Here is a 144179-nt window from a genome sequence, read left to right as displayed (position 1 = left end):
CATGGACACGACAACTGGCGACGAGGGAAAGTGACGAACGACGCGTGGATCACAGAGCGGAGAATAGATGGCTGGAGACACACCAGGAGCCCACCCTGGAAGTGCAGGAGACAAAAAGAAAGAATGCCCATTGAGCAGCGACGTGGGAGCACATCCCGGTGAAGACGAGCGCGGATGCGGTAAGCGCTGAGAAAAAGGGGGAGCGTGTTGAAGAGGCTGGCGCGAGCCGTCGCGAGAGCATCCAGAGCCTCGGCGGCCATATTTGAATGGGGCGAGTTGAGAGAATAGCACTGAGAACAGCAGTGGGCCGGCCCCAGCGAAAGGGGTGCAGAGATGCTGACTCTCCACTAGTGGTTGGCTGTGCTTTGGGGGAGACCAACGTGAACACGGCCAAGTGATCTCGTATGTCTGTGTCAGCCAGGGCCCAGGCTTGAGGGCATCTAGAAGACCGCAGTGGCTGGATTATCGCTGAGAGCATAATTGACTGTGCTATCCAAAAAAAAAAAAAAAACTAACAAAACAGAAGAGGAATTACATTTGAAGTGGCGGCCATCTTATGAACAGGCAATGCGATTGTGACCGCGAAACTGCGCGAAAACGGCGGCGGCCATTTTGGATGAGGAAAGAAGGACAAAAACAATGGAGCGGCCATTTTAAGGCCAAATAACGTCGGAAAGGAAGGAAATGAAAAGAAAATAAAGACAAACTAAGGAGACAAAATAAGGACGGAAAGAACAAAGATCTGGAGCTCACTAGCTGGAGAGGAGAGCCAGAGAAGTGACAGGGCAGCTGCAGGTTACCGCAGTTTGAACTCAGCCAGCAAAGGACAGTTGTGGCAAGGGGTGTAGCTGCTACAAGAAGACTTTTTATGATAAACATTTATGAATGGGACATTCAAGAAAAGAGCAGAGGGAAACAGCTGAGCAGACATTTCAAAGCCAGGCAAAGGGTAATAAGAAGAATAGCATAAGACAAGGTGAATTAAGGAGAACGCGAATAATAAAAAAGGAATAGAGAAGAAAAGACAGAAAGAAAACGAAAATAACAATGGAAAAGGTCTGAAAAGTGAAAGAAAATACAATAAAAGTTTGAGTGAAGAATAAAGGATAAATAAAGAGCAAAAGGGCACACAAGTGGAAAAAGAGCAATAAGGCAAAGGAAGAAGATGGTGCAATAAGAAAAGAGAAAACCAAAGAATAATGAGTGAAAAAAAAGAGGAGAAAGGACATAAAGAAAAAGAACAAAGAGAAAAAGAGACAAGGAAGAAATATATATATACAAGAAAGAAGCAAAAGCGAGTGGAAGAAGCCAGAGAAGGCTAAATAAAAGACGATAAAGGAAAGAGGAAGAGAAATAACAAAGAAAAGAAGAAAAAAGAAAGAGAAGTAAAATAACGAGGAAAGAAGGGACAAAGATAACCAAAGAAAAAGAAAGAAAAAAGGAGAACACGAAAATATAAGAAAACAAAAGGAAAGACATAAATATAAGAATAAGTCGCAGGAAGGATGCAAATATAAGAAAACAAGGAAATAAAGAAGAAGAAGACTAGGAAAGCCCAGAAGAGGCCGAATAAGAAAAGAAATAAAGGACGACATAAATATAAGAATAAGTTGCAGGAAGGATGCAAATATAAGAAAACAAGGAAATAAAGAAGAAGAAGACTAGGAAAGCCCAGAAGAGGCCGAATAAGAAAAGAAGAAAGGACAAATAAGAAAGAAGTAAAAATAAAGGAAAAGCCAGAGATAAGGCCAAATAGAGGAAAAGACAGAAAAGAGAAATAACAAAGAAAAGAGGGACAAAGATCACCAAAGAAACATAAAAGAGAAAAGGAGAACATAGAAGAAAAGAAAACAAAAGGAAAGACACAAAGACAAAGGAAATAAAATGGGTAAAAAGGAGCAACGTGACAGGACTTTGGCGCAGGAGAAACAGCAACAAAAGGAAAGGACAAAGACATACAATGAGCAGAGCGGACAGGCGCCACCAAGGAAGATCAAGGCAAGAGACACCGCACGGCCAGGACCAAAGGTGGTGAAACAGAAAGAAACAAGATCGATATTCAGACAACCGGTTCTCCAAAGATTCACTGGCGGTGACGAAAGTGAAAGGATCGATGACAACGGATGTCTCCGACCGACAACGAATAACAAGGAGAAGATAGCGTTTCAAGAAGCTAAAGGCGGATGAAGAAGAAATGGCAGCGGCAACTGCAGCCACATGGAAGGAGGAAGATAGAGGACAAGGAAGCGATGGAGACACTAGATCACGAAGGACATTCAGTAAATAACAGAGACTCATTGAAGAGAAGTAGAGTGACAAGTACTCTCTCTCTCTCTCTCTCTCTCTCTCTCTCTCTCTCTCTCTCTCTCTCTCTCTCTCTCTCTCTCTCGTTCTTTCACCTTCATCAATATAACTGTGAATGAGGACTATGATAAATGTGTCACGAATATTTGTTTGCAACAAAGGGGGAGATGTTGTGACGGAGAGGTTGGGATCGGACAGTGTGGGCGACTGACAGTAGGGCATTAGGACCCTGTGGGTCCTCAGGCAGAGTGACCAGGTCACCGGACACCAGATCCGGTGACGAGACAGGAAGGAGATGGACAATGACCAGGACAGGGACGTGGACGGACGTGGGGACGAGCAGCTGCATGATGTAAGAATAAAGAAGCGTTAAACTAGCCTGCGTCCTGTGTGTGGTGTACACCCCTGCGCACAGCATGGACACGACAGCTTGAATCGAGATTTATAATAGACCTCCAATGCAAATTTCCAGGGGGACTGAACAGCGGAAGGAGCTTGCTGTTCACCTAGGATCCTGAAATAATTGAAGGTATTGTGTGGGCCGGAATGGGAGTGTTACAGTGTTAAGGAGTATGTAAGTATTAACATCTTATGTTGAGGACATTGTCCCATTCAGGGCAGGATTTTGAGATAAAACAACATCATAGTGATTGAGTCACCACAGCCCGATTGGTACTGCTACGAGGTCCATATCGTATGGACTGCTCTCTGTGGGCTAGTATTATGTTCAGATAGCTCATGCAGGGCGTAATACTTTGGAGTTACCGTAAGAGCCTCAATGAAGGGAATTATCCCTGGGAGGATGATAGTATGTCGAAACAGGAGCACAGTGACAAACTGTATATACAGGAATCGGTGTGTGTTAAAACTGTAAATATTGTACATAAGATTGTTTCCTATGAATTAAGAATAGAGTATCAATGCGATCATACAGTGTATGTGGTAATATATGTAGATTGTTAACACATTTACCAATGAATTCCATAATATCAAACACGTTCCAAGATGAAACCCACAGTAGCACAATCAAAGCTTGTCTGTTTTCTAAAAGTCATGATGTATCACATGTTTAAATATTGCCATGACAACGGCGGTCGCCGACATTGACAAAGGCAGGATTGCAGAAACACGTTTGTTTCTTATAATTTTTCTCCAAAACATTTGTAAAAAGATCGAACTGACATGAGTGCTGGTCCATTCTACGTGTTGTGGGGAGCTGGAATATATATATATATATATATATATATATATATATATATATATATATATATATATATATATATATATATATATATATATATATATATATATATATATATATATATATATATATTACCTACTGGCGGTCGCCAGTAGGTATATATAGTTAGGATTTTTTTGAATAGGGATTTCTGAAAATTCTATGTTGAATAACTTTGGCGTTGATGGACGGATTTGGCTGAAATTTTCAGGAAAATGGCACATTTTGTTTCTGAGCGTCCCCTGAAATTTGGGGGGGGGGGGGTTTCATCAAGCGGGGGCCGAGAAAAAAGCTGGGTCCCAAAACGTGTTTTTAACATTGAGTTTTCCATAGGGCGGTTGGACTCACTTTTAGCTCGAACGGCTGAATGGATTTCCACAAAACTTGGAAAATTGTAGGGACTGGTAGCCCGATGTGCCTTTGCTATGTCTCAAGATATATGCTCCAGTGGTTTTTACGAAAATTAACTTTGAAAAATATATATTGGGCTACATTGGGCTATATATATGTTAGAGCCCAAATGTAGCCCAATGTAGCCCAATGTAGCCCAATGTAGCCCAAAGATGGCCACCAGAGACAAAAAAAAACAAATGTAGCCCAAATATCAGCCAGATGTAGCCCAACTGTAGCCCAGTGACAGAATGTCCCAGAGTGTTCTAAAGAACAACTAGAGCGCTAACAGTCTTACTTATGACAAAAGTATGGCACACCTGAAGTCATCTTGATTGGAATAAAGTGTTAACACTTAAAACATTTAATTTGCAAAGGAACAAAATGAGGGGTTTCATTTTGCCATAGAATGTTATATATTACCTACTGGCGGTTGCCAGTAGGTATATATAGTTAGGATTTTTTTGAATAGGGATTTCTCAAAATTCTATGTTGAATAACTTTGGCGTGGATGGACGGAATTGGCTGAAATTTTCAGGAAAATGGCACATTTTGTTTCTGAGCGTCCCCTGAAAGTTTGGGGGGGTTTCTTTAAGCAGGGGCTGAGAAAAAAGGGGGGTCCCAAAACGTGTTTTTAACATTGAGTTTTCCATAGGGCGGTTGGACTCACTTTTAGCTCGAACGGCTGAATGGATTTCCACAAAACTTGGCAAAATTGTAGGGACTGGTAGCCCGATGTGCCTTTGCTATGTCTCAAGATATATGCTCCAGTGGTTTTTACGAAAATTAACTTTGAAAAATATATATTGGGCTACATTGGGCTATATATATGTTAGAGCCCAAATGTAGCCCAATGTAGCCCATTGTAGCCCAAAGATGGCCACCAGAGACAAAAAACCAAATGTAGCCCAAATATCAGCCAGATGTAGCCCAACTACAGCCCAGTGACAGAATGTCCCAGAGTGTTCTAAAGAACAACTAGAGCGCTAACAGTCTTACTTATGACAAAAGTATGGCACACCTGAAGTCATCTTGATTGGAATAAAGTGTTAACACTTAAAACATTTAATTTGCAAAGGAACAAAATGAGGGGTTTCATTTTGCCATAGAATGTTATATATTACCTACTGGCGGTTGCCAGTAGGTATATATAGTTAGGATTTTTTTGAATAGGGATTTCTCAAAATTCTATGTTGAATAACTTTGGCGTGGATGGACGGAATTGGCTGAAATTTTCAGGAAAATGGCACATTTTGTTTCTGAGCGTCCCCTGAAAGTTTGGGGGGGTTTCTTTAAGCAGGGGCTGAGAAAAAAGGGGGGTCCCAAAACGTGTTTTTAACATTGAGTTTTCCATAGGGCGGTTGGACTCACTTTTAGCTCGAACGGCTGAATGGATTTCCACAAAACTTGGCAAAATTGTAGGGACTGGTAGCCCGATGTGCCTTTGCTATGTCTCAAGATATATGCTCCAGTGGTTTTTACGAAAATTAACTTTGAAAAATATATATTGGGCTACATTGGGCTATATATATGTTAGAGCCCAAATGTAGCCCAATGTAGCCCATTGTAGCCCAAAGATGGCCACCAGAGACAAAAAACCAAATGTAGCCCAAATATCAGCCAGATGTAGCCCAACTACAGCCCAGTGACAGAATGTCCCAGAGTGTTCTAAAGAACAACTAGAGCGCTAACAGTCTTACTTATGACAAAAGTATGGCACACCTGAAGTCATCTTGATTGGAATAAAGTGTTAACACTTAAAACATTTAATTTACAAAGGAACAAAATGAGGGGTTTCATTTTGCCATAGAAATGTTATATATGTATATATATATATATATATATATATATATATATATATATATATATATATATATATATATATATATATATATATATATATATATATATATATATATATATATATATATGTATATATATATTCAAAAGCAAATGTCCCTAGATGAGAGGAGCAACCCAAAGCTGGTGCCGGCAGCAAGGTTCGGGACACCCTCGCAAAACACTTTTCAGCAAAGACGTTTCAATAAAGAAACACGCCGCACACTACTCCGTTTCTTTAGTATTTCGGTTTATTTTCTGTAGGTTCCCCACCTACGCGTTTCGGACATAAATCTGTCCCTGGTCACGGTACAAACATTAGTCCCTCATTACTTTTCAAGCTTTATACCTGTGGTCACCACTTGGCAGTTATGGTGCATTGTGGGCCCAGTAGTTATATGGAATAATGTAGTTCCAAACTGTGCACTGCGAAGTACCGGATCCAAGCATTCTGGCGACACAATCACAACTCGGTTGTTGGTGAAAACGTGGCGTTAACTAAGGCGCACAAATTGGTCCCAAAGACCGTGTAAGATGTGGCAAAGTAGACTCACATCATTGGCGCCAACATGGGTGAATATGTATAGGACTGAGTGTCCACGTTAGAACATTATGGCTAAGTGCCTTTTCGAGTTTAATCATGTCGGTTCCTGCTTGGATCAACAGTATTCACAATCCACAGATAATTAAAATACAAATTATACTTTTTGAATGTCACATACATTGAATTCATGTTGTCAAATCATCATTATGTCTGTCATTTAACTGCTGGTGTAAGATTTACACATTATACTCAAAGGAAGGTTACAGATATTGCATTGTTATTATGGTTCACGACTTATAAGTGTACATAAAGTTCCTCATCGGCATTGAGTCCCCAAGGGTTCCTGGTTTTGAATCTTATTATTAATTTCGATTCAAGCCTTCTCAATGCAATTGTTCGATCGCCTCCTCTTTCATTTTCACCAACTACTGCTATTCCTGAATATTTCATGTCCTTCCAAGTTCTTCCCGGGTGTGAATTCAGGTGTTTAGCTGTTGCGTATGTTGGATCATTATTTTGAATTGCTCTTGTATGTTCAAGAATTCTTTTCTTGAGTGGACAGATTGTCGAGCCGATATATTTTTTGCCGCAAAAGCATTGTATTTGATATACAACAAATTGTGAGTCACACGTTATTTTGTCTTTGATAACAAATGTTCTTCCTCTGGGATCAATTATTGATTTTAAGGTTTTGCCAATCTTGCATGCTTTGCATGTCATGCATTTGCTGAAACCCAATTGTCCTTTTTCCAACCAATTTCGGCTTTTTGTCTTTGTAAAGTGACTGTTTACCAGTGGGTCGCGGATTGATGGAGCTTTGCGATATGTCACTAGAGGTTTATCCCCAATTAGACTGCCTATCTCATTGTCCTTTTTAAGAACGTTCCAGTATTTAGACAGGACTTGGCGAATTTTATAACTTTCCTTGGAGTATGTTATTATTAGTCGTGGTTGTTCTTCCTCCACACTGTTTGCCATCGATTTTGGTCTTGTTATTAGTGTTTCCTCTCTTGTTTTGGCTCTCGCTTTCTGTTCTCCCTTGATTATATCAGCATATTTGTATCCACGTTTGGAGAAGCGATCTTTAGTCTCTTTGAATTTGTTCTCCATTTCATTCTCATCAGAGCTGTTTCTTTTCATTCTTAAGAATTCCCCGTACGGGATGCTTTTTTTGAGGGAGGTAGGATGGAAACTTGTTCCGTGCAATACACTGTTTGTTGATGTTGTCTTTCTAAATACAGTTGTTTCGAGCTTGTTGTTCTTAACATAGACTTTAGTGTCTAAAAAGTCTATTTCTTCCTTTTGAATGTTTGACATGAATTGTAACCCCACTGAATTGTCATTAAGGATTACAATATATTCTTGCAGTTTCTTTTTCGAGCCTTTCCACAAGAGGAACAAGTCATCTATAAATCTGAGCCATATAACCACATCCGTGGTATATGGTTCATTTTCTTCTCTCCAAGCTATGTTTTTCTCCCACCACCCCATGGTGAGGTTCGCATAGCTTGGAGAGAATGAAACACCCATGGCACATCCGCACGTTTGTCTGAAATTTTTTTTTTTTTTTATTTTTTTTTTAAATTAAAAGTGAAAACGTTGTTTTCTAGGCAAAAAGTCATCATATCTATTACCATGTTGGTATGTCGTAATTCTGATATGGGTCTTTGGTTTAAGAAGTATTTGGTTGCAACCAATCCTACGTCCCGCTGGATTGATGTGTATAGCGAGACCACATCAATGGTCGCTAACCAGTACTCCGGTTGCCATTGAACTCCCATTATGATTCTGAGGAGTCCCCAGTGTCCTTGATGTAGGAGCTCAGTGTAGGAACGATAGGGCTAGAAAAAAGTCGACATATGTATGTATGTGACATTCAAAAAGTATAATTTGTATTTTAATTATCTGTGGATTGTGAATACTGTTGATCCAAGCAGGAACCGACATGATTAAACTCGAAAAGGCACTTAGCCATAATGTTCTAACGTGGACACTCAGTCCTATACATATTCACCCATGTTGGCGCCAATGATGTGAGTCTACTTTGCCACATCTTACACGGTCTTTGGGACCAATTTGTGCGCCTTAGTTAACGCCACGTTTTCACCAACAACCGAGTTGTGATTGTGTCGCCAGAATGCTTGGATCCGGTACTTCGCAGTGCACAGTTTGGAACTCCATTATTCCATATAACTACTGGGCCCACAATGCACCATAACTGCCAAGTGGTGACCACAGGTATAAAGCTTGAAAAGTAATGAGGGACTAATGTTTGTACCGTGACCAGGGACAGATTTATGTCCGAAACGCGTAGGTGGGGAGCCTACAGAAAATAAACCGAAATACTAAAGAAACGGAGTAGTGTGCGGCGTGTTTCTTTATTGAAACGTCTTTGCTGAAAAGTGTTTTGTGAGGGTGTCCCGAACCTTGCCGCCGGCACCAGCTTTGGATTGCTCCTCTCATCTTGGGACATTTGCTTTTGAATCAGAATCCATGAGAGGGAGCCCAGCCTCATTGTTTCGCCTTGGGAGATGAACGATTGAAACATCACAAAGACCCGTAAGGATTACAAATTCCAATCGACGCATAAAGCGGAAGAACGGAAGGATTGAAAATTTTCCGAAGGGTGTCTTTTTTCGAAAGCGGAACCAATTTAAGACACGCAAGCAAAAGGAACTCGTGTTTTCACCGGTAGAGCGCCGACTGGAAGTGTCGGAGGGCACCGCCAGCGACGGGAGACTCCCGGGTAAGTGAAAACCCTGCACTGAATGTTTTTGCGTGTTTTGAGGCTGCAGCGAGTGAGCAACATTGCACGTCTTTAAACTATTGAAGCGTCTTTCTGTGCCTGTTTCCGAGTTGGAAACAGAAAATCACTTACTCCGTATCAAAAATATTTTCTGAAGTGGGAAAGGAACAGCTGTGTTCCGCTAAGTATAAATCTAGCACCAAATCCCCCCATAACAGACATTTGTCACGAAAGTAAAGAAACGTCACAATTGAATAGAGTAATATAACAACAGAATCCCGTAACAACACCCAGCCTCACAATGGAGCAGAGAACAGCCAAACGTATAGAAAAAGCTGAAAACATCTTTTCCACAAGTGCAACTGGGCCGAATCCATCAGCCAGTAAAAATGCAACTGGCACTAACGTTAAACCGACCACGAAACAACTATTCCAGCAATTAGAGAAATTACAAAGGAAAGAGATATCAAAAAGCTGGGAAATCCTGACATTGGATAAATACACAGAATTGGGTCTAGTTCCAAGAGGACTACGTATATTTACCCTACCCAACCATCCAGACACCAGCCGAGAAATGTTAGAAGAGTGGGGTTTAAACAACATGGATTGTTCGCGCAAAATGATCTTGATCATACTGAAACACGCCAGAATAGATGTGGATAATCTACACATCAAAATAAAAGAGTTAGAGGACCAAATACAGGCACTGGGGGAAGATGAGGAAACTATGAATAACTTACGAAAAATCATGGATAAAAACCTGGATAGGCATGACAACGAAATCCAGGAGAGAAAACAGCAAAAATTCAAACGGGATGAGGCTGACTTTGCAAATGGCACCATATTCACATTCGCCAAACGCTTCGACGCACTGAAACAACCAAAAGCTGGAGCAGGAAATGTACAATATGACACCACGGTCAGTGAAACTGAATCGGAAGCAAGCGAGGGGGAATTAAACAGAGTGCCATCAGAAAGACTCACTTTCGCAGAGGAGCTAGAGATGCTCCACAAAGACCAACAAACCCCAAAGCCAAGGGGAAGGGGGCGCGGAAATGCATCAGTGAGAGGAGGTGGAAGGGGACAAATGACAAATCCAATCCAAGGAGGAAAACCCGGAGAGGAAAAAAACCAAAGATATCCTCTCCACAACAGGACAGTAAGAAAGTAGAGGAAATATCCAAAACAGACCCCAATTTGATAATCAACCTTTCAGATTATGCTTTGACCAAACCAGAGGAGATGTTATTGAACAAAGGACTATTGTTCTGTCCTGACAAACATCAGGACCAAGTAGAAACTCGGATCGATGTGTACAAGTATGTGCGGAAATTAAAACTGAAAAAATTCTTTTCCAAAAACAAGCGCGTTGAACAATTGAATACAGTGATTCAGCCGACCATAAATAATGGATCAGAAATTTTTACAGTAGCGGATGCAAATAGCCTACAAACGGCCTATGAATTATCGCACCAAATTGACCATACTGTACTAACAAACACTCAAACACTCTCTCAAATGGGTCATGAAGTAGGAGCACGTCCTAAGACAACCTTAAGAAGCAAATCCAAATTCTGCCCTGTTCTACATCCAGGCAACCGTATAGATGTCTTCCATGACTTGGTGGTAGCAGAACTAGAAACAATGAACAACACCATCAACAACAAAAATGAAAATGTATCAATAAAAGAACGTACAGCCCTAAAAAATCTCCAGTCCAATGCTTTAATAGAAATAAAACCAGCGGACAAGGGCGGGAATATTGTAATTCAGAACAAAGTAGACTATTTGGAAGAAGCTTACCGTCAACTTAACAATGCAACCAACTATGAAGTCTTGAAAAACAACCCAACGACAAGTATGATGAACAAACTACACAAATGTATAGAAACTTGGCAAGAAAATGGCCTGCTAAGTATGGAAGAAAAGAAATTCCTGACAACCACACATCCAATAATGCCAACAATATATTTTCTTCCAAAAATTCATAAGACTCTTGTCAAACCACCAGCCCGCCCAATAATATCTAGCTGTGGCTCATTGTGTGAAAACTTATCTTCCTATGTCGACTTTTTTCTAGCCCCTATCGTTCCTACACTGAGCTCCTACATCAAGGACACTGGGGACTTCCTCAGAATCATAATGGGAGTTCAATGGCAACCGGAGTACTGGTTAGCGACCATTGATGTGGTCTCGCTATACACATCAATCCAGCGGGACGTAGGATTGGTTGCAACCAAATACTTCTTAAACCAAAGACCCATATCAGAATTACGACATACCAACATGGTAATATATATGATGACTTTTTGCCTAGAAAACAACGTTTTCACTTTTGATAAAAAAAAATTCAGACAAACGTGCGGATGTGCCATGGGTGTTTCATTCTCTCCAAGCTATGCGAACTTCACCATGGGGTGGTGGGAGAAAAACATAGCTTGGAGAGAAGAAAATGAACCATATACCACGGATGTGGTTATATGGCTCAGATTTATAGATGACTTGTTCCTCCTGTGGGAAGGCTCGAAAAAGAAACTGCAAGAATATATTGTAATCCTTAATGACAATTCAGTGGGGTTACAATTCACGTCAAACATTCAAAAGGAAGAAATAGACTTTTTAGACACTAAAGTCTATGTTAAGAACAACAAGCTCGAAACAACTGTATTTAGAAAGACAACATCAACAAACAGTGTATTGCACGGAACATGTTTCCATCCTACCTCCCTCAAAAAAAGCATCCCGTACGGGGAATTCTTAAGAATGAAAAGAAACTGCTCTGATGAGAATGAAATGGAGAACAAATTCAAAGAGACTAAAGATCGCTTCTCCAAACGTGGATACAAATATGCTGATATAATCAAGGGAGAACAGAAAGCGAGAGCCAAAACAAGAGAGGAAACACTAATAACAAGACCAAAATCGATGGCAAACAGTGTGGAGGAAGAACAACCAAGAATAATAATAACATACTCCAAGGAAAGTTATAAAATTCGCCAAGTCCTGTCTAAATACTGGAACGTTCTTAAAAAGGACAATGAGATAGGCAGTCTAATTGGGGATAAACCTCTAGTGACATATCGCAAAGCTCCATCAATCCGCGACCCACTGGTAAACAGTCACTTTACAAAGACAAAAAGCCGAAATTGGTTGGAAAAAGGACAATTGGGTTTCAGCAAATGCATGACATGCAAAGCATGCAAGATTGGCAAAACCTTAAAATCAATAATTGATCCCAGAGGAAGAACATTTGTTATCAAAGATAAAATAACGTGTGACTCACAATTTGTTGTATATCAAATACAATGCTTTTGCGGGAAAAAATATATCGGCTCGACAATCTGTCCACTCAAGAAAAGAATTCTTGAACATACAAGAGCAATTCAAAATAATGATCCAACATACGCAACAGCTAAACACCTGAATTCACACCCGGGAAGAACTTGGAAGGACATGAAATATTCAGGAATAGCAGTAGTTGGTGAAAATGAAAGAGGAGGCGATCGAACAATTGCATTGAGAAGGCTTGAATCGAAATTAATAATAAGATTCAAAACCAGGAACCCTTGGGGACTCAATGCCAATGAGGAACTTTATGTACACTTATAAGTCGTGAACCATAATAACAATGCAATATCTGTAACCTTCCTTTGAGTATAATGTGTAAATCTTACACCAGCAGTTAAATGACAGACATAATGATGATTTGACAACATGAATTCAATGTATGTGACATTCAAAAAGTATAATTTGTATTTTAATTATCTGTGGATTGTGAATACTGTTGATCCAAGCAGGAACCGACATGATTAAACTCGAAAAGGCACTTAGCCATAATGTTCTAACGTGGACACTCAGTCCTATACATATTCACCCATGTTGGCGCCAATGATGTGAGTCTAATTTGCCACATCTTACACGGTCTTTGGGACCAATTTGTGCGCCTTAGTTAACGCCACGTTTTCACCAACAACCGAGTTGTGATTGTGTCGCCAGAATGCTTGGATCCGGTACTTCGCAGTGCACAGTTTGGAACTACATTATTCCATATAACTACTGGGCCCACAATGCACCATAACTGCCAAGTGGTGACCACAGGTATAAAGCTTGAAAAGTAATGAGGGACTAATGTTTGTACCGTGACCAGGGACAGATTTATGTCCGAAACGCGTAGGTGGGGAACCTACAGAAAATAAACCGAAATACTAAAGAAACGGAGTAGTGTGCGGCGTGTTTCTTTATTGAAACGTCTTTGCTGAAATATATAAATATATATATATATATTCACTGAAAAAACCATAGGTTTCACACCAGTTATAGTTAGGAATTAGCATTTAAAAAACCTATTAAATTCACTGACAAAACCATAGATTTCACACCATTTATAGTTAGCTGGAAATTTTACTGACATAAAACCATTGAAATTCCCACGTTATAGTTAGTTGGACTCACTATAACTTGCGCGCCTGTAATGCACTGCTGATGACGTCACATATTACATCACTCATGACATGGTCAGTGACATCACTCATGACATCACTGATGACACCATCCAGTGAATGTGTGTCTTTCTGAAAAATAAATTTGTTTTATATATGTATTTGTAAAGGTCGATGAAGAATAAATGTTTAAATAAGTGTGTAAATGGATGTTTTTTTAAAAAAAATTGGTTGGGTAACTGGCTTATTACGTGTATCTTAGTGAATACATATATTAGCGAGTATTGTTTAAATATTTAAATGTTTGTATCAGTGTTTCTCTTTGTGTATAAGTGGCTGCAGGGGTTGGTGACTGACTCACTGTTTGTATGTGTTTTGAAGACAGCATATGTGCAGGACTGTATGGGTGGATGAGTGTGTATATGTGTGTGTTAGTGAGTGAATGACTGTCTCACTAGTGTCTTCATTAGTAACGACATATGTTTTAATCTAGTATATGTGAGTATTGATGTATATAAGTGAGTATAGTATATATAGTGAGAGATTGTAGGAGTTCCTGTTTAAATAAGTATGTGTTTCTATAAGTGATTGTTTAAGAGAGTAAGTATGGGTAAGTTTCCTTAGAAGTAAGGTGGTGGTGTGTGTATAAATGTATATGCAAATAAATGGATGTTCAATAGTTTATTTGCATGTGTGAGTATGTGTGTGAGTAACTTTTGGATGACTGCTGATGTGTAACAGGATGTATAGGTGTATCACTACATATGATGAGTGAGTATATATATGAGTGACTATATAGAACTGTTGGTGAATGAGTGGATGTGTATATAGATGGTGGAATTACTGAATTGGTTGTTGTTACTGGTTTGGGTATCTCCATTTTTTTCAAAATGTTTGTTTCTATTTTTGAATATGTGTTTCAAGCGTTACATTACACTGAAATTAGGTCTGTCACTCTGTCACAAGGATGGTGTCATCAGTGATGTCATGAGTGATGTCACTGACCATGTCATGAGTGATGTAATATGTGACGTCATCAGCAGTGCATTACAGGCGCGCAAGTTATAGTGAGTCCAACTAACTATAACGTGGGAATTTCAATGGTTTTATGTCAGTAAAATTTCCAGCTAACTATAAATGGTGTGAAATCTATGGTTTTGTCAGTGAATTTAATAGGTTTTTTAAATGCTAATTCCTAACTATAACTGGTGTGAAACCTATGGTTTTTTCAGTGAATTTCAAAGGTTTTTTAAATGCTAATTCCTAACTATAACTGGTGTGAAACCTATGGTTTTTTCAGTGAATTTCAAAGGTTTTTTTAATGCTAATTCCTAACTATATAACACCTGAAAGCCCACCAGGAATCTCCAGTATGCGCCAGGGGACTGCATTGCAGAGAGGTGTAATGAAGCCACAACCCTTTTTACACCTCTCTGCAACGCAGCCCCCGTGCATGTTTGAAGAGGGGGAACTAATTCCCCTTGCATACTGGGGTCCCCTGGGGGCCAATTAGCCCACCTGGAACCTCCAGTATGCGCCAGGGGCTGCATTGCAGAGGTGTAATGAGACTATGCCCCTTGTTACACCTCTCTGCAACGCAGCCCACTGCCGCGTTTGCAGAGGGGGAACTAATTCCCCTTGCATACTGGGGGTCCCTGGGATCAACTGGTCCACCAGGAGCCTCCAGTATGCGCGAGGGAGCTGCATTGCAGAGAAGTGTAATGAGGCCACACCCTTGTTACACCTCTCTGCAATGCACGCCACTGGCGCGTTTGTAGAGGGGGGACTAATTCCCCTTGCATACTGGGGGTCCCTGGATCATATCTGCCCAAACACCGATATTCCGAACGATTGTAAATTACTTTTCTTGAGAAACATTTGGATTTGGATTATCATGTCCTATACTTTGGAATTTTTGAAAGACTGACTTTGAGGATGCTATAAATTACTCAAGTCTGCCCGAATTGTGTGGGTAAAATTGATACCTAGTCACTTTGAATAAGAATATACTTATGTCTCGTCTAACATTTGGAAGAAATATCTAGTTATATGACAACTGGATACCGACATAACTTGAAGGAAATAAGAACGCCCTGAAGAAGTTCTGTTGTACAGAACGAAACCTTTCGGCTGGCTGTGGTACATAAACTTAAGGAAAATAAAAGCATTTGAATATACACCAAGATTCAGCGCTTCAATAAGGACTCTAAGTGATATGATTTGATTGGACTCATTGTGAAAGTGGTGCTGTGCCAAACTTTGGAATATTCTCCACTACTCTCTACTACTTACTCTCTCCTACTCCACTACTCTCAAATACTCACTGTCTACTACTCATTCTCTACTACTCTACTACTCTCTACTACTCTCTCTCTACTACTCACTCCCTACTACTCGCTACTCACTACTCCCTACTACTCACTATCTACTACTCTCTACTACTCACTCTCTACTACTCTCTCTCTACTACTCACTCTTTACTACTCACTACTACTCTCTACTACTCACTCTCTACTTCTCACTCTCTACTACTGTCTACTACTCACTCTCTACTACTCTCTCTCTACTAGTCTCTACTACTCACTCTACTACTCACTCTCTACTACTCACTACTATTCTCTCTGCTACTCATTCTCTACTACTCTCTACTACTCACTCTCTACTACTCACTCTCTACTACTCACTCTTTACTACTCTCTACTACTCACTTTCTACTGCTCTCTACTACTCACTCTACTACTTACTCTCTACTACTGTCTACTACTCACTCTCTACTACTCACTCTCTACTACTCTCTACTACTCACTCTACTATTCACTCTACTACTCTCTACTACTCACTCTCTGCTACTCTCTCTACTGCTCTCTACTACTCTCTACTACTCACTCTCTACTCTCTATTACTCGCTCTCTACTCTCTACCTCTCTACCTCTCTCTTCTTCTCTCTCTACTAATCTCTACCTCTCTACCGCTACCTCTCTACCTCTCTACCTCTACACCTCTACCTCTCTACCTCTCTCTACACGCACACATATACACATATATGCATATATATATATGCATATGCATTTATATATATATGTATGTGTATGTATAAAAAAAACAACAAAACATTTTTTTTTAAACAGCTACTTTTAAAACTGTCATTCTTTTTCCCCATGGTACTCTCCCCGGTACGCTTACCGGTGCGCGTACCGGTGCGCGTACCGGGCGCTCACCCCGCGAAAATCAAATTTTTTTTTATTTTTTTTTTGCTCCGCGGGGCCCTTTTATGGCCCCCACATCAAACCTAGGGGGTCAAGGGGAGTCTACTCTGCCCCCTTATGGTCATTTCCCTCTTTGTTTTGGCCACCTCTCGTGTCTCGATCCTACCGAGACACAAGATGGCGGCCGCTCCGGACTGTTTAGAATGTTTACAGACACCCCAGAGCCAATCAGCTTTCTGCGAGCAAGTCGCGGTAAGCGCCCGGTGCGCGTACCGGTGCGCGTACCGGAGCGCGGCTATAGATATATATATTTTTTTGAACCTTAATTACTCAAAATCCACTGGAGCACATATCTTGAGACATAGCAAAGGCACATCGGGCTACCAGTCCCTACAATTTTGCCAAGTTTGGTGGAAATCCATTCAGCCGTTCGGGCTAAAAGTGAAATCGACCGCCCTATGGAAATTAACATGGGGAAAACGCGTTTTGGGACCCCCCTTTTATCTCGGCCCCCGCTTGACGAATCCCCCCCAAACTTTCAGGGAAGGACCGGAACGCCGCGAGGCCATTTTGAGGAAATTGTCAGGCAGATTCGTCAACCGGCGCCAAAGTTATTCCAAATAGAATTTTCAGATTTAACATTGAAAAAAATCCTAACTATAACTACCTACTGGCGACCGCCAGTAGGTATATATATATATATATATATATATATATATATATATATATATATATATATATATATATATATATATATATATATATATATTCACTGAAAAAACCATAGGTTATAGACCATATATAGTTAGGAATTCGCATTTACAAAACCTTATTTTACTCACACAAAACCATTGAAATTCCATATATAGTTAGTTGCACTAACTATATATCGCGCACCCGCAATCCACTGCTGATGATGTCACATATTACATCATTCATGACATGGTCAGTGACATCACTGATGACATCACTGATGACATCTCAAATGACATCACTGATGACATCTCAAATGACATCACTGATGACATCACTGATGACATCTCATTTGACATTACTGATCACATCACTGATGATATCATTCATGTGATAATACTATGAACCTCTTCAGACTCTAATATAACCTTAGATACAATCAGTGTAAATAGACACTCACAGACTGTCACTCATCCATGGAGTTACTCACACACCTAGTCAGTCATGCAAAGAATCAATCACACCTCCATTTCCTCAACTATACAGTTATACAAACTTTACTTATTCAAACATATACTAACACATATTTACTCTCTTATACAATCCCTGATACAAGTTCACAATGATCCAGTAGTGTGGCTCACTGGTTAGAGGCGGCAGACCCGAGAGCAGAGGACGGCCTGGGACCAGGGTTCGATTCCCGGCGCGGCAGGTTTCTGGACCAGGGTCAGCGGACTCGATAATTCTCTCGCCTCGGTGCCCACTCTGATCAGCGATCACACTCGGCAACTCTGGGCATTAGCTTGCCTCATCTTCACTAACGGCCCCACCAGACCGCCGGGGATGCCTAGTCTCACCCTGGAGATACCCATTAAGGGACCATCTCTCAGGGAAGCCAGGAAGGGTTTCGCAGCGGTCGAAGTGCCTTGGGACCATACGGGTAAGTAGTGCGCTATATAAATGCCAATACACATCCAAACAGCCACTCACACATTCACTGGCTCTTATGCACAGTTATTTATATATGTCCACTCTCACATGTACTGTGTTTTACATATGTACTTACTTTGACATGTAGCACTGAGATATCCATTCACTCACCAATACACTCATGCACACAGTCAACCGCCCATACAGCTGTTTCCACATGCACTTTTGAAACCATACATCTAGTGAATCAACTGCTCACACATCTATGCACAGAGTCATACACCTCCCAGCCAACCACACACACTCAGTCTCCCATACAAATACTTGGGCAACCAATCAATAACCCATATAGTTACTCATATAGCTACTTATCAACACATGCAACAGTTTACAGAACAACAGACATAATGATGCACAAATTAAGACAGTTTAGTCACTAACCCATTCACTCAGTGAGACACATTTAATCACTCACTCATACAGTCAGTCATGCACCTACTAAATCCTTCATCCAGACACTTATACATCCACTCATTCTTCAATATGTAAGACATATTTTAACTTTACAGAAACATACAGTCACTGGATGTTGTCATCAGTGATGTCATCAGTGATGTCATTTGAGATGTCATCAGTGATGTCACTGACCATGTCATGAATGATGTAATATGTGACATCATCAGCAGTGGATTGCGGGTGCGCGATATATAGTTAGTGCAACTAACTATATATGGAATTTCAATGGTTTTGTGTGAGTAAAATAAGGTTTTGTAAATGCGAATTCCTAACTATATATGGTCTATAACCTATGGTTTTTTCAGTGAATTTTCAAGGTTTTGTAAATGCTAATTCCTAACTATATATGGTCTATAACCTATGGTTTTTTCAGTGAATTTTCAAGGTTTTGTAAATGCTAATTCCTAACTATATATGGTCTATAGCCTATGTTTTTTTCAGTGAATATATATATATATATATACATACATATATAAACATATATCATCTGTATATCTATATAAATACAAACATAAATGCATGCATACATATACTTATATGCATAGAGATGCATGTTATTTACATGAAAGTTGAAAAAACACTAATAAAAGCAAAGCTAAAAAGCCACCTCATTACAAACAGAATGGCTTTAACTTAAACGAGGGCGAGATCTATTGCATTTTCAATGCTTGTTTACTTTGGTTCCATCAAGAAGGCATTCAGATGTGTCACACATTTGCCATAAATTCTGAATGTTAGCACTCTAGTTGCACATTAGATCACTGTAGTAAAGCTACTGCTCACCAGGGACGTCTGCTGCTGGTGTTCAAAGTGCATGTTTCAGTCTGCATGTCACAATTTTTTTTTAATGAAATAGAAGAGGATTTGAGAAGTCACTCAAAATGATCCCTAATTTTTCTTTCTGAAGCACTAATCATACTTTCTATGGCAAAATTAACCCCCTCATGTTGTTCCTTTTTAAATTGAGTGTTTTCAGACTTACCACTTCATTCCAATCAAGATGGCTTCTGGTGTGCCATACTTTTGTCATAAGTAAGACTGTTAGCGCTCTAGTTGTTCTTTAGAACACTCTGGGACATTCTGTCATTGGGCTATACTTGGGGTACATCTGGGTGATATTTGGGCTACATTTAGGCTCTTTTGTCTCTGGTGGCCATCTTGGGAGACTGTATGTCAGAATTTTTTAATGAAATTGAAGAGGGTTTGAGAAGTCACTCAAAATGTGCCCTAATTTTTCTTTCTGCAGCACTAATCATAATTCATATGGCAAAATATACCCCCTCATTTTGTTCCTTTTTAAATTAAATGTTTTAAGAGTTACCACTTTATTCCAATCAAGATGGCTTCAGGTGTGCCATACCTTTGTAATAAGTAGGACTGTTAGCGCTCTAGTTGTTCTTTAGAACACTCTGGGACATTCTGTCATTGGGCTATACTTGGGCTACATCTGGGTGATATTTGGGCTACATTTGGGCTCTTTTGTCTCTGGTGGCCATTTTGGGAGACTGCATGTCAGAATTTTTTAATGAAATAGAAGAGGATTTGAAAAGTCACTCAAAATGTGCCCTAATTTTTCTTTCTTCAGCACTAATAATACCTTCTATTGCATAATATACCCCCTCATTTTGTTCCTTTTTAAATTAAATGTTTTAAGAGTTACCACTTTATTCCCATCACGATGGCTCCAGGTGTGCTATACCTTTGTAATAAGTAGGACTGTTAGCGCTCTAGTTGTTCTTTAGAACACTCTGGGACATTCTGTCATTGGGCTATACTTGGGCTACATCTGGGTGATATTTGGGCTACATTTGGGCTCTTTTGTCTCTGGTGGCCATTTTGGGAGACTGCATGTCAGAATGTTTTAATGAAATAGAAAAGGATTTGAGAAGTCACTCAAAATGTGCCCTAATTTTTCATTCTGCAGCACTAATCATACTTTCTATGGCAAAATATACCCCCTCATGTTGTTTCTTTTTAAATTAAATGTTTTAAGAATTACCACTTTATTCCAATCAAGATGGCTTCAGGTGTGCCATACCTTTGTAATAAGTAGGACTGTTAGCGCTCTAGTTGTTCTTTAGAACACTCTAGGAGGCTGCAGTAGTACACAAAGGAATCAACTGACAGTCTCTGTCCTTGTTGGATGTACATGTTTTACTGAGAATGTCAGACTTCATTTTCACATGACTGAGAAAGATAATGTGAATTTACAGAAAATATGCTTTCAGTTTAGCTTATAGATCCCCTTCCAAACCACTGTGGGAAAATCATGAGATATTAGTTTTCTTTCAAACAATATTCATGATATCACAGCAGAAGGTTTTTTCACATGGTAAAATCACCTTAGAACCCACCACAATTCCTAAAACGAGTATGGTACCATCAACAAATGATTTATAATGTAACTAAAGTCCTAAAACCCTCTATTAACTACAATGCTTTTTAATGAGGTGCTATCATGTATATTGGTCCCAAGATGGCTGCCAACACTTCTTGGATGAAGTGCTGACAGCCAATCAGATCAGATGTGTGGTTAGGCTCCGCCCAGATATATATCTTTTTTTGAACCTAAATTACTCAAAATCCACTGGAGCACATATATTGAGACCTAGCAAAGACACATCGGGCTAACAGTCCCTACAATTTTGCCAAGTTTCGTGCAAATCCATTCAGCCGTTTGAGCTAAAAGTGAGGCCAACCGCCCTATGGAAATTAACATGGGAAAAACGCGTTTTGGGACCCCCCTTTTTTCTCGGCCCCCCCTTGATGAAACCCCCCCAAATTGTCAGGGGCTGCTCAGAAACAAAATGTTCCATTTTTCTGAAAATTTCAGCCAATTCCGTCCACAAACGCCAAAGTTATTAGACATAGAATTTTCAAAAATCCCATAGAGAAAACATCCTAACTATATATACCTACTGGCGATAGCCAGTAGGTAATATATATATATATATATATATATATATATATATATATATATATATATATATATATATATATATATATATATATATATATATATATATATATATAACCTACTGGCTATCGCCAGTAGGTATATATAGTTAGAATTTTTTCTCTATGGGACTTTTGAAAATTCTATGTCTAATAACTTTGGCGTTTGTGGACGGAATCGGCTGAAATTTTCAGGAAAATGGCACATTTTGATTCTGAGCAGCCCCTGAAAATTTGGGGGGGTTTCGTCAAGGGGGGCCGAGAAAAAAGGGGGGTCCCAAAACGCGTTTTTTGCATTGAGTTTTCCATAGGGCGGTTGGACTCACTTTTAGCTCGAACGGCTGAATGGATTTGCACGAAACTTGGCAAAATTGTAGGGACTGTTAGCCCGATGTGCCTTTGCTAGGTCTCAATATATGTGCTCCAGTAGTTTTTGAGAAATTAACGTTCAAACCAAGATATATATCTGTAACAGCGCTCTGGGCAGCGATCCGGTCCGCTTACTTTTCGCTTATCGGAACTTTGCGCGCAGAAAGCTGATTGGCTCTCCGGTGTCTGTCAACATTCTAAACAGTCCGGAGCGGACGCCATCTTGTCTCTCGGTAGGATCGAGAGAGAAGAAGAGGTGGAAAACGAAAGGGGAATTTAATGAAAGGGGGCAAGGTATCCCCCTCTTGACCCCCTAGGAATGTTGTTGGGGTTATTAAAGGGTCCCGTGGGGAAAATAAAAAAAAAAATGATTTTTCACGGTAGAAGCGCTTCACGGGCCGCGAACTGGGCCGCAAACTGGTAGCGAAACGGGAATTCGCCATTTTGTGCTTCGTTAATTAAATTACTAGGTATAAGGGGGTGCGGGAGACGTATCCTAATCCCCTTACTAGTTATAAGTGGGTGCGGGAGACGTATCCTAATCCCCTATGTTTCCTGAGGGTGGCTGAGGAGGCTGATATATGTTGATACATCTCTTCCAGCGGCTGTGCGTGAGTTTTTTTTTTTTTTTGCTGCGTGACAGTCCGGAGCGGCCGCCATCTTGTCTCTCGGTAGGATCGAGAGAGAAGAAAAGGTGAAAAACTAAGGGGGAATTTAATGAAAGGGGGCAATGTATCCCCCTCTTCACCCCCTAGGAATGTTGTTGGGGTTATTAAAGGGTCCCGTGGGGAACATAAAAAAAAAAAAGATTTTTCACGGTAGAAGCGCTTCACGGGCCGCGAACTGGGCCGCAAACTGGTAGCGAAACGGGAATTCGCCATTTTGTGCTTCGTTAATTAAATTACTAGGTATAAGGGGGTGCGGGAGACGTATCCTAATCCCCTATGTTTCCTGAGGGTGGCTGAGGAGGCTGATATATGTTGATACATCTCTTCCAGCGGCTGCGCCATCTTGCCTTTTTTTCGAATGGCACAATTTTGTCGTGCACGGCAGCCATTTTAGATGCCAGGCTGGTCCCAGGATGTCACCTAACCCTGCGGATGTAGTTTATGGCCCCAGCTGTAGAGAATTCAGACATGCCAATCCTCCTGATTTAGGCGTGTGACTACTGATTTCAGTGCTAGTCTCCCGCCTCCCGATTTCTGCAAGCAAAAACCCGGGGGCATATTACGAACAACTAGCGATAATTTTTGTCTCTAACTTGTTTAGAGACAAAAATTATCGCCGCACATCGGCGATTTTTATCGCAGATAAACCTTGCTATTATCGCAGAAAAGTCAGCGATATTCATGTATTATTGACCTAATGCTCTTAGCCATGTTATCCACCTCCCATTGGATAACATGGCTAAGAACTGCTCAGGGCAGGTGTTAGATTTTGGAGATATTCGCGCTTAGCGCGAATATCTCCAAAAGTTGGTAATAGAAGGTAGCGATGTTAGGGACTGTTTCCAGTCGCTAACATCTTGGCACGCCACTTTGCATGTCATTAGTGATAAATATCACTGACATGCAAAGCGGGGCCCAAGATGGTCGCTATCTCCTTTTAGCTGTCACTAACTGGTGTTAGCGACAGCTTGGTAATAGGGAGATAATTTTATCTCCGCTTTCATGGCTTTTAAAGCCAAAAAAGCGGAGATAAACCCCCTTGATAATATGCCCCACGATTCCTTGGGGGTTTCAGCCGACAGGGCTTGCTATTGTGTTACATGGTAATTTTTCCTTTAAACGTCAGAGGGTCGATGCAGGGGTTCTAGAAGAGGTGATAAACCATTTAAGCCTCATGAACAAGCGCATGGTCTTTTAAAGATTTGTGAAGTACTCGGGGCGGCGGTGTGTGTGTGCCCTCTTTCAGGAGCGGGCGGGGGGGCACTGCCAGCAACTTGCCAGGTCAGGTAGTGTTCAACACGTGCATCACCCTTTCTCTGCCTGCTATTGCGCTCCATGCTTCGGAAAGGTAAGAAAAAGAACGTGCATTTGAGTTTGAAATGTCCGATCCTGCAGCAGCACACTTCCAAAGCCCACACATGACAATAACCCGATTCAAGGCCCCATTCACCCGTTTTTCAAAAAATAGATAACACTCCAACAAATTAAGGTTATAAAACTTTATTAACTTTTAACGATAATGAACAGAACAAAAACTAAAAACATTTAAACATTTCTTAACACAAAAAGCAACAATGGTTAGAAGCTGTCTTTTGTGCGAATAGTCCCAAGGCAGCACAACGTGCAGAGTTCTGGACGGCACCCAGGTGATGTCGCCTGGGTGCCGCACTGGTTTAGGGATCCTACAATGCTGCTCCGAAAATTGGCGTGGGGCGTCCCGGGTGGGGCGGGGGGAGGCCTCGTCAGTAGCGGTCTGTTGTGCGAATAGTCCCAAGGCAGCACAACGTGCAGAGTTCTGGACGGCACCCAGGTGATGTCGCCTGGGTGCCGCACTGGTTTAGGGATCCTACAATGCAGCACAGAAAAACAGCGTGGGGCGTCCCGGGTGGTGCGGGGGGAGGCCTCGTCAGTAGCGGTCTGTGTCCAGTGTCACATGGCTGACACAACATGTACGACAGGCACCCAGGTGATGTCCAGTAAACTGCCGCACTGGTTTTGGTATCCTACAATGCTGCTCCGAAAATTGGCGTGCGGCGGCCCGGGGGGGGGGGGGGAGGCGGCGTGAACGGGCCTCCCCAGGTGGCGGCCATCTAGCTGAGTTGCGCTCGCTCTTGCGGCCACAGCGTCTCGCTCACCATGTTGTGGAGTTGCTCCCACTCTTGCAGTGCAGCGATAGGCGGCTGCCACATTGCTGTCAAAATGGCGGACGGCTCCTCGGTTTTGGGCCTGGTCCACTGAAATGGCCCTGGGACACCTTGGAACTCGGACGCTTGCCTGCTAGGGCTTGGGCTCCATTCTCGAAAAGCGTCCCCTCAGCCGTGAAGATTGTATAAAAGTCTTGGGGGCCCCCGACTCCCGCAGTCTTCCGGTGGGGAGCGGCTGCCATGATTGCTCGCGGAATGACCACGACGGAGCCACGAGATGGTGGTGCTCTCATGCTGACGCCAGCTTCAGTCTGAATGATCCAGAAACAAGGTGGGGCTTTCATCGTTTGGGAAAAAAAATGTTCTAAACCAATGAAAAGTGTTATTTTTAGGTCATATGACCAAGCCTTCCATCTTTAGGAAACCAAAAGTAAAATGAACCAATGAAAAGTTTTATAAACAAGTCACATGACCTGTTCTGCGGCATAGGGCTACAAAAAGCGTAGAAAATCCGTTGGCACGTGAGGCGGCGTCAGTAGCGGACCGATGTGCGAATAGGCCGAAGGCAGCACAACGCGTCGAGATCCGGATGGCACCGAGGTGGTGTCCAGCAAATTGCCGCACTGGTGTGGCCATCCTACAATGCTGCGCCGAAAGACGGCGTGTCCAGCTGAGTTGCGGTCACTGTCAGTAGCGGACCGATGTGCGAATAGGCCGAAGGCAGCACAACGCGTCGAGATCCGGATGGCACCGAGGTGGTGTCCAGCAAATTGCCGCACTGGTGTGGCCATCCTACAATGCTGCGCCGAAAGACGGCGTGTCCAGCTGAGTTGCGGTCACTGTTGCGGTACAGTGACTCGAACGCGCCGAGATCCGGATGGCACCGAGGTGGTGTCCAGCAAATTGCCGCACTGGTGTGGCCATCCTACAATGCTGCGCCGAAAGACGGCGTGTCCAGCTGAGTTGCGGTCACTGTTGCGGTACAGTGACTCGAACGCGCCGAGATCCGGATGGCACCGAGGTGGTGTCCAGCAAATTGCCGCACTGGTGTGGCCATCCTACAATGCTGCGCCGAAAGACGGCGTGTCCAGCTGAATTGCGGTCACTGTTGCGGTACAGTGACTCGAACGCGCCGAGATCCGGATGGCACCGAGGTGGTGTCTAGCAAATTGCCGCACTGGTGTGGCCATCCTACAATGCTGCGCCGAAAGACGGCGTGTCCAGCTGAGTTGCGGTCACTGTTGCGGTACAGTGAGTCGAACGCGCCGAGATCTGGATGGCCAAGTTTCAAGTTTCATCTGGCAGTTTTTCTCCATCCCTCCTGGATCAAAGAAGGTGAATGCTATGCTGTCCTATGGCAACATGAGCATCAACCTGATGAATACGGCATTCGAAAATCATAAATGCCCTAATGCACCCAAGAAGTAATTTTTTTTTTGCTCCAGTTGAGCCGTTTTCAATGCCTGTTTTTTGTTGTTTCCTCTCCATCAAGAACAAAACAAAAATACAAGGCGCTAAGATCCGAATGGCAAGTCCTGGATGTTGAGTGCCTCAGTTGAGAGTTCTGAGCAGTGCTTGTAAGACTATCTGAAGTTTATTATAAGAATCAGAGTAAGTTGAAGAGTGTCTGAAGCTTATTTGCACCTGCTGCAGCTTCACTAGGTCCGGCGGAACTTTTTGCCTTTTCTTTTCTGCTTCTTTTCCTACAATGCGTTTCATCTGAAGACACGACCAGGTCCCTGAATGTGTGCAGGGGGACGCTATTGATTGAATGAAAATGGCGGCTTGACACAAAGCTGACTCAAGCGTTACTGTTGGTGCTATACAGACAAAAATTGGTTTTCAGTTTGTACATTCTTCAGGTTTTTTTTTTCCATTCAAGTCTGATTGAGAGTTTGTAGAAAAATGGCTTCAGATTTACCACATACTACTCTTCAACATTCTTCCTAAATGTAACAATGTGAAACTCGAGAACGGCTGTTTCTGTTTCCTTTCAAAATGCTGCCACCAATATTTTCTGAATGGAAGACACCATCTTGTAGCATAAAGGGCCGAAAGGGGTTCTGGTCTGGCCGATGGTTGGTGGAGACATTTTGACTATATCTTGGACCTGCCCGGCCTCGCCCAAAATGGCGCCGGTATAAATGGGACTCGTAACTCCTTGCCCGCAAATGTATATCTAGAAAATGTTATTGTAAGTGGCCCTGTCGTATTTTAATTACAAAATGTACGTCCACCGATTCCGCAACTGTTAGACACCTTTGTTCTTGTCAAATAATGGCCCGCTCGTTACGTTCTTCTACAGTGTAAATGTCTCCTCATCATATACGATTTCAGTTTGCTCCGTGGCCGGCCCACGTGGTTATAGGCCCGTATTTGTATACTGACATTTTCACAATAAAGGTTTTTAAAACAAAACTCGGTAGTAGTATTTACATTTGTAAAGTTTTTACTTTTAGTGACTGTTTTCGAATCAGTAAAAGGCAAGTGAAATAAAGCAGTCCAATTACATGACGGAAAAAAGGTATAATATGTAGGAACGCAGTAAAGATAAATGGTCAAGGGCAGTTGTGTTTTCCACTCCTGCAACATAAAGTGATCGATAAGAATCTGATAATCAGGCGTATCGGCGACTAAGACAGCAGGCCGAATCTCTTTTACTCAACGGCTCCGTCATGGAAGGAAGAAACGCCCTTTTTCTCGAAAAAGGAATATATTTTACTTGCAAGACAGTTGTAAATTTTCCGGGAAAGTACATTAGCCTGGAATATTATAACATATGTTTGAAAAAAAAATATTGGTCGAAAATAATAAAAAGCGTAATTTTTAGGTCATATGACCAAGCTTTTCATCATTAAATTAACAAAAGTAAAATGAACCAATGAAAAGTTTTATTAACAAGTCACATGACCTGTTATGCTTACGTTACGCGCTGCGCGCCGCGCCTCGGATCACTTCCGGGTGCGCTAACGCGGCGTGTCATAAAACGAATTACGCGACAACGTAGGTCAAGAATATAGTCAAAATGTCTCCACCAACCAGCGTTCACAACACAACCCCTTTCAGCAGTCCAAAAAGTTCTGTTAAATGACAACAGAGGGGACAGGCAACAAGAACCATCAGTCAAAGAGGGGAGGGCAAGTTCTTCTCTTCCGGGTCATGTTGGGGCGCTACCGGAACTGATCGAATTGGTAGTCTATAGTGTTTCTGGATGTTTCAGACTAAAGCTGGCGTCAGCATGAGACCACTACCATCTCGTAGCTCCGTCGTGGCCATTCCACGAGCAATCATGGCAGCCGCTCCCCACCAGAAGCCTGCGGGAGTCGGAGGCCCCCAAGACTTTTGTAGAATCTTCACGGCTGAGGGGACGCTTTTCGAGAATGGGACCCAAGCCCTAGCAGACAAGCGTCCGAGTTCCAAGGAGTCCCAGGGCCATTTTAGTGGACCAGGCCCAAAACCGAAGAGCCGGCCGCCATTTTGAGAGTCCTGTGGCAGCCGCCTATCGCTGCACCGCAAGAGCGGGCGCATCTAAACTACATGGTGAGCGAGACGCTGTAGTCGCAAGAGCGGGCGGTAAACAGCTGAATGGCGGAAGAGGCACAGTGTAGCAAAAGCGGGCAGAATGGCAACTAAAACGATAAAGGGGCGCCCCACTACAGCTTGTCTTCAGGTCAAACGGATTGTGGGACAAGGTCCAGAATTGAAGAGTCATCAAAAGGCAAAAAGTTCAGCCGGACCCCGGGAGCCGGCCGCCTATGTCGGGGGCGATCTCAGGCTACACCAGTGCTATAAGACTTGGGGAGGGTGTCGGAGCCAAGCGTCTTCTCCGAGTCCATGGCCATCACACCGCCCCTCAGGGGCCTCCGTCAAGCTGTTTAGGAAGGTAACATATCACATTGTTTTCTAATGCAGTCAGGTCCACAAACGACACTCACTTACTTTGAGAATAGTGAAGCTGCAGTAGGTGGAAATAAGCTTCAGACAGTGTTACAAGCAGTGCTCAGAACTCTTAACTATGGCACCCAACATCCAGAACTTATGCTATTTGAGAATGGTAGTGACATCGAAGCATCTCAGGGACCAAAACCATTAACGTACTTTCACGTATGAAAATCTTACTTGGGGAGGGGGCAGGAGCGAAGCGCCCCCTCCCAGTCAGCGCCACCACACCGTATGTTGAAAATCTGAAGCCATCGTTCTACAAAGTCAACCAAACTTGGATTGAAAAATCTAGAAAAATGTACAAACTGAAAACCAGTTTTGGTCTGCATAGCATCAGTAGCAACGCTTGAGTCAGCTTTGTGTCAAGCCGCCATTTTGATTCAACAAAGCACAGGCATTGAAAAAGGCTGAAATTCAGAACTCTAAACTATGGCACCCAACATCCAGGAGCTTGCCATCTGGATCTTGGAGCCTTGTGCTGTTTTCGATCTATTCACACATCGGTCCACTACTGACATCATCTTATAAAACAACGTTATGTAAATAGTTTTTTAATAAAATGTTTTACCCTGTTTCTTTGCTGGTGTGTTGTCTATATTTTTAATATTTGCATAGGGTTTGTCGTTATTTTGTGCGGTATGGGTGATGGAGCCGAGCTGTCTTGCAGTCCTCATGGTGTGGAGCTCAGTTCATCTCACTATTTTCGTATTTCTCATGAAGGGTTGTTCCTAATATTTCTATTTTAGCGAGGTCAAAAAGAGATCTAATTAGTGGCCTACTGATTTTGCTCGATTACTTTTATTATTTTACACGATTTTTCACTATCTGCAAAGACTAAACAGAGTATTGCGACTTTGTGCTTGTTTGTAAATAGAGAATGATCCAAAGAGAACCAATTCTAAAACAGTAAATGCTTGGACAACAATCAATCAAATGGAGAGACAAGGAGGCACGACGGATTACAACGGGGGTAAAGGCCTGCGTTAACTACCCTTCAGTATCTGCAAAGAGAGAGTACTACTAAGACAAAAGAGGGGAGGGGGGGGTGCAGCGTTCAAAGCACATCAGCGTGCATAAATACGAAAATGTTTTTATCTATCACGTACTTGACATTTTAAAGCTTTTCATATTTGCTATTAAAAAACCAATGAAATTCACAGAAAAAACCATAGGTTATAGTGGATATATAGTTAGAAATTTGCATTTAGAAAACCTTGAAAATTCAATGAAAAAACCATTGGTTTTAGGCCATATATAGTTAGGAATTAGCATTTCCAAAACCTTATTTTACTCGCATAAAACCATTGAAATTCCATATATAGTTAGAAGCGCTAACTATATATCGCGCACCCGCAATCCACTGCTGATGATGTCACATATTACATCATTCATGACATGGTCAGTGACATCACTGATGACATCACTTGACGTGGCATTCTTCGTGAAATAAAGAGCTGAATACTTACCTCCAGTGTGTGGGCTTCCCTACAGCAGGCAAAACTTTTGATTTTGGATGTTTAGCGGCTTGCCTGAGCCGCAGGTGAAGCCCCGCTGCACCCCTGTGCAGCCCTGCCGCCGCGTTAATGACGAGGTGGTGTAAGGACACGGATGCCAACGAAGAAATTAACGAAAGCGAGAAACAGCCCCCACTTGTAACATGACCCACTGGGGTAATACCAAGTTTGAAAAATACCTGCAGACGGCATGGGACCCACTGTGGTAAGAGTGAAGCACCACAGGTTCCAGAATGCCGGGTGAGCCACGCCCACTGAGGCGGGGAACGAACACTTGATGGTTGCTTTAAAACTGCTGTGCCGGATCTGCAGGCAAAGATTGTGACCCATGAGGAAGTAATATGTGACATCATCAGCAGTGGATTGCGGGTGCGCGATATATAGTTAGCGCTTCTAACTATATATGGAATTTCAATGGTTTTATGCGAGTAAAATAAGGTTTTGTAAATGCTAATTCCTAACTATATATGGCCTAAAACCAGTGGTTTTTTCATTGAATTTTCAAGGTTTTCTAAATGCAAATTTCTAACTATATATCCACTATAACCTATGGTTTTTTCTGTGAATATATATATATATATATATATATATATATATATATATCCAAAATCAAAAGTTTTGCCTGCTGTAGGGAAGCCCACACACTGGAGGTAAGTATTCAGCTCTTTATTTCACGAAGAATGCCACGTAGAAGCCAGAACACACTGCAACATTACTTGATTATTGTTCACCCCGACGCGTTTCGTGCTGGAAAAGCACTTCCTCATGGGTCACAATCTTTGCCTGCAGATCCGGCACAGCAGTTTTAAAGCAACCATCAAGTGTTCGTTCCCCGCCTCAGTGGGCGTGGCTCACCCGGCATTCTGGAACCTGTGGTGCTTCACTCTTACCACAGTGGGTCCCATGCCGTCTGCAGGTATTTTTCAAACTTGGTATTACCCCAGTGGGTCATGTTACAAGTGGGGGCTGTTTCTCGCTTTCGTTAATTTCTTCGTTGGCATCCGTGTCCTTACACCACCTCGTCATTAACGCGGCGGCAGGGCTGCACAGGGGTGCAGCGGGGCTTCACCTGCGGCTCAGGCAAGCCGCTAAACATCCAAAATCAAAAGTTTTGCCTGCTGTAGGGAAGCCCACACACTGGAGGTAAGTATTCAGCTCTTTATTTCACGAAGAATGCCACGTAGAAGCCAGAACACACTGCAACATTACTTGATTATTGTTCACCCCGACGCGTTTCGTGCTGGAAAAGCACTTCCTCATGGGTCACAATCTTTGCCTGCAGATCCGGCACAGCAGTTTTAAAGCAACCATCAAGTGTTCGTTCCCCGCCTCAGTGGGCGTGGCTCACCCGGCATTCTGGAACCTGTGGTGCTTCACTCTTACCACAGTGGGTCCCATGCCGTCTGCAGGTATTTTTCAAACTTGGTATTACCCCAGTGGGTCATGTTACAAGTGGGGGCTGTTTCTCGCTTTCGTTAATTTCTTCGTTGGCATCCGTGTCCTTACACCACCTCGTCATTAACGCGGCGGCAGGGCTGCACAGGGGTGCAGCGGGGCTTCACCTGCGGCTCAGGCAAGCCGCTAAACATCCAAAATCAAAAGTTTTGCCTGCTGTAGGGAAGCCCACACACTGGAGGTAAGTATTCAGCTCTTTATTTCACGAAGAATGCCACGTAGAAGCCAGAACACACTGCAACATTACTTGATTATTGTTCACCCCGACGCGTTTCGTGCTGGAAAAGCACTTCCTCATGGGTCACAATCTTTGCCTGCAGATCCGGCACAGCAGTTTTAAAGCAACCATCAAGTGTTCGTTCCCCGCCTCAGTGGGCGTGGCTCACCCGGCATTCTGGAACCTGTGGTGCTTCACTCTTACCACAGTGGGTCCCATGCCGTCTGCAGGTATTTTTCAAACTTGGTATTACCCCAGTGGGTCATGTTACAAGTGGGGGCTGTTTCTCGCTTTCGTTAATTTCTTCGTTGGCATCCGTGTCCTTACACCACCTCGTCATTAACGCGGCGGAAGGGCTGCACAGGGGTGCAGCGGGGCTTCACCTGCGGCTCAGGCAAGCCGCTAAACATCCAAAATCAAAAGTTTTGCCTGCTGTAGGGAAGCCCACACACTGGAGGTAAGTATTCAGCTCTTTATTTCACGAAGAATGCCACGTAGAAGCCAGAACACACTGCAACATTACTTGATTATTGTTCACCCCGACGCGTTTCGTGCTGGAAAAGCACTTCCTCATGGGTCACAATCTTTGCCTGCAGATCCGGCACAGCAGTTTTAAAGCAACCATCAAGTGTTCGTTCCCCGCCTCAGTGGGCGTGGCTCACCCGGCATTCTGGAACCTGTGGTGCTTCACTCTTACCACAGTGGGTCCCATGCCGTCTGCAGGTATTTTTCAAACTTGGTATTACCCCAGTGGGTCATGTTACAAGTGGGGGCTGTTTCTCGCTTTCGTTAATTTCTTCGTTGGCATCCGTGTCCTTACACCACCTCGTCATTAACGCGGCGGCAGGGCTGCACAGGGGTGCAGCGGGGCTTCACCTGCGGCTCAGGCAAGCCGCTAAACATCCAAAATCAAAAGTTTTGCCTGCTGTAGGGAAGCCCACACACTGGAGGTAAGTATTCAGCTCTTTATTTCACGAAGAATGCCACGTAGAAGCCAGAACACACTGCAACATTACTTGATTATTGTTCACCCCGACGCGTTTCGTGCTGGAAAAGCACTTCCTCATGGGTCACAATCTTTGCCTGCAGATCCGGCACAGCAGTTTTAAAGCAACCATCAAGTGTTCGTTCCCCGCCTCAGTGGGCGTGGCTCACCCGGCATTCTGGAACCTGTGGTGCTTCACTCTTACCACAGTGGGTCCCATGCCGTCTGCAGGTATTTTTCAAACTTGGTATTACCCCAGTGGGTCATGTTACAAGTGGGGGCTGTTTCTCGCTTTCGTTAATTTCTTCGTTGGCATCCGTGTCCTTACACCACCTCGTCATTAACGCGGCGGCAGGGCTGCACAGGGGTGCAGCGGGGCTTCACCTGCGGCTCAGGCAAGCCGCTAAACATCCAAAATCAAAAGTTTTGCCTGCTGTAGGGAAGCCCACACACTGGAGGTAAGTATTCAGCTCTTTATTTCACGAAGAATGCCACGTAGAAGCCAGAACACACTGCAACATTACTTGATTATTGTTCACCCCGACGCGTTTCGTGCTGGAAAAGCACTTCCTCATGGGTCACAATCTTTGCCTGCAGATCCGGCACAGCAGTTTTAAAGCAACCATCAAGTGTTCGTTCCCCGCCTCAGTGGGCGTGGCTCACCCGGCATTCTGGAACCTGTGGTGCTTCACTCTTACCACAGTGGGTCCCATGCCGTCTGCAGGTATTTTTCAAACTTGGTATTACCCCAGTGGGTCATGTTACAAGTGGGGGCTGTTTCTCGCTTTCGTTAATTTCTTCGTTGGCATCCGTGTCCTTACACCACCTCGTCATTAACGCGGCGGCAGGGCTGCACAGGGGTGCAGCGGGGCTTCACCTGCGGCTCAGGCAAGCCGCTAAACATCCAAAATCAAAAGTTTTGCCTGCTGTAGGGAAGCCCACACACTGGAGGTAAGTATTCAGCTCTTTATTTCACGAAGAATGCCACGTAGAAGCCAGAACACACTGCAACATTACTTGATTATTGTTCACCCCGACGCGTTTCGTGCTGGAAAAGCACTTCCTCATGGGTCACAATCTTTGCCTGCAGATCCGGCACAGCAGTTTTAAAGCAACCATCAAGTGTTCGTTCCCCGCCTCAGTGGGCGTGGCTCACCCGGCATTCTGGAACCTGTGGTGCTTCACTCTTACCACAGTGGGTCCCATGCCGTCTGCAGGTATTTTTCAAACTTGGTATTACCCCAGTGGGTCATGTTACAAGTGGGGGCTGTTTCTCGCTTTCGTTAATTTCTTCGTTGGCATCCGTGTCCTTACACCACCTCGTCATTAACGCGGCGGCAGGGCTGCACAGGGGTGCAGCGGGGCTTCACCTGCGGCTCAGGCAAGCCGCTAAACATCCAAAATCAAAAGTTTTGCCTGCTGTAGGGAAGCCCACACACTGGAGGTAAGTATTCAGCTCTTTATTTCACGAAGAATGCCACGTAGAAGCCAGAACACACTGCAACATTACTTGATTATTGTTCACCCCGACGCGTTTCGTGCTGGAAAAGCACTTCCTCATGGGTCACAATCTTTGCCTGCAGATCCGGCACAGCAGTTTTAAAGCAACCATCAAGTGTTCGTTCCCCGCCTCAGTGGGCGTGGCTCACCCGGCATTCTGGAACCTGTGGTGCTTCACTCTTACCACAGTGGGTCCCATGCCGTCTGCAGGTATTTTTCAAACTTGGTATTACCCCAGTGGGTCATGTTACAAGTGGGGGCTGTTTCTCGCTTTCGTTAATTTCTTCGTTGGCATCCGTGTCCTTACACCACCTCGTCATTAACGCGGCGGCAGGGCTGCACAGGGGTGCAGCGGGGCCTCACCTGCGGCTCAGGCAAGCCGCTAAACCTGCCTGAGCCGCAGGTGAAGCCCCGCTGCACCCCTGTGCAGCCCTGCCGCCGCGTTAATGACGAGGTGGTGTAAGGACACGGATGCCAACGAAGAAATTAACGAAAGCGAGAAACAGCCCCCACTTGTAACATGACCCACTGGGGTAATACCAAGTTTGAAAAATACCTGCAGACGGCATGGGACCCACTGTGGTAAGAGTGAAGCACCACAGGTTCCAGAATGCCGGGTGAGCCACGCCCACTGAGGCGGGGAACGAACACTTGATGGTTGCTTTAAAACTGCTGTGCCGGATCTGCAGGCAAAGATTGTGACCCATGAGGAAGTGCTTTTCCAGCACGAAACGCGTCGGGGTGAACAATAATCAAGTAATGTTGCAGTGTGTTCTGGCTTCTACGTGGCATTCTTCGTGAAATAAAGAGCTGAATACTTACCTCCAGTGTGTGGGCTTCCCTACAGCAGGCAAAACTTTTGATTTTGGATGTTTAGCGGCTTGCCTGAGCCGCAGGTGAAGCCCCGCTGCACCCCTGTGCAGCCCTGCCGCCGCGTTAATGACGAGGTGGTGTAAGGACACGGATGCCAACGAAGAAATTAACGAAAGCGAGAAACAGCCCCCACTTGTAACATGACCCACTGGGGTAATACCAAGTTTGAAAAATACCTGCAGACGGCATGGGACCCACTGTGGTAAGAGTGAAGCACCACAGGTTCCAGAATGCCGGGTGAGCCACGCCCACTGAGGCGGGGAACGAACACTTGATGGTTGCTTTAAAACTGCTGTGCCGGATCTGCAGGCAAAGATTGTGACCCATGAGGAAGTGCTTTTCCAGCACGAAACGCGTCGGGGTGAACAATAATCAAGTAATGTTGCAGTGTGTTCTGGCTTCTACGTGGCATTCTTCGTGAAATAAAGAGCTGAATACTTACCTCCAGTGTGTGGGCTTCCCTACAGCAGGCAAAACTTTTGATTTTGGATGTTTAGCGGCTTGCCTGAGCCGCAGGTGAAGCCCCGCTGCACCCCTGTGCAGCCCTGCCGCCGCGTTAATGACGAGGTGGTGTAAGGACACGGATGCCAACGAAGAAATTAACGAAAGCGAGAAACAGCCCCCACTTGTAACATGACCCACTGGGGTAATACCAAGTTTGAAAAATACCTGCAGACGGCATGGGACCCACTGTGGTAAGAGTGAAGCACCACAGGTTCCAGAATGCCGGGTGAGCCACGCCCACTGAGGCGGGGAACGAACACTTGATGGTTGCTTTAAAACTGCTGTGCCGGATCTGCAGGCAAAGATTGTGACCCATGAGGAAGTGCTTTTCCAGCACGAAACGCGTCGGGGTGAACAATAATCAAGTAATGTTGCAGTGTGTTCTGGCTTCTACGTGGCATTCTTCGTGAAATAAAGAGCTGAATACTTACCTCCAGTGTGTGGGCTTCCCTACAGCAGGCAAAACTTTTGATTTTGGATGTTTAGCGGCTTGCCTGAGCCGCAGGTGAAGCCCCGCTGCACCCCTGTGCAGCCCTGCCGCCGCGTTAATGACGAGGTGGTGTAAGGACACGGATGCCAACGAAGAAATTAACGAAAGCGAGAAACAGCCCCCACTTGTAACATGACCCACTGGGGTAATACCAAGTTTGAAAAATACCTGCAGACGGCATGGGACCCACTGTGGTAAGAGTGAAGCACCACAGGTTCCAGAATGCCGGGTGAGCCACGCCCACTGAGGCGGGGAACGAACACTTGATGGTTGCTTTAAAACTGCTGTGCCGGATCTGCAGGCAAAGATTGTGACCCATGAGGAAGTGCTTTTCCAGCACGAAACGCGTCGGGGTGAACAATAATCAAGTAATGTTGCAGTGTGTTCTGGCTTCTACGTGGCATTCTTCGTGAAATAAAGAGCTGAATACTTACCTCCAGTGTGTGGGCTTCCCTACAGCAGGCAAAACTTTTGATTTTGGATGTTTAGCGGCTTGCCTGAGCCGCAGGTGAAGCCCCGCTGCACCCCTGTGCAGCCCTGCCGCCGCGTTAATGACGAGGTGGTGTAAGGACACGGATGCCAACGAAGAAATTAACGAAAGCGAGAAACAGCCCCCACTTGTAACATGACCCACTGGGGTAATACCAAGTTTGAAAAATACCTGCAGACGGCATGGGACCCACTGTGGTAAGAGTGAAGCACCACAGGTTCCAGAATGCCGGGTGAGCCACGCCCACTGAGGCGGGGAACGAACACTTGATGGTTGCTTTAAAACTGCTGTGCCGGATCTGCAGGCAAAGATTGTGACCCATGAGGAAGTGCTTTTCCAGCACGAAACGCGTCGGGGTGAACAATAATCAAGTAATGTTGCAGTGTGTTCTGGCTTCTACGTGGCATTCTTCGTGAAATAAAGAGCTGAATACTTACCTCCAGTGTGTGGGCTTCCCTACAGCAGGCAAAACTTTTGATTTTGGATGTTTAGCGGCTTGCCTGAGCCGCAGGTGAAGCCCCGCTGCACCCCTGTGCAGCCCTGCCGCCGCGTTAATGACGAGGTGGTGTAAGGACACGGATGCCAACGAAGAAATTAACGAAAGCGAGAAACAGCCCCCACTTGTAACATGACCCACTGGGGTAATACCAAGTTTGAAAAATACCTGCAGACGGCATGGGACCCACTGTGGTAAGAGTGAAGCACCACAGGTTCCAGAATGCCGGGTGAGCCACGCCCACTGAGGCGGGGAACGAACACTTGATGGTTGCTTTAAAACTGCTGTGCCGGATCTGCAGGCAAAGATTGTGACCCATGAGGAAGTGCTTTTCCAGCACGAAACGCGTCGGGGTGAACAATAATCAAGTAATGTTGCAGTGTGTTCTGGCTTCTACGTGGCATTCTTCGTGAAATAAAGAGCTGAATACTTACCTCCAGTGTGTGGGCTTCCCTACAGCAGGCAAAACTTTTGATTTTGGATATATATATATATATATATATATATATATATATATATATATATATATATATATATATATTACCTACTGGCTATCGCCAGTAGGTATATATAGTTAGGATTTTTTCTCTATGGGACTTTTGAAAATTCTATGTCTAATAACTTTGGCGTTTGTGGATGGAATCGGCTGAAATTTTCAGGAAAATGGCACATTTTGTTTCTGAGCAGCCCCTGAAAATTTGGGAGGGTTCGTCAAGGGGGGCCGAGAAAAAAGGGGGGTCCCAAAACGCGTTTTTCCCATGTTAATTTCCATAGGGCGTTTGGCCTCACTTTTAGCTCGAACGGCTGAATAGATTTGCACGAAACTTGGCAAAATTGTAGGGACTGTTAGCCCAATGTGCCTTTGCTGGGTCTCAATGTATGTGCTCCAGTGGATTTTGAGAAATTAACGTTTTAAACAATTTATATATCTGTGACACCGTCCCAGATAGCGCTCCAGATCGCGTACTTTTTGCGTCACGGTGCTTTGCGAAGCGATGCTGATTGGCTCTCCGGTGAAGTGCTACTTTCACGGACTACCGGTAGGACGTGCTTTTGAGTGTGCTTGTTGTTTCTATTGCCCGAGAACACCATGTCCGCGGACACGTTAAGGGGGCGCATGGAGGCGTCTAAGGGAATGTTCACGGACCCCCCGGCTGGGGAGTCCGCCGTGCGTCCCAGTTCCATTGCTGCACCGGAGCATTGTCCCGGGCTAAAAGAACTGTTTAAAAAACTGGAGAAATGTAGCAAAAGTGAGCAGTCGAAGTGGTGGGAGCACACATCACTGTCGGGTTACCTAGAAGTGGGACGGGTGCCAAGGGGCCTGCGAATCTTATTAGCCCCATCATATGAGAAACCGGACCCCCAAATGTTAACCGACTGGGCGCAGTGCAACTTAGAAAATTCGAAACGCTTGATGGGGATCCTGATACAATACGCTGAAAGCGACAGGGTCAAACTGTTGGAAGAAATCGACACCATCAACGCTGAAATTGGTAAATTTCCCCCATCTGCCGAGATAACTAAGTATAGAGAAGAAATGGCAGTAAGGCTCAAACGCGAGGAGGAAATTATAAAGAAGAGGAAGGCATATAAGTTCCAGCGTGACCGGCTGGACTACGAAAATGGCCAAATCTTCACGTTTGCCAAACGATATGATAAAATCAAGCAGCGCCATGGTAAAGAACTTTCCAAAACTGCCGCCACCACTAACGCTAACAAAAACGCAATTTCAACAACACGACAAGATGAAGTATCTTCTGTCTCTGGTGAAAGTTCACAATATGAGAGTGAGTCTGAAACGGAAATCAGACGTCAACAAATGTCGGGGTTTTGCAAATTTACCCCAGGGGAAGAAATGGAGATGGTAACCCAAGACCGAAAACTTACCCTCCGCTCTGGGACACAATCGGCCGGCGCCAGCGCAAAAATAGGAAACGCGCAGAAAGGCGGGCCTGCAACAAACGCCGCAAATGCAACTGGCAAACCGCGAAAACAGCGCGCGAAAAAGCAGTGGAACAAACCACCGGTAGCCCAACAACAGTAGCTACCCTTGAACCACCACATGTAAACTCGCAGGCGGTTATCAACCTTTCAGATGTAAACCTTTCACCTGAGGAAATTTCTATACTCTCGCTGGGATTATCGTATAGTCCAAAAGCCAACTTTGACTATGCAACCACAAAAATTGATGTTTTTAAGTTTGTCCGAAAGCTGAAGTTACGAAAACACTTCGCATCCCGGACTAGCTCCAGCGGGAATCTTGCAAATATCAGTGAGGTGACTGTACCTACCACCAATCTAACTGGTAATGAGGCCGATACTACCGTGTTGGGTGCAGCATTAACGCAAGAACTTTTGGAACTGCATCAAGTTGAATTTGGTACCAATACCGAGAGTCAAGAGGCACTGGGGGGCGAACCATTGCCAATACCTTGTGCAACCAATTTCAAATTAAAATCGAAATTTTGCCCTCTGATGCTTAAGGATAGTATAGATATCTTCCACGATCGTGTTTTTCACAACTCAAGGAACTACAAATCAGAACTGCAAACCAAACCAAACGATATGACCACAGAGACAAGGAATACCATATGTTAATCAAAAAATTGAAAGCCAACAAGAACCTGGTGATTAGACAATCAGACAAAGGGGGCAACGTGGTCCTTTGGCCACGTAAAATGTACCTAGAGGAAGCCCATAAACAACTCAACGACAAGGAGTGTTATCGTCGTATCTCCATGCAAGAGGCATCTAATTCGAGGAACGTCATTTACCTCAAATTATCCGCTTGGAGAAGCAAGGGCCTCATCACAATGGATGAATATAAGTTCCTGAAAAAAGACCATCCGGTGACTCCGGTGATATATTTCATCCCTAAGGTGCACAAAAGCATACATAAACCCCCTGGCAGGCCCATAATATCTGCTTGCAACAGTTTACTGGAAAATATGAGCAGGTATATTGACTTTTTCCTCCAGGAACACGTGAAGGGCCTACCGTCTTTTCTTCTTGATACCAGTGACTTGTTGAGTAAGATTCAAGACTTTATTTGGAGCCCCAATTATATCCTTGTATCAATGGATGTAACCTCGCTGTATACCAGCATATTTCATATTGATGGTTTGAGGGCTGTGCAGCATTTCTTGGAAAAACGTAATCAGGGTTTCCATGATCACTCCAAAATGTTGCTAGATATGATCAATATATGTCTTGAGAACAACATCTTTCTTTTTGCCAATCAGTTGTTTATCCAGACCAGGGGAGTGGCAATGGGGGCCTGCTTCTCTCCCAGTTACGCCTGTCTTCACATGGGGTACTGGGAGGAGCAGGTCCTGATGAAGCAATATGCCACCGTCATGAACACCAAAGTTAAGCTTTGGTTAAGGTACATAGATGACCTGGTTTTCATATGGGATGGATCTGAGTCAGAGGTAACCTTGTTTATAGAGGAATTGAATAACAACAACCTGAACATACAATTCACCAATACTGTGAGTAAAGAATCCATTGTCTTCCTAGATGTGGAACTATATGTTTGTGACAAAAAATTGCATACTAGACTATTCCGTAAATCAACGGCAGGAAACACACTGCTACATGCTGGAAGTCATCACCCAGCACACCTGATACGCAGCATCCCTTATGGGGAGATGCTGCGTATCAGACGAATTTGTAGCAGTGAGGATGAATGCCGACTGGCACAATTAGCATGCAGGGCCAGATTTGTTGAGCGGGGCTACAAAACAGAGACGATAGATAAAGCCACTATTAGAGCTAATAGGATGGATAGAATTGCACTCCTGGGCTCAGGAAAGGCGCAAACTGATTCTGTAACTAACAACACTAACAGTGAGACCAGACTGATTATGGCGTACAATAAACAACATAAATGTATCCATAAAATAATTAAGGACAACTGGCCTTTAGTCTCCTGTGATCCTGTAATAGGACCACTTATCAGCAGAAAGCCTAGCATTACCTATCGCAAAGCACACTCCATGAAAGATAGTCTAGTATCTAGCAGTCCTGAAGTAGTTTCTGGCACATGGCTAAGTGACAGTAAAGGCTTTAAAAGATGCTCAAGCTGCAAAGCTTGCAAGCACGGCATCAGTAAGACTGAGGTATCCACTCCTCTCTCACCCTTTCCAATAAAAATCCAACAACAACTAAATTGCAAGTCAGAATTTGTTGTATATGTCTTAGAGTGCCCATGTGGCTTAAGATATGTTGGCAGTACTAGGCCACAAGTACATAAGCGCATACTCCAACATCTGCGAGCGATTACTCACGCAGATCAGGCTTACCCAGTAGCCAGGCACTTCGAGAGTATCCATGGAAAGGATGCGTCTTTACTGAAATATTTTGCGATAGATTGTGTTCCTCCCCAAAGGAGAGGCGGTGATAGGGAGTCACTTTTAAGAAAACTGGAGACTCGCTATATAATCCTTTTAGATTCTAAGGTACCGTCTGGTCTTAACACAGGGGAGGATTGCCACACCTATCTATGATTCTGTTCTTTAATATGCAAGACCTGTTAAATGTGCCATCTATGAAAATGTTAGTTGAGTTGTTTAAGAAAAGTAACTGCATCTCTAGTTATTGCATTCGTACTAGAAACTGTGGATTTTTCATTCTGCACTGATACACCTTATTCCCTTTTTCCCTCCATGACCTACTGATATAATTTTTTAATGTTGATTTTTAATTGATTATCATGCACTTGGTAGCACTTTTCATGCCATCACCTATGTTGCACATTAAGCCAATTTTGCACAATACCGAGTATATATCTCAGGCCATGGGATTTGCCCACTGGGGCATTATTGCACTTTAGGTTTGATCCGTGATAATATATACAAGGATCAAATGTGTAGATATATGAATTATTATATTAATATTTTAGTTATATTTTATATGTATATAACTATTTATGAGCTTTTAACCTTTATACCAAATTTTAAAAGTTTATATTACCTGTGCCTGAGTGTGTAATTGTATTTATACATGTATTTTTTGTACTCTAACAATATGCAGAGTTTTACAGTGTATCCAATAATTATGCTGTTTTTTATTGTGTAACATACATAATATATAGGCATTCATGCCGCGATTATTTGTTGTGGAAAGTTTAGAAACATTGATAGTATTTTTTCTGTTTCTAACCCACGTGATGGCACATTGCACTTTAAAAGGGTGATCAGCCCTCGTGACGTTGTCATGTGATCAAGGCTATCTCTAGCCGAAACGCGTCATGGCGGACTGGTGCGGGCTAAAATACTAAAATAAATATTTGCACCAAACTACGGGTCTTGCTGGTTCCTGTGTCTTCAGATCGGCTGAATGCTGTGAGTTGTCTAAGGAGCGCCACGTACCTCATATATATATATATATATATATATATTACCTACTGGCTATCGCCAGTAGGTATATATAGTTAGGATTTTTTCTCTATGGGACTTTTGAAAATTCTATGTCTAATAACTTTGGCGTTTGTGGATGGAATCGGCTGAAATTTTCAGGAAAATGGCACATTTTGTTTCTGAGCAGCCCCTGAAAATTTGGGAGGGTTCGTCAAGGGGGGCCGAGAAAAAAGGGGGGTCCCAAAACGCGTTTTTCCCATGTTAATTTCCATAGGGCGTTTGGCCTCACTTTTAGCTCGAACGGCTGAATAGATTTGCACGAAACTTGGCAAAATTGTAGGGACTGTTAGCCCAATGTGCCTTTGCTGGGTCTCAATGTATGTGCTCCAGTGGATTTTGAGAAATTAACGTTTTAAACAATTTATATATCTGTGACAGCGTCCCAGATAGCGCTCCAGATCGCGTACTTTTTGCGTCACGGTGCTTTGCGAAGCGATGCTGATTGGCTCTCCGGTGTCTGTCAACATTCTAAACAGTCTGGAGCGGCCGCCATCTTGTCTCTCGGTGGGATCGAGAGACAAGAAGAGGTGAAAAACGAAGGGGGAATTTAATGAAAGGGGGCAAGGTAGACCTCTCTTGACCCCCTAGGAATGATGTTGGGGTTATTAAAGGGTCCCGTGGGGAAAATTAAAAAAAAATTGATTTTTCACGGTAGAAGCGCTTCTCGGTTCGCAAATTAACGGCTGAATGGATTTGCACGAAACTTGGCAAAATTATAGGGACTGTTAGCCCGATGTGCCTTTGCTGGGTCTCAATATATGTGCTCCAGTGGATTTTGAGAAATTAACGTTTAAAAAACAGGTATATCTGTGACAGCGTCCCAGATCGCTTACTTTTCGCGTAACGGAGCTTTGCGTAGCGAAGCTGATTGGCTCTCCGGTGTCTGTCAACATTCTAAACAGTCCGGTGCGGCCGCCATCTTGTCTGTCGGTAGGATCGAGAGACAAGAAGAGGTGAAAAACGAAGGGGGAATTTAATGAAAGGGGGCTAGGTAGACCTCTCTTGACCCCCTAGGAATGATGTTGGGGTTATTAAAGGGTCCCGTGGGGCAAATAATAAAAATTTGATTTTTCGAGGTAGAAGCGCTTCTCGGTTCGCAAACTGGTAGCGAAACGTGAATTCGCCATTTTGTGTTTCGATTTCATTAAATTACTAGGTATAAGGGGGTACGGGAAACGTATCCTGACCCCTTTTGTTTTCTGAGGGTGGCTGAGGAGGCTCATATATGTTGATACATGTCTTCCAGCGGCTGTGCGTGAGCGTTTTTTTTTTGTTGCGTGACGTCTGTTAACGTTCGATTTGATGGAAATCAGGAAGTGTTGACCGCCATTTTGTCACTGCGAGTAAATATTTTGTTTTAAATAATTGTTATAAATTAATCCTTATTGATAAACATTGTCTACGCCATCTTGTCTTTTTTGCAATGCCACACTTTTGTTGAGCACGGCAGCCATTTTAGATGCCTTGACCAGACCCACTCTCTGCACGCCGCCGATCCTCAGCATGGCTCCTCACCCTCGCAAGCATCTCCTCCACGCACTGGTCACCCCCGCTCTCTCTCTCATGCATGGGCCAGAAAACTCCTCCCATGTGCGCTGCTCTTCCCTGAGAATCACACCCTGTGCCCGCCCGACACCACCCGTTCACCCTATTCACTACCGCACCCTCTGACACTCTTCTTCCTCTGTGTCCGATTGTTCAGGCCGGTCCCAGGCTATCACCTAGCCCTGCAGATGTAGTATATGGCCCCAGCTGTAGAGAATCACCCCTCTTCAAAGGAGTTACAGTAGATCTGTCACACCACACGCGTTCCTACTATCTGATAACCATCCTGTATTGTGCTTGGGGAGGGGATTCTCACTGTGAGGGTGTGTGGAACCGAGCCCGAAGCGGAAGATTCCAGGGATGCCTCTTTGTACATCAAAGTTTTTACAATTATGTGTCACATTATAAATATATAGTACTCCAACAAAGTAGGATTATAACACTTTAATAACTTTTAAATATATAGAACGCAACAAAAACCGTAAATACATTTAAACATTTTTTTGAAAAAAGAAGCAACAATGGTCAGTAGCTGTGTTTTGTGCGAATAGTCCCAAGGCAGCACAACGTGCTGAGTTCTGGAGGGCACCCAGGTGATGTTACCTGGGTGCCGCACTGGTTTTTGGTATCCTACAAAGCAGCTCCGAAAAACGGCGTGGGGCATCCCGGGGGGTGCGCGGGGAGGCCTCGTCAGTAGCGGTCTGTTGTACGAATAGTCCCAAGGCAGCAGAACGCGCTGAGATGTGGATGGCACCCAGGTGATGTCCAGTAAGTTGTCGCACTGGTTTTGGCATCCTACAATGCTGCTCCGAAAAACGGCGTGGGGCGCCCCGGGGGGGGGGGGGGGCGGCGTGAACGGGTCTCCCCAGGTGGAGGCTCGTCGGCTGTACTGGGGCGCCCCTTTACCGTTTCAGTTGCCATTCCGCCCGCTTTTGCTACACTGTGCCTCATCCGCCATTCAGCTGTTTATCGCCCGCTCTTGCGGCTACAGCGTCTCGCTCACCATGTAGTTGAGTTGCGCCCACTCTTGCGGTGCAGCGATAGGCGGCTGCCACAGGACTCTTAAAATGGCGGACGGCTCTTCGGATTTGGGCCTGGTCCACTAACATGGCCCTGGGACACCTTGGAACTCGGACGTCCCCTGAGCCTTGAAGATTTTACAAAAGTCTTGGGGGCTCCCGACTCCTGCAGGCTTCCGGTGGGGAGCGGCTGCCATGATTGCTCGCGGAATGACCACGACGGAGCCACGAGATGGTGGTGCTCTCAGGCTGACGCCAGCTTTAGTCTGAAACATCTAGAAACAAGGTGGGGTTTCATTGTTTGGGGAAAAAAAATGTTTTAATCCAATGAAAAGTGATATTTTTAGGTCATATGATCAAGCCTTCCATCATTAGGAAACCAAAAGTAAAATGAACCAATGAAAAGTTTTATAAAGAAGTCACATGACCTGTTATGCTTACGTTAAGCGCTGCTATAAAAAGCGTAGAAAATCTGTTGGCACGTGAGGCGGCGTCAGTAGCGGACCGATGTGCGAATAGGCCGAAGGCAGAACAACTCGCCGAGATCCGGATGGCACCGAGGTGGTGTCCAGCAAGTTGCACTGGTGTGGCCATCCTACAATGCTGCGCCGAAAGTCGGCGTGGGGTGCCTGGGGGGGGGTGGCGCAAACTGGCCTCTCTCGCCTCCCCAGGTGGAGGCACCTGATGTGCAGTGCGGCGCCCCTTATCTTTTCACTCGCCGTCCAGCAGAGTTGCGCCCGCACTTGCTGCTACAGTAGGCCGAAGGCAGCACAACGCGCCAAGATCCGGATGGCACCGAGGTGGTGTCCAGCAAATTGCCGCACTGGTGTGGCCATCCTACAATGCTGCGCCGAAATTCGGCGTGGGGCGCCCCGTTGGCCTGTGAGGTCGCGTCAGTCAGTGGGGGCTGTTTGAGAAAGCAATGTGATGCTGTGCGTCGCCCCCAAGATGGAGGCTCCTCGGCTGCAGTGGGGCGCCCCTTGGTGTTTCACTCGCTATCCAGCTGAGTTGCGTCCGCACTTGCGGCTACAGTAGGCCGAAGGAAGCACAACGCGCCGAGATCTGGATGGCACCGAGGTGGTGTCTAGCAAGTTGCCGCACTGGTGTGGCCATCCTACAATGCTGCGCCGAAAGTTCCATGGTCCGGCGGAACTTTTTTCCTTTTCCTTTCTGCATCTTGTCCCACAATCCGTTTAACCTTTAGACACGACCAGGTCCCTGAATGTGTGCAGGGGGACGCTATTGATTGAATAAAAAATGGCGGCTTCACACAAAGCTGACTCAAGCGTTGCTGGTGATGCTATACAGACAAAAAATGGTTTTCAGTTTGTACATTCTTCAGGATTTTTCCATCCAAGTCTGCTTGAGAGTTTGTAGAACAATGGCTTTAGATCTTGCCCTCCCCTCTTTTGACTGTTGGTCTTGTTGCCTATGTCTTCTGTTGTCATTTAACTGAAGCTTTTTTGACTGCCGAAAGGGGTTCTGGTCCAACCGCTGGTTGGTGGAGATATTTTGACTATATCCTGGACCTGCCCGGCCTCGCCCAAAATGGCGCCGGTATAAATGGGACTCGTACCTCCTTGTTGTGTACTGGTTGCACAACCTTGATATCACGAGATACGTATGCAGTTTTGAAGCACATGGCGGGCGGGAATGAGAATTGATTGAATATTTCGACATCTCTATTGATATTAAGTTCTGATGTGTTATTGATTACTGTACTATTGAAAATTCGAATTAACGTCACCCATGGTACTTGCCCGCAAATGTATATCTAGATAATTTTATTGTAAGTGTCCCTGTCGTATTTTAATTACAAAATGTACGTCCACCGATTCCACAACTGTTAGACACCTTAGTTCTTGCAACCTAATGGCCCGCTCGTTGCGTTCCTCTACAGTGTAAATGTCTCCTCATCATATACGATTCCAGTTTGCTCCGTGGCCGGCCCACGTGGTTATAGGCCCGCATTTGTATACTGACATTTTCACAATAAAGGTTTTTAAAACAAAACATGGTAGTAGTATTTACATTGGTAAAGTTTTTAATTTTAGTCACTGTTTTCGAATCAGTAAAAGGCAAGTGAAATAAAGCAGTCCAATTACATGACGGATAAAAGGTATAATACGCAGGAACTCAGTAAAGATAAATGGTCAAGGGCTGTTGTGTTTTTTACTCCTGCAACATAAAGTGATCGATAAGAATCTGATATTCGGGCGTATCGGCGACTAAGACAGCAGGCCGAGCATCTTTTGCTCAACGGCTCCGTCATGGGACGAAGAAACGCCCTTTTGCTAGAAAAAGGAATATATTTTACTTGCAGGACAGTTGTAAATTTTCCGGGAAAATACATTAGCCTGGAACATTATAACATATATGTTTAAGAAAAAATAATGTTCGAAAGCAATAAAAAGCGTAATTTTTAGGTCATATGCCCAAGCCTTTCATCATTAGAATAACAAAAGTAAAATGAACCAATGAAAAGTTTTATTAACAAGTCACATGACCTGTTATGCTTACCTTACGCGCTGCGCGCCGCGCCCCGGATCCCTTCCGGGAAGCTGCGCTTCGCGCACTGGAGTACTTCCGGGTGCGCTAACGCGGCGTGTCATATAACGCATTACGCGACAACGTAGGTCCAGAATATAGTCAAAATGTCTCCACCAACCAGCGGTCGGAACACAACCCCTTTCAGCAGTCTAAAAAGTTCTGTTAAATGACAACAGAAGGGACAGGCAACAAGAACCATCAGTCAAAGAGGGGAGGGCAAGTTCTTCCCTACCGGGTCACGTTGGGGCGCTACCGGAACTGATCGAATTGGTAGTCTACAGTGTTTCTGGATGTTTCAGACTGAAGCTGGCGTTAGCATGAGAGCACCACCATCTCGTATCTCAGTTGTGGCCATTCCACGAGCAATCATGGCAGCCGCTCCCCACCAGAAGCCTGCGGGAGTCGGGGGCCCCCAAGACTTTTGTAGAATCTTCAAGGCTCAGTGGACGCTTTCGAGAATGGGGCCCAAGCCCTAGCAGACAAGCGTCCGAGTTCCAAGGTGTCCCATGGCCATTTTAGTGGACCACGCCCAAATCTGAAGAGGCGGCCGCCATTTTGAGAGTCCTGTGGCAGCCGCCTATAGCTGCATCGCAAGAGCGGGAGCAACTCAACTACATGGTGAGCGAGACGCTGTAGTCGCAAGAGCGGGCAGTAAACAGCTGAATGGCGGAAGAGGCAGAGTGTAGCAAAAGCGGGCGGAATGGCAACTGAAACGGTAAAGGGGCGCCCCACTACAGCGTGTCTTCAGGTCAAACGGATTGTGGGATAAGGTCCAGAATGGAAGAGTCATCAAAAGGCAAAAAGTTCCGCCGGACCCCGGGAGCCGGCCGCCTATGTTGGGGGCGATCTTAGGCCACGCCAAGGCAACACGACTTGGGGAGGGGGCAGAAGTCAAGCGCACTCTCCCAGTCCGCGCCACCACACCGTATGTTGAAAATCTGAAGCCATCGTTCTACAAACTCTCAACCAGCCTTGGATGAAAAATCTTGAAGAATGTACAAACTGAAAACCAGTTTTTGTTTGCATAGCATCAGCAGCAACGCTTGCTATCAGAATGCATGAGTTTCATGCTCGATCGATTGAGCTAGCCGGATCAGGCAACAAAAAGTATAAAATAGTTATGTAAATAGTTATTTAATAAAATGTTTTACCCTGTTACTTTGCTGGTGTGTTGTATATATTTATAATATTTGCATAGAGTTTATCGTTATTTTTGGCGGGGTGGGTGGCGAAGCCGAGCTGTCTTGCAGCCATCATGGTGTGGAGCTCAGTTCATCTCACTAGTTTCGTATTTCTCATGAAGGGTTGTTCCTAATGTTTCTATTTTAGCGAGGTCAAAAAGAGATCCCATTAGTGGCCTACTGACTTTGCTCGATTATTTTTTTTTTTACCACGATTTTTCACTATCTGCAAAGACTAAACAGAGTATTGCGGCTTTGTGCTTGTTAGTAAATAGAGAATGAACCAAAGAGAATAAATTCTAAAATAGTAAATGCTTGGATAACAATCAATCAAATGGAGAGACAAGCAGGCATGACGGATTACAACGGGGGCAAAGGCCTGCGTTAACTACCCTACACTATCTGCAAAGAGAGAGTACTTCTAAGAGAAAAGAGGGGGGGGCAGCGTTTAAAGCAGATCAGCGTGCATAAACACGAAAATGTTTTTACCTATCACGTACTTGACATTTGACAGCTTTTGATATTTGTTATTAAAAAACCATTGAAATTCAATGAAAAAGCCATAGGTTTTAGCCCATATATAGTTAGGGATTAGCATTTTCAAAACCTTATTTTACTCGCATAAAACCATTGAAATTCGCATATATAGTTAGATGCGCTAACTATATATCGCGCACCCGCAATCCACTGCTGATGATGTCACATATTACATCATTCATGACATGCTCAGTGACATCACTGATGACATCACTGATGACATCTCAAATGACATCACTGATGACATCACTGAAGACATCTCAAATGACATCACTGATGACATCACTGATGACAACATCCAGTGACTGTATGTTTCTGTAAAGTTAAAATATGTCTTACATATTGAAGAATGAGTGGATGTATAAGTGTCTGGATGAAGGATTTAGTAGGTGCATGACTGACTGTATGAGTGAGTGATTAAATGTGTCTCACTGAGTGCATGGGTTAGTGACTAAACTGTCTTAATTTGTGCATCATTATGTCTGTTGTTCTGTAAACTGCTGCATGTGTTGATCAGTAGCTATATGAGTAACTATATGGGTTATTGATTGGTTGCCCAAGTATTTGTATGGGAGACTGAGTGTGTGTGGGTGGCTGGGAGGTGTATGACTCTGTGCATAGATGTGTGAGCAGTTGATTCACTAGATGTATAGGTTCAAAAGTGCATGTGGAAACAGCTGTATGGGCGGTTAACTGTGTGCATGAGTGTATTGGTGAGTGAATGGATATCTCAGTGCTACATGTCAAAGTAAGTACATATGTAAAACACAGTACATGTGAGAGTTGACATATATAAATAACTGTGCATAAGAGCCAGTGAATGTGTGAGTGGCTGTATGGATCATTGTGAACTTGTATCAGGGATTGTATAAGAGAGTAAATATGTGTTAGTATATGTTTGAATAAGTAAGGTGTGTATAACTGTATAGTAGAGGAAATGGAGGTGTGATTGATTCTTTGCATGACTGACTAGGTGTGTGAGTAACTCCATGGATGAGTGACAGTCTGAGAGTGTCTGTTTACACTGAGTGTATCTAAGGTTATATTAGAGTCTGAAGAGGTTCATCGTATTATCACATGAATGATGTCATTAGTGATGTGCTCAGTAATGTCAAATGAGATGTCAAATGAGATGTCATCAGACATGTCATTTGAGATGTCATCAGTGATGTCATCAGTGTGTCATTTGAGATGTCATCAGTGATGTCACTGACCATGTCGTGAATGATGTAATATGTGACATGATCAGCAGTGGATTGCGGGTGCGCGATATATAGTTAGTGCAACTAACTATATATGCGAATTTCAATGGTTTTGTGTGAGTAAAATAGATGTGTGAGATGTCCGAGGAGCGTCCCGTAAGCGCCAATATAGCTACTCACCAACCCATGCAGCCACTTATACACAAAGTGAAACACTGATACATATATTTAAATATTTAAACATTACTCACTAATATATGTATTCACTAAGATACACTTAATAAGCCAGTTATTCAATATTTTTTTTTTTTTAAAACCATCCATTTAGACACTTATTTAAACATTTATTCTCCCATCGACCTTTACATATACATATATAAAACATATTTATTTTTCAGAAAGACACACATTCACTGGATGGTGTCATCAGTGATGTCATGAGTGATGTCACTGACCATGTCATGAGTGATGTAATATGTGATGTCCTCAGCAGTGCATTGCACGCGCAAGTTATAGTGAGTCCGACTAACTATAACGTGGGAATTTCAATGGTTTTATATCAGTAAAATTTCCAGCTAACTATAACTGGTGTGAAACCTATGGTTTTTTCAGTGAATTTAATAGGTTTTTTAAATGCTAATTCCTAACTATAACCGGTGTGAAACCTATGGTTTTTTCAGTGAATTTCATAGGTTTTTTAAATGCTAATTCCTAACTATAACTGGTGTGAAACCTATGGTTTTTTCAGTGAATTTCATAGGTTTTTTTAATGTTAATTCCTAACTATAAGTCTCACTTTATAAAGTGAAATTTGGGCTACATTTACATTTTTTGGTCTCTGGTGGCCATCTTTGGGCTACATTGGGCTACATTGGACTACATTTGGGTTACATTTTGGCATTTTGGCATATATATATAGCCCAATGTAGCACAATATATATTTTATCAAAGTTAATTTTCGTAAAAACCACTTAAGAATAGGGCTACCAGTCCCTACAATTTTTCCCATTTTTTTTTTTATTTTTTGCTTTGGAGCGCTCCCGGTGCGCTTCCCGGGGAGCGCCCCGAAAAGCGTACTTTTATAAAGCGCCCCCGGGCGCGCTCCGAGGAGCGTCCCGTAAGCGCCAATATCGCGAACGAAAACATGATCATGACGTATCGCGTAGCCGCGTCCGCGTGATACGCACGGCGTAAGCGCACCCGGAAGTACTCGAGCGAATACGATCGCGCAACGTAAACATCCGACGCGCTTACGCTACGCGACCCGAAGCGCCCCGGGGCGCGCCCCGGGGCGCGTAGCGTAAGCGCGTCGGGTCATGTGACCTGAAAATAACACTTTTCATTGGTTCATAACAGTTTTAGTTTCATAATGATGAAGCCCCTGGTCATGTGACCTGAAAATAACACTTCTCATTGGTTCAGGACAGTTTTTTTTCCAAATAATGAAAGACCCCACCTTTTTTCCTTATTCTGACTTTGTCCTTTGACTGAGGAAGACCTGTTTGTACATCTCTGTACCTTTTTGATATTAATAATGGCTTCAGTAGCAGCAGCAGCTGGTGCATCTGCCCCACCACCACCACCACAACCACCAAGAGGACCACCTCAAGATTATATTGGTGGTCAAGAACAGGAGGAGGAGGAAGAGGAAGAGGAGGAGGGGAGGAGAAGATGGCTGCCTGAAGAAAATACTCCATACAAACCCAAGCCACACATTATATGGGAGTTTTTTTCAATCCCAGAGGGCAAGAAAAAAGTTAATGCACCCAAGGTAACTTGCCTAATCTGCAATGATGAACTTTCACGGGGCAACCCAAACAAAAAATATTCATTTGGTAACTATACCATGATTTGTCATATGACCAGAAAGCACCCAAACAACTACTCTCGTGCTGAGTTCAGGGAACTGGCCAGTAACCTCCCCAAGTCGTCAAGGACCACCTCCCAAACAAACCAACCGACTTCATCGGGACCAGAAACATCCGAGATGATGCCTTGCATTCAGCCAAGATTTGCTGATTTTAAAATCACTTGTTCTGCATGTGGCAAGCTTATCGCCTATGGTGAAAAAAGCGTTAAGCTCATCGTCCTTGCAGGTGATAATCACAAGTGCCCCAAAAAGAAGTAATTTTTTGGGTTTTTTATTTTTTTGCTCCAGTTGAGCCAGTTTCAATTCCCTTTTTTTGTTTCTCCCCCTAAAAAAATACAAAAAAAATATAAAACTGTTTTGAAAAGCCAAAAAAAGTTCAAAAAGTTCAAAAAACACAAAAAAAATATAAAACAACAAAAAGAAGAAAAAAAAAGTTCTTTTTAGAACTACCTCCAATTTCTAAATAAAAACTTCATTTTTTAAAAACTCTGTCATCTCTTTTCCTCATATTACGCTCCCCGGGCCGCTCCCCGGTGCGCGCACCGGGCGCTTCCCCCGCACAAAACTAAAAAAAAAAATATTTTAAATGCCCCGCGGGGCCCTTTTATAGCCCCCACATCAAACCTAGGGGGTCAAGGGGGGGTCTACCCTGCCCCCTTATGGTCATTTCCCTCTTTGTTTTGCCCACCTCTCGTGTCTCGATCCTACCGAGACACAAGATGGCGGCCGCTCCGGACTGTTTAGAATGTTTACAGACAACTGAGAGCCAATCAGCTTTCTGCGCGCAAGTCGCGTGTCGCGTCTGGAGCGCACTCCGGTGCGCGCACCGGAGAGCGCCTATAGATATATATATTTTTTTGAACCTAAATTACTCAAAATCCACTGGAGCACATATCTTGAGACATAGCAAAGTCACATCGGGCTACCAGTCCCTACAATTTTGCCAAGTTTGGTGGAAATCCATTTAGCCGTTCGGGCTAAAAGTGAAATCGACCGCCCTATGGAAATTAACATGGGGAAAACGCGTTTTGGGACCCCCCTTTTATCTCGGCCCCCGCTTGACGTATCCCCCCCAAACTTTCAAGGGAGAACCGGAGCTCGACGAGGCCATTTTCAGGAAATTTTCAGGCAGATTCGTCAACCGGTGCCAAAGTTATTCCAAATAGAATTTTGAGATTTAACATTGAAAAAAATCCTAACTATAACTACCTACTGGCGACCGCCAGTAGGTAATATATATATATATATATATATATATATATATATATATTTTTTAGGTATTCATGGGGGCGCACCAGAATGAGAGTCCAAAAAGAATGAGTAGAGAAATGTTCTTTACAGCGACGCCAAACAGCAGCTGGTGTCGGGGTTGGCAGCACAATATCAAACTGACTTGATCTTAGACTCATTGGCACTGGAGGTTATGTGCGGCATTTTTTAAGGTCCGCTGCTGCTTTTTCGTACAAATATATATATATATATATATATATATATATATATATATATACAGTGCAAACTTCATAACCTCCAACTTCTCGGTGAAATGAAGACAAGGACCCCAGGTTGTAGTAAGGTAGATTTAATTAACCTCTCAGGCGACGCGTTTCGAGCAACTAGTGCTCTTGATCACACACCATACACCTGGTCAGCTGACCATTAAATACTTGTTTTTGATAGTGATGCTCCACCTATCTAGTGAGTCACGTGTTACATAAACACAAACAAAATACTAGTTTATACAACACATGAATGCGAAATAAGAACAATAGGGGCACGAAAAAAACAATATTGCTGCATGAATGCATAATCTCCTTAAATCATATACAGTATGAGATAAAATACCCTGGATATGAAATTTCATAATTGTTACCCATATATAAATCAGATCAAATGAAACAATGTATATACAAATAAATATAGACCTATTTACACTAATTACATATAATATATACAAAAAATGCCAAAGATTTAATATTATGGCCTCAATTTGCTCAAAACTATACCAGGTATAAGATTAAAACATATATAAACAGTTTCAATCCTTGTATATGATAAATGCAATCTCGTTGCTGTCAATCATAAAGTGCTTACTGTGCCCTAGATGCCCACGTGCTACTAATTACCATAACCAATTGGTGCTTAAAAATGCCTAATACAAAGAGTATAAAAAGAGAAGAAAAAACTTTAGAAAAAATTATTATTGAACAAAATTTCAACTGGATGTATACAAATAACTGATAAATTGTATCAGCTCCAAATTTCATAATAGTTGAATTTTCAGATCAACTTGTTCACCCATGAAGCAACAGGGGCCAATCAGATTTCAAAATTCTTATTGAGATTCAGTTCTGGAAGTCCTTAAATAATAAAAAACATAAATTTGTGTTTAATCAATCCATAACGAAATACTGAAACACACATACATGAATATACAGTTGAAATAACTACAAAAAGTGATGTAAATCTTCTGTGGTGTTAAGTCCATTCGGGTATTTACTATCCAGCTCCACTATATATTCAGTCTCTTTTCTCCTCAGTAGTTTTTCTCTATCTCCCCCTCATTTGAGAGGGGCCACTGCATCAATGACAAAGTATGTCAAGTTGCTCAGATCATTGTTGTGAGTTGATCTGAAGTGGCGAGTTCCGGGGTATGCACTGTCATTATTGACTATTGCACGCAGGTGTTGTAAATTCCTGACGTGCACCTGTAGCCTGGTACTACCTATGTACCGTAGGCCACAGGTGCACGTCAGAACATACACTACAAAGTCACTGTGGCAATTGTAATTCCCTCGAATAGCTTTACTGAATGGACTGAAAGGCGTATTGTAGTGTGTGGTATTGATGCTAAATTTGCACGCCCTACACGAAGAGCATTTGTAAAAACCATCTTTCTGTTTGAGCCAGGTGCTGCCACCACCTAGCTCTGGACTACATTTCACCAAACTGTTGTGCATGCTTCTAGACTTTTTATAGGTTATTGTTGGTGTAGCTGGCAATGTATCACTAAAGAACCCATCGGTCATGAGAATTGGCCAATGTTTCTTTACAATAGACCTAATTTGTCTTTCTTGTTTGCTAAAGTATAAAATCAAGCGAGGAGTATTGCTATTACTCTCTGATTCTTGTGCTTCAGATTTCAACAGAGACTCCCTAGATCTTTCTCGACTGCGTCTCAGAGCACTTTCCAAAATTTTATCATCATATCCTCTAGCTTTGAGTCTGGTAATGGTATTTTTAGCCTCATTTTCAAAAACCTCTGGAGTGCTGCTGATTCTTTTTATACGCAGTAATTCTCCGTAAGGAACATTGGCAATTACATGTTTCGGATGTTTACTACTGGCATGCAATATGCTATTCCCGGCTGTTGGTTTCCGGAAAAGCGATGTTGTCACCCTATTGGTATCAATGGTGATATGTACGTCTAAAAAATCTGCCTGCCCTTTACTTATGTTGGAGGTGAAGAAAAGATTTTCCTGATTCTGATTCAAAGCATCAACAAAATTTGAGGCGCTTTGTTCATCACCTTCCCATATACAGAACACGTTGTCTATAAATCTCATCCAGTATTTAACATGATTAAATCCAGGTATTTCGATGAGACCATGCCCCTCCCACCAGCCCACATGTAAACACGCGTAGCTGGGGGAGAAGCATGATCCCATCGCCACACCCCTGATTTGTTTCCAAACTTCTTTAGCAAACATGAAAAAATTGATCACTGATGACATCTCAAATGACATCACTGATGACATCTCATTTGACATTACTGATCACATCACTGATGAGATCATTCATGTGATAATACAATGCACCTCCTCACACTCTAACATAACCTTTGATACATCCAGTGTTAAATACAGACTACCCTTCTTGAAACCATTGACACACCAATACATACGCACTCACTGATTCCTAGGTCTACACTCACATTCACTCGTTCACCCATAGAATCACTCGTACATACAGTCACTCATCAATACAACACTATCATATGCACTCATACACCTATACAGACACTCACACACTGCCACTCATCCATGGAGTTACTCACACACCTAGTCAGTCATGCGAAGAATCAATCACACTTCCATTTCCTCAACTGTACAGTTATACACACAACACCTTACTTATTCAAACATATACTAACACATACTTACTCTCTTATACAATCACTGATACAAGTACACAATGATCCATACAGCCACTCGCACATTCACTGGCTCTCATGTATAGTCATTTATATATAACAACTCTCACATGCACTGTGTTTTACATATGTACTTACTTGGACATGTAGCACTGAGATATCCATTCACTCACCAACACACCCATGCACACAGCCAACCGCCCATATAGCTGTTTCCACATGCACTCTTGAACTCATACACCTAGTGAATCAACTGCTCACACATCTATGCACAGAGTCACACACCTCCCAGCCACCCACACACACACTCAGTCTCCCATTCAAATACTTGGGCAACCAATCAATAACCCATGTAGCCACTCATATAGCTACTAATCAACACATGCAGCAGCTTACACAACAACAGCCATACTGATGCACACATTCAGACAGTTTAGTCGCTAACCCATGCATTTAGTAAGACACATTTAATCACTCACTCATACAGTCAGTCACGCACCTACTAAATCCTTCATCAAGACACTTATACATCCACTCATTCTTCAATATGTAAAACATATTTAAACTTTACAGAAACACACAGTCACTGGATGATGTCATCAGTGATGTCATCAGTGACGTCAAATGAGATGTCATCAGTGATGTCATCAGTGATGTCATTTGAGATGTCATCAGTGATGTCATCAGTGATGTCACTGACCATGTCATGAATGATGTAATATGTGACATCATCAGCAGTGGATTACGGGTGCGCGAAATATAGTTAGTACAACTAACTATATAGGAGCAATTTCAATGTTTTTTTAAATGCTAATTCATAACTATATAAGGCCTGAAAACTATGGTTTTTTAAGTGAATATATATATATATATATATATATATATATATATATATATATATATATATATATATATATATATATATATATATATATATATATATGAACCACATTCCCCCTCTTAAAAAGAAGGACACGATGCAGTGTCTTGACAATTTCAGCCAGAGTTTAATCAGTGGCTATGTTGGACGCATTTCGCCTGAGCCAGCAGGCTTGTTCACCAACATTTGTTTTGCAAAAAATACCACCATTTTATGCTGTGCATGTGATTAGGTCATGTGAGAACTACAAAACAAACGCAATCGACAACAGACTTGTAGTTCTTTCTGTAAAAATGCGTGAATTTGCCAAACGATGTCGGACTCTAAAAACAAAATATTAATGCACAATGTAGCAACATTATAAAAACCACACTTTGAACATATCATGACGAATGTGATTCGGCACAATTCTAGACGAATATTAATATGCGCCTCATAAGACTTTGCTCTTGTTCTTGTTATTAAACCCCAGTGGACGTTTTTCCGCTCCAAAACACTCTATTTGCGTCCTAATTTATATATATTTAGAGAGAGATAGACATATATATATATATATATATATATATATATATATATATATATATATATATATATATATATATATATATATACATTCACCGACAAAACCATAGGTTTCACACCAGTTATAGTTAGCTGGAAATTTTACTGACATAAAACCATTGAAATTCCCACGTTATAGTTAGTTGGACTCACTATAACTTGCGCGCCTGCAATGCACTGCTGATGACGCCACATATTACATCACTCATGACATGGTCAGTGACATCACTCATGACATCACTAATGACACCATCCTTGTGACAGAGTGACAGACCTAATTTCAGTGTAATGTAACGCTTGAAACACATATTCAAAAATAGAAACAAACATTTTCAAAAAAATGGAGATACCCAAACCAGTAACAACAATCAATTCAGTAATTCCACCATCTATATACACATCCACTCATTCACCAACAGTTCTATATAGTCACTCATATATATATACTCACTCATCATATGTAGTGATACACCTATACATCCTTTTACACATCAGCAGTCATCCAAAAGTTACTCACACACATACTCACACATGCAAATAAACTATTGAACATCCATTTATTTGCATATACATTTTTACACACACTACCACCTTACTTCTAAGGAAACTTACACATACTTACTCTCTTAAACAATCACTTATAGAAAAACATACTTATTTAAACAGGAACTCCTACAATCGCTCACTATATATACTATACTCACTTATATACATCAATACTCACATATACTAGATTAAAACATATGTCGTTACTAATGAAGACGCTAGTGAGACAGTCGTTCACTCACTAACACACACATATACACACTCATCCACCCATACAGTCCTGCACATATGCTGTCTTCAAAACACATACAAACAGTGAGTCAGTCACCAACCCCTGCAGCCACTTATACACAAAGAGAAACACTGATATAATCATTTAAATATTTAAACAATACTCGCTAATATATGTATTCACTAAGATACACTTAATAAGCCAGTTAACCAACCAATTTTTTTTAAACAAAACATCCATTTACACACTTATTTAAACATTTATTCTTCCATCGACCTTTACAAATACATATATAAAACACATTTATTTTTCAGAAAGACCACACATTCACTGGATGGTGTCATCAGTGATGTCATGAGTGATGTCACTGACCATGTCATGAGTGATGTAATATGTGACGTCATCAGCAGTGCATTGCAGGCGTGCAAGTTATAATGAGTCCAACTAACTATAACGTGGGAATTTCAATGGTTTTATGTCAGTAAAATTTCCAGCTAACTATAACTGGTGTGAAACCTATGGTTTTGTCAGTGAATTTAATAGGTTTTTTAAATGCTAATTCCTAACTATAACTGGTGTGAAACCTATGGTTTTTTCAGTGAATTTCAAAGGTTTTTTAAATGCTAATTCCTAACTATAACTGGTGTGAAACCTATGGTTCTTTCAGTGAATTTCAAAGTTTTTTTTAATGCTAATTCCTAACTATAAAAGACCTGAAAGCCCACCAGGAATCTCCAGTATGCGCCAGGGGACTGCATTGCAGAGCGGTGTAATGAAGCCACAACCCTTTTTACAACTCTCTGCAACGCAGCCCCCGTGCATGTTTGAAGAGGGGGAACTAATTCCCCTTGCATACTGGGGGCCCCTGGGGGCCAATTAGCCCACCTGGAACCTCCAGTATGCGCCAGGGGCAAGCATTGCAGAGGTGTAATGAGACTATGCCCCTTGTTACACCTCTCTGCAACGCAGCCCACTGCCGCATTTGCAGAGGGGGAACTAATTCCCCTTGCATACTGGGGGTCCCTGGGGTCAACTAGTCCACCAGGAGCCTCCAGTATGTGCGAGGGAGCTGCATTGCAGAGAAGTGTAATGAGGCCACACCCTTGTTACACCTCTCTGCAATGCAGGCCACTGGCACGTTTGAAGAGGGGGGACTAATTCCCCTTGCATACTGGGGTTCCCTCGATCCCATCTGCCCAAACACCGATATTCCGAACGATTGTAAATGACTTTTCTTGAGAAACATTTGGATTTGGATTATCATGTCCTATACTTTGGAATTTTTGAAAGACTGACTTTGAGCATGCTATAAATTACTCAAGTCTGCCCGAATTGTGTGGGTAAAATTGATACCTAGTCACTTTGAATAAGAATATACTTATGTCTCGTCTAACATTTGGAAGAAATATCTAGTTATATGACAACTGGATACCGACATAACTTGAAGGAAATAAGAACGCCCTGAAGAAGTTCTGTTGTACAGAACGAAACGTTTCGGCTGGCTGTGGTACATAAACTTAAGGAAAATAAAAGCATTTGAATATACACCAAGATTCAGCGCTTCAATAAGGACTCTAAGTGATATGATTTGATTGGACTCATTGTGAAAGTGGTGCTGTGCCAAACTTTGGAATATTCTCCACTACTCTCTACTACTTACTCTCTCCTACTCCACTACTCTCAAATACTCACTGTCTACTACTCATTCTCTACTACTCTACTACTCTCTACTACTCTCTCTCTACTACTCACTCCCTACTACTCGCTACTCACTACTACCTACTACTCACTATCTACTACTCTCTACTACTCACTCTCTACTACTCTCTCTCTACTACTCACTCTTTACTACTCACTACTACTCTCTACTACTCACTCTCTACTTCTCACTCTCTACTACTCTCTACTACTCACTCTCTACTACTCTCCCTCTACTACACACTCTCTACTACTCTCTACTACTCACTCTCTACTACTCTCTCTCTACTAGTCTCTACTACTCACTCTACTACTCACTACTACTCTCTCTGCTACTCATTCTCTACTTCTCTCTACTACTCACTCTCTACTACTCACTCTCTACTACTCACTCTTTACTACTCTCTACTACTCACTTTCTACTGCTCTCTACTACTCACTCTACTACTTACTCTCTACTACTCTCTACTACTCACTCTCTATTACTCACTCTACTATTCACTCTACTACTCTCTACTACTCACTCTCTGCTACTCTCTCAACTGCTCTCTACTACTCTCCACTACACACTCTCTACTCTCTATTACTCACTCTCTACTCTCTACCTCTCTACCTCTCTCTTCTTCTCTCTCTACTAATCTCTACCTCTCTCCCGCTACCTCTCTACCTCTCTACCTCTACACCTCTACCTCTCTCTACACGCACACATATACACATATACGCATATATTTATGCATATGCATTTATGATATATATGTATGTGTATGTATAAAAAAAACAACAAAACATTTTTTTTTTAAACAGCTACTTTTAAAACTGTCATTCTTTTTCCCCATGGTACACTCCCCGGTACGTGCACCGGTGCGCGTACCGAGCGCCCCCCCCCCCGCAAAAATCAAAACAAAAATTATTTTTTTTGCCCTGCGGGCCCTTTTATGGCCCCCACATCAAACCTAGGGGGTCAAGGGGGTCTACTCTGCCCCCTTATGGTCATTTCCCTCTTTGTTTTGGCCACCTCTCATGTCTCGATCCTACCGAGACACAAGATGGCGGCCGCTCCGGACTGTTTAGAATGTTTACAGACACCCCAGAGCCAATCAGCTTTCTGCGCGCAAGTCGCGTGGCGCGCCCGGTGCGCGTACCGGTGCGCGTACCGGAGCGCGGCTATAGATATATATATTTTTTTGAACCTTAATTACTCAAAATCCACTGGAGCACATATCTTGAGACATAGCAAAGGCACATCGGGCTACCAGTCCCTACAATTTTGCCAAGTTTGGTGGAAATCCATTTAGCCGTTCGGGCTAAAAGTGAAATCGACCGCCCTATGGAAATTAACATGGGGAAAACGCGTTTTGGGACCCCCCTTTTATCTCGGCCCCCAACTTGACGAATCCCCCCCAAACTTTCAGGGAAGGACCGGAACGCCGCGAGGCCATTTTGAGGAAATTTTGAGGCAGATTCCTCAACCGGCGCCAAAGTTATTCCAAATAGAATTTTGAGATTTAACATTGAAAAAAATCCTAACTATAACTACCTACTGGCGACCGCCAGTAGGCTATATATATATAAGAAAAATCTAGCTTCAGACTGAAAAACATGAAGGTTCAAGGGAGAGCTAAGAAAACAATTAAATATTCTGCTGACAGTACTTTAGACATAATGTGAATGGAAACACAGGGGCATATTACCAGTGGGGCGATAGGCAATTATCGCCGGTTTAGCGGCCGTTTTCGGCCTCTTAGCGGCGATAATTCTATTGCTATATTAGCATGCTGTTAGGCGATAGCGAACGGTTTGGGGCCCGCTTTGCATGTCAGCGATATTTATCGCTAATGACATGCAAAATGGGCATACCCAACCTGTTAGCGACTGAAAGCAGTTGCTAACGCCGCTATCGCCTATTAGCAAGGCGGGCGTAGCGATGGAAATATTCCCGATATGACCGAAAACTAACGCCTGCTCAGACCAGTTCTTAGCCATATTATCCAATGGGAGGTGGATAACATGGCTGAGAGCATTTTGTCGCTAATGCGTGAATATCGCTGTATTGTCAGCGATATTCACGCTATCGCCGGAAAAATGATCGCTTTGGAGATAAACATTGCTAATAGCACGTTATCTCAGCGATAATTTCCGGTGATGCTTAGCGATAAAAAAAATCATTGCTAAGCCTAGTTAGGGATAAATATCGCTACTCGGTAATATGCCCCAATGTTCTTCCTGCTATATGCTTTTTTTCCTCAGTGTCTTTTGGAATGGTACATGTAAAATACTGTTCTATATAAGAAAATACAGCGTTTTCTGTGCGTGTTCTAAATTTAGATGTATCTTTTACCCACACCAGCATATGAATTTGAGGAGCACCTCTAGCTTGGTACTCTTTTTGTGTAAACTAATCAGTAATTTCACCAAGAAGTGGATTATTTTATTGCAGATGAAGGCCAGCATACTTTCAAATCTGTACTTAAAGCACCTGCAAACATTTCCCAGATGCAAAGAGCAAAGTTCTTCTGGTGTCTTGAATTTGATGTCTTTAATGGTACAGTTTGTTTGAGTGAAAAGGTTATGTAAGTTATCCTATATATATTCTCCACAGCTCGGATTTAGAAACCAAGTTTTGTGTTTTTTTTACAATGTTTATGATTGTTTGTGCCCCACTGTTCATTGATGATTCTTTCAACAGTGCCTCACTTTTGTTGTATGAGTGTAGAAACTGAGAACAGTAAAAAATGGAAAATGAACCCACAGAAGAAATTTCTCGATTAAAATTTTGGAGGCAGGTGCTATTATAATGACTGCCGTTGGGGTTGGTTTTCCCAAGCGTACTGTACAGGTGGTCTGTCCTGCACCGACTTTTTTTAACATGATTTATTTGTGGCCCCTTTCTGGAATTCTTTTTAGTTGTCCCATGTAATTAATGTTGTTTTTTGGGGGGAGTTTTATATAGCACTAACTAGACCCGGAGGGATCAAACCGTTTACATGAGCACCGGTTACGTTATCCACAGATGCATTCATTTTTGTTAGGCACGGGGAGATTAAGTGATCTGCCCAGAATCACAGAATGTTGAGCATCCCTGCTCCGACTCAAACCCGGTTCCCCAGCTCTGAGGTCGACCGCCCTAGCCTTTATGCTACATTCTCTCCTCAAACGCCTAGGGCGATCAATCTCGGACCTGGGGAACCAGCTTCAAGTCTCGACAGGGACGCTGAACATTCTGTGATTCTGGGCAAATCAATTAATATCCCTGTCTCTCCGGCTTTATAGTGCCCTGGATAACTGCTTGCTGCAAGTATTACAGTACAGATATTTAAATGTAACCTTTTTTTCCCTTTGACATCATTGAAAGATGCTTCAAAATTTCACCTTGTTTTGTGCTTCCAGATTTACTGTAATATTTGCAAATTGTTTATTAAGTTATGTTTTTTTGTTAATTATTTTTTTAAATTGCTTTGTAATGTGTTAATAAAATGGATTTGTAAAGTTATAAAAAATTATATTAGTAATTTTAGTTATAGTTCACAACCACACACACACACAGGTACTCATAAATGAATTTGCACACGTATGGAGTCATTTACACAGATACTGACACACCTACATATACACTCAGACAGCCCTCAAAATCCCATACAGTCAGTCACATACATTTACACATGGAAACTGCTACTTAGGTAGACTCCTACACCTATACAGCCATTCACACACCGACTCTCACACTCATATATTAACCCCCACACCAAGGCACACAACGATACAGTGACTCATACACCCAGTTATACACTGATACACCCACTCTCACCTCAGACACATACACCAATACAGCGACTTTAGTACACTGTCATACAGTGATAAAACTACACAGAGACTGACAGATTTATGCACAGACCAATGCAGCCACTGGTACACCCAGGCACTTACCAATATAGCCACTGATTGACCAAGGCTCACACCGATACAACCTCTGACACACCTAGGGACTCACTGATAGAGCCACTGACTTACCTAGAAACACACTGATACAACTACTGATGAACCCAGCCACATTCCAGTACAGAAACTGACGCAGCCAGAAACATACTCATACAGGCAATGACACTCCTAGTCACATATGTAAACAGCCACTTAGACATTCAGGCAAACACTGATACAGCAGCTCAAATACCCATACACATACTGATACAGCCAGTTAGACATACAACCAAACACTAACACAGCCAGGCAAACACTAATGCATCCAATAAGACACCCAGGCAAACACAGATGCACACACAGAGGCACCCAGAGACTTAACAATGCAGACACCGGCACACCCAGGCATACAGCAATGCAGACACAGACACACCCAGCTGAACAGTGATGCATCCAATAACGCACCCAAGCACACAATGATGCATATACCAAAACTCCCCAGCACACAATAATGCATACACTGACACACCCAGAGACTTACAAGGCAGACACTGACACACCTGGGCATACGGAAATGCAGACAATTACACACCCAGCCAAAAACTAATGCATCCAATAACACCCTGAGGCACACACTGATGCACACACTGACACACCGAGGCAACAGCAATGCAGACACCGACACACCCATCCAAACACTAATGCATCCAATGAGACACCCAGACATACAGAGATGTATACACTGACACACCCAGGCACACATGAAAGAAGACTTTAATATACCCAGGTTTACATCAATACAGACAATGACACATCTAACCTAACTATAATGCATCCAATAACACACCCAGACACACACTGACACATACAGTGACACACCCAGGGTGATACTAATGCATAAACTGCTAAGCGCACACTTAAGCAGTCACTGATACACCCAGCCAAATTGTAATGCATCTAATAACACACTCAGGCATACACTCATGCACACACTGGCACACCCACTCTCACACCAATACAGTCACTGACACATTAAAAACAGAGCGTTTGATCTTTGTTTGACTAGATGGTGGTTCTAACAAGAAAGTTTTTTCTAGAAGGGTTTCTTAACAGATATAAATATATATAAATATATATATATATATTTTTTTTTTGGGGGGGGGAAACAAAACTTTAACAAGGTAGTAAAAAGGGCAAGGATGGGAAAATGCAAATAGGCAACCCTCTTCACTCTTTAACAAACATTATGTAGTTACTGGAAGCAAAACTAACAGCAATGCTTCTTCACTTTATCCAAGAATGCACCCGCAGAAGATATTTTATCAGGTGGCATTTCATGCAGTGAATAACCATATCACTCAATTCCTCAATGTCAGCTAGTACTGTAATGGCTGCAGCTGGTGATGGCTCTCCCAAGGCTGCTGTAGAGGTAGACAGTCCTGCTGTACCTGCTTTCTCTTACACCATATGGCTCTAGACCCTTTCATGAATTGTTTTTAGGTGCTTTCACATGCATCTTTTCCCATGCAAATACGTCTTTGCAGTGCCTCTGGATAACTGCTTGCCGCAAATATTGTACTGCATACATTTGCCTGTTACATTCTTTTCCTACGAAGGCATAGTAAAGTGCTTGCACACATCACTTTCTTTTTTGTAAGGTGGTGTGTCTTGCTCCTCATCCCCAACAGGTTGTGGATGCTCATCTTGGATGGATAATGTAGCTTCAGCCATTGTGTAAAAGCGAAGCACCACTAGTTCTCAATCCTCCCTCTAGAGACTTCAATATAGAAGAAACTGCTTTTGGGTGTGGTTTTCCATGTGCAAGGCTGGGGTCTTAGATATATCCAAACAGAAAGGAAGGTTTGGGTGTTTATCCGAGTGAATTTGTGAATCAGGTCCATACATTTGCGAATATGCAAAACTGGTAAAATGGGTACGTTTTTTGAAAACCAGATATAAGGTGGTTTATAAATACTTGTAAATATGTTCACACTGATGTCAATAATGAGAGTGGAGGGGTGTACATATTTGGAGTACTTTATAAAATATGATCAGGATTAAAAACCATAGACTAGTAGCCGGTTTATGTTTAAGGACCCGTAAAAGTACCACGGTAGCCCAAAAAATTATTTAAAAAAATCAAATGTATTTAATTATATTTTAAACAGACAATATGCTTTACACTAAGTAAATAGGTACATTTTATGTTTTCAAACTTATAAAGAGTATAATTATAAAAAATAATGTCTAGAATACAACAAAAAATTAAAAATCAAAATAAATTGTATTAGACTTAGTATTAAATATAAACCCCTCAAATTAACTAAAAAAAGCTAAACATTAGAGGGACATAATACTTAAGAAATGGAATTTGAAAAAACTTTAAAATTCACTGAAAAAAACAAAGGTTAAACGGGACGTTATAGTTAGGCTCAAATTTCACTCGTACAAAACCAATTAAATTCAGCAGTTATAGTTACCTAAGCAAACTATAACTTACACCCCCACAATGCACTGCTTACTACCTCACATATTACATCAACCATGAAATGATGAGTAACATCACGGATGATATCATCCACAGAATCACTCACAGGAAACTGGATTTCCATGAAATGTTTTGTAGTTGGACAATTAAGAATAGCTTCTACTTTTCAATTGTACATCCTGATTCCTTATGGAGTGATGAAAAATATCCAAAATTATATCGAGAAATGAAAAGAGCATTTCTCCAACTTAGCAAGTAGGTCATTCTCGAGATGGCATTGGAGGACTGTCTGTACCTGATTAATGTGTTTTTATTCATTCTGAGAGTATATTATGATGTTGTTCATATAGACATCTAAACAAATGTATAACACCTTCTCCGAACATTGAAAAGTTGCAGGCTCATTGCAGATGCTGGAAAGTCATAACACAATGATATGCCTCATGGAGAACCAATTTCATATAAATGGTTGCATTTCACACCTCATCCAAAACAGCCAGTATCAATGGTAACAGATAATGATTCTGTATTGTGATTCTGTTCAGAGCACAATGTTAAATGCATATCCAGAATTCCCCATGGACTAAGAAGAAAGAGGATGACCCCAAAGAGGTTGAATCTGTGATAAATCAGCTAGCCAATTGTTCATCGTGGTAGTTTTAGGTGTTGGTTCTAATGTTCCTCAAGAGCATAAACTCTATTTCAGTGCAGAGTTGCTCTAGTTGGAAGAATGATGCAACAATCAAAACTGGGGTGAGGTGGAAGAATCGCAACTTTTTCCTTTAAAAAAAGTCTCTATTACCTGCAAAACAACTGGGTAGTTGGTTCTCTCGAGAATTACAGATTGTGCTACAACTCAACAGTGGTATAAACTCAAGGGTTCCCTCATAGTAGATTGAATGCAGAATGAGGAACACAATTGAGGTTTCTCTTTTTGCTATATATATTAGGTTTATGTTTTTGGAGCCAAGGGACTCCAAGAATTGCTCTAAAAAGATCAGCATTGATAAGACAGAGCTAATTAGTTCTCTGAGGCTGTTGTCACATAACGACCTGGTGATATGTTTGGTAAGATGTGAGTTCAGAAGAGAGTTCAGAACTGTCCACTGCCCTGCATTTCCTTTCGCACATGAGAAATCCCCAGGGCATTTTCCAAGGGGATATCCAGGAAGTGTCTGGTCACCCCTGAATCAATCATAATGTTTAAAACCTTTTTTTTGCTGCTGCAAAAGGATAAGAGTCAGAGATAAAGTTAAATGTTTGGGGACTAGAGTTATGGGGGCAGATTTATGTTAACTGGCGCATCCCGAGGGATGCGCCAGTTAACATGCGCCACAGTGCGCCACAGCTACGCCACTCATGGTGCGCCGCATTTATGATGCGGCGCACCATGGGGCAAAAACGGCACAGATGCGTCACGCATCTGTGCCGTAAAAGTGACGCATTGCTGGAGTTGTGTCGCAAGCGCGACGCAGCTCCAGCAAGGCTCGGGGGTGCCCTATCTGACCAATGCTGCGTCAAGCCTTACGCCTGCTTCAAGCAGGCACAGGGTTTTGACGCAGCATTGGCCTAAAAGTGACTGAGTGAAATCTTATAGATTTCACTCAGCCACTTTTGCGAGGCGCACCTGCCCCGGAACGCCCACCCTGCGCCGGAACGCCCACAAGCGGCGCAGGGCTTTACAACGTGACGCATCTGCCTAGATGCGTCACGTTGTAAATTGGTCGTAGGGATGCGCCACGTTTATGCCACAGTTGCGTGACGCAAACGTGGCGCATACACAACATAAATCTGCCCCATGGTGTTTATAACCCTATGAGAGAACAAGCACTGTGTAATGCCCGGTGCAACGGTCTCGTCCTTACAGAGACTGTTCATTTTCTGAGCTCTTGGTGATGATGTCTCGAGTCAAAGCCACTGATTTGGACAATTTGGGCTTGGCTGTACAATCTTGAACAAAGTGCCATGATTTCCCACAATAAAGTAATACATTTATTCTACGTCTTTTATTCTTCTTCTCCTTGCATAAAGGCTACCAAGCACTTTCTACTTGCATTAGTTCAACTTCATCCATATTTTGTGCCTCACTTGGTTTCTTGTCCTTCTTGAGCACTATTTTTCATGAGTTGGATTTGCCTTTTTTTCAGTTTTGCCCTCTAAGTCTGTGATCCTATCTCTCTACCAAATAAAAAAGACTTTCACAACCTTCTGGAAAGTCAGATATTTCAGTAAGGACATCATTTTCTATAATTAAATATACACTATAAAATATAGAACAACTTTTCTCTTCTAGACAATTGGTTTTGGTGACCAGACTGTTGAAGGTCAGTTAAGGTGTTTATAAAGGATAATTTATTCTACTAAAGAGATAGATCAACGTGCTGCATAGATAACCAATTAAGATAACACAAACAAATATTTAAACAAATCTTCAGAGAAGTCTACAATTCATCAACATAGAAAATTATGTGACCCATGGAGTCAGCACTGGGGCTGTTACCGATAGGTTAATAGGTTGACTCGCTTGAGCATCTGGAGTCTCAACATGATTTTGTCATGTTCCAATTCCTAAATCTTAAAGGCATGCTAGTAATAGCAGGGCTCTGGTTCGTATAAAAGATTCTTTGGGAAACAAGAGGGTCCAAGGGTCTCCCCTTGGACAGTATTGTTCTAGTTCCTCTATTAGGATTAGCATTTTCTAGTCAAAGTGTTTGTAGTAGGCCCTGAACTTCAGCTACGTTTGAGACATGCCTAACAGAGATGGCTGCCAGGGCACGGGTATGAATATGTGCCGCACCTAAATTCATTTAACAACAAGGGGTGGTGATGGACAGAGTTTCTGAATTAAGCAGAATACTCTCACCCAGTCAAGAGATCAGGGCCAGATCCAACACCGTTTTTTAGCTCACTGCACCATCCCAGCTCAGAACCCGGCTATATGCAAATTAGTCTGTTCCTGTCCCAGTGCATGATGGGAACAGGGCAAACCAAACTACCAAGCCAATTCTTACACTGGGAAGGAAATAAGCTTCCGGGGACCGGTTCCTGGCATTTCAGCCGTCTTCGGCCCGGCTTGCTTGAATCCTGATGGTGCAATGAGCAAGGGACCGACATCTGAGTATACCCTTCCACGCTTAGGGTGGACAAAATATTTAACAACAAGGGGTGGTGATGGACAGAGTTTCTGAATTAAGCAGAATACTCTCACCCAGTCAAGAGATCAGGGCCAGATCCAACACCGTTTTTTAGCTCACTGCACCATCCCAGCTCAGAACCCGGCTATATGCAAATTAGTCTGTTCCTGTCCCAGTGCATGATGGGAACAGGGCAAACCAAACTACCAAGCCAATTCTTACACTGGGAAGGAAATAAGCTTCCGGGGACCGGTTTCTGGCATTTTAGCCGTCGTCGGCCCGGCTTGCTTGAATCCTGATGGTGCAATGAGCAAGGGACTCACATCTGAGTATACCCTTCCACGCTTAGGGTGGACAAAATATTTAACAACAAGGGGTGGTGATGGACAGAGTTTCTGAATGAAGCAGAATACTCTCACCCAGTCAAGAGATCAGGGCCAGATCCAACACAGTTTTTTAGCTCACTGTACCATCCCAGCTCAGAACCCGGCTATATGCAAATTAGTCTGTTCCTGTCCCAGTGCATGAAGGGAACAGGGCAAACCAAACTACCAAGCCAATTCTTACACTGGGAAGGAAATAAGCTTCCGGGGACCGGTTTCTGGCATTTCAGCCGTCGTCGGCCGGCTTGCTTGAATCCTGATGGTGCAATGAGCAAGGGACTCACATCTGAGTATACCCTTCCACGCTTAGGGTGGACAAAATATTTAACAACAAGGGGTGGTGATGGACAGAGTTTCTGAATTAAGCAGAATACTCTCACCCAGTCAAGAGATCAGGGCCAGATCCAACACAGTTTTTTAGCTCACTGCACCATCCCAGCTCAGAACCCGGCTATATGCAAATTAGTCTGTTCCTGTCCCAGTGCATGATGGGAACAGGGCAAACCAAACTACCAAGCCAATTCTTACACTGGGAAGGAAATAAGCTTCCGGGGACCGGTTTCTGGCATTTCAGCCATCGTCGGCCCGGCTTGCTTGAATCCTGATGGTGCAATGATCAAGGGACTCACATCTGAGTATACCCTTCCACGCTAAATTCATGTCACCGAAGCAACTCAGTTTATGTGGGCTTGGCTTTCAGTCAAGAACACTAACCTGCTTTATTCTGGATTCATCTAGGAATTGCAGGAGCACTGTGAATCCGATCCAACCCTCCTCCAGGTACACTCACTGACTGATTGAACAATAAATATGCACACCGGGTTGGAGGTGTATATTATTGAGAAAGTACCAATAGTTTGTTGTATCAATAGATCTTGTCTTCTGCCTATAATTTCCTAAATGTGTCTTCTCTCTCTGGTTTGTCAGTTCTTATCAAAATGTCTTTGACTTTCTTTTCTATAACCTTGGAAAGAACTATTCTGCTCTAATTTTACTTTCAGTCAGGCTTATTACTAAGTGTCCTGCATGAGCTATATCCACAATGCGGTCTCTTAAGCTTCCAGGAAGTATGATTTTGTACACTCTTTACATTCCTATATGGCATAGATTATCTGGTAGTTCTTTGTATTTCTGTGGCCATCCTTGTAAAACTTTTTCCTTCAACAGACAACAGTGTTTTGTTAACTTTCACACTCTTTTCCAAATCCTCTCTTAAAATGGTAGAAATATGAATGGACAGTGTGGTTTCCTTGGTGTGTAAGACATTTTGTGTAAATTCCGTGGTAGGCATTCTGGATAAACAATCAGCTGTATGATGTTTGACTCCTGGCACACATTCCATTTTAAATTCCATGAAAACACAATACCCATTTAGATATTCTATGAGTAGTTGTTTCTATTCTGCTGGTGGATAACACTGTAACCAATTATTTGTGGCCAGTCCTTAGTAGGAAAGGAAGACCACACAATATAGAAATATATAAATATTTCTTGCAGAATCAATGAGGTTAAATTTGAGCTTTATTCCTTCATTAGATATTGTTTGGCATAAGTAATCAATGGAAGTTACTCCATTGTAATTATTTTCTTTTTTAATGGTTAACCCAGCCACTTTAAGTTTGATCAGCACTTTCCTCAATAGGTTATTGTGCTTGTGAGAAGGTGGCCTGATATGCAGTGCTCACTATTCTAGTGAACACTATGTATCAGTCCAGCAACCCTTATTGATGATTGGTTGTAAGTCAACCTTATAGACCAGCTATCCTAGTAGCGTGGATACGAGCAGTCTAAGGCTAAAGACTCGAGAGGGCGTGTTAAGCCAGCTGTTATGCCACACATATACCCCTTGAACACCAAGTGAAAGGACACCACACAAGTGTTATGAAAATAAACAAGATATTTATTAAGAATCACAACAGCCCTGTACTCTTTATGAGGACAGGGTACTAAGCACAAAACAAAACCTTTACGAAAATACTTAAGTTAGCACAGTATATACAAATGCCCGAGGGGCACGGAAAACCATATACTCTGAAAGTGGAATGCGAAATTACTAGCAGGTAAGTACAGTACTAATAGGCTTTGGAATCGCTAGGTCTTGACTATAGAACCTTCAGATTACTTACAGGAGGCCTAGGGGACTCGGGTGCAGAGTGTGCACTCTCACGCGTGATGCGGGACAAAGTCTATGGTAGCTAGTAATGACAAAGTTAGTGTTCTCGGGCGAACCCGACCTGGTAGGAGGAAAACGAAAGTGGATTCTGACCCTTGGATAGTGAGGCTATGCTGGGGCACCGAAATGCCGAAGTTACCTAGCCCAGGGGCTGCAGCTGCATAGGTCTCAAAAGACGTCGGGAATCCTCGTAGACGGACCAGGAGCCTGGAAGAAAGAAGTTGCTGGCAGACGACCAGTGAAGAAAGTTCGATGGATCCAAGCCTGGATCGAAGGAAGATGACACCTGAAAGCAGAGGGGACCAAGTTCGAGACTACTAGGAAGCAAGGGCCAGCCTGGAGCAACCAGACCAGCAGCAGTGATGTCGTCGGGCGTCGTGAAGAAGGCCACAAGCCAGCCGGCTAGTAGCCACACAGCGTGGTGAGCACGCAAAAGCAGAAGGGCCCCACGCAGATCGTGGAGATGCTGGAGGGCTGATCTTCGGTGCTGGAGCTGCTCAGGGTTGGGGCTTCTTGGACCCCAAAGCACTCACCAGTGGAGCACACAGTGGGCTTGTTGAAAAGAAGTCGTGCAGTCTTGGCGATCGTCGGTCCCTAGAGGTCTCGTCGCACTCACAGTTCTCAGCTTTGCTGTAGAGGTGAGTAGAGGTCAGAGGTGCCAGGGAAGCCGGGTCTCGTCGAGCTGGGTCGTCGGATTCGTGAAGAAGGACTTGCAGCAGACCGCAGTGTTCTTAAGATGGTGCCCGCTTGATGCAGGGTGACTACTCCTTAGCCACAAGGGAGAATCTTGAAGAAGAAATCTTGATGTCCTTTCGCAGAAAGTCGTGTCTTGATTCCAAAGATGATCTAATTTGAACAGGGGGCCCGCTCCTATCTTTATACTAAGAAAGGGGGCTGACCCGGTGACTAGGTCCTGCCTATGGGTGGGACTAGGAGGGGGTGGTTACACCCCTCTCCCATGCCGGGCTTTCCCCAGGCCAGGGGCTGGTGTGCCCCTGGAACTGGTTCTGACCGGCCTATGCGTAGTGAGCACCGGGGTGCCACTCAGCAGTCACCTTCCTGTAAAGCCCTGCCTACCCAGGATACACAAAACCCTGTCTGGGACGGTGCTAGCATCGCCCACGACAGGAAGCCCTTTGTCCAGGCTCCCCTCGCTGGAAGGACTCCCAGCTGCAGGGGGTCAGACTCGTGTCTGTGGTGGCAGCATCCATTTTGTGGAGCTGAGGCTTCGTTTAACTTTAACCGGGGTTCACAGTTACATACATGTCGTGTCCCTCTAGAAGGGTGGAATGCTAACCCCGTCGCCAGAATTGGCGAGGGGTTAGTATTCCAATTCGTATGACACCTTACTCGACATGTTTTGATAAAGCAATACCAAAGATAGCATTTAACCGCGAGGATTATAATGCACTTAAGAGTATATGGTATGCGATATCATGGAACAGCTATTAGGGCTTGGTTCCGCAAGCTGCAGACAGGCTCAGCTCATGCCAGAGCACCATCTCACACGATTCCAACCACTCTGCCTTCAGGATTGTTAAGGCCTGCCATAGGAGTGACTGATAGGAATCTGTGTGTCCATTTTAGGGTTAGATATAGGTATACTATATCTACAGCAAAGGGTGATTACACGACTTTGCCCCAGCTGTCATTCAGCCAGTTGTGTCAAATTTAGGAGGCCAGCCAGGGGTGGCATAATACATGCTGCAGCCCCTGGCAGCCCTGGGTACACCTATGCCCTGAGTTACAGGGTCTGATAAGGTGGCCCAGTATCAATTGGTAAATGCACCTAGGGTACATGTTGTAATTTAGAGAGAGAACAGCCAGGCTGTGGGTCTGATTGGCAGGCCCACAGCCAGAGAAAGTCGTAAACCAGTGAAACAAAAGCAGAAAATCTGGGTGATCATAGGATTGCAGACCCTACTCTCCTACATGACCCCCCCCCCCAAACTTTGGGACAATAAGCTAACCTTGACCAGGTGAGTGTTCTTGTTCTAAGTGGAAATATCTGGAGAGCCCATCGGCATTGCCATGATCAGTACCAGGTCTATGTTCCACTGTAAAGTCCATCCCCTGTAGGGAAATGGACCACCTAAGCAGTTTGGGGTTTTCACCCTTCATCTGATTTAGCCACAAGAGGGGGTTATGGTCAGTCTGAATCTTGAAGTGAGTGCCAAACAAGTATGGCCTCAGCTTCTTCAGGGCCCAAACCACAGCAAAGGCCTCCCTCTCAATAGCTGACCAATTCTTCTCTCTGGGGGTCAGCCTCCTGCTTATAAAAGCAATGGGCTGGTCTTGACCATCAAAATTCAGTTGAGATAGAACAGCTCCCACACCCAACTCAGAAGCAGCTGTTTGGACAATGAATGGTTTGGAGTAGTCTGGACTCTTAACCCCTTTACTGCTAAGGCATTATTTGAATTCTCCTTTAATTTCCATTGAAATCAACGGAAAGTCCATGACGAGTTACCCTTGTCATTAGCAGCCAAGAGGTTAAGGATAGGTGCTGTGCACATGGCCTGCTTTAGGTCATCGAATGCTTTTTGACAGCCTGCTGTCCACTGAACCTTTTTTGGCATTTTCTTACTTGTCAGTTAATTTAATGGAGTCACAATTGATCCATAGTTCCTGACAAACTTTCTGTAGTAACCAGTCAGGCCCAAGAAAGCTTGAACCTGAGTCTGGGTGGTTGGAGGAGCCCAGTCCCTGATTGACTGTATTTTGCTCTCAAGTGTCTGAACCTGGCCTCCACCTACAAGGTGGCCCAGGTATACAACCTGTGTCTGCCCTATCTGGCACTTGGTGGCCTTGATAGTGAGGCCTGCTGCTTGCAGAGCCTCTAACACTTTCCTCAGGTGGACCAGGTGATCCTCCCAGGTGGAGCTAAAGACAGCAATATCATCTAGATATGCTGCACAGAAGTCATCCAGCCCAGTGAGGACTTGATTCACCAACCTTTGGAAGGTGGCAGGTGCATTTTTCAGACCAAAGGGCATTACCACAAATTGATAATGCCCACCAGGGGTTGAAAATGCTGTCTTGGGCTTGGCATCCTCAGCTAACCTGATCTGCCAATACCCAGCTGTCAGGTCAAATGTACTTAAGTAGTTGGCAGAAGCCAATCTATCTATAAGTTCATCTGCCCTTGGTATTGTGTGGGCATCAGTCTTAGTGACTGCATTGAGACCCCTGTAGTCTACGCAGAACCTCATCTCTCTCTTACCATCCTGGGTGCGAGGCTTTGGCACTAGAACTACTGGACTAGCCCAAGGGCTATCTGAGGGTTCAATGACTCCCAACTCCAACATTTTCTGCACTTCAGTTTTTATGCAGTCTCTAACATGATCAGGCTGCCTGTAGATTTTACTCTTGACTGGCAGGCTGTCACCAGTGTCAACCTCATGGGTGCACCAATTGGTCTGACTGGGTGTCAGAGAGAACATATGTCTGAAAGACTGAAGAACCTGTTTACAGTCTTTCTGCTGATGCTCAGAGAGGCTGCCACAAAAGACAACACCATCTACTGACCCATCATCAGGATTCTGAGTGAGCAGGTCTGGGAGAGGGTCACTCTATTCCTCCTGTCCCTCATCTATGGCCATGAGCAAGCTCATGTCCTTCCTGTCGACATATGCTTTGAGCCTGTTGACATGGAGTACCCTGTGGGGGCTCCTGGGAGTTCCAAGGTCCACCAGGTAGGTGACCTCTCCCTTTTGCTCAAGAATTGTGTGGGGCCCAGACCATTTGTCTTTGAGTGCTGCTGGGGCCACTGGCTCCAACACCCACACCTTCTGTCCAGGCTGGTACACAGTCAGGACAGCCTTTTGGTCATGCCAAGCTTTTTGAAGTTCTTGACTGGCCTTAAGGTTTTCAGATGCCTTCTCCATATACTCAGCCATCATGGAGCGGAGACCAAGTACATAGTCCACTATGTTGGTTGCAGGCTTTTTGAGAGGTCTCTCCCATCCTTCCTTCACCAAACACAGGGGGCCTCTCACAGGATGCCCATACAAAAGTTCAAAAGGGCTGTAGCCAACCCCCTTTTGTGGGACCTCTCTGTAAGCAAACAGAAGGCAGGGAATCAGGACATCCCATCTACGCCTGAGCTTTTCAGGTAGTCCATGAATCATCCCTTTTAGGGTCCTGTTGAACCTTTCAACAAGCCCATTGCATTGTGGATGATAGGGTGTAGTGAACTTGTAGTTGACACCACATTCCTTCCACATAGCAGTTAAGTAGCTTGACATGAAGTTTGCACCTCTGTCAGAGACAACGTCCTTAGGGAAGCCCACTCTGGAGAACACTCCAACTAGGGCCCTTGCCACTACAGGTGCTGTAGTGGTCCTAAGTGGAATAGCTTCAGGATACCTGGAGGCATGATCCACTACCACCAGTATAAACTTGTGCCCTGATGCTGTCTGGGGTTCCATTGGACCAACAATGTCAATCCCCACCCTTTCAAAGGGCAACCCCACCACAGGCATTGGTATAAGGGGGGCCTTTGTTGTGCCACCTGACTTACCACTGGCTTGGCAAGTGACACAGGAGCGACAAAACTCCTTGGTATCCTCATTCATGTGAGGCCAGTGAAAGTGTGAGACAAGCCTGTCCCAAGTCTTTGTCTGGCCTAAGTGACCTGCTAAGGGAATCTCATGGGCCAAGGTAAGGAGGAAACCTCTCTGAGACAAGGGTACAACCAGCCTCCTGGTCATGCCAGGCTTGGGGTCTCTTGCTTCAGTGTACAGGAGTCCATCTTCCCAGTATACCTTGTGGGTACCTGTGGCGTTCCCAGCAGCCTCAGCAGCAGCCTGCTGTCTGAGGGGTTCAAGAGACGGGCAGTCTAACTGGTCCTTCCCCAGGTCTTCCCTTGAGGGTCCCCCTGAACCCAAGAATTCAACTTGATCAAGTTCAAACTCTCTAGGCTCAGTTTCCCTCAATTCCTGTAGGTCAGCCTCCTCTGAGACTTGATCCACAACCTGGGGCAAGGGGGAAGGCACAGCCTTAACCCTACTGCTCTTCTTCTTGGAAGGTGTCTGGTCCATTGTTCCAGGATACAGCACCTGTTCAGTGGGGCATTTCCTGACCTGTGACCTGGTCACAGCAAACAGATGTGCTTGCAAGCCTAACATTTCCATGTGAGTCCTCTGCTCCACTTCTGACCATTGTGATGACTCCAAATCATTGCCCAACAAACAATCCACTGGGAGGTCTGAACTAACTACAACCTTCTTTTGGCCAGTTACCCCTCCCCAGGAGAAAGCTACAATTGCCATACTGTGATTGGTAGTGACATTGCTTGCATTGGTCACCAGGAATTCTGTACCTGGCATGATCTGTCCAGGGTCCACAAAGTTAGGTGTCACCATGGTGACACTGGCACAAGTGTCCCTATAGGCCTGAGCCATTTTTCCATTAAGGAAAGTTGTCTGTCTGTATTTGCCCAAAGTATTGGGACTTATATCAGGGGACATATCCACATCCCCTGTACAAACAAGGACAGCCTGAGTGAGTGTACCAACTAAGTTGTCACACCCCTCAGAACCCAGGGTTAACCCTACTAAACCCTTGGGAGGTGCACTACCACTGCTGACTGTACTAGGGGGCACAGGTGCCTTAGGGGCTGCAGTGGCAGGAGTCTGCCCTCCTCCTTTCTTGGTGCACTCACTAAACCAGTGAGTTTTACTTTTGCAGTATTGGCACCACCTTTTAGATTGGCCTTCTTTCTTCTTCTGGGGAGCCTGACCCCCACCCTCTTTGGGTTGTTGGGGACCTGTCGAAGACTTCTGGTCATTTTGTTCCCCCTTAGAATCTTTACCCTTCTGGTCTGCTTTCTTCTGGCCACCTTGATTCTGGCCCTGGTTCTGTTTAACTCTTGTTCTGACCCATCTGTCTGCCTTCTTTCCCAATTCTTGGGGAGAGGTCAGATCTGAGTCAACAAGATGCTGATGCAACAACTGGTTCTGACAATTGTTTAAAATTTGTTCTCTCATGATCAAATTATACAATCCTGTGTAATCAGTAACCTTACTGCCCAGCAACCAGCCCTCCAAAGCCTTAGTGGCACAATCTACAAAATCAGACCAATCTTGAGACTGAGTTTTCTGGGTATCCCTGAACAGCAACCTGTACTGTTCAGTGGTTAGGCCAAACCCATCAATCAGTGTATTTTTCAAGATTTGGTAATTGTTAGCATCCTCCACTCTAGTAGTGAGGAGCTTGTCTCTACCTTTACCTTCAAAGGAGAGCCACAAGATAGCTGCCCACTGACTCTGGGGAACACCCTGCACAGTGCAGGCCCTCTCCAAAGCAGTAATCCATTTGTGGATGTCATCCCCTTGTTTAAAGGGGGGCACTATCTTACCCAGGTGCTTTGTATCAAAACTCCTTTCCCTATTGCTAGGTACAATGCTGCCACCAGTGGGGACTACCCCACTTAACTGTTGCTCTCTAGCAAAGGCAAGCCTCTCTTTGGCCAGGGCAAGTTCTTCCCTTTCAATCCTCAGATTGACTGCCCTTTCTTTAGCTTCATACACTCTCCTCTGAGGGGAAGTCATCCCTCTGTGAGAAGAGCTTTGAGAGCCATTGGTTTGAATAGATCTGCCAGAGCCTCTTGATAGAGATCTAGCTCGTCCATTCCCAATGTTAAGCTGACCTGAGAGTGGCCCCAGGGGTCCCCCAGTACCAATCTCATGTCTGCTTAAGTTGGACCTGGTTAGTCTGCTGACTTCTACCTGTCCCTTATCTGCCTCATCCCCAGAGGGATCCTCATCCTCCTCCCCCTCTTCAGTCTCAGCTGAGAGGTGGATTAGGTCAGGGTCTCCTCTGGTTCCCTCAAGGGGAGGCATGCTTCCATCTGGATTAGAAGAGCTAAGAAGTTTCTCAGCTTTTCTGGCATCATAAGTCTCTAAGAGACCAATCAGAAAGGAAGTTGTGGGGTTAGGCCCCTGTCTTATCTTCCTAGAGGTACACACCTGTCGTAACTCATGGAAGCTAAGAACAGTATATCTGGAAGGGAGGACCTGTGGAGGGTCCACTGACACAAGGGGAGACTCAGAGTTTCCTCCTTTGTCTGACATACTGTTTCTAGTGTGGTGTAAGTGATGCACCTACCTACACTATGTGTTTGCCTACTGATCCCTTGCTAAGAGTTGCAGCCAAGGTGTGCTCAGCCTTGAGGAGCTACAACAGCTGGTTCAGTAGAACTCAGAGTATTCTAAGCTAAGTTATATGTACCTAACAGTACTTATGTGATCTTTCAACAAGATATTCTTAGGATACGTGTGGTAAAACAACAGCAAGCTCAAATCCCAACCGCTGCTCACCAATGTGAGAAGGTGGCCTGATATGCAGTGCTCACTATTCTAGTGAACACTATGTATCAGTCCAGCAACCCTTATTGATGATTGGTTGTAAGTCAACCTTATAGACCAGCTATCCTAGTAGCGTGGATACGAGCAGTCTAAGGCTAAAGACTCGAGAGGGCGTGTTAAGCCAGCTGTTATACCACACATATACCCCTTGAACACCAAGTGAAAGGACACCACACAAGTGTTATGAAAATAAACAAGATATTTATTAAGAATCACAACAGCCCTGTACTCTTTATGAGGACAGGGTACTAAGCACAAAACAAAACCTTTACGAAAATACTTAAGTTAGCACAGTATATACAAATGCCCGAGGGGCACGGAAAACCATATACTCTGAAAGTGGAATGCGAAATTACTAGCAGGTAAGTACAGTACTAATAGGCTTTGGAATCGCTAGGTCTTGACTATAGAACCTTCAGATTACTTACAGGAGGCCTAGGGGACTCGGGTGCAGAGTGTGCACTCTCACGCGTGATGCGGGACAAAGTCTATGGTAGCTAGTAATGACAAAGTTAGTGTTCTCGGGCGAACCCGACCTGGTAGGAGGAAAACGAAAGTGGATTCTGACCCTTGGATAGTGAGGCTATGCTGGGGCACCGAAATGCCGAAGTTACCTAGCCCAGGGGCTGCAGCTGCATAGGTCTCAAAAGACGTCGGGAATCCTCGTAGACGGACCAGGAGCCTGGAAGAAAGAAGTTGCTGGCAGGCGACCAGTGAAGAAAGTTCGATGGATCCAAGCCTGGATCGAAGGAAGATGACACCTGAAAGCAGAGGGGACCAAGTTCGAGACTACTAGCCAGTAGTCAGGTGGCACCAGGAGGGCACCGGATGGTAGTCACCTCGACTAGGTGAGTGGGTGACGCTGTGCTCGCAGATCTCACGGACCAGGAGGCGTTGTCGGCAACCAGGATGGAGGAGCGAGCTGTCCCACGAAGATTGAAGCTGTCGGCGTCGCTGGACCCAGGATTGGGCAACAAAGCCTTGGCAAATTCAAGCCCACGCGGTGGACTCAAAATGGCATCTGGAGTGGACCAGGAGGGTCCGGGGTGCTTCTCTGTTGCAAGGAAGCAAGGGCCAGCCTGGAGCAACCAGACCAGCAGCAGTGATGTCGTCGGGCGTCGTGAAGAAGGCCACAAGCCAGCCGGCTAGTAGCCACACAGCGCGGTGAGCACGCAAAAGCAGAAGGGCCCCACGCAGATCGTGGAGATGCTGGAGAGCTGATCTTCGGTGCTGGAGCTGCTCAGGGTTGGGGCTTCTCGGACCCCAAAGCACTCACCAGTGGAGCACACGGTGGGCTTGTTGCAAAGAAGTCGTGCAGTCTTGGCGATCGTCGGTCCCTCGAGGTCTCGTCGCACTCACAGTTCTCAGCTTTGCTGTAGAGATGAGTAGAGGTCAGAGGTGCCAGGGAAGCCGGGTCTCTTCGAGCTGGGTCGTCGGATTCGTGAAGAAGGACTTGCAGCAGACCGCAGTGTTCTTAAGATGGTGCCCGCTTGATGCAGGGTGACTACTCCTTAGCCACAAGGGAGAATCTTGAAGAAGAAATCTTGATGTCCTTTCGCAGAAAGTCGTGTCTTGATTCCAAAGATGATCTAATTTGAACAGGGGGCCCGCTCCTATCTTTATACTAAGAAAGGGGGCTGACCCGGTGACTAGGTCCTGCCTATGGGTGGGACTAGGAGGGGGGTGGTTACACCCCTCTCCCATGCCGGACTTTCCCCAGGCCAGGGGCTGGTGTGCCCCTGGAACTGGTTCTGACCGGCCTATGCGTAGTGAGCACCGGGGTGCCACTCAGCAGTCACCTTCCTGTAAAGCCCTGCCTACCCAGGATACACAAAACCCTGTCTGGGACGGTGCTAGCACCGCCCACGACAGGAAGCCCTTTGTCCAGGCTCCCCTCGCTGGAAGGACTCCCAGCTGCAGGGGGTCAGACTCGTGTCTGTGGTGGCAGCATCCATTTTGTGGAGCTGAGGCTTCGTTTAACTTTAACCGGGGTTCACAGTTACATACATGTCGTGTCCCTCTAGAAGGGTGGAATGCTAACCCCGTCGCCAGAATTGGCGAGGGGTTAGTATTCCAATTCGTATGACACCTTACTCGACATGTTTTGATAAAGCAATACCAAAGATAGCATTTAACCGCGAGGATTATAATGCACTTAAGAGTATATGGTATGCGATATCATGGAACAGCTATTAGGGCTTGGTTCCGCAAGCTGCAGACAGGCTCAGCTCATGCCAGAGCACCATCTCACACGATTCCAAGCACTCTGCCTTCAGGATTGTTAAGGCCTGCCATAGGAGTGACTGATAGGAATCTGTGTGTCCATTTTAGGGTTAGATATAGGTATACTATATCTACAGCAAAGGGTGATTACACGACTTTGCCCCAGCTGTCATGCAGCCAGTTGTGTCAAATTTAGGAGGCCAGCCAGGGGTGGCATAATACATGCTGCAGCCCCTGGCAGCACTGGGTACACCTATGCCCTGAGTTACAGGGTCTGATAAGGTGGCCCAGTACCAATTGGTAAATGCACCTAGGGTACATGTTGTAATTTAGAGAGAGAACAGCCAGGCTGTGGGTCTGATTGGCAGGCCCACAGCTAGAGAAAGCCGTAAACCAGTGAAACAAAAGCAAAAAATCTGGGTGATCATAGGATTGCAGACCCTACTCTCCTACAGTGCTCTTCCTCAGATGCTCTTCCTCAGATGACCCATAAAGTAATATGTTGACTTGGAAGCACATGATTGTGATTGTCCTTTAAGATGTGCTGCCTCATCCTTTGGAACATGGCTGCTACAGAGGTTAACCCAAAGGGCATTCTGTGGTAACGGTAAGCTCCAAAAAATGTGGTAAAATAAGTGAGGAATTTGGAATAAAGGTTGAGTGCTAAATGGTAGTATGCAGAGGACAGATCCAGTATATTGAAGTATTTGCATCACATGTGTTAATCTTTGGTAGAGTATGTCTGTCTCCCCAAATGTTAGAGTTGAAGACTCTCAAATCTACACACAAACATATATCTTTTAAATTATCCTTAGTGGCTATAACAATTGGAGCTAACTATGTAAACCTTTCTATTTTTTCAACTGTTCCTTGATTTTCAAATATATCTGGTTCTTTTTTAGTGGATCCTTCATTAGTAATGGGATAGTTCACAATTTGTGCACCACTGGAACAGCATTGTTTAAGTCTAATTTTGTCTACAAAATCCATATGAAGATCTACATTTTCAGAAAAAAACTTCAGAAAATTCCTCATGCACATTCTTATTTATAAAAGATTTGTCAATTATAAGCATCTGCTCTTCATTATTAGGCTTGAGCCTAATTTCTGTGTCCTCTCTTGGTGTTTCCACCTTAATAATTTGGATCCTTGTTTAGTCACATATGAGTTCTCAACTATGTTTCTGATTTTAATTGAAATATGCATTTTTAGTATTCCATCTTGGCGTATGGGGTATTTTTTTATCCTCCAGGTCTAATGTCAAGAGTTTCTAATGCATGATTTCTTCCTGCACATTTTCCTATCTATTATGTATATGTGAGCATTACTCAGCATAAACGTAGAAAATCACTTCTTCAAGAGCAATATCACAAGTAGGGTCATTTATACTTTTCATTCTTTCCTACGATATTCACTTGCAAATCTATCTTCTTGTTATCTATTTCATACTTGTTAATAATAGGTCTATTAACATCTATTTATTTGTTTTCTGTGTCCTTACAAACCTTAGAAAAATGTATTCTTTTATAATATTTCCTACAGAGTATTCCTTTTGCAGGACACCTGGGGCGCTAAATGGTTAGCACTTACACATCTGTAACATTTAAGTTTGTCTAGTTTATCTTAGATGTCTGTAGTTGTACGTTTTTTATCTTGTAGATTTTGTTTTGTTCAACTATATTGTTGATGGCAATAGAGACATTGGGGGATTCTGGAGGATGTTTAATCTCTTCTAAACAAAACCAGTATGCTCTATGCTGTTAGCTATATCAATAGCCTCTTGTAGATAAGGGTTCATTATTAAAAGCTTCTCTTGGATTTTGGGATCATTGGTACACCTTACTAGCTGATCAAATGTTAATGAGTCAGTAAGGGGTCTGAAATCAGTGGCAGATAGCCTTCTAAGTACTGCAATGTAATAGGCAACGTTTTCACTTTTTGCTTGTAACCTACCAAAAAATGCATATCTTTCTAAGACTATGTTAATGTTTTCCTTCACTTAGTTTTATAATGTCTTTAGAGTAGTTTGGTATGCATCTTGTTATTCTTCAATTAAGTATCTAGGAAGATCTTCATATATCTTCCTAACTTGCTCTAATATTGTGCAATAGAACATTTTGCATTCTTATCGGACTAAATGTTTTCCCTCCTAGTACAATCAAGTATGCTTCAAACAGGGTAATTCTAGTTCCCCCTCTTTATTGAGAAATGGAGGCGGTTGAGTCCTGCTAACTGCAGCCATGTTTTACAACAGTTAACATGAGTGGTGATTATAAAACATATAGCACAATTAATGCAATAGCAGGTAATACAATGTTGAAAGAAGGAAAAAACTGCATGTAGTATAATTGCAACCACAAATAACTAATAATATACAAGGATATCAGCATGTGTAGGATTCATGATGAGACTTTGAAATGAATTGAAAGGATTCTTGTATAGCGCATGGCTACCCGGAGGCATCCCAGCACTTCCAGCTAAGGAAAGAGGGGGATGAAGAGGGACAAGGTCAGGTATCATTATTTTGTAGGGAAGAGCAAGGTTTTTAATTTCTTACGGAAGGAAAGATGGTTGGGCTCCTGTCGAAGCGGGAGGGGAATGGAGTTCCACAACCTTGAGAAGTTGTAGGAGAAGAGGTGACCACCCGTACGAGCCTTATTGATTCTGCTGCTTTGTGCCAGGTTAAGCTCGTTGGAACGGAGATTTCTGGGGGTTCTGTGTGGCTTAATCAGATTGGCAAGAATGGGGGGGCCTTGACCCTGAAGATTTTTATGGTCTATGCAGAGGGCCTTGAAGTGTATCCGTTCCTGTATGGGTAGCCAGTGGAGGGATTTCAACGCTGGTTTGGCTGAGGAGCGGTGGTTAGTGCTCATCAGCAATCTAGCAGCGGCAATTTGTACCACCTGTAATTTCTGAATTACAGAGACTGGGGCTCCCAGGTAGAGCGCATTCCTGTAGTCCAGCCTCGACAAGATCATGGTTTGGACTTTGGGTATGGTTTGCCTGGCTAAACAGCTGATAGTTTAGATCAGGGTTCTCCAAACTTAGTCCAAGAGGCCCTGATCCATGGCGTTATTTAAGGTACCTACATTTAAATAAATGGGTGTAAGAAAACAACTGGCATGGATCCGGTCTTCCAGGACTGACTTTGGAGAACCCTAGTATAGGTGGTGTATCATGTTGTTGAGTAAACAATTGTCAAATCAGTATTATTAGTAAATTAATCACATTATACCACACAAATGTGTTAAACCTGGCATTCTTGGTGTGATTTTCCCCCTAGCGTTTTGTCTTCAGACCTGCTGTTTGTGCTGGCCTTAAGACTCTGCACACTTTACCACTGCTAAGCAGTGCTGAAGCGCTTGTGCTCTTTCCTTAAAGCATGTTAAATTGTATTATACTTAATTGGCATATTCAATTTGCTTGTAGGTCCCTAGTTAAGTGGCACTACCTCTGCCCAGGACCTGTAAATTAAATGTTACTAGTGGGCCTGCAGCACTGATTATACCACCCACTTAAGTAGCACTTTAAACATGTCTCAAGCCTGTCATTGCAGCCAGTGTGTGTGCAGCTATAAACTTCCCTATCTTGAGACCATAGGTCCCAACCTCTACGCACTGTAGCCTAAGGATATACCTTGACAACCGTGCTACCTCTGCAGCACGCTGATGAATTTATGATTTATAGTTTGAAAAGTGATTTAAAAGATTCAGAATAATTATTAAGAAAAGGAGTGCATCTCTGTGTATTTCTCCTATAGGATAACATTGGAGCTACCCTATCATATTTTATGAGTGTAATTTCCAAATGGTGTCTCTGGAGTGGTCATAAAAAATCCTAACATATGGTGTAGCCAGATTTTGAATTACAATTTTGAAAATGCCACTTTTAGAAAATGTGCATTTTCTTTCCTTTGTCATTTGGTGCCAGGCTGTAGACAGTCTCTGGGTCACATTGATAGGGTGCTGTTGACAGTTGGGATTTGTGTTTTCCTCCTAGACAGTCACACATAATGGGGAGTAGGTGTGACTGGATGGGTCATCACTGGCAGGATGGGAGGGAGGAGCTGAGCCCAGGCCCACTTACACTTGAATAGTCTGTGTTCTGTCATTAAACAAAGGGCTACATACCCCCCTGTAGGTTGTCGGGAGCCAGGGCCAGAAAGGCGGGGCACCTCTACACTTTAAAGGCATGCCTCCAGAAGCTTCTTCCTACTTCGGAGGCACATCTGGGTATAAATATTGGACCACAGAAAAGAACTCGTCAGAACACTTCTAGACCTGTGGATATTCTGCAAGGAAGAAGGACTGCTGTGCTCCTAAAAAGACTGCCACTCTGCTAGATTGCTGCTGTGAAGGACTGCTGCCCTGCTGTGCTGACCTGCTGCCTGCGGCCCTTTTGCCTGGGTGAGAAAGATTAGTCCTGCATCCCCTGAACTCAGAACCCACAGTGACTTCATCTGCAAATTGGCTGGCTTCCTGATCTGAAGCCTCTGGGACATAACAGACTTCCAACAACCTTGCATCTGTACAAGGACTCTGTCATCCGTTAGTCTACCCTGCCAAGTGTTGCCACCCAAATCCTGGATCCTTGGAAGTGGGCTTAAGGTGGTCTGCCAACCTGTTAATCCAGCTGGACTGATACATCTCTTCTGCTGTGTGGTACAAACCAGAGCAGAATCCATGCATCGCCACTGCTGTGGGGATTGGACCCGTCAACAACAGCCTCAACGTCAAAGCCAAACTCTGCATCACAGATTCAAATCTCCTCAAAACCAACCCATCGCCCGACTACACGCTGAATCCACAACACCAGACTTTGTATTGCAAGCCCAATCAACAGAATCTTTCACAGCGGTGCAGGCCCTCGTATCACAGCCTCGCCTCATCTCAGAACTGAGTCTTTGCTTCGGCTGCACGGTGCATCTTCGAACGCAGATCCTCCCAACAGTCTACAAACCAGGATTTAAGGTACTCTATTCAGCAGGCCTAACTGGGTCCCTGGAGTCAACCTCCACTCCATCATGGTTGGCCTCAACTTGTGTCTCTACCCAGGTCCGTCAACTAAGAATGAGCAACCCAATATACCCTTGAGGGCTTGGGCGATAGGTATGAAAGGGTAATTGTGCCGTCAAGGGTTTTTGTTAAACTGTTGAATATTCAGAAATATATATTATTTTGTGGTCCTAAACATTTGACACCACTGATGCACAATTTGTGTCAGACAAAGTTTTTTAGACAAGTAGAGTTGATACCAGACGGTAATAAAAAGAGAGAGCAATAGCAGGGTGTATGGAAAAGTTCTGTTTGTTTTAATTATTCACAAAACAAGAATAAAATATACATGGGTATATCATTTGTTGCAAAAGCTACAATAGGAGAAATTCCAATAAAACAGCCAATTTGCAGCGATTGTTGTAGCTTATCCACCTATTTCCAAATTATATCATTACAAGCGGTGGAATTCGGATTGCTGCTGCCTGTTGGACTGTGAAGATCGCCTTCGACCTTTGTTTAGCCAGGACCGCCGTGTTAAGTGAACTCCATGTAAAAGTGACCGAGGGCCTGCCAATCGTTTAAATATACATATGATTGCACTCAGCGCTACCATCTACTTGAATTTGAGGCCCATTTAAACTCCATGATCTACATTAAGCTATAAGAAAGGGTATTCATGGTTTGATTTGTTTGTCCTGAGGATGGTCTCCATAACGCAAGTCTAGAGACCGAAACGTCAACTGCGCTTGTTCCACCGCTTGTAATGATATAATTTGTAAATAGGTGGATAAGCTACAACAATCGCTGCAAATAGGCTGTTTTATTGGTATTTCTCCTATTGTAGCTTTTGCAACAAATGATATACCCATGTATATTTTATTCTTGTTTTGTGAATAAATAAAACAAACAGAACTTTTCCATACACCCTGCTATTGCTCTCTCTTTTTATTACCCTCTGGTATCAACTCTACTTGTCTAAAAAACTTTGTCTGACACAAATTGTGCATCAGTGGTGTCAAATGTTTAGGACCACAAAATAATATATATTTCTCTACCCAGGTCCAGCACAACTAGATATCCACAGTTGGCGCTTTATAATTTTTGGTTATACTGATTGGTTTTGTTTTGTTTTCATCCTATTTTATTTATTAAAGAAACGTCTATTTTTTAACTTGGTGTGAGATCCTTTTTGTGTTTTCACTTTATTACTGTTTGAAGTGTTACACTAATGCTTCACACATTGCTCACAACATGTATCTTATGGCTGTCAGACGCTGCTCTGGAGTCACACAGAGTGGGAAAGGTGGTGAAATTGTAAGGAATTGAGTCACCTGACAAAGAAAACATGCACAGGTCAAAAGGCTGCTCCACATAGCTGAAAAGGTGGCACCGCCACAAAGAATTCTCTGCGCAATTCAATAGGCGGCACCTCATGGTAGACGAGGCAGCACCATCATGAAGGAATCTCTCTTACTGTTAATTGTGACCTCGAACTGAGGCAAAATCTCCAGAGGTCTACTGAGGAAACATGTGAGCGGCGCAGCAGAAGTCTCTGGCAACACAAATTATGGCCACTGACAAAGTAAATATTTCCAATTGCGCATTGAGGAAACTCATGAGTGGTGCAGCAGTGCTGCACCACAACAACTCACACCACAATGCAAAGGAACATGCGGTGCTGCCTCCAAACAATGGCACATACAAGATGACATGGCGTGGCAACTGTTAGATGATGTGCAACGTGCGCCTGTGTAGTTATGTTATGTTGTTAAAATGTATACTGCGCACAAATACCAAATGGTGTCTTGGCGCTAGCAGTCCAGAAGTGAGCTAGTACATTATTTATTAAATAGCCAGGTTTTAAGGGCATTCCGGAAGGATGTTAAAGAAGGGAGACTTCTGAAGGAGATGGGAAGGGTGTTCCTGAGCTTCGTAGCAACCACTGTGTAGCTTCTGCCACCCCAGTTAGCCTTGCAGAATCTCTGAGAGAGCATTAGTTTCATCCCCTCAGATCGGAGGCATCCGTTTGGGGTGTACCAGTGAAGTGACCGCCTCAAATACTGAAGACCAGTACTGTGTAGAGCCTTATATGTAATGCTTATGGCCTTAAACTTAATGCGACATTCAACTGGAAGACAATGCAGTCTCCGAAGATGTTTTCCCACTGTTTTCTCCGAAGATGTTTTGGAGCTTAGGAACCCCCAGCAGGAGCCTTGCAGCAGTATTCTGGATCATCTGAAGCTTTTGTAACTGCTTCTCGGGCATTCCGAGGTAGAGCCCATTGAAATAATCCAGTTTGGCAAAGAATGTAACCACCATTTTCCTGCTGTATGCTGGTATCAAAGATAATATTTTCTTGATCACCTTAAGAAGGAAAAAGCTGGATTAGAAAACTGCCTTGACTTGAGCTTCAAAGTTCAGTTTCTCATCTATAATCACTCCAAAATGTTTTGCTCTGAGGACCGGGATGGGTACATCTCCCAATCCATCCAGCCACCAGATCTGTGACCAGCAAGAGGAGTAATTACCAAACTTTTCCCCAAGTTAAGCTCGCGGATATCGAAAAAACTTTTGGAGCTGAGTTGTTTTCCTCACTCGCGTTCACCAACGCCAAGTTGGCGAGCGCGAGCAAGTAAAACCCACCTCCCGGCGAGATTCTTCCTCATTTGCGATCGTCACATCAAGTTGGTGAGCGTGAGTGTGGAAAATAAACCTCCCAGTGAGATTTTTCAACTCAGGAAGTTAGGTGTTTCATTGCGAGTGGTCGCGTATGCTCGTGACTGCTCGCATTGAGAAACTGCCCGTTCGCATTGAGAAATCTACTCGAGCGGCAGAAAAGGAAAGCTTGTGCTGTACTTGGTACTGTTCGCAATGATTGCACAGTGTGATAAGCATCCGGCACTCTGCAATCACAGTGAACAGCATTTTTCTATCCCACTACGAGTCTTTTTTCCACTTCACGGACTTTCGCGTAGCACAACTCTGCAAACTCTGCCCAGGGTTAGTCGACTGCCAGTGTGCAATCCCTAAATCTTTTTACCGGCGGCATTATATTTTGACAGATCGAGAGTACGATTTAAGTGACATCCATGTAGGCTGTCAAAGCCATCCCGAAGGATCTGGTTAATGCAGCCAGTTCAGACACGTAAACATTGAAGAGTGTAGGGCTCATTGAAAAGCCCTGAGGGACCCCACAAGGGAGAGTGAAGGATGTGGAGACATAACTGCCCAAGGCAACTGAATGTATCCTGTCTGATAAAAAAGAGAAGACTAATGCTAACGCATTGTCCGTGATGCCAAATCAGATGGTTAAGTAACAGTTTATGGTCGACCGTGTCGAATGCTGCCACCAGGTCAAGCAGAATGAGGGCCACTGCACCTCCTGCTTCTAAGACTGCTCTTATTTTTTCTGTGGCTTTTATCAGGGCAGTTTCGATGCTGTGTTCTGCCTTCAATTCAAATTACCACTTGTCCAAAAAATTATGTTCATGTAAATAAAGTGTAAGCTGATTATTCATGACTTTTTCCACCAGTTTGGCTGGGAGTGGAAGACGGGAAATATGCCTGTATTTATTTGGATCAGCTGCGTTAAGATTTGTTTTTTTCAAAAGGGGTAAAATCAAATGGAGGGAAAAACACCTTCCATAAACATAGAATTAAAAATGGAGGTTAAACTGGGGTCAAGGATCTCAGGGATTTGTTTGAAAATCGTGAGCGGGAAAGGATCGTGGGGACAGCCAGATTTGGCCTGTAGAATATGAGTTGTTACCTCATCCACAGTTACTGATCTAAATTTAGTAAAGTGGATGGGTCAGTAGCACACTGACCGGAGAAGAAGTGGTTCCATGCTCATTGACCCTCCTAGGCCCCACCGCTCCCCGATCCTTATATCCGGGTTCTCATACATCTTGGTTGCGTGTCCCTCCACTTACAATATTTCCTGCTAGGATGCAGAGATCACGTGCAAGTCATTATGAGAGGATATATTCGCTCATAATTTAGCAGCCATCCTGGACACGGCACTCATCAAATGCTGCGCACTAATTACAAGCCACACTTAGCTTCAACCTTCAGCGGGAGACTCAACTCTCTGCACTTGTGGCACTATTTTTGAATATTCCTGTGCCGTGCTCCTTGCAGCGTGTAATACCCTTACAGACCGCCTGTCCCCTGGATACTACCCTACTTCTAAACTCTCGCTCCAAGGCTCCAGGGTTCTATTTCCCCCTTCTATTGTTCCCATCCCAGCTTCCTGTTCCCTACCCCTTTTGCCTACCTTCATGCACATCACTTGCTACCTTCCTCCGTCATCTGGATACCATAAACTCCTGCCCGACGTCCACTAGATCACAACTCTGCCTAGAAGAGAAAGAAACAACCATTATACAATCAGATCAGGGCACTAAGCCTCCGGCTCCAACAAATCATATCTAAGTAAAAAGAAAGACTCTAAAAAGTCACTAAATCATTAAGAATGCAATAATGTCTTAGTGAGCTAACAAAAACCTGAACGTAGACTATGAACTAAAACTGTAACATCCAAGGATTGTGACCTATTGAGAAAACACTGAACTATCTTCTTTTTTTTGATTTGCATGTGGCTTCAACTTGTAGTGTGAAGATTACTTTGGTTAACCTCTTAAACTCATAGGTGAATTGTGGTCAGAGAGAAGGGGGGATTCAGGTCTTAGTTAATACATCTCTTTCTGTGTAATATCTCTAATGCGTTCTTGTATTCCATTTTAAGTTACCAGTCATAGGGATATTCGGACTTCAGGTTGAGGTGCGTGTCTGCTATAGTATGCTATAGTATTGACCCTGAGAAATGTATTGTCTCTTCCTCCTCAGTCTTTCCTTTTCCTCAACCCCCGGGCCCCCATTGGCACCACCATCGGCTCTTATTATATTCAGTGCTGAGGATTGTTCCTTGGCTGTGTTGGAAGGACTGTATTAGCTCTTGCAGATCCGAGGCTTCTGGTTAATGGAGTTTTGACAGCAACCAGCATATTCAGAATTCAGCACCAGAAGACTCCAAATGATGCTGCATAAACAAGGACGTAGTGCAGCTACCTGCAGAATGAGGACCACAGTACCACAGCACAGTTATAGGCAACTGTGGAAACCCACGTCCACTCCAATTATCAGTGAGGGGAGAAGTAAACTCTTCTTCGTGGGCGCCTCACGGAGCGCAGGAGTACTTCACTTCGACACAGGGGTACCAAACAGACCTCCAGAGCTTTCCAAATTGACCACAATGTATTCACGGGGATCAACAACAGACAGCCCAAGATGATCTTCTATAAACTCCACTTGGTACAGCACAGCAACTGCTGTGAAGGAAAGGCCAGTAGTACTCATCTGTCTTCAAAACTAAACAAATACTCTACAGGGTTGAGGTCTCTTTGCTGCCCCAGAGCAGCATCCCATCTGCCTCACCAGCAAAGAAAATACCATTTAGATATGAGGTAAGTTTCTTTCTATAATGGGGCGTGACTTGGCAATCGGCAAGATGGCCGCACGTTAGTGTAGCTCTGCCGGCAGCCTTCAATAATCCTGCAGTAATCCTGTCCCCAACCTGGCCATCCAGCGGGCAGAGGCGGCGGATTGAGATAGCACAACGAGAGTTCTCTGCCGAAGTCTTTACTGGCGGTGTGCTGCCTTGGAGAGTGGTTGCTGAATGCTGACTGCTGCGGCCCATGTGGCAATGGCAGCTGCATGATACAGCGGGTGATCACGGCAGAGGGTGCTCTACGGGGAACGCTAATCCCGGAGTGTGGCAGTAGAGAAATTGCAAGCCCGTAGGCACTTTGGCAGCGGACCGGAGATCTTACCGAGTGAGTGGCGGAACATGCACTGCAGCTCCTGCGGACTGGTGATGCGGCCTCCGGAGGACCTCCAACAACTTCTGCAGCGGCGGGAGCTACGCGAACGGCCAGATCCAGTGTGCCACGTAGGCCGCAATCGCCTGGTGAAACGCTGCCGCGGGACGAGTCAGCGGGAGGCAGAACGCCACAACACATAGTCAGTATGAGCAGCCCCTTAATTTGGCAGTGTGAACTGGGCACCTGAGCATCGCTATAGCAGGGGTAACCTAACGGGTTGGAGGAAAACTAAGGGCCCTATGCATGGCGGAAATGAGCAAGGAGTGAGGCAGTTCTTACCTTCAGTCCTTGGAAGTTGATGCATGTGAGCGGACTGCTGTGCTGGGACCCACTTTGCTCATCTGCTTTAGGACATTTTGAACGGGCCTGGTCATTTAGAGTGTTGGTCCGCGACTGCTGAGAGAGTTGAGGCTGGGCAGTGTTGGGAGCGAAGCTGGGACCAACAGCCTATAGAGGCGGCGCACTAACAACATGTCAACATTGGTACTGGGGCGCCTATAAAGTGTGTAGCACAAAGTGGATAATATCACAGGGTCATATGAGACTGACACTAGCAGAGCCCTGCCATTGCACATGGGACACCGCTGTGTATATTAGTGTGGCAAACATGGGCAAGCCAGAAAAAAACAACAGCGGCTCACGTTTGAGTTGCGCAAAAGTGGTAAGTCCTCGCAAAATGTGGCCTCGGAATCAGAGGTGGAATCGTCGGCTTCGGCACCCACGGCACTGGAGAAGTTGCTGGCAGGTGTCCAAGCTATCCTGCAAGCGATAGAAGGGAAAATAGAGGCCCTCAATCGTAGAATGGACCATTTTCCCTGTAAGCTGGACAAGCAGGCAGCGAGGCTTGGGGAGACAGAACAGCACATATCTGATGTAGAGGATAGCCTTCAGCAGGTGACCACGAAACAGGCGGACATCGCAAAACTCCTTGCGGTAATCCAGGCCAAGAACAAGGACATCGAAGCCCGCTCGAGGTGCAACAATGTGTGCATTTTGGGCCTGCCAGAGTCCACCAACGTGGGGCGCCTCAAAGATTATGTGGAGACTCTTTTGCGGGACATATGTGGAGCGGAGGTCCTGTCGCCCATGTTTGCGGTAGAGCTAGCGCACAGGTCCCTAGCGGCAACCCCCCCCCCCCCCCCCCCCCCCCCCAACGGGGGCCCCGGCACGGCCGATCATCACCAGGCTACTAAACTTCAGGGGTCGCGATGCAGTTTCGAGAATCACTCGCCAACAGGGCACAATCAATTACAAGGGTAGTGTGCTTGCGTTCTACCCGGACTTCACGGCTACAGTACAAGCGTTCCAAGGTGTGAAAAAGAAAAAGGTACACCTGAGGGAACAGATTCCATAGGCCATGCTTTACCCAGCGCAGCTGCGCTTTGGAGAGGCAGACAATTCCAAGATATTCACCAGCCCAAACAGGCGATGGAACATGCTAAGTCACTACGCGAATGGAGCAGCTCCCCGGCTCACACTTCGGTTGTGGACAATTGAGCATCAGTGAGCCCCAAGATTTGCACTTCTGTTTTGTGAGCGGGGTGGGGTCCTTTTGTTTTTCTCAATGTACTGTGTGAAATCGGAGCACATTGGAGTGTTTGGGTCTATGATAGGCGCTAGTTGTGCATGGCCTTGTTGCTTCAGTTAAAAATCCATATGTAAGAGTCAGGGCTGGATTTCATTGTGAAACATCATACTACAGGTTTGAATTGCCAATGTACTGATATACCTGTTGGTGCCTTATCATACATGTTCTAGGAACAATAAGGTCGCTGCCAAATGCTCCCCGCTGCGCCAGTTGTTTACAGGAAGGATGGGGTGGCGTCTGGGTTGAGGGACTTGTGGATACACTGGCAGCCCCTTCGCTACTAGATCGGGGAGTGGATTCGCCGCTACAACCCCCCCATGGGTATTCCCCAGCTGATGCACTGTTTTTTCCTGTTTTTGATGGGGTGGGGGTTTCATGTGGGCTGCACCTTTGGCATGTTGGGGAAGCTAAAGTGGGTGGGGGGAGAGGGAGATTGTTCTTTTGTTCTAAGCTGGAAGTACTTGAGTTGTGATTGGAATGGACGGTCTGATCAGTGCTAATATGCATTGGTCTGCAAGGTTCTGATGTATCTTGTCTGGAGTTCTGAATATGGTTACACAAGACAGGTGATAAGTTTAACTGTATAACTTGGAATGTACGGGGGTTAAAAAAATGCCTAAGAAGACTAGGCAGGTGCTAGCTCAGCTCGTTAGGCACAATGTGAAAATTGCTCTCCTACAAGAAACTTATCTGAGTAAGCATACTGAAGCTACAATATCGAGCAGATGGGCAGCCTACAGGCTAGCATCGTCGTACTCTACTTATGCCAGAGGGGTGCTCACCCTAGTTAAGACAGGGGTGGCGTTTACGCCTATACGGACCTGTGTGGATACGGAGTGCCATTGGGCGATGGTGCAGGGCAAGCTGGGGATGGTCCTTGTGACGATTATAAATATGTTTGGCCCCGTGGTGGATGATGTCTCACTTTTTACAGATGCTTAATGAGTTGCGCACCTGGCAGGCAACGGCAATCCTATTAGGTGGGGACCTCTACACTCACCTCCACCCATTGGTGGATGAATCCTACACAGAGGGAGCACATACAATTATAGTTGCCAAATGTATTAGAGACCTGATGCTGGAACTAGGCCTAGTGGATGCCTGGCGTTTGCGTAATGAGGGGAGGTTAGAAGTTACACACATCACCCCTGCATTCAACAGCTGGTCCGGACTCGATTATTGGTTGCTCAGTAAAGAAGCTAATGCTTGGGTAGAAGGAGTTTCCACACTTCCACAAACTTTGTCCGATCATAACCCTGTCTTCCTAGAGTTGGCTATTCCTGCTAATACACATAGGCCGTTCACTTGGCGCTTCAGGGCAGACACGCTAACAAACCCGACATATGCTGATGCTATCAGGACTGCTATCATAAACTACTTTGAGCTTAACGCGGGGTCAGTGGACAGTCAGGTGGTCTAATGGGAAGCCTTTAAGGTGACAATTAGAGGGGTATGTATCAGTACATCAGCAGGTATCTTACGAGACCTCAGAAGACAATTGCAGACTATTGAACAACAGCTTGGGGCTCTGGAAAGCCAATATAACCTTGCACCTTCTAGGGACACACTAGGCCAAATTCAAGAACGTAGAGAGGAGTATAACTAACAAGCAGAAGTAGAAATAAAATATTTATCAAAGCGTCATGTTGCTAGGGCCTATGGGGAGGGTGGGAGACCAGGTAGGATTCTAGCTAATACGTTACGGGACAGATCTGACAACCCACCGATACAGATGGGGTACTGCATTACTTTCAGCAGCTAATAGTGGATCAATTCTGGACATTCTAAGCTTCCACATACACTTTTGGTGGGGGGATGGAGACTGAGACCTTGGATGCTTATCTAGAGGATACTGCATGCACATGGTTGTCTGACATTCATAGAAAATACTTGGACATGCCTATTGAGGAGGATGATGTAAAAGAGGCTATTTTGTCGCTGCCTAATAATAAGGCGCTGGGGCCAGATGGTCTCACGGCAAAATTGTATAAAGTGTATGCCGACCTACTTGTGCCCCACCTACTGGAAATGTGTGCTGAAGCTCACGAGACTGGCACTCTCACTCCATCCTTGCGACAGGCCCTTATTATAACTCTGTTAAAAAAGGATAAATCACCCTCCCGATGTGAGTCCTACCGCCCCTTATCCTTAATTAATTTAGATGCAAAAGCGAAGGTCTTGGCCTCTAAATTATTGCCCCTGATGCCTCTTCTTGTGCTTGCGGATCAATTCAGGTTCATCCCGGACCGTTCCACTTCCCTTAACCTGAAAACTATATTTACGATGTTTCATGTGCTCAACCCGGACCTGTCAGCGGTCGCTGTGATACTAGACGCCGCGAAAGCATTCGACTCGATAGAACAGGGTTAAATGTTGCATATACTTTGCAGAATGGGGTTCCCTCCAGTCTTTGTTCGTTGGATACAGGTCCTATATACTAATGCCTCAGCAAGGGTTAGGGTGGGGAGGCTCACTTCGGAGCCCTTTCCCAAAGATCGTGGCACAAGACAGGGTTGTCTCCTGCCCCCCTTGCTTTTTGCCATCGCTCTAGAGCCCCTACCGTGTAGAATCCAACAAGGTCATAGGGCGGCTGCATTGAATTTTCGCAATCGCCCGGTTGGAATCTCATTGTTTGCGGACGATATGGTCCTGTATATCTGCGAACCGCAAAGGTACTTATCCCAGGTGCTGCGGGAATATATTAAATTTGGTCTATTCTCAGGTCTCCAAATAACCTGGAAGAAATCCGTCATCATCCCCCTAACGAGCATTACCACTTCGCCACAGGTCGAGTACCCTCTGGTGTGGTTCGTGGACCCTGAAAAATATCTTGGGGTGTAGATACACCGTGATCCTGAGGTAGTGGTCAGGGAAAATTATGGCCTTGCATACACTGCATTGGTGCAGCAGATTGATCACTGGGCTTGCTTGCCGTTAACCCTGGCAGATAGCATCGCAGTGATCAAGATGATTGTCCTGCCGAAGTTTTTATACTTGTTTAGCAATATCCCTATTTCACTGACCAAACATTTTTTTTAAAACACTCCAAACACAATTGCTTCGCTTGGTGTAGGGGAATAAACACCTGAGAATTGGGTGGCGTACTCTGACATTGCCCTTTGGGAGAGGGGGGTTTGGAGCCCCAGATTTCTACGCTTACTATTTATGTGGACAGGCACAATACGCCTATTTTTGGTACAAGCCACACAATTTCATCCCACATGTGGCTGTCGAGGAGGGAGACGCCCACCCTGTACCTTTGAGGGGCATAATAACCTACACTAATAGACAGACGTCCAGGATAGAAATTAACTCAGTGGATGTTACTATTGCGGCGTTGCAGGAGATTGGGAGGCAAACACAGAAACTACCTCTATATGCGCCTGCGAAGCCCATAGAAGGACACACCGCCCTGTCGGTGGCGCAGGAGCATGGCCCCCTCTCGGCTCTACAGGAGGTAGGCTTTGCATCAATGAAGGATCTGTACCCCGAAGGGAAATACATCACAGGGGAATATTTGGACTACATACAAAATCCCACCCCGTTATTCCAATATACTTGTTATAGGTTACGTAGGGCAATGCAGGATCATTACACTTCTTTCCCTGACGAACCATTGTCACTACAGGCATTACAACTAGTGATAGTAGCTCTGCATAGGAAAAAACTAATTACAAACTGTATAGGGCGATCCAAGACGAGACTCCCTTCGAGAGTAACTGCAGCTTAGAGCGCTGGAATACTGTAGTAACGCCCCATTACAGAAAAGGCCTGGGGACAAATTTGTGAGATGACGGGGCGACTGACATCTAATAACAACTTGAGAATTATCCATTTGAAGTTTATACATCAAGTATATCATACGCCTAAAAAATTGCATAGGATGGAGTTGCAGGATTCGGATTGCTGTAAGTGGTGTGGGCAAGATGGGGCTGATTTTTATCACTTAGCATGGCAGTGTGAACAGGTACGTGAATATTGGGAGGAGGTTCTTGCTCTTATATGCACTATGACAGGGGTAGAAATATTGTGCGCACCGCTGGAGTGCCTCCTGGGATATTGTTTGGGGTGGTGCCCTTAGGACAGAGGGCACTTGGAAATAGCACGCTAAGCGTGGAAATATTTTGGTTTGTGAAAACATAGGGTTGGTGCCCCTTCTTTCTCTGATAGGTCCACTGTCCAAAGTGTAAAATGTATAAATGCCTCCTGGGATATGTCCCACAGATACACTCTGTATTGGGGAGGTTTGTAAGGGTGGCTCTGTTACTGGTGAAAAGGCGTGAGCCCTAACATAGATATGTGGCTGAAGGACATGGTTTATTGCCATCAACAACTTGAACTGTATGCTGAGGAGCTTCCGGTTTCGTCAAGACTCAAGGTCATCTGGGCTCCCCTGAGGGAATATTTTCTGTTTCGCCAAGAAGTGGAATCCGAATGAATAACTGCTTGATGGTAACTAATCTGGACATGCTCATAACCGGTACTGGAGTGGGAACTGTAAGAACCGCTACGACTGGGGGTAAGGCCATTGCAGTCTGATCACCGAGTAATGTTGGACAAGTACGGCTTATTTTTTTGTTGTTGATGGCAATGTTTGGTTATTTCTCTCACCATGAGTATTTGTATACTGTATCATGGTACTATATGCTGGATGTATAACACTGAAAAACTCAATAAAAATAAAAAATAAAAAGTTTCTTTCTATAATACATAGGATACGTGACTACAGTCTCACCACGCAGAGCAAATCTGACACAATTCACCAACATGCAAAACCAACTCCACTAGGAACATTCCAATTGACTAGGGAAGCAGGGGCGCAGGGTAATGTATAAAAGAGTAAGTAGGGTAGGAAAACCATAACACCTCTGTTTCATCTTTTCATCCCAATATTCTTTCACCAAACATACCCAACACCTCACCAGCTATAGTTCAACACTCACTTCATTCTTCTCACCCCTCTCCCTCACCCTAGGTTCATCCTACATTATTTTCCAAAAACCTACATTAGACTCCTTTTTACACTGTTAGCAACACCTTACTCTCGATCACTATCTATACCAATTGACTTTACGCCAGGCTTACAATGTGTTTAATCAACACATCAGAGCAAAATCCAGAATGCCAGTGCTAGAAATTTTCTGAGTCTGGACCAACACTACTACATCACTCCTCCCCTTAAGGACCTGCATTGACTAACTGCCTCTAGACCAGTCTCTGTCAAAGCACTCTGCATTCCCTATCAGGCACTCAACAAAATGTGACAGCTCTTCTATGGTCTAAACTTAGGGCCTGATTTAAATCTCGACAGATTGGTTACTCCGTCACAACAGTGATGGATATCCTGTCTGCCGACATATAAATCCAATTGTATCCTATGGGATTTATATTTTGGCAGACGGGATATCTGTCACTGTTGTGACAGAGTAACCCATCCACCGAGATCTAAATCAGGCCCTTAAACTCTACATTCAAAGCAGAATTCTTAGCTCAAAAATGACCCTGCTCGTAATCAACTCTCTATTCAGAAGAACCAGAAAATTTGGAAGCTCTTTCTTGGTATAAATCTTGCAAACTATAGAACACCTTATCGAACAAGACCGTTTAATCAGAAACAGATAGAATTTAGAAAAGAAAGAAAAATTATTGTTCTTCTATTTTCACCACCTTGTTGCATTAAACCACTACAGTAGGGGTTGTGGTTGTTGCTTGTATAATGCCTACTATGCTTCTGGGTGGGACACACAGACTTTCCACAGTCCTCCAGCCGAAATCTTACTAATATAACGAATAACCTCTGAGCTAAGTGGATAAAATAAATACAACACCCACGGAATAATGTCAGAAATGATTACTAACCATCTTGGCTTTAATCTGGTATCTTTCTCTTTACAAGACATACTGGACCTGTCCCCTCTAATCAACCTGTTGCTGCACAAACGTCTCCTACCTCTCATTCACTTCCTATCAGATTTCCCTTTGACCTCTTGCCTCCTATGCTCCCACTCTTCCCTCTCACAGCTTTTCCTTATTTCCCACCACTATTCGGTTATCCACTGCAATCTCAGTATTCAATTCCATCCATTTTCACAATTATCCACCTATCCACCAATCCTCTTTTTCATATTTTCAACCTAATATGCCTTTGCATAACATCTCACCTCACCATCTCCGCACTCTGCTTTCCTCTATCTACCACCCTCCACTCATCCCATGTTACCATCCCAAATCCCATACACAGGCTCCCTTTTTGTCTCCTAGCAACTCCTTTCTCCCCATCACCTTTCTTCTCCTTCCCTTCCATCTACATTCTAGCACTTCCTATTTACACCATCATAAGCTATTGCATTCATTGCCGACTACCTATGGTGTAAACCCCTCACAACTTCTCTCCTTCACCCTTCCTGCACTCTCCCTGCCATAATACCTGTCATGCATGTGATGTAGGTCCAACTCCTGACAACATGTCCTGATCTCCTCCTAATCCTCTAACTACCACATACTATCCTACATGCTACCTATCCTAAAGTTTGCACCTTCTCATCCTAGTTTCTCCGTTGTCACTCCAATGACTAACAACTATATTCCTCCTACAAATCTAGTAACAACCTCCTAATAATCCAATTTCACTGTACACTTCTACCCATGCAAATACCTTTAAATCTCTACTCTATCTTCTGTATCAGCCAAATGAAATGGAAACGTTTCCTCAAGAACAGATTGCTGTCACATCAGTCAAAGAAAACACCAAAATAATCAATGTACAACTGTGAATGGCTACATTATCTAGTAAGGGCTGCATAACACAGCCATCTCGCCATAATCTCTCAAAGTAGAGGATCAAACAATGCCACAAGGACATCTTAAGACACAGGTTCTGAAGGACTAGCAACCATACCACGCATTAGAGCAATTATTAAAACTATCTAAAGAAAAATCAAGCACGACATGCTGTCCACACGCTGTGTGTAATAGTCCAGTTCAATAGCCAAAGCTGTCAGCTGACACATACACAAGTACAGTGTATGTAATTATGTTCCGTTCCTATAATTCTTATTTGGATCTGTGTTCCTCTCATGTCCCTTATGATTTAAAAACCTTGTCAACCTTCCCCTCAGGTGATGGCCATTGTTAAATGCCTTTTACCTCATAAAGATGTTTTTTATTTTAGTAATATTTTTCTGGTTTTACTTTACCATTTTTTGCCTTTTGATTAAGTTGTGATATTTTTCAATGTTTTATTACTTTTTTGCTCCATCTTCTTTACTCATTGTTTTTATTTACTGCATGCCAGCAACCAGTCATCAACTCCAATATCTAAGTTCCTACCTGGGCCCCTACAGCAAAAGTAACAACAAACACAACACACATGATGGAAAGTAATGGAGACCATGCAACCAAAGCCAATTGGGATCAGACAACCTTCTGGGCACCCCACAGACACCTATCATGCATCCCATTTAGCATCGAATCCTTAATAAACAAGAGAATCCACACACATGACCTACTGGACGACTGCAGGCCAGATAGTCTCTTTATCATAGAAAGTTGGAAGGCAGATGACTCTTCAGCAATGATCCATGAAACCATTTCCCATAGCTTCTACACACATCAACCTAGCAAGATGTCCAGAGGCAGACTTGCCATGGTGTACAAAACACGTTTCAATGACTTCCATCATCAAAGATCACGTAACACCGGAGGCTGAATCCTTAATTGTAGACTTTTCCCAGTCAACCTTCTTTGTCTTATTCCTTCTTGTCAACCAATCACCTCAACCAATGTAGCCTTTGTCGACGTCCTCTTTGTCATATTATCATTCACCACAATTGACCATCATAACTTATGTAAAATGAGAGATCTCAATACCTGGTTTAAAAAAACCTTTGCCACACCTCGCGCTATATGCCTCAAGCTCTCATCTCGGTCAAAGAAATACAGCCCTTTAAATAAGTGACTTCCATTTCATGAACTTCAATTTAAACTTCCTAACTGCTACTCATGCACCAGCAGCATGTAATCCAATGTCCTTTAACCAGTTGCATCACTGGAGTGGCTAAAGTGGGAACAGGGAAGGAAATTGGGAGGAGAAAACGAAAGGCATTAGCCAGATTTGTGAGTGGTTGAGGGACCATCAGGCACCTTTGTTTGTTAAGGCCAGGTAAGAGGTGTAGTGTGTGATAATAGGGGCAGGATGAGAGGGCTTCCTGATCTCTGCATTGCCCTACACGAGCTGATAAATGAATATGAGGCTGTGCATTCAGTGACATTTGAGGTTGAGGAAACTGAGTGCAGTGACTAAATATGGTAGGGTTAGCCAGAGTTAGAATGTAAGGGAGAGTGGGATTAGTGGTTTAAGTTTTTGGGAAGCAAGATTAGATGAGTGGGATACAGTATATTAAAGGCGGGGTTTTTTTCTTAATTTTTTACGGAGTTTTATATAGCGCGAAGTCGGTATCGGGTATCAGAGGCTTTACATAGCACCAGTTGCGTTACATGAGTGCACATTCATTTTTTGTTAGGCGCGGGGAGATTAAGTGATGTTCCGCATCATTGCCGAGTCTCAAACCCGGTTTCACAGACTCAAGGGACCGCCTTAGCCGTTAGGGCAACTCCTCTCCCCACTTTGATGGACATAAAGATGGTCTAAAGCTGTCAGATGTTTCTTGACTTGGGGTATAATGGAGACTACAAACCTTGCATACACGAAGCTCATAATTTAAGGGGCAGAAATATAGCCCATGAGGTAGAGAGGAATAAAGGGTCTCTAGAAAATGCATACACTGAAAGATTCTATATTAATCAGATGCTATTCACTGTTATCCCCTCCAAGATATGTGTTGGAGAGGTATATATTGTTTAGCAGCATGGGAATTACTTTTTAGCAAAGGGAGCTTCCTCTCATCCTGGTTTTAAATCTGATGGCTTGTAATGCTGTAGATTTGTAGCATGCCCATAATTGTAGGTCCCTTGCCATGTTCAAAGCAGATCTCAATCAGTAGTATGGAATATCTAGATAATTATTGAGAAACCGGAGATGCATGTTTAGAAACTCAGAGTATCCCAGAGAACCTTCAGGAATGCTTCATTAAGGAGGATGCAGTCACTGGGAAGAGACCAAGGGAGGGCAAAGAACGCCCCTGCATAAACACAGACAATGGAGTGTGAGCCATGCTGGCAGTACATCGACAATAGCACTACTCTCCCCAGCCTAGTGTGCAGGCCCTGAAGGCCACCCACAGCACTTTTCCACTCAATGTAGCCATGGACAATTACCCAAGAATGTCTTTGCTCAGGCATCTCTGAATGCTCCAAGTTCTGGCTCACACAGGTAACCACAGTCAGACAAATAAAAAACCATACTTAGTCCTCAGCAATAATTCAATTTACTGTCCCATAACTTTGGCTCCCCATATCTTTCAAATCCATTAAAAACACGCAGGAATTGGATTCAGGGGCGCAGAAATTCTCAGAAGAAAGCGTGAGTTCAGCTACCATATCACAGTAATCATGAAAGCGTGTGCTTGTCTGTGTCTAATCATATCCAAAATAGCTAAATTGTTGGCAGTTTATAAGCTGTTCTAATCTATTTGTGTTTAAAAAGGGTTTCCAGGAAATAATGACGTGTGCTTTTCCGGTTAGTAGATGCTAAGCTGTATCTTGTTAATGTTATATGTTGCTTCATCAGTCTACGATGCTGACACAGCTAATTATCTTGAGTGTTACTTTATCTGTTTAGCTGGCATCACAACTGAAACTTCAGTGCTTCTCTCATCTGATTGTTTCAAAAAAGCAACAGAATCACACAGTCACCTCGGTTTCTGAATCACCACCATATGTCTCTCTGTTATGATGTTTTTATCAATTTACGAAGCATCCCTCTTTCGCTAGCAGTTTCCATCTTCAGCCACTACCCTTTCTCCGTTGTATCATTCCCTCCTCCCCCCTCTCCTTTTCCTTTCAATGTTCACACTCAATACAGGTCCTCATACCTTCAAGTCAAACAATTGTTATTTCTCTTCAGAGCTGTGACATAGGGAGAACAGCAAAACACACAAAATGATGGACGGAATGTTGCACAATGGCAAAACATTCACCCCCAGTCACAGATCTGGGTTTAATCCATCGTTATTTTGCTCACCAAGCCACCCCAGTTCAGACATGGCCATATGCAAATCAGTCTTGACCCTGTGCCTCATGGGAACAGTTCAGCCCGAACTGCCAAGCCATGTCTTTCCTGGACCGGAATCAAGCATCCTAGGACTGGTTTCTGGCTATCAGCCGTCTTCAGCCAGGATAGCTTGACTCCAGTGGGTTAGTGAGCACGGGACCCACGTCTGGGCATACTCTTCGCACATAGGGTGAACAGCAAAACACACAAGATGATGGACGGAATGTTGCACAATGGCAAAACATTCACCCCCAGTCAAAGATCTGGGTTTAATCCATCGTTATTTTGCTCTCCAAGCCACCCCAGTTCAGACATGGCCATGTGCATATTCATCTTGTGTGTTTTGCTCTTCACCCTATGTGGGAAGGGTATGCCCAGACGTGGGTCCCTTGCTCACTAAGCCACTGGAGTCAAGCTATCCTGGCTGAAGATGGCTGATAGCCAGAAACCGGTCCTAGGATGCTTGATTCCAGTCCAGGAAAGACATGGCTTGGCAGTTTGGGGTGGACTGTTCCCATGAGGCACAGGGTCAAGACTGATTTGCATATGGCCATGTCTGAACTGGGGTGGCTTGGTGAGCAAAATAACGATGGATTAAACCCAGATCTTGGGTGAATGTTTTGCCATTGTGCAACATTCCGTCCATCATCTTGTGTGTTTTGCTGTTCACCCAATAGGGAGAACAACTATCCACCCTGACCCAACCATAACACAAATGGATGCTTCTCCATGAGGACAGTTGGTGCAGTGCCCCACAAGTCATGGAGGGGGAAGAAGAAGGCGACTGACAAGCTAAGCTGCTGCAGGCCTACTGTCAAACCTGGCAGAAGGAGAATATGAGAGCAGTCTTCAGATACACATTGAGCATAAGAAAAAGGATGCTTCCAATTGCCCCCCAATCTCAAATGCAAAGTGTATGTGTGATAGGCACGGGGTTCAGACAGGCACTGCCAAAATTGCCTGGATTAGGTCAAGCATTCGGGTAACCCTGAATCCCGACACAAGGCCAGTACTTATCGCCCCAGTCAACGAACCAGGACTCCAATAACCTAGTTAACTCCCTGCTGATTTGTCCATCAGGGATAAGTGGAGACTGGACTGTTTTCAACCTCGTGAGCTCCCCCTCTATCCTTCACTGCATGCCTAATTATAATGTATTGCTTATATCCTCATGCACCGTTGTGTCCTGCAATGCAACGTACGACTACTTATAATGTTTGGCTTTTATCTTTCTGCATTCCTCTGTCATGCTATGTTTTGCACCTATGTATGTAAAGCGCTCTGATAGCCCCGGGTCTAGTTAGCGCTATATAATAAAATAAAAATAAAGCACTGCCTCTGGTCCCCACCTCATTTTGTTATTGACTGCCTTCCTTAGAGAGTAGGCTAAAGAAATAAGAGTCATGAATCTGGAGGAACAACAGTGCTGCATGCGTCCCTGCCTTACTACTGCACCTAATTTCCAAGTATCCATGCTTTTCCTTGTGGCCTGTCCTACATCGCATCCTGGGAGCCCCAGCATGCTCACTGCTCTGCCTACTTAGGGAGCAGAATATGGAGAGCTGTAGTAAGCAGCTTTCCATCATTAGAGGCTTGGGGAGTTTTAAGATAACATGGATAGACCAGAGGCATGCTCACTGCACCTTCACTTGACACAAGCAGCTGCCACCTACGATATTAGAATTTTAACTCAGATCCTTGAGGACCAATAGAAAGACGAAGGCAACTGAGCAAGGATCCCTGCTGCTATCTAGTATGCAAGTAGTGAAAAGAGCTGGGGAGAAGAGATGAAGACCTGGATGTGTATATTTCGATTGGCGAGAATGTGAGTGAGCATCTGTACTTACATGTCTGTGAATCTATGTAAGCATTTGAGACAGTACATCTGTATGCATGCATGTATTAGGGCAGAAGACAGAGTAAAATATTTTAAAGAAAATCGTGCTTAATATAGGTTTGGTTTAGTTAGCAAAACTAGGCAGCATTAACAGGAGTGCTTGTCAGGCAGAATAGCACTTGTTTATTTGTTGTGCACAGCTGCACCATTCATGTGTTTTATTTTGGTTTCAGAAAATCACTGAAATTCAAATGCAAACCAGGATCTCTGTCCTTCTGTAGCTTCCTAGGGAAGGGCTATGTCCACTATGCATCACTGCAAGGTTATGAGCTAAATGTCGGTTTCCATGCCAAAATCATAACTATGCAGGGGTGGCTTCTCCATAATGGTGGAGGAGCACAACCCCCCCACCCCTCCCCCGCTGAAAGAGGAAAAATAAAATTAAAATTAAAGCATTTTATTATCATTTTATTTTTGCCTAATAGCTGAGGACATGAGTCTTCAGCAGAGGCACGGCCAGGCAATCCTGTTGGGCTGGCATGGCAGGGGGAGGAGTGGTGGGGGCTTTTAAGTGCACATATGTGTTTACCCGGCCAGCTGCCTTAGGCCGGCCAAACTCACAAGCGCACTAAAGTTTCTATAACCTGACTTTTTTGTACAGCCAGTTTGAAAAAACACCCCATGCTCCAATGCTCTGTCTGACCGGCAAACAAACCCTCTCATACCAATCGCAGCACTTCTCTAATGCTGGGAATTGTATTCACAGCATGAGAGAAGCGCTGGGAATTTGCATTGAGGAGCCTGTGCAGCCAGAGTCCAGGATCGGAGGAGTGAAGGAAGCAAAGGTGGCCTTCGCAGCAGCAGTTGAGTGTTATTTTAATTATTTTTCATAGTGGGTTTCGTTTTTAGGTCTCGCGACCTATTGATGCGCGCAAGCGCATCGAGCGGAGCGAGAATTCAAGTCGGCAAAACACAAGTCAAACCAAGGGCTTTCAGCCCCGCGGTTTTCTTGCAGTTCCCGTGTACATGCACGCGCATCGCATGCAAGCCCAGCCTCTCGCATTCCCAGGCTCTCCCGCCCCCATCCGGCTTCAGGCTTCTCCTCCCCTAGCAGCACTCCTCCCACACCAGCACCTCCCCCTCCCACACCAGCACCTCCCCTCTCTCTCCCTGCAAACACAGCCTTGCCCTAGCAGCACTCCTCCCACACCAGCACCTCCCCCCTCCCACACCAGCACCTCCCCTCTCTCTCCCTGCAAACACAGCCTTGCCCTAGCAGCACTCCTCCCACACCAGCACCTCCCCCCTCCCACACCAGCACCTCCCCTCTCTCTCCCCGCAAACACAGCCTTGCCCTAGCAGCACTCCTCCCACACCAGCACCTCCCCCTCCCACACCAGCACCTCCCCTAATTATGCATGGCCAGCCGCAGGCCGGCCGTACTTTCAGTTTGCTTCTCTTCATCAGTTTATGAATGCCTACAAATACATTGCTTGTAATGTGTTTTTGCCCGTTTCTCTGGCAATAGTGTTATTGACTAGGAAAGCAATTTTATCTTTTGGGTTGTTGATGCCAAAGTATTAGCCGTAATCAAAGAGTCGGTGTGCTGTTTAAGCTTTGTCATGATCGATGCGCTCTTCGAGTCCGAATAGCACAACGGCAAACGTTTTTTCTAATCAGAAGCTTTGTCCGGAGCAAAAGCCTGAAGCCTGGTGTGGGTGTTTGGTCGACCTCTTTCCCGTGCCCTCAGCACTAGCGCCCCCACTCCCTGCTTCTGGACTCTAGAAACTTTGAGGTCAGTGATTTCCACAAACCCGAGAGGGCAGAGCAAGGCGAAGCCATGCCGTCTCGAAAATAAAAAATCCACATAATATTGTTCGACAGAGGCATCTGCTGCATGCATTTCTGTGCGCAGATGGTTTCAGGTAGACGCCTGGGAAAGGACATGCGGCCCCTTCCCTCGCCGCGCCCCCTTGCCACTTAGAGCTGTGGTGTGAAGAGACTCCCGGGGAGCAGGTATTTGCATACGGAGTGTGCCAAAAGGTGCCAACCCCCCACGCTGCAGATGCCCGCACAGGGACCCTCCCCGAGAGAGCACACAACCCAGGGGTTTCATCGTGAAGTCATGCACGGGTCACGGGGCTGCAGCCAACCAAAACCAAAACCGCATGCCTAGTCTCGGTGCATCGAGGCACTTAGTCCCTTCCCTGAAACAGTGGCGTAAGCAGGATGGCACCCTCCTGCAGAATGTGATGAGGGCCCCCTGACTATTGCCACTCTGGAAACATACTTACTCCTGCCCATGACATGAGAATATCTGTGAATGTTTCTCTCCTATGAAACCGTCTGCAAGGGATTTACATATAACAACAAACTTGCAAGCTTGTGGCCATTCATCAACTTTTGCTAGTAAGACATACCTGGTTTCAGATGTAGGTTGCCAATGTCCAGGTATTTCTTTGCACGTGAACATTCCTACGTAAAGGGGGTGTCTCTATTTTACGCTGGCTACAACGTTTGTCATGAATTCAAGTATAAACGAACAAGATCAGTAAATAGAAGTAGCTGACAGCCTTTCCTCTGTCAATTTTTCGCAGCAAAGTCGACAGGAAGACTTTACATTTACAACAATGTGCTCAGAGCATTGACGGGGGCCAGAAATAGATATAGCATGATATGCGACTGTGTGGAAGATACTCAAAGGAAAATTGATACATAATGCATTAACGATAGTGAAGAGCAGTTTTCCAGTATATGTGTTTGAGGAAAGGAACAAAGAAGTATACAGTGCTGAGCAGGCTAGATGGGCACCATATATAAAATGTGGCACGTGCTGATTATGTCATCACCAAGCAAGCACTGTATATGCTATGTTTGCTTGACACTAAAAATGAAGAGTGTTGGGTCATGCGCTAAACTCAGTGAGGTATGTCTTTTGTCAGTTTTGTTCTCAAGGCATTACCTTGAGTGCAAATCTTCTTGCATACACTGCCACCTAAGCGGCAATAGCCTAATATGTAACTTTTGCAGAAATTGCCATATATTGCATCTTGCAGTCCCTCCATTTCGCCATGCTCTGCCTAGCTCCTTGCACGCCCCTCGCCTCCCCCTCAGCTCTCCCTTATTACAGCTGGTTCGCACCTCCAGCTGTCACCCCCTCCCTCCACTACACAACCAGGCTCCGTTTCAAAGGCAGCCAATTACTGTTTGCATCTTTCTGTGGTACCGAAAGAGAGACATGCAAACACACACACACACACATAGACACGCGCGCTCTCTCTCTCGTTGCCTCCCCACCCTCTCTCTCACACCGAGATTCATATAGGCACAAAACACAGACTCAAATACGGGCAGCCACAAATCAGTGCAAACAGATGATAAAAACAAAATGACAGATAAAGACACGAAATGCACAAGGAAAAATAAATAATCACAGGGCAATGTAAATAGGTGATACACAAACACACACACATTACATACTCGAAATAACCAAACAAAACGAAATAGGCAGTGACAGAACAGATTGTAGCTGGCTTCAATATTTGTCACCCCATCCAACACCCCTCCCGTACCCTTCCTTCCAAGCATCCAGCATGTCTATGTTGGCACTGACATGAGCTCATATCGCAGTTCATGTGCAACAGTGTTTGAGGGGTATTTTGATATTTCCTAGAAAATGTAATAACATTTCACTTTGTGCCTCCATCGGTCCTTGGGGTCCAAGAAGACCATATACACACAGCTCACATACCTCTAATTAAACCCTGTCTCAAGTCCACAGACGCAGCAGTGCACTGTACAATCATTACACGCAGGAGGCAGCCAGGGCAGCCGAGAGTGCATGTTTCTCATGCATGCAGGGAACTCATAGCATCCGTTTCACTCACAGGGTACTGAGGTTCACTCTCAAACAAGTGGTAACATTCTCTGTCTTCACTTGCCAGGGCAGAAGTACCTACTCACAGCACCACTCAGCACCACCACAGCTTCACTCAGCACCACCACAGCATCACTCAGCACCATTCAGCACCACCACAGCACCACTCAGCACCACCACAGCATCCCTCAGCACCACCACAACACCACTCAGCACCACCACAGCATCACTCAGCACCACCACAGCACCACTCAGCACCACCAGCACATCACCCAGCACCACCACAGCACCACTCAGCACCACCACAGCATCACTCAGCACCACTCAGCACCACCACAGCACCACACAGCACCTTCCACAGCATCACTCAGCACCACCACAGCACCACCCAGCACCACCACAGCATCACTCAGCACCACCGGAACATCACCCAGCACCACCACAGCACCACTCAGCACCACCGCAGCATCACTCAGCACCACCACAGCACTATTCAGCACCACCGGAACATCACCCAGCACCACCACAGCACCACTCAGCACCACCACAGCATCACTCAGCACCACCAAAGCATCACTCAGCGCCACCACAGCACCACTCAGCGCAACCACAGCATCACTCAGCACAACCACAGCATCACTCAGCGCAACCACAGCATCACTCAGCGCAACCACTGCATCACTCAGCACAACCACAGCATCACTCAGCACAACTACAGCATCACTCAGAGCAACCACAGCATCACTGGTTCAAATATGTTGTCTCAATGTTACAAGCTTTATTACAAATATCACAAAAAAATGTTAATATTTCACTTCTGTTCTTGGATTTTCGTCACAATAAAATACACTAACATAATCTTCACAAAAGTTAGTTACAAAAGTTTAAGCTATTGCCATTATAAATTACAATCACTTTTATTCAAGTATTAATTATTTAAAAAAATTAAAAGGCATTGTTATTTGTAATATCAATACATGTAAGTCACATAAATACAAAACATGTTGCATTACAAATGCTATAGGTGTCACATTTGCAAAAGTTATAACTATTGGCATTGTAAATGACAAAGCTATTAATTTAGATATTTTCAAACAAAACACATAAATAAAAAAATTGTCATTTACAAGACCAATAGCTCAAACTTGCCTAATGCGAGACCTATTGGCAACGCCAGTGCTTGTTGGTTGTGTCCCCCATCCCCTTGCGCTCACCACTTAGCCGCCGCCACTGTAACTATGCAGAAGTGGCTCTTTGTTTCCTCATGTTTTTTAATAATAATATATATGATTTCTTTTGTACACTAAATCAGGTATTTAGAAGACGACATAAATAAAATGAAAGTAATATTGTTTGAAAGTAATAATGTGATTGGTATTAGGAAAATAACAATTTTAGTGCTTCAAATTTATTTAATGGCTAGATACGAAATTGTGTCTTTTCTTTGTCCTGAACATTATAAAAGACATGTTCTTTAGGGGAGAGCCAGTCTTCTTCTTAGGCTGCCAGTACATGATTATGGACCCAAACATCTGCGCCGTAGAGGGCTATGGCGACACATCTGGCCTTGTATATGTCAACCATATCCTTGATACGGCGGGTACGTTGCTTAGCTGCAAATCTAAAAATCCCATGAGCACTCTTAACCATCTTGGAGAGAATATTCATAAGTCCATTCGTCCATTTCCCATTTCCTGAATTGGTTACACCCAAGTAGCAGAAAGTATTGACTGATTCCACTGGGGAATTATCTATATAAAAAGATTAACTTTTCTTGGATTTCTGACCACAAGCCATTACAAAGGTTTTAGTCTTATTTATTAGCAATTTCCTATCCTCAATAAAAAGGCTGAAACTATCCATTAGTCGCTGTAGGCCAAGGGGGTTTCTGGAGAGCAACACGGCATTGTCTGCGTAAAGTAAGACGGGCACGGGTTTATCTGCTGTATCGACCTAAGGACTATTTCTACTTCATTTAAAAATAGAGACAAAAGTAACGGTGCCAAAACACAGCCTTGGCGGATGCCTCTTTTGACCTCAAAATATGGTGTACACTCTCCCTGCTGTCCATATCGCACCTTGCTTGAGAGATTTTATCATACATCCTTGCTAAGAAAAAAATTATTTCTTTAGGGGCACCTAGATTAAGCAAGGTTGGCCATAAAATAGAGTGGTCAACAAGGTCGAACGCACTGCTAAGATCTGCGAAGCACAGATATAATCTACCCTCCTTAGCCTGTGTATATTTGCCTATCAGGAGTTCTGATTTAATACATTGCTCCTGCGTTCCCAGCCCTTTTCTAAAACCATATTGGACTGAGGAGAGAATCTCTTTTTCCATAACCCATTATTAAAGTCTTACCAGAAGTATTCTGCTCATCACTTTGGACTTCCTCAATAGTGATATTTAATGGCAACACCGGTCACTGGCTTCCTTATAAACTTTGCAAATAAAATACGTCGCGATCAAGTGGATTAAAAATACTAGAAAAATGTTCCACCCACGCCTCACAATTTACGTGCGGGATTAATTCGGGGAATGAGTCATTCTTTAAGAACAGTAAGTTGACAATTTCCCAAAATAACTTACTGTCAACTGTTTCTGCTGCCATGGTTAACTTATCCCACGCTAACTCTTGGAGCTAATTTTTTTGATGTACTACACAATAATGTCCACGGGTCTAAAACAATCACCAAATCTACCTCACTGATAAATCAACCAAAGACCTAAAAAATATGTGAGCGGCCTCCTTGGGAGTGTGGATACCCGTCAGTCACCGGTGCCACCCTTAGTCATCATCTGGGTCTCCTTTTGACATTTCCATAGTGAAATGCTGATGGTGAACCTGGGACCTGTTGGTCGCATCCCAAACCAACTTACGAATCACTGGATGACCTACAGATGTAAACTAATTACCATTTGTGTTGGGAAAAACTATATTGCAGTGCGAAACTCAATTGCAGAAAGTGAATTAAAATTGGGCGAATGAGAGAAAAATTGTATTTATTAACATCGCTCAGTGCCCAAAACTAAAAACAGTGCAAAAAGGGGGAGGGGGCAGCTTTCAACAAATAACTGCCAGAATGATTATAGTGTCTATAGACCTATGATCTATAGACATTCTTGTGTAGTACATGTTGAATATGGGGGTTGTGTTCATGCCAGGTCTTTAACTATTCCCTAGGACCTTCCTTTAATTGTTTGTGTTATATGCTCTTTTTTTTCTAGCCTTAAGAACCATTTTATAATTATAGCATAAGTTTTTTATGGTCTCAGCTTTTCTAGGTCTACTACCCAGGGCTTGTTTAAGTTGGTTTAAGGCCGGGGTACAGTTATGGTCAAACCAACCTCTGGTTTGAATACTATTTCCCCTAGAAGATGCAGTCAATATCCCCTCAATTATAGTATTTATTTTTTGGAAGTTAGCTAATAATGAAGGGGTGTTAATATCCTCATTAAGGCTATAACAGATCTCAGGCTTGCATTTAATGACAATTTCTTTCAAAACTTTTACGGGGTCTACACCAGCCCATTTAATTTGTATCCCATTAGGCCTAATGGGGGTAATACTAGTTATCTTATCATGATTTACTGTCGTTTTTTTTTTTAACCCCAGCATACTATTATGGTCACTTGATATCTGGTCAGTAATCCATGGAGTAGATCATAAATAACTGCTGTTAGATGTAATAAGCATATGGTCAATGATAGAAGCCCCATTTCTGCCAGTAAATGTGGGAATTGAAGCACCATTGATATCCCATGCACATTGTAATAATTCTAGGTCATATTTGGCCATCAATACATTAAGGGCTCCTCCATAGTCATTATGTATAAAATGCATACTTTCACCTTCCTCTTCATGGGTGTTCCCGCAGACCTTAGTCATCGACAATGGGCAGGGTTGGATGTTAAAATCCCCTACCCAAATTATAATAATCGATCTCCTAATGAGGCTTAATAGTTTGTAGGAAGTGATCATAGCATTATGCTTGAAGGAAGTGATCATAGCAGTATGCTATTGGAAGATCTAGCTATTGACCAAACCGATCAAACTGACACTGTCCGTAAGAAACTGAATTTGACGCTGATGGAGGGCGGATTAAATGTAGAAGGTTTGGGTTAGATACTAACATCTTCGATCCCTGAAGAAGATATTTCTCTCTCCCTAATCTATCAGTCCATTATGTCCTTTCACACTGAATCGAGGGAGGAGAATCAAAGAACACAGAATATCTATAGGAAACTACAGAATGCAGTGCGCAGAATGTCGAAATCCCACGCGGACTTTGTTGCTCGATTCAATGAGGCTGAAACGCGGATTTCCATTTTAGAGGATGATCTACTTCAACAAAAAACAGTGACTCCCTCTTTGTAGGCTGTTAGGGATGATACAGCTTGGAAGTTGGCGGATATCGAGAATCGGGCAAGACGGAACAATCTGCGCATTCTTCAGATTCCAGAGGGAGAAGAAGGACAAGATCCTCGTCGCATCATTGTTGAACTATTTAAAAAGGCTTTACCGGAACTTTTAAAATGGGATTGGGGCCGTGAGGTTGCAAGGGCACACCGCTTACCCTTCACTAGACGTATTCCCCCAATGCAGATCCTTCAAAAGAAAAACCCAGGGATTTTCTTATATCATTTAATAGCTTCTTGGCAAGGGAAGAGGTTTTTCAGCTGGCTCGCTCCTATAAGGTCTGGGGGTGATTTTGAATTTTTTGTTCAACCTGATTTCTGTAGATTCACTGTGGAATTGAGATGGCAGTTACGCGAATTAATCACTCAATTTCAAGGCAAGGGTGCGCAGTCTTTTTTGCTGAACCCGGAAAAATATAAAGTAATCTACAAAGAACATACTCATTTTTTTACTACTGAAGGGTCAGCTAAACATGTTCTACAATCCATTTAGTGAAGGATAATAGGTGTGTTCTGTGGCTTCAACAGAGTACTGTGTATTATAATATAGGTATAGGTGTGCATTGGTATATAGCTTATTTCCTGGGTTATTTTCTATTTTGGTCTTTTTGGTCTTGTATGCCAATATACGCCTGTTTATAGTTAGAGTCGTGGGAGTCAGCAAGGGGGTACACGCTAGTCTCCTTCTACAGGACTATTAGTCCTAAAGCCTTGTTTGAGGGGGGGTGAGGGGAGGGTTTGGCCAGGAGGGCTGGGTAGGATTGGGTAGTGGTCACTAGGGTGGGGGAAAAAGGGGGAAAAATCCACAGTTAATCAAGAAATGAATAAAACGAATAGTTGGCAATATATTATTTTGGTGTTGGCCTCCTTCAATATGTGGAGATGGCGTCCACAGAAATATTGTTTAATCCATTAATATGGCAGTTATTGGGGTAAAAAATTGTACTTGGTATGTTTATGGTCTAAACAGCTGGAGTAAAAGGAATCGTGTGACAGCTGAGCTTCGTAACATTCAGCCTGATGTGGTTTGTCTCCAGGAGACACACGTACCCTGGACACAAAGAGCACATTTAGAAACTTGGGGCTGCTCATTAATAGTCGCTTCACGTCAATCATCTATGATTAGAGGAGTAGCAATTTTAGTTAAAGGGAATAGGGTTACAACGACACAATGTCTAGCTGACAAATGTAGAAGGTGAGCTATTGCGGAATGCTTTTTTGAGCGGGCTAGGTTTACAATCTGTGTTGTATATGGATCCAATTTGGACGAAGCTTCTATTTTGGAAGAGTTAAATTTGGAATTAGCATCATGGGGTACACCGCTTATATTTTCTGGTGAGATGAATATTAATTTAACAAATTTAGATTTGCGAGGAGGTCCACGAAGGTATCAAGGGTGGAAATCTTGCGTCTTTAAAGCTCTTTATGATCTAATTAATGATCATGCTTTAATTGATCTTTGGAGTCATTTAAACCCGGTAATCCCTGGGTTCACCTATTATTCGTATCCCCACAAGAAATTTGCTTGCTATTTTTTTTTGTCTTCTTCTTTGAAAGATGAGGCTATAATCCAAATCTTACAGAGGATCACTTCTGACCATTCTATGATTTTAATGACATTAAAGGTTGAAATTCAATGCCCACCTATAAGGCCGTTCTCATTTGATCGTAAACTAAGTGCAAATGAGTGCTTTAAGGATTAGTGAATTTTTTATTAATAATAGAAACTCAACTCACTGTTCCATTGTTTGGGATTCATTTAAAGCAAATTTTAGGGGGAAAGTGTTACGTTTTCTTTATGGGCAAAATCGAATGCAAAAAGGCTGAAATGCGCAAGTTATATGCTGACCTTAAGGAGGCTGAGGAAAAATTAATTCAAGGTGTCAGATTAGGGGTAAACAATATTGAGGAGAATGAAGAATTTACCGAACAGGCGAGGGCTAAAATTCAAGGGATCTAGAATACCGAAAAGGCACGTAAATATTTAGTTAATAAAAAACAATGCATGAGTATGGGGAATCGGTGGGCCGCTGTCTGGCATGGAAGCTACGTAGGAAAGAAGTGATGGGCAGGATTAGATCCTTGAAAGATAGAAATGGGGTACCGTGTCGAGAACCTAAAGGGATTTTATCAATTTTTCATAGATTTTATTCTGATTTATATACTGGACAAGCGCAAGATCATAGTTATTTTTTTAATTTAACTGAAGGAATTCTGAAACATCTAGATCCCAATGATATATCACTACTGGAAGAGCCTATCTCTATGGAAGAGCTAGAGATAGCGGTTAAAGGTCTAGCTTTAGTAAAAGCTGCAGGGCCAGACAGATTGCCCGGGGAGATTTACAAGCTCTTTTTTGGCGTGGTTAAAATTGATATGCTAGATACTTTTAGGGCTGCACAAGCAGGACGGACACCGAAGTCATGGGCCGAAGCTACCATAGTAATATTTAATAAAAAAAGTAAAGATCCAGAGTTAGTAGGCTCATATAGGCCAATATCATTATTGAATTGTGACAGTAAAATCTTTTCAAAAATATTGGCCACTCGTCTTTCTAGAGTTATTACTTCATTATTCTCGCGAACGCAACATGGTTTTATATCAGGTCGTAGTACCACCTCGTACATCAATAAGGTAGTGACATTATTTGACATTGCACAAGTCGAGAAACGTGATCTGGGTTTAATTTTATTGGACGCAGAGAAAGCGTTTGACCGTATAGAATGGGCATACATTTGGGAATTAATGCGACTTTCAGGTTTCGGTCCATGCTTCCTCACAGCCATACAGGTGTTATACACTTCACCAGTGGCTAAAATTTCCATGATGGGACTAATATCTGAAACAGTCAACATTACCTGGGGCACCAGACAAGGGTGTCCCTGTTCACCATTATTATTTGCACTTTATATTACTCCGTTTATTGAGTTACTGGCCAAGAATGCTCTGATCAAATCATTTTTAGTGCATAACTTCCCTTATTCAGTATTCGCTTATGCGGATGATGTTGCGATAGCTTCGTCAGATCCCCATTTGCCACTGCAAGAGATAGAACGACTGGTTATAGTCCTTGGTCAAGCTTCAGGATATAAATTAAATGCCACTAAAACACAAATATTAATTTCAGAGACCGTCATAATGAATGATATCCGCGTGGAAAAGGAAGTGACATATTTAGTTATAAATATTCGATCATCTACACAGGAAATATTGGATGCTAATTGGAGCTCATTGGTGGGTATTATTCGGAATTCATTAGACAAATGATCACGATTACACCTCACACTCATTGGTAGGGTGAATGTAATCAAGATGAATGTTTTAGCTAAGGTGTTGTATTTATTTAGAGCAATTCCTTTAGAATTTACTACATTCCAGCTCCAACAATTACAGTCTATCTGTTCTAAATTTATCTGGGCCCCAGCGAAACCAAGAAGGGCCATGCGCTTCTTAACTTTACCGATTGATCGGGGGGGATTATCTTTGCCTGATTTCGTTCTTTATTTTTACACATTTATTTTGCTTAGGATGCGGATAAAGTTGATCGGAGAAGATATACTTAATGAGGCAGAGGCTCCTTCAATTTATTAAATGCTGTTAGGATCAGAGGCGAGACAATCTTTATTTAAAGAAGTAGATGGAAGTTACTTTAAACGGACTAGGTTTAAGGTTCTAATATCAACATTTAATGTGTGGCAAAAGGTCAAAAAATTATGTCAAGTGGGGAAAATATCTTGGTATACCCCAACTAATGCTACTAAACTCTTACCTCCTATTTTTTGGGAGGTGGTGGCTGTAAGGTGGCATGTACAAGGGTTTGTGCAATTGGGGGATTATTTGCGCTGGTCGAAAGGTCATTCGAAGGTACCCAGCCCGTGGTATAATGACTCCCTTGCTGAGCTTAAAAAAATCTGCCGGAAAGCGGAGAGGGACTGGAGAAGATCTTACGATCCTGTCTTGAAAACCTTGTATTTTGCCAAACTCAAGTCCTATCATAGGGCAATTTGCAGGACTCGGGCCAAATTCTATGCTCAGGAATTTCAAGCCAGCACTAACCCTTCTAAACTAATATTCAAGGTCTTGAAAGACCTTATGAATAAAAGAGCTACTTCGGCAGAGATCTGCACTGACTCCCACTGCGAGAACCTAGCAGCCTTCTTTCTGGAGAAAGTGCAGAAGATATACCGAGGATTTGACCCTTGCCGGCCGGATCCAGAGTTAGTTGATTCTAATCCCATGGGCTATGAGACTTTGACCTTCCTACCTGATCTGACTACTGAGGACTTTGACAAACTTAGCCTCAGCGTTAAATCAGGCTCTCCTCTGGACCCGCTGAAGCCAGCTCTCATCAGTACGCTTTCCCCGCTGTGTCGAGTTCCAATACACACTCTAATCAACCTGTCGTTGTCAACTGGGACGGTCCCTTCCTTATGGAAGCAGGCGGTAGTCTCCCCTATTTTAAAGAAGGCAAATTCTGACCCCCTCTTGCCTGAGAACTACCGCCCCATATCTCTTCTGCCTTGGACTGCTAAAGTTACCGAAGCCCATGTAAACTCGATCTTGTCTGATCACCTTGCCCGTAATCAGATATTGGATTACAGCCAAAATGGCTTCCGGCCAGGACACAGTACCGAGACCGCTTTGCTCCATATTATCGAGCATCTACTCCTGGTGCTTGACTCCGGACGTACGGCAGCGCTCCTGTTATTAGATCTGAGCGCTGCTTTCGATACTGTGTCCCACCGTATACTGATTCAGCGCCTCGGGGAAGCTGGAGTAGCAGGAACCGCTCTTCAGTGGTTTCGATCTTTCCTTTCAGATCGAACCTTTAAAGTGGCTATACCACCCTGCCAATCCACCATTCATCCCTTGGACCTGGGGGTCCCACAGGGCTCCTTGTTGAGCCCCACCTTGTTCAACCTCTATGTGAAACCGCCAGCTGCAGTCATCAAAGAGTGGGGTTTTACGATGACCTCATATGCTGACGATACGCAGCTGGCGGTGACACTGAGTGGAGACCCTGAAGTGGAGGCCCCCAGGTTCCGAGCTGGACTTGTGGCAGTAGCGAGTTGGCTACGTACCAATTGCTTACAGTTGAATGCCACTAAAACTGAAGTGTTGGTCTTGGGGAAACATGTTGAGCTATGGGGACACCAGTGGTGGCCTCCAGAGCTGGGCATTACTCCCATCCCAGCTTCCGAAGTGAAAAACTTAGGGATCTGGCTTGATCCTGCGCTCACCTTCACAGGTCACACGAAGAAGGTTGCAGCCACCTGCTACGGTATCTTGCGAGGCATAAGGCCGGTCCTGAAATACTTTGACCCTCCCACCCGGCAGCTCGTGGTCCAAGCCTCGGTGTTATCCCGGTTGGACTACGGAAGTGCGCTGATGTTAGGGGTAAACCAGGCCGAGGCATCCAGGCTTCAAAGGGTACAAAACGCCGCGGCGCGGGCTATTGTTGGTCTTCCCAGACATTGTTCTGTTTCGGGCACCATCTCTGCCCTTCATTGGTTACCGGTCAGACAGAGGATTAAGTTTAAAGCGCTCTGTCTGGCCTTTAAAATCATGAAACTTTCTTCGCCGCCGGCTCTTGCCAACTTGCTTATTCCCTACATCCCTTCGAGATCGCTAAGATCAGAGGCTCATCATCTGGCAGTCTGCCCCCGTTTTAAACTCAGTAGAATGGGTGGCCGCTCCTACCGGGTGCTTGCTGCAGGGCTGTGGAACTCGCTCCCGGTGCATATCCGAGCTCTGAATGACCTATCCGCCTTCAGGCGTGCTATTAAAACTTTTTTGTTCCCTGTTTCTGAGTAGCCGTTCCCCCTTTCTTATTTCTGTGTGTTATGTTATAGTACCTGTCTAAGCGCCAGGACGCCCCTTTGCTGGGGCAGCTGTGCGCTATAAAAATAATATTAACATAACATAACATAGGAACAGATGGTGTATTAATGTCTTATGTTTATTTGTCCCAATTGTTTAATTTGCCAAAACAACAATTCTAAATATTTGCAAATTCACGATTTTATGATGCGACAAAGGATCGTATTTACCTCTAACTTAGCACACAACCACAGGCAAAAATTGGGGAGGTGTACCAGCTACTACTGACATATAGAAAAGATGATTTACAGAAAAAAGCTGATAAATGGTCTGAAGTTCTGGGGGTTGAGAATGTATCGTTAGATTATGTTATCACATTATCAAAGGAATCGCTACTATCTGCCAATCTGCGTGTGCAATGTTATAAAACTTTTTTTAATTTATATTATACCCCGGCATATATGGCCAATTGGAAAACTGGACATGATGGTAAATGTTTCCGTTGTAGTGCTGATGATGCGGATATGCCACATATTTTCTTCAGCTGTGGGCATTTGAGAATTTTCATAGTTAATCTTGAAAAATTCCTAAGTAACATTATTGTTAAACCGATTGTTATAATTTATGCAATGATGATGTTGCGGTCGGATGTGCAATTTAGGAGCGGTGGCCCTTGCTTTAAACATCGATATTTAATATTTATTGCTATGACCGTAGCAAGGTTATGTATTGCGGCTGGTTGCTTACAATCGGAACCTCCTTCTTTTTGTTCAATGGAGGAATAGAATGTATAGTTTATTTAATCTTGAGTTTAGCCTATATGGGGTTAAAGGGGTGAGGAAACGCAAGATAGGCATGGATATATGGGGGCCTTTTGCTGATTATATGGATGCACATATTTGAAGTAAGAATTTATTGGATATATGTATTTCTGTTCTGATTATACTGTGGAACAAAAAAATAAAAAAATTAAAAAAAGAGGCTTAATAGTTTGTCAAGCTCATTATCCAGTTCAAATACAATGTTGCTACGGGTTGAATCATAAAACATTATTATAATATTTAACCATAATCATATCCCTACCATCTTTACAGTATAACCATAAAATTTGAGAGTGAGTTCCTACAGTAATAATTCTCTTAACCCTGAAAACATAGAACTTGTTTGAAATAAGGATCAGAAGCCCCCCTTTGGCTCTACCTGCTGGCGAAGGCACAGACGGGGGCCAATATGATGTGAAACCGTCAACATATATAGGTTCGGTACACCAGGTCTCTTAAAGACAAATTATATCTTGATTGGAAGTAATAAAATCCTGCCAAGTTGGTGAATCCAGTTTTCCCCTTAGACCTGCGACATTCCAGGTATTAATGATAAAACCATTCTCAAATGTGTTCTCAATGTTGCCTCCTGTAGACTTACAATTACTTCCTTTTACTGTAGTTGCAGATGGGGTCTCAGGAGATTTACACACTATGTCTGTGATATCTACATACTCGTCTGGGGTAGTTTGTGTATAAATAAACCCCCTGTGTGTTTATCATTAACCTTTCCTTCATTTGACAATAACTCCGATCTAGAATGGTTAATACCCTTATGTCAATCATTTTGCTCAAGTGAACTCTGTTAGAGACTGGTAAATCTTGATGGTATGGGATTGATAGAAATGAATTTGTACTCCGGGGATTTATGTTGTCACCCCTTGTTTGTCTGGACCTTAAATGCCTATAGAAGTAGCCAAGTGGTAATAGTGTCATACTCGATTCAAATGGTAACTGTGGGGGTGCTCTTACCAAGGTGGTTCTAGCCCAGCTAGGGTTCCGAAAATGGAAAAGGTAGTGAGTTCCGAAAATTAACAATTATACAATCGCCTTTGAGGCACTTAGGTAGGGGGTCGATCCAGCCCACTCTACGTGTCAGGAGAATCTCATTAGCACCTACCACGGGAAAATGACAATGCTTATCGAGCCAGTGTACTATTTTTTTTCTTTAAGGTATCATTACTCTCAGTTTGTCCTGGTTGTATAGGTGGCACATTCACCAGAACAGCAACGTACTGACAGCACTCTGGGGGGAGGTTGATAGGGACATCTACTCTCCTCTCTTGGCTTAAATTATAGCCTGCCTTATTTAGGTTAGCAATTGGAAGATCTGTAACCGTCCCCTCCATCCTGGCCCCTCGAGATGATCAGGAGTGGTTACTCAGGGCTTCCTGTCTTATGGGAACATGGGTTGTTGGTTCATTGGTTCCTGCACTTGCCATGTCATTGCGGCCCCCAGGGAATTAACTACCTGTTCCTTTTTCTGTTCTGTTAACACTAGAGGTAGTTATCTTGTGCACCACCTCTTTAATACATCCCCTGGATGCATCTTTCTTTGTCATGTCACTAATGTTGGTGTCCCTCAATAGACCGCTAATCTTAGTCACCTCACTAGATAGTTTGTCAATTTTCTCGTGGAGCGGCATAAGTAACTCCTCTATCTTAGAAGAAATTGTGGTTATTATTAATAAAGTTTGTGGGTTGGCAATGTTATCTTGGCACTTGGATATCACTTGTCGGATCTTTAGGGTTCTGCAAGGGGTATTTCTTGCCTTTAGAATTGCCCACCCCTGTTTGTCTCTTTTTGCAGCCTTTCTTCCTCTTTGGGGTTGGTGATCTACCCGGTGTATGTGGCCGGAGCCGGTAGTGGGAGTATCGGCCGGGCGGTAACATGGGGAGGAGGAGGGGCAGGGTGGGGGTAGTAATGTATGGATTACGGACTTTAACAGGTAAGTAAACATATAAATGAATCAAACAAATTTTGTTGCGTGCACTCTATCACCAAATGCGATGCAATGCGCGCAACGAAATTCGTTTTATTTATTTATATCTTTACTTACCTGTTTAAGTCTGTAATCCATACATTACTACCTCCACCCTGCCCCTCCCCCTCCCCACTTCACCGCCCGGCCGGTACTCTCTCTACCGGCCGCGGCTGGGTGTATGTGAGGTGGGGTAATCAAGTTGGGTGGGCAAATTATGTACAAAATCTAGTACATTTCCATGGGGACAAAATGTACTATGGGGTGCGTTAAGGGTGACTTCTAAAGTTTGCATAGGTTCGTACTGATGGGGTCCACTATCGCTACCTAGCTGTTCCTCAGCCAACATACTGGAACCCAACGACAAGCGGTGTTCTGTCCTATCAATTTCGTTAGTAATTGCACTGACTGAACGCACTTAGAATGAGTCTATTGTGGTGCAAGGTTTCTTAATTATAGTCTTTGGGATTCTATGTCTTGCCATGATGGCTTCTTAAGCAGTATTTATATGGGGGATATAAGCTAGTGTAATCGATGGTCTAAGACATCCACAGTTTCAGTGTAAAGGGCCTAGTGCAAATACAAAGTGCTAGGATCAAACAGAGTTCTAAGTGCTAGGGCATTTATAAGATGTACAATACACAGTACAATCTGCTGTAAACAAGGATCTGTGGCCCAAAGTGCAAAGTGCAAAATAAAAAGACCCTGTGTCCTTTTTAAAAAAAAACACCAATACAATACAATACACAAATAAAGTGCAATACACAACCAAGCCCTTGAAGAATATCTCTACAGCTAAAATACTTTAATTAAGATAAAAATTGAATTAAAATGAAGGTAAACCAAAGCGGTACTGAAAAATTGGCATTGTCATTACAATGTCAATAGCTTAAACTCTGGCAAATGCGAGACCTATTGCATTGAAAATGCTTGTTATTATGTGCTCAAAATTATCTTAAATTCTTGGAGATTTTAATGTGTACAAACAAACAAAAACATATTGCAATAGTTCTCTGGAGTAAAGAAACAAAGTATAGTTTCCTAATGGCAATGTTGGTGTAAGAAACCTGAATACACTTAAAGCTCTGGGTATTTTTGACCATCAATTAAAAAGAAAGAGCAAGCCCAACTGGGCATATACCTTCTCTACGTCCTTCCAAATTTATAATAAAATGTTTCAGTATTTCAATGTGTATGTTTGGTGTTCATCCTAGAATTAAGAAAAAACATCTAAGCAAGAAAAAACTAAAGGAATTACCTTATATGGAAAACAAAACAGAAAAGAGAAGAAACTCACAACAAGATAAAGGCAAAGAATATTCAAATGTTTAAATAGATACACTAAATAAAGTGGTACCAACTCTTCTTCAATACTTTAACTCCAGGTATCTTTGTTTAGAGATCCCTTATGTGATCTGGATTATAGTCTTCTTAGTTCTCTCACTCTTTCTCACCCTCACTTCCTAGAATTATATTGAAGTCTGCCAATATCATAAGAACTTAATATTACAATCGTTGAATTCCTCAATATGCCAATGGGAATGTGTTATCCTCATTCCTAATGACATGCATGTGTTCACCAAGCATGTTTTTCCACTGATACTGTAGCTCTTCATAGCTAGTGTTTTCAACATAGGCACTGTAAAATAAATGCTGTACAGTCCATTTACGATGTATTACTTTTACTTGATCATGTGCCCTTGCCATAAGGTACAACATAATCATTCTCATTCACAGTATCTTTACAGATCCCATTAGCTGTAAGTTAAAAAACAATCTTTACTAAGGGAACAATTTGTATTGGACTGTCTGGGTGGATCACTCTGTATCAAATGGTTCTTGAGTGACATGGGTTTCATGAAAGGTCTTTAGGGATGTTCTTTAAAGGAGTCACCAATAATCATATCGCTCTTTAAGATAGTCCAGTTGTTCTTGAGTCATTTTCTGAATAATTCCAATCATTATATGTGGTCACAAGTCTTGCACAAGAGTCCTCAGCTTTTTTCTTTTGCATGATGATGTTGCCATTCCATAACTTGGATTGAGTCACATCCTCCTGCCTTTCAACTGCCTGATTTAATACTCTTTCACAATTTCTTGGTAAGTTGGCATCGCTAACATATGACATTTATTCTACAAATAAATGTCCTGAGAAACACATATGGTCTTTATGGACTTTTTCTAAGAGATAGTAGGAGTGTGAGGACGATCATGGGTAAGGAATATAAATTCATCAAACTCTACCATCAATCCTCCCAATCAATCAGTAAATCTGGAAATCTTACAAATACAAATTGGTAATCTTCTCTGGTGACTTGTTCATAACAATTCCTTTTAGTTCTTTTTTGTGCCACTACAAAGATATGCACATCTTCTGAAGGTATGAGCACATTACTCCCCCTTAGTAGAGGGTTAAATAATGATGGACAGGTCCATTTTCAGGTTTTGAATGCTTTTTACTCTGAACATGACAGATTGAAATTTTTGGCTTACCCTAAAATCTCAGTTTTTTACGATTTTGTATCATAACCTCATCGAGATAGTTTATTTTGGATTCAAATTTAAAACATGCTTGTACAGGGGGCGTGGCTACGCAGGCGAACGCAATGGCCGCCTGAATGTAGAGCTCCGCCGTGCGGGCTACGACAGAGGACATTCCCAGGAGATCCGACGCTGCCTGGAGCCCGAAAATGCCTGCCTCCGTCCCCAGAGACCACAGTGTGACGATGGTTGCAGTTTGAGGCCAGGGGACGGCGTGGACGTTTGAGACCGCGGAGGGGCGGTGACACCCATCGGGACTCGCCGGACGTGTGCCCTGTTGCGCCGGAGCGCCTGGTGAGTCTTCCTCGGGGCCCCTGCGTCCCCCCCTTGGCATTGGGGTCGCTGTTGTGCCCTCCCCGGTCCGTTGCTTGTCCCGGGTGGGCTCCGTTGGTGGAGGTTTTGGCCCCCGGTGCTGATCCGGCCTTTTGGGCCTGGTCCGGCCTCGGGAGCCGGGGCCTCGATTTTTGGGCCTGCCTGGGCTGGGTGTTGGCGGGCGGGGACGGCGGGCGGCTGATCCTGGGTGTGCTCGGGGGTGGCGGGGGGTGCGCCGGGGGGGACTCTCGGGGGTCTTTTAGGCGGCCCCGTGTCTCTGCGTCGGGTGGGGGCACTACATCCTCGCCCCCACCACTGCATTACAATCTCGGCACATGCCTGTCCCCAGAACTGTCCGCAACGAGGGTGCCAATATCGATCCCTCGCCTCCACGGTCTGCTACATGCTGTATGGGCCCATCTTCCACCATGAGACGGAGAGACCCTACGCAGAAGAAGCTTAGCTTTGACAAACCTCCCCTCCGCACGACTGACGGCCTACCTATCCAGCCTGCGACATCAGTTAGCCCTGCGCCATCGGGAGATATGGCTGGTATGGTGGCTGAAATGCTGGGCGAGATACGAGCGGGGTTCAAGGCCATCGATTCCCGCTTTGACGCCCTTGATCAGAAAATGGCCGAAATGGGCGCGAAACTCCAAACTCATGATAGGCGCCTGGATGTGGCTGAATCCCGAGTCTCCGATCTGGAAGATGGCGCTGCATCCACGCTGAAAAGGCTGGAGCGGGTGGAGAAGATCCTTAAGGATGTGGCTATTAAGAACGAGGATTTGGAAGCGCGCAGTAGGCCGCTAACATTCGCATAATTGGTGTGGCAGAGACGACGGCCACTGGCCGCTTTGACACGTTTGTGGAACAGCTCCTGATTGAATTATTCGGCAGGGACACTTTCACAGCTGGCTTCGTGGTGGAACGAGCGCATAGATCCTTGGGGCCTCGACCCACCCCGGGGTTACCGCCCCGACCCATCATTGCCAGACTCATGAACTTTAGGGACAGGGACGCTGCTCTGAAGGCTGCTCGTGAGGCGGGCGAAGTGAAATGGCAGGGCGGGGTGTTATCTTTCTTTCCAGACTTCACGGTGATGGTGCAAGATGCCCGCCGTAAATACGCAGGTGTCAAGGCCATGCTGCCTAAACTGGGGTTGCGCTACGGAATGATGACTGCCAGACTGAGAGTAGACGTAGATGGCAGATTCCGCATATTCGACTCCCCCTCTGAAGCACAAGAATTCTGCCAAGCCTATAAAAACAAAGGGTCGCCGCGGGCCTCGGGAAAAGCGCAGCTGTCCCCACCAAACATAGACTCACAAGCTAGCGCTGACCTTTTTGCTGAGAGCGGACAAGGCTGACTCGTGTCTCCTTTCCTCTAGGCCACTCACTTTAACATTATGCAGCTAAAGACATGGGTCTTCTTGCAGTGCTCTTATAGCTGTTACGATTTGAATGTCGACCTGGATGAGACGTCTGCACGGCGGAGCATTGCCTCCCCCCATGGCATGAGCCGCTTGGTGCCTTTTCCTAAGAGTACTTTTCTTTTTCAGGAATTGCATTGGACAATTGCTCTTGTTTGCTAATGTTGATGTTGTTCTTTGGGTTGGGTGGTGCCTCCTGGGAGCTAGCAAGAGGCTGGGTGGTGGGTGGGTGGGGGGGATTGTTTCATACAACAGTTCTAATGTTCATGTACATGCACTGTTTTTCATTTTGAGGGATGCCTATTTTGCGGGAGGGCGGCGACGGATGCACACACGATTGTTTACCTATGTTTTATGCGGTTTTGAATGGCTAGGGTAGGTCAACAGTCCGGTCCTTCCAGACAGTCGTGGAATGTTCGGGGGCTAAATGACACTAGAAAGAGGAGACAGGTCCTGAATTATGCAGCGCGACACGGGGTTGATGTGTTGTTCCTCCAGGAGACACACCTGGGGCGGGCTGATTCCACCTCGGTTGCCAAGGGCTGGGGCGCGCATAGGTATTTCTCTAACTACAGTAGATATGCGCGAGGGGTGGCTATTTTGGTGCACCGGCGGGTCCCCTTTGTGTTCTCGGACAGCGTACTTGATGAGGAGGGTAGATATGTGGTCATCACTGGGGCGCTTCTTGGCTTTAAGATTACATTTGTGGGGTGTATGGCCCCAATATTGATTCCTCCACCTTGTTCCAAGGTCTCCATGACGTTTTACTGCGCATTGACAATGATATGTTGGTGATGGGTGGGGATTTTAATTTGTTGATGGAGTGGAGAAGCGTGGCTCAGTGGTTAGAGGCGGCAGACCCGGAAGCTGAGATCGACCCTGGACCAGGGTTCGATTCCCCGCCTCGGCAGGTCTCGGGCTCAAAATTCCACGGACTCAACAATTCTCGCTCCGGTGCCTTCTCGACTCACAGGTTCACACTCTGCGACTCTGGGCAATAGCTTGCTTAATCTCCACAATGGCCCCTCGCGGCGGGATGCCTGGCTTTCACCTTGTGGTCACCCTGCCGTGGTTGCTCACAGGGGATACCAGGACGGGTTCCCTAAGCAAGCGCCGGGACGCTTACGGGCAGCTGTGCGCTTTACAAGTCCAGCACATTTTACATTTTACACATTTTTTACCTGGCGCGGGACAGCACTTCTACATCCCCAGATTGCAAGCCTCGCTCTCGCGCAGTGCTTGCTGACATGTGCACACACTACCCCTTTATTGATATCGAGGCTCGTCTTCACCCTCACTCGCCCGCTTACACACATCACTCTGGGTATCATAATACTAGCACCAGGATTGACTATTGGCTTCTTTCCCCGGGAGTGGCTGGTTGGGTGGATGCACATTCTACACTCCCATGTACATTGTCAGACCACTCTCCTATACTTCTGACTCTACTGGTCCCTAGGCTGGGTGGGTACGAGAGGCAGTGGCGCTTCCCTGGCAAGGCGTTAGCTGATCCAGTTTTCAAGGAGGACATTCGTACGGCGATAGAGGACTACTTTGAACTCAACACGGGCACGGTTGACACTTGGGGCCACATTGTGGGAGGGTTTCAAGGCCACTATTCGAGGGGTGTGCATCACGAAATATGTCGGAACCTTATGCGAGATCTGAGCCACTATGACACTTATTGAGAATGACATTGCCGTATTGGACAGAGACAGGCTCCCTGACTCCGATGGCGCTTCAGAGGCGAAACAACTGGGATTCTTACAGGAATTCAGGGACGCCGCAGACAGGGAATTGAATTATTTGCACAGGCAACACTCAGCTAGACAGCACGGAGAGGGTGACAGACCCGGTAGGCTCCTAGCACAGCTACTGCGCCCACCCCGCCAAGCTTCATATATTACTGACTTAGTTGATGACTCTGGCGTTCGCCACCAGACCACCCCTGCCATATGTGATGCCTTTCTATCTTATTATAAAACACTATACACCTCCTCCCTGCCCGAAGACCGTCGTGACCCTGGCCCCTACATCAATGAGATAGCTATGGTGTACCTGGAGAAAGGCATGCAGGATTTCCTGGCCGATCCTATCACTCCTGAGTATGTTATCGAGGCCATTGACGCACTGAAGGGCTCTTCGGCTCCGGGGCTTGATGGCTTCTCGGCTGACTATAAGGAGTACAAAGACGAACTGGTGCCCCGCCTGATGGAGGTGTATGCAGAGGCACTGGAGACTGGGGTTCTGCCACCCACACTTTGAGAGGCGGTGATTGTGCTGCTTCCTAAGCCTGGTCGTGACCCATCCCTCTGTGGCTCTTACAGGCCCCTTTCGCTACTCAATCTCGACTACAAGATCTTGGCCAAGGTTCTCCCAATCCGGTTATCGCTACTAGTGGAACAGATTATTTCTCCGGCCCAGTCCGGATTTGTCCCCCACCGTTCCACCTCCTTTAATCTCAGGACACTGTTTTCTGTCATACTCAGAATAGACCCGGACACCCCGGCGGCAGCGGTGTTTTTGGACGCGGAGAAGGCGTTTGACTCTTTAGAATGGCCTTTCTTTCTGTCCGTCATGCGACAAATGGGCATGCTCGCGATGTTCGTCGCCACTGTAGAACTTCTCTACTCCGCCCTAGGGCGCGGCTGCGCCTTAATGGCACCATCTCTGATAGCTTCCCGCTCTCGAGGGGCACCCGACAGGGATGCCCTCTTTCCCCACTGCTCTATATTCTAGCCATGGACCCATTGGTTTGTCACTTTCAGGAGAGTCATATGCACCGGGGCCTCCAGTTTGGCACAGGCCCGCCCGCTCCTGATCTCTCTATATGCGGACGATACCTTTCTATATGTCCGGTCCCCTGAGACCAATCTGGAACCTCTCCTTCTGGAGATAGCCCGGTTTGGGGAATACTTGGGCCTTCGAATTAACTGGCGCAAGTCTGATATTTTCCCGCTCACGCCCTCCGCGGTACACTGGGACTGTCCATTCCCACTTGAATGGAATACGGACTCTGTGAAATATCTGGGTATACACATACACTTGGATACAGTCTCCATGGTTCGTCTGAACTATGGCCGGGCATTGGACTTTCTGGAGGATAACCTCACCCATTGGCTTCGTCTCCCTCTTTAAATGGCTGGCCGTATCGCTATCATAAAAATGATAGTGCTTCCTCGTTTCCTATACTTGTTTAACAATATGCCGATCCCGCTCACTAAGGTCTTCTTCACCCAGCTGCGCTCGTTGTTGCTGCGGTTGGTGTGGGGGGACAAGAATCCGCGAGTTTCCTGGCGGACCCTGACTCTGCCCTATGAACGAGGTGGCTTTGGTGTGCCAGATTTTTATCTTCACTACCTCGTCGCTCAGTGCGCTTACGCACACCCCTGGTTCCACCCTGACGCTCGGATCCCTCATCGGAGACCAGAGGCGGACTTTGCATGGCCTGTTGCCCTCCAGGCGTTGCTACCTAGAGGCCTACCTCGTGACCCTCAGGATATTCAGACCGCCTCCACTACGTCTTGGGCTTGGATGCAGCTGTGTAGACTGCTCCGGCGGGACGTGCTATATTCACCGGCTCTCCCACTGTCAAACCCCCACTGGCTCCCTATCACTGCTGAAAAGGTGGTTTGTAACACTCTATCCAAATACCAACTTACCACAATAGGGGATTTGTTCCCGGAAGGCCACGTCTTTTCGGTATCGGACGACCACCGATTTACCGATCGGACGTTCATGGACTCATTCGTTTTGACCCGGTTGCGATCCATGCTCAGAGCACAGTTCCCCTCTTTCCTGCTTCCTCCGGACAAAATGGAGGCCCTGACTTTCTTGATACAGTCCCCAAATGGTGCGCATGCTGTCTCTAGGTTGTACAGACTCTGTGTGGCGGCATTTCCTGCTTCGGACGCACGAGTTCGAGCAGCATGGGAGGCTGATCTGGGCGGCACTATCACTGATGACCAATGGTCCGCTTGCTGCCAGGCCACCAAAAACGTCTCTGTCAATAGCAGACACAAACTGATACATTTCAAGTTCTTGCGGCGGCTGTATTTCACACCGGCCTTGGCTCACAGGCTCGACCCGTCGAGGCCACATTGCTCTCCCAAATGCAGGGCCCCACATGCCGATTTTGCACACCTTACCTGGACGTGTCTCAAACTACAGGACTACTGGCTGCAGGTGCACCGCATATTGGGTGACATTCTAGAATGTGTCCTACGTCCCATACCTGAGATTGCGCTGTTGGGATATGTTGTTGAATTTCGCCGCACCACGCGGAAACTTGCTGCCATTGTTTTTCTGCTCGCAAAATGGGAAATTGCTATACTCTGGGGTTCCAGACGACTTCCCACCTCCAAAGCATGGCTCCGCAGCCTGGCCCAGTGTAACATTAACAGTGTGGAATACTCCGCGCAGATCCCAACGGCCTCGCGCCCCGTCGATATCTGGGGCCCATCAGACAGTGCATCAGCAAGTTAACACAAGCTGCGCAGTCTCAGGCTGCGAGCTCTATTGTCCCAGAAGGGGTGGGATAGATGCTGTTCACCCGGCATAGGTGCATTGTTTGCTGAGTCGGGATTGTTTTGTTGTTTTTCTGCTCTGCGGCAGGAATGTGGAAGGGTGCTGCAGATACCATTGTTGAGGATGCCTGGCGACGGGATGTGTGGTCCCCTGTCTCTTTGCTTACTGGTCCCCGAGTGCCAAGACTGTTCTACCTGCATTTACTCACATGTACACCGGTGTCCCATGATCGCCTATGCAACCGCTATTACCACCTTGTCATGATTGATGTGTTGCTTGTCGCTCTCTCTCTCTCGTTGGCATTTTTCTTTTTGATGTGTTTTGAATTATGTTTATCTCTTTGCATTATCCTCGCATGTGTGCGAATCACTGACAGTACTAGAAAACGGAAAATGGAGTTTCTAGAATGCGTAACACCGTTCGTCATATTATTGGTCACGCCTTCCAGATGCTTATTTTGTATTATTGCTAATGAAGTTTCTGATGTTATTTACACGCCATGTGCTTGTATGCTTATGTGGACCAATCTGATGCAAATAAAGAGATTTAAAAAAAAAACATGCTTGTACAATTTGTGAAAAAAAGTAAAAAAAATACCAGTTGCTTGTTTATTTAATAAATGGTCAAGGCATGTAACCTAAACCTTCATCGTCTTAGTATGATTAGACTGTTCATGATAAAGGGATAGATGGAATATGAGTTGACTACCACTATATTAGCGCATCAGAAACTGATAGAACATTATGCTGGCTTAAAAGAGGTCTTTGAATAATAATGTAACTTAAAAAGTGAATGAACATTTCTTAAACATCATCACATTAGCAGGCACCACACAAATGTTAGCAATTGGTAATTTCCATACCTTCCTCACCCATGGGAATAATCCCCAGCATGACCTTTTATAAATAAAAAATTTCCTCTAGGGGAGATACATCACCTGCAAATATGGTTCATATCCCCTATGCTTTGGGGCAATAAATAACAAAGGTCTCTGTGGATAGAAATGTTTTAATCTAGGATAAAGAAACAGGGACCGGTTATTTGTGGACATTTCACTGCAAGGCAAACACTGACACACTCTCTATGCCGGTGTTTACACCGTGCAATTGCTGCTCTTTTATTACATTTTTTTATTGAGGAAAGCCCTTCCATACCCTCGCTGTCCTCACCAACTTGCACATGGGGCTTTCTCATCTCCAACTGCTGCACTGTTTAATTAGGTGCAGCTGTGCAGTTGGCGAAATGTCTGTGTACACCATAAACACAGCAAAAAGTCTGCATAAGGGGACAGTGCACCCTCTCACTAACATGGGCCCTGGAGTTTATGAAGGGTCAACTTTTCAATAGTCTTCATACGGCAGCTATTATGTTGTACCCGAAATGTTGAAACATGTGCAAGAGATTTTCTGTTTCTTCTTACTTGTGATTTCTCGCGATTAATAGTCGAAGATCTACGTGCTTGTAAGATGCAATGATTTCTATTGTTGATTAACTCAATGTGTGGAAATGTGAAAACCAAATAAAAAAAATTGAAACAAAAAACTATTCAATAGTCTTGCCCAATCTGGAAAAGAAATTAGGTGGGAAATCATTGCTCATTATAAACATCTTTTTCATAAATGGAGATAATTTCCTTCCACTTCTATCAGCATATTGTATATGGCCAGTCCTGAGTGCGCTATTTGAAACTCGGCATTTATAGATCGACCAAACCTGAAATTCATTGACAAAAAGGTCCCCATGGACACCATTGGGTTGGTAGCCTTACTCTTTCTAATACCAATGAGTGCCTATTTAACTTCCAGCAAAGCGAAAGGATCAACTTTACTCAGAGCAACTAAGTTAGATGGAGCCATACAACTGATTTCAATGGACCATAAAATACCATGGTTCCCGAGTTAACCAATGTGTTCTCGCCAACATTTCTATTTTCCCAGGCAACGAGATTCAAAACCCTTTTGGAGTCCCTATCATTAGGTCCCTTATATTGTTACATTCGAATTTTATGCAAAAAACCTTACTTTTTTTATGCTATCAGGTTCTTGTAGTTGTGATTGGCGATTCTAATAGCTAATAGAAGTGTGGCTCACCGGTTAGAGGCGGCAGACCCAGAAGCAGAGATCGGCCTGGGACCAGGGTTCAATTCCTTACACGGCAGGATACGGAACCAATGTCAGCGGGCTTGATAAATCTCCCCTTGGTGCCTCTCTAACCATGGGTCCCATGCTGCAACTCTGGGCAATAGCTTGCTTAATCTCCACAATGGCCCCCTCGCTGCCGGGGATGTCCAATAGGGACCATCTCACAGGAAAAGCCAGGACGGGTTCCCCAGCGGTACACAGCGCCAAGAAACCCCAGGGTGAACGTGCGCTCTACAAATTCATACTAACATAACATAACATTTGCTATGTCTGATTCCAGGAAGGTTTTAAATTTGCCAGCCATTACAGCTATCAGAGACTCCTCAGGAGTACTCCGAAATATCCCAATCCCGCTCTGTGAAAGCAGTTTATAAAACCATAGATGGTCCTCGCCCTATCAGTCTTAAACTTTTTGGAGCCTCATACAGAACTTTTGGAGAACTCCCATACATGCTTGCTCAATACAGAAAAGAAACAGATGCAAAAGAGATGACTCGACTGTCTCCGCACATTTTGTAATCTCAATGTTTCCCAAGAGTGCAGAAACTAATGCCGTACCGCTGCGCTCCCAAGGATTCTCTGTAATATGGCCCTGATAGGCAGGCACTGTTGCACTGCCAGACTGCTCATCCACTCAATACACACCGCTGTTTCTCTTTTCCTCACAGGTGCCTTCCTGATTTATGAGCTGTACATTTGAGATTGCCAGTTCCAAATTCCAAGGCACGATTTAAGCTGAGCAACGGGCAGCATTCATTTTTCTTAAATGATTAATGTACATTCTTGACACCGCCGTAGAACACAAACCGTCTCCTCTTAACATTAAAATAAAAAGAGCAAACAGGTCGAGCCCCTTCCTGTTCTGTGTAAGTAATTTTACCAAGAATAATGGAAATTGTGTAGTACCTTTCACCTCCTCGACACCGAGACTTTAATTGACCTAAGGAAAAATATATCCTAAAACAAGGAGCCTCTTCTGGGCAAAATGCAATTTTTCATATGCAAAGGTTCTTGTTTTAAAGTTAATCAATTAAAACAACTATAAGAGAAAGAAAAATACAAAGGGGCATCAGTTTTACTTTTTCCTAGCCGCAGGGCGGTTATGTTCAAGCAGTTAGCCGCTAGTGTGATATTGTGTGTGCCATGGTGCCTATTGTTCGGCGAAGAGCTATATACCTCATCCCAGCGGTGACAGCACTAGCTAAGCATGAGATATACTAGGTAGCAGGGTGAGCAACTTGCAAAGCTAACAGTGACACAGGCGCCCGACAATCAACAAGTCTACACCGTCAGCCATGCATGTCAAATCACCAAAATGCCAGGGGTATCGGAAGCAGCGCCCCTCTCCATTTGATCTTTAAGATTTCATTCACACGCACATGTTTGCAAACACACACGTTCACTCATACACATACTGTCTCTCACGTAAACACACTCTCTACCACAAGCACGCACAAAACATTAATTTAAAAACACTTTTTACCAAATCAGCTAACTGTACTCCATTTTTTATTACACTAATAGTGAATATTATATTATTCACTATTAGTGTGATAAAAACATTGACAGAAAACAAGAAAAGTGAAGCCCCAACCAACGACCATAAGGACGAGCTACCCCTGTGGTCCTAGCACTGATTTTGCCACCGCTGAGGCAGGGGTCACAAAGGCAGGACCAGGTGTTGTAAGGGGCAAGCCAGGGGTCACAGCTGCGACCCCTGCGATTCTTTAGTGACTCCATGTCAGCATACTCCAGCTGTGAACTGAAACCAAGCAGACCAGGCAGTCTATGAAATGAATCCTCCAGTCTATGAAAATAACTGATAATGGTTTTGTTTTAGTTTTGCCCATGAATGACCGTGGCAAAATAATGTATTGGGTGATTAATTAAGTGGTTTAATAATGTAATGTTGCATTCCTTTGATGCTGCTAGGGAAGTCACCTTCAGCCACTAAACAAGGGTAAGCAGACCGAGTTGTTAGATAACCTGCTCTGTCCTTCCCCATTAATCCCAAAGATACTCCATGAAACATAAGCTCATTTTGCGGAGGTTCCTATCAGTGAATTGGAGGGGGGGAGAGAGAGAGAGAGAGAGAGAGAGAGAGAGAGAGAGAGAGAGAGAGAGAGAGAGAGAGAGAGAGAGAGAGAGAGAGAGAGAGAGAGAGAGAGAGAGAGAGAGAATACTTTTCCAGGTTCAGGATAGGTACTCCATCCCAGAATGGATTTGGGTTCATGAAAAGAGTGTTTTTACAGTATCAGAAGATCTTGTATTGTACTTAGGGAATGGTTCTGGCTGTTCCAAAAAAGACCTGTAACTAGCATCCAAGAGTACCAGGTTGTTTGCTTAGAAGCCGACAAGGAACTATCACCTGGTGAAGGAGAAATCGCCGCCTGTAGCCCTCTGAAGAGGAAACCCCTGTCTAATAACAGAATAAAAAAGGGAAACAAAACAAGAAAGGGGGGGGGGGTGTATATGGGTGCAATCTGAAAAAGGAACAATTGAATCCTAGTAGGCAAATAACACATTTTGCCAAATGTTATGGTTAATGTGCTAAGTCAACTAAAGCGGTTTCTGTAGAAAAATGCCTCGTTTTGCATGGTTACCCCACATCTTTTGCCTAAATTCTGATGCACTTTGGCTGAGTGTGCACTGGGTCCCTGCTAACCAGGTTCCAGTGCCTGCGTTCATTCCCTAAACTGTACCTTTGTTTCCACAATTGGCACACATATACGCCCTTTGTAAAAGGTACCAGTGGTACCAAGGGCATTGTTACCAGAGAGTGTCTCTAAGGGATGCAGCATGTATTGTGCCACTCTCAGAGACCCCTCACCAAACACATACACACTGCCATTGCAGACTGTTTGTTTTGGTACAGCTAAAACTGAAGAGTCAACATGAAACACATCCATGCATTCAAAACACTGACCATGGAATAGGTAAGTCACCCCTCTAGCAGGCCGTCCAGCTTTAAGGCAGGGTGCACTATACCACAGGTGAGGGAATATCTGCATGAGCAAAATGCCGCGAGAGTGTCTAAGTCCGTTCTCAGTGCAGTGAAGCCATATTGAGTACACGGGCTGGTAGTTTATCATTACGAACTCCACAGCTCCATGATGGCTTTACTGAATGCTAGGAAGTTTGCTATCAAACTTCTCAGCATAATGAACCCACACTGATGCCAGTATTGGATTTATTTTAAAAGGTGCTCAGAGGGCACTTTACAGGTGCCCCATGAAAACCTACCCAACCACTAGTGTGTAGCCGACTGGTCCGTACCAACCTGCCACTCTCATACATGTTTCTGACCCCCTGAGGTGGGAGCCTTGTGCTCTTATGAGTCAGAAACAAAGCCTGCTCTGGGTGGAGGTGCCTCTCACCTACCCCTAAGCAAGGACAGGATTCAGGGCGGTGAACCTCAAAGGCTTTCTGCCCATTTGCTATGCTAGCCACTACCTCTCCAGCTACTGGAGATGCCCGCCCCTGACAAAGTCCCACTTTTGGAGGCAAGGTCGGTGGGAAAATTAGTAAGCAGGAGAGGTGTGTCCCCTCTCTGCCAGGATCACCCCTAATCTGTCCTGAGGTAAAATGCCCCCCCTCCTTAGAAAATCCTCTATATTAGATGGAAGGATTTTAGCCAATAGGATTATGAGATGCTGCCTCTCCAAAGGGTGGGAACATACAAAGGGTGTAGTCACCCTAAAGGTATGTAGCCCATTGGCTACTTCCTGCCAGTACCTGTAAAGCCACTAAATTGAGTATGTAGGGGCACCCTTTGAACTTGATCCTCAGATTCCTGGCAACCTAAAGATGAAGGACCGAAGAGTCATGCAGCAGTGAAGACTCCAGACAACAACTGACTTGGCCACAGCCATACCGGCCTGTCTGCAGCCCTGAAAGAAACCTGCTCCAGAAAGCGACTCATCCTTCAAGACCAGCAACCTCCAGAACCCTGAGAGGACTGCCTGCCTTTCCCAAAGACCAAGAACTCCTCAGGACAGCGGCCCTGTCCACAAAGAAACCAACACCAAGGACTCCCTTGCCTTTTGGAACAGCAGGTCCTGCTAACCCTGCACCCAACACCCACGGCCCGAATATGAGTGGCCCACCGGTCCAGGGAAGTCTCTCCAGCGATCCCGGCCTCAAATCCATAAGTAGCTGACCTCTCCTGGACTCCACGAAGACGCATGCAGCCTCAGCACGAATTGCCCCATTTCAACTGTGACCGGCTCCGGTGAAGATATCCCGACGTGTAAAGGCACCTCTTCATCCTCAGCCCCGACCTTGGGGATGCCAGCCAATGTCCACTGACATCTCAACTTACCTGCCCAGTCATTGGTCCCCCTCGTCCAGCTTCTTGGTCCGAGACTGCAGTTGCTTTGTGTAACCAAGTTCCCCCATTCACTTGCATTGGGCACCCGGCAAAGTATTTGCACCATGTGCTGCTGGTGGTGTATGCTTGGTGCTGCCTTGTGCCCCCCCTATGCTCATCCAAATCCCCAGGGCCTGTGCCCTGAAACTGCAGATACTTACCTGCAAACCATGCCTCTCCAATCACCCCCAGTTTCCTTAGACTAATATTGAACCCTTGACACTTACTTTGACCTCTGAACCTGCCCTCCCCTTGTGCTGCTGGTGGTGCAACCTTGGTGTCCACTTGAAACTTGCCCTGTGTTGGTCCCCACCCTCGAAGACTGGGGTAGTAAGTCATGTACTTACCTGCTAATGATCATCACTGTTTCCTTCCATAGGATTGTATTGTATTTCTTGCTATTTGCACTGTCTATTTTCTACATTGCTAAGTTATTGCTACTGTTGATTGACACCACAGAGTATTTCCCGTACTATAGGAAAGTACTCCTATTTCTATTTCCAATACATTGCTACTGTACCTGAAGGTATTGCTATCTTTAAACTGGTACTTACCTGCAACTGAGTTCTACTTGGTTCTAAAATAAAAGTAACAAAGTAACATTTTTACACAAATATTGGACTTGGAGTTAGTCATTGTAGGTGTATCATTTCTTGACTGTGTGTGTACCACAAATGCTTAACACAACCATCGGATAGCCTAACTGCTCGACCACACTACCACAAATGAGAGTAAGGTATTATCTACTTTAGCCTCAGTAAAGCCTAGGGGATTCACTGAACTCTCTGCACACTATACCTTGCTTTTGTATGGTATATAAAGAGCCAGTGTGCTGACCCTTGTGTAGTGCCTAAGCCCCAACCCCTGAGTGACTTTCCAAAACCAGTGCAGCTTAGTCCATGGTGAATGCAAACCTTTCCTGTGTACACACTCTCTGTCTGCTGTTTTAATGGGACTCTCTGTTGGTCATAATCCTGTAGTTTTATGCCCCTTACCAAGAGCACACTGTCCCTCATGTTCCAAGCTCTATGATTACATTGGCCATTACATGGCAAGGATGAGAAAATAGATATGTCAATTAAAATATCAAACAAAGGAAATTATTGCCTTATGTAAGAAATTGGGTTATTAGTTGTGGGGGTTAAGTACCCACCTCCAGTAATAATCACAATCCTTGTCAGGGTAAAGTTACATTATAAACCTGAGCTCAAGCCCCTGCTAACCCTGGGGCAGATCAGACAGGTTTAACTTAGAGACAATGTGGAAAGTATAAATGCAGTACTAAAACAGTAATAAAGTCGAAATGCGAAAACAATAAAAATCCCATATTGAATTTGAAAAATAGTCAACTTTAATAAACAAAATGAGACAAAAATGGCAAAAAGCCGCCAATAAGGATAATCAGAGATATGATTTTTAAAAGTTTTAGGTAGAAATACTGCCATAAAGCAGTAAGTGTAAATGAAGGTTGATGGTCGCAGTAGAACAGGACATAGGCTTAATTTGACGCTGACTGCAATGGAGTGAATTTGAATTTATTTATCTATTTGCATAAGTTAATTAAACCTACTGCAATACAATAATAAAGATAGTGAAAATTAAAAGCATTTTAAAAGGAGAGCTATAGCCCTGAACATGTCCAAACGTAAAGATTACAAGTTCTAATAAAGTGCAAATATTAAGTGCCTTGGTTTGACTCTGTGCTTATTTTCCTGTTTACGTTTATCTTGTGCTTGGCCACCGGCCCCAATTGCCCAACTGCCTCTCGAATTTCCTTATCTTACTTTCCTCCCATTCCCCTTGAGTTCCACATGATCCATCATTGGAACAAAATCATGGGTAAAGTGCTTATGCGTTATGGTTTAGTACAAATTTGAGGAACCGTTTTGGTGAGTAGTATTTGTGGAAAGACTCCAGTCTCAGTTCCTTCCTCCAGGGCAGGGATGGAGGTCTATCGTAATGCTGAATGCTCCGACTGCTGTTGTGCCATTGAGAAGACGAGTACGACTGTTCCTTTGATCCGGCCGTGTCTAGGGTTCATGCTGGCTTCCCTTTAAAGTATTCCGGGATCACCGTTTGACCTAATAGAGGGCGAAGTAGGGGCCCAGAGCATGGCTAGAGAGCATCTCTGATTGTTTGTATAAATCGCCCGCAGCAATCCTGGATGTTGGGTTCCTTTTGACTACGATGGAGTGCTACTCGGACACAAGTAACCACTAATCAGGATTATCCTGCTCAAAGTTTTGACTTCTGACTTCAGATGTTTAAGTCCTAATCCAGCATGGGAGTACACTTCTAAAGCCACTCAGGACCTCAGGGAATGCACCTAGAGACTCACAGCGTGGCAGGCAGAGGCCAACAGAACAGTCCAGTCCAGATCCATTTGCACTGGTCCGGTGCAGGAAAAAGCTTTTTGTAGCTGCTTTGTCCTTGTACCTTTAACAAGAAGGCAGCCTTATGACCCTTGGATGGTATCTTTTTTCCTGGGGACAAGACAGAGAGCAGGTCCAGTCTTCTAGACTTTTCTCTGTCTCTGACAGCAGGTCCAGTCCTCTTCTGAGCATCCACATAATTAGGAGTGATCTCAGGTGGATGCCTGGATATGCTACAATTATGCCTGGCACAAGCAGTAGGTGATGACCCCTGGGAACACCCTCACTGATGGGGTAAAGGTACGAGGGATAGTTGTAAGAAAGTGGCTCTATATATACTGGACCAAAGTCAGGTACAGTGTGTATAGAGTCCCCAGTCTCCAGACGTATAACAGAGGTTAAAGTCAGGTCTGACCTTATTCTCTAAAGTGGTAGCTTGGTCGAGCAGTAAGGCAGTACCAGAGGACAGTGTAAAGCATTTGTTGTACACACTCAGTCAGCAAAATGTTTCACACACTCAAGAACTGAGCTCCAGGCCAATTGTTTTTATATCAAAAGATATTGTTGTTTTATTTTTAGAACCAATAAGTATCAAAATATACTTTTCTCAATATGAGTAATCTCAGGTAGTTATTTTGCAGAAAGGCAATAGAATTTGTAAGCACAATAGGTACAGTAGTTGCAATAGGCAACACACTTCTAAACACAATTTAACATTGAGCTCAATGGGTGTTTCTACATAAATGTAGCTGATTACTTTACAGATTACTTTTGTAACTCCCCGACTGGATCCTAAATTCAATCTTGGGGTCTAAGCTGAAAACAGTTTGGTAAAAACGTTTTGGTTATTGTAGTGATTTTCAAAGAATATAAAGGTATTTCAAAAGTTGACACTTCGAAACTTTTCAGTGAAAAACTAGCAATGTTATCCTATGGAAGGAAATTCAAGTCACAGGTAAAGTAGGTTCTCCTTACTTTTGTAATCCAGGACTGGACTCCTAGATTCAGTACTAAGGTCTCTACCTTAGACAGGTAAGTAAATAGGTTTTAGTAGTTGGTACGATTTTTAAGGAATATTTATAGTTTGCAAAAATAGACAGAAGAAATTTCACAGAAAAGCAGTCAATGGTTTCCTATGGAAGAAATTTAGGTTACTAGTAAAACATGGTTATGATTACTTTTGCGGTTCAGTACTGGGCCAAAAGGTACAGTACTGGCTTCTCTCCTGATCACAGGTTTGTACTTTGGAATTCGTTATTCGGCAGATTTTATATGAATATTTTAAAGTTTCAAAACTTCACACTTAAAAGACATTTCAAGTGAAACCAGTCAATGTTAGCCTATGGAAGAAAAGTGAGTCATCAGCTTTTAGGTAAGTACTTGACTGGCAGAGTTAAGGTTCTGGGAATAGACTCAGGGATTCCTCAGGGTTAGGTAGGTACAGTTGGTACACCCGCAGGGTGCAGAGGTAGTTAGGCCCAATGTTATCCAATAAGAGGCAGGGGGCCTTCGGTTGGTGGCTGCTGGCTAGCAGGCCACGCGGCTCTGGGAGCTGGGCTCCTGGTCACTTGCTCAGGGCAAATGAGGAAGCAGAATAGGACAAAGGTTGCACTGCCAGAGGCACTCGGGCGGCTGGGTGCAGGGTGCTTTTGAGCCATTGGGCGCTCAATGTTATTCAGTGGAGATCATGAAAAGGGAACAAAGGCTGCAGGCTCAGAGACGGAGGATCTTCTGGAGCGACCAACACTTCAAGGGGTAAGTTGGGATCTTGGAGGATAGGTAGGCACCCAGGAGTTGGGCACAGGGGGCTCTGGGGCACCGGGTGCAGGGGTGTCTTTTGAGGTCGGGAAATCTTACCCCCTGCTGGTCGCGGTTAGAGGGGTCCCTTGTCCTGAGGCTGCAAGCGTCGTTGGGGTTGCCGAGGAGGGTCCTAGAGGAACTGGATTCCAGGCCAGAATCGTCCTCAGAGTCTTGATTCACTCCAGTACAGGCCAGGCTTGGCGGGTGCAGAGTGTGCAGGGTTCGCGGTTCTGGGCTGATGCCAGGGCTTGTTACTTGCTTTGAGCAGTACCACTGCTCATGGGAGACCCAGGTAGTCAGAGACACAAGGCAGTCAGGTCCTCTGGGGTTTTAAAAGTTGCTCACCACTGGAAACGCCGGGTTTTAGCAGGAGCAGTTTCGAGGGTCGACAGGCTCTTTTTCGCAGCTGCAGAATAGGTCTTCTTGTTCCTTGTTCTTCTTTCCTGTTTCATAATCCGGATCTAAGGAAGGAAGGTTCAGGGTGCTCCAAAATACTAAGTTTAGCAACGTTACAGGTAGGGCGAGGGCAGGGACCAATGGGTCCCTGTCCTGGGGTGGGTACACCCCCTAGCCTGCTCCTCTCCTGTGGGAGTGGGCCAGGAGCCTAGCTGTGATTAGGCAGGGCTCCCCATCTTCAAGATGGCTGGAGCCCGGGGTCGTGCTTCACCTCCCCTCTCCCACCTGAAGGGTGGAGTTGGCACAGACTGGCACACCACCCCCTTCCTGACATAGGGTTTCCCGCCAGTCTTCCTGCCAGAGTGGGG

Source organism: Lissotriton vulgaris, chromosome 11 (genome assembly GCF_964263255.1).
Source record: "Lissotriton vulgaris chromosome 11, aLisVul1.2, whole genome shotgun sequence".
In the NCBI taxonomy this organism is placed as follows: Eukaryota; Metazoa; Chordata; class Amphibia; order Caudata; family Salamandridae; genus Lissotriton; species Lissotriton vulgaris.
This window is presented reverse-complemented; position numbering follows the sequence as displayed.